This window comes from Aegilops tauschii, chromosome 6 (genome assembly GCF_002575655.3).
Source record: "Aegilops tauschii subsp. strangulata cultivar AL8/78 chromosome 6, Aet v6.0, whole genome shotgun sequence".
NCBI lineage: Eukaryota > Viridiplantae > Streptophyta > Magnoliopsida > Poales > Poaceae > Aegilops > Aegilops tauschii.
In genome coordinates, this window is record NC_053040.3 from 413,248,678 (window position 1) to 413,392,856 (window position 144,179).

Sequence of the window (144,179 nt, forward strand, 5' to 3'; positions counted from 1 at the left end):
GGAGAACGACCTAAAGAAAAAAAAAGAATATGCGCGATGGATAGAATGTTGAGGGAGGGGGAGGGCGTGTGCATGCACGAGAGAAAGTTAGTGGTAGCTACAAAGGTTAGAGGATTGTGTGGGTGTAAGAGACTAACAAAGATCATAATTTGATATGAAAGTGGATTCATATATTTTAATAGGAGATCATAGTGTTTTAAACATATGCATGCATGAATATAGCGGTGATATGCGTGTTGTGGTTTTGCACATGTTATACCATAATGTGATAATGCATGGCGTTTGCAACTCACAGCTAAATGTCGAACAATCTAAACCATACTATACATCGAACAATCTCACATTTTATTTGAATTTGTGATAATGTGTGGCGTTTGCAGCTTACAACTAAATATCGAACAATCTAAACAATACTATATATCGAACATTCTCGCATTTTATTTGAATTTGTGGTAATGTGTGGTGTTTGTAACTCACATCTAAATACTTGTAGGCGTAGAGGGTGGGGCACCATACATAATGTGATAAACACATTATACATATGAGACATGGTTTAGATTATGAAGATCTAGCTAGAGCTTGAAATGTACTGTGATTTGAAATCAACATAAAGTGGATTCAAAAAATCGAGTTCGAGTTCATATAGTACACATAGTTCATATGTAACTCGAGACTAATCATGTGGTGTGCTGTGAAGATAATACACAAACGATGGTTTAACTTGACAATAATGATGATTGTAGATCTTATTAAAATAGAGAAATGAATTCAAGTGCTTTGACTTCACAACAATCATTATTGTAGATCTTATTCAAATAGAGAAACGAATTCAAATTTATTTCATATTGAAGCGGTAGTATATATGTTTGGAATGCACTAAAACGTTCATTTGAGTAGTAGGTTGCATGCATTATACACGTAGCGAAATATTTTAATTGAACATAACATGAATTCAAAGTTTTGAATGACATTTGTAGTGCGAATTGATTTGGTACAGTACACGTTAGGCTTGTCCGGAAATTTCAACCCGCGCCTTGTTAGCCCGAAATATTTAAGATATATCTTTGTCTCGTTATGCTCCGACAACGCCCTCCATCTCAACCCGCGCCTTGCTATTCCAAAATTACAACGCGCGCGAAAACTCCCACCTCCTATGAAATCCCGACACGCGAAATGCCCGTGATACCCCTGAACCAAAAGAACCGCCTCAAATCGGTGGGGGTACTTTCGTAACTTACCCCACATTTTGGACAAGCGCGTCCCTAAGCCATGGTTCCCCACTCCCATCCCATCCGCCCACCCATTCATACACCGAGGCCGGGAAAACCCGCGAAGCCCCACACCCTCCTCCGTCCTCCACCCAGCCGGAGCCTCTTCCCCGACGACGTCGTCCACAGCAACACCTCGACGTCCCTCATCCACCATACCAGATGAGGATCCGTCGTCGATCTGGTCATCCCGTCGGTTCAGCCACCCCGTCCTCCACCTCCAAGGAGCTACCCCGACGTTACCCTCGTCTTTCGCGCCACCTCCATTCCCACACCGCCGTCTTCACCTGCACCACCGGAAGAGCATCATCATCACCGTTTCCTCAGATGAAGCTGCGGCCTAATCGGCGCCACCAAAGAGGTTGTACACTAATCGCTGCATTTTCTTCTTGATTCGATCTCACGGTGCTGCCGGCGCTCAGTCCCGAGCCGACACGGCGCGGCTCCATCCACGGCGGCATCGCCGGCCACTTCCTCCACAGCGTCGCTCCCTCGGCGCCGACGTCCACATCAGTAGGAGGTGCTGCTGCTTTAGCTCTCGCTCGCGTTGCTGCTCTGCTCTGGCTCTCGGTCCCCTGCCTGGTCTGCTCTTGCTCTTGCTCTTGCTCGCGCTGCTGCTCTTGCTCTTGCTTGCGATGCTGCTCCGATTTAGCTACACTTCAGTCGACTGAATCGACTTTTGGGTAAGTCGATTTTCAGGGGGTGGGGGGCTCGCCGGAGTTAAGGAAGAACCAGCCGCAGCGGGAAGGGGGGCTCGCCGGAGAGGTACCCCACTATCTATCTTAGGGTTCAGGGTGGGGCGGTGGTCACCGGCGGTGGTGGGGCGGTGGCGTGGGGATCGCCGGAGAAAAAGCTCGGCACGGGGGGGGCTAGAGGGATGGCTGGGGCGGCGGCGGACCAGCGGTGGGGAGTGTTTTTGGGGCGGGCGGGGCGGCGCACCGCCGGCCACGAGCGGCGGGGGGCGGCAGTTTGGCCGGTGGTGGCTGGCGGCTTAGGGGGTGGAGATTGAAGATGAACTACAGGCCCTTGATTTCATATCCAATGGCTGCAAAATCGACTGACTAGAGATGAAAAAGTCAGTCGACTGACTTGTAGCCTCACCTCTAGTGTGTTCAGTTTCGACAGTAAAATTCAGTTTCGACAGCAAAATTCAGTTTCGACAGTTTAGTTTAGTTTCGACAGTTAAATTCAGTTTCGACAGTTAAGTTCAGAGATGAGCGGCTGATGTATTTTACATCTAGCACTTTGTGGTTATGTATTTTATGTCATCTATTGGAGATGCTATTAGAATTCCACTCAGGTTAACGTTGTCTCTCTTGTCCTGCTTCAGCCTCGGCGTCGTACAACTCACCGGAGCTGCTCCAACGACGAAACCCTCCATCACATCGGAGCAGTACCTCGGGCTCCATCTCCAGACGCCTAAGATCTTCTTCCCCTCCTCCGACAGCCAAGTCAGCCGGAGCATCCTCACCGGCCAACCCAATCACGCTGAGATCGACATGGCTTCGCCAAAGAGGTTGTACACTTGTTGCATCTATTTTTTACTCTACATGTTATATATATTATCCACTGAGCACACGGAGTAATGGGAAATAGGATGATTTTATCCCACTATATGACAAGCAGTGAGGTACCAGGCAACTAGCTATCCATGATGGACTCTCTTGAACACCATCCTTATTTATCTCTGTGCGTTTAAGCTGTGCATTTGTTGATGGCCCTGGGAGCTGAGCTAGTAGGGCAGTGGCCTGGGTCCAAAGTAATAGAAGTAGCACAAAAACATTTTTTTTAGTGTAGGCTTTTCCTTGCTCAAACCTGCCTACTAGAATCGCCAGTGCTTGAAAGGAAAAACATAGGAATTGGAAAGTTTCCTATGGTACTACTTTTCATGAATTTGGTGCAAAGGAATGGAGCAAAGGAAAACTCTAGGATTTGTTCCTTTAGTGTCTCCTTGAAAGAAAAACCGTAGGAATTTTAATTTCCACTTGTCCTCCTTTTCAAATTCCTATTCATGAAGCACAAGACTAAGAGATAGTAGCATAATAGCATTATAACCATACATTTTCTTGTGGTTTGACTTAATCTCACCATGCTTCTTTGCATCCTGTGATTTTCCAATTCTTGTGAACCAAACACCCAGATTGGCAGAAATCATGTGTTCTTAAATTCTCTGTTTTGCACGTGCATTCCTATCCTATTCCTGTCTATTTCCTATCCCTGCATTGTTAGAATCCTCAAATTCAAACAAGCCCTTACACAATTACTTCTGTTACAGATATGTGTCAAAGAAAACCTTGTGTGGTTTGTCCTGCTCCTGCGGTGCTGTGTTCCACCCCAGCTCAGCTGCTCCAATGATGGAAGGGTTCACCACAGCAGGGATCTGCTCTACAGACTGTCTTTCGTTGCCTCAGATCTTCTTCCCCGCCGCCGGCAGCCACGACAACTGCATTACCATCATCAACTGAGCAGATGACCTTGAGGACTACACGGGTCCGCAAGAGAGGTCGCACTCTTCCGTGTCTGCTTACGTTATGCATCACTTAATATGATGACATGCTACTTTATCGTCGTGTTCACCTATTAGACTTCGAGTCAGGTCCAAACTTATACTGAAACTTGAGTTTTTAAACTGTTGTGGGGTACATATTGGGGCAGCAATCAGTACTATCTGTCTACTATCCGGTTAATCTCGGGTGTCTACTATGAGTTTCATGTTGGGTGCAAACAAACATTAAAGGAGCCATTATCTGTATTTTTTAACTAAAGCTATTATATGCCTGCTATCATTGGTTTTGGGTCTATCCACAATTTGCTACCATCACTCTGAACTTCTGCATGCACTCCTTACAGAATCTCACTATGTTTTATTCCTATGCATGTCAGTTATTGTACACAATGGAACTGAACATGTACAGCAAAAGAGATGAGCCTTGCGTGGCAATAAAATTTCATGTAGACGACGCTCCATGGTGGGCACAAAGGCAGCCCCCCTCCACCCATTTTGGATCGTAATCAAGAGGAAGATAACTGTTCTGAGGGGGATTCAGAAGCAGAAGACCACTCCTATTTACCCCATGAGGTCTTCGCTCTAACTTGGCATGCTGATGTTGGTAGTATCATGCATATGGTGCCTTGCATTGCTTACTGTATACATCAAGGATGTCATCTGCTTAGTTTAGACATGCTTTGTGTCAATGCCATCTGTTTAGTTTCTTTATCGTATATGTGAATCATGCAATGCCACCTTGTTTAGCCAGGCATCATATATGTGAATTTTGCAATGCCACCCTGTTTAGCCAGTCATCTTATATGTGAATTATATCATGACATCATTTTTTTATTACATGTTAAATTTGTCAACAATTTTAGTACATTCAATTACTCTTCCTATGCATCAGCCATTCGGCACAGTCATGGAAAAATCTGGAGTGGAAACAAGGTCTTCAGAGCAGACAATGCTATCTGACGAAGCACATGTCTTGCTGGTTACAGATAGCTCCTCAGAGGAGGATTCAGAGACAGATGACCAGTCCTATTCCCCCCCCCCCCCGAGGTGCATGCTCTAACTTGGCAGGGTTATGTTGCTCATATCGTGCGTATGGTATCTTGCATTGCTATGTCATTTGCTTAGTTTAAACATGCATTGTGTGAATGCCACCTGTTTAGTGTCTAATTACCATATATGTGAATTATGCAATGCCATCTTGTTGCAAGACATTATATATGTGAATTATGCAATGCTATCTTGTTGTAAGGCATTATATATGTGAATTATGTAATGCCATATTGTTTAGCCAAGCATTATATATGTGAATTATATCATGCCGTCCTTTTTTTTGTATTTCTCATTGCTTTTGTCGACAATGTTTATATATTCAACTGCTCTTCCTGTGCATCAGCCATTTGAATTGGTGATGGAGAAATCTGGAGTGAAAACAAGGTCTTCAGAGCAGACAATGCTACCTGCTGAAGCAGATATCTTGCTGGTTACAGATAGCTCTTCAGAGGAGGATTCGGAGGCAGATGACCAATCCTATTATCCCCCTGAGGTGTATGCTCAAACTTGGCAGGGTTATATTACTCATATCATGCATATGTTGTATTGCAATGCTTAGTTTTTACATCATATACACGATATTGAATGCCATCTCCTTAGTTGACACATCATATATGCGATTGCCCTCTGCTCACTTCCTTAGTATATAATCATATATTTGGATTATATCATGCCATGATGTTTACATAGACAGCATGTATCTGAATTATGGCATGCCAACCCATTTTCTAATGACATAATATAGTTATATCATCTCATCTTGTTTACATAGTCATCATATTTTGAATTATGTCATTCTATCCATGAATTATATCATGCCATCATGTTTCCATCGACGGCATGTTTGTGATTTATGGCATGCCAACCACTTTAATAGACATATCGTATAGTTATATCATGTCATCATGTTTACATAGTCATCATATTTTGAAGTATGTCATTCTATCATGTTTAGTTAGCCATCATACATGTGAAATTGTGTCATGCTATCATGTTTAATTAGCCATCATATATGTGAAATTATGTCCTGCTATTCTGTTTGGTTAGACAACATAAATGTGAATTATTTCATGCCCTGTTTTCTTCCCTACTATCCATTGCACCTGTCTATCTTACAATGTCTATACATTCAATTACTTTTCTTGTTTATCAGCCATTTCAATTGGAGGGGGTGATGGCAGTATCTGTGGGAGTAAAAACACGGTCTTCAGAAAAGATCGTGGTACCTGTCGATGGAGATAGAACCACGGTTCTACTTGCCCAAGAACCAGCCCCGCCACACATAACCAAGACTCACGCAGATTGTACCCCTACCCAGTTGGACAGAGAACCAGCTACACCCCTTCTAACCCCAACCCCAGCAGATAGTAACCCAGTTCCCGTTGACACAGCACCATCTCCACCACAGAGCACCCGAACACGAGCAGTTAGTAAGGCAACTGCAGTGCCCAAAGCACGAGGACCACCACTCCCAACCCCAAGTCAACGCTTAAAGCAGAAGAAGAATTGTTCTCAGGTCGGGTTCCGTAGCTATGGTTCATACTACTTTGCTCTTGCATCACTGTATTTACTCATACCAACTAATTTCAAATTTGAAGGATGCAACTGAAACTCCAATGGCGCAACAGGTATGTTTTAAACATGTTTCTTTAACGTGTTTGCTGTTGTAACTTGCTCTATGTTGATTTCAGTTTCAATTGAATAAACAGTTATGTTCTCATGCCATGCACATTACAAGTGTTGTTATTGCTGTGTAGTTTCCCACACTTATATTCTGTCTATGCTGCTTTGTCTTAAATAGATATGATTCAAACTGTATCTTTCTTGATTTGGCAACATAAACTAGAATGATATAGACCATACAGTGACCATACTACATAGATATATGTTTGTTTCATGTTGTTATCATGTCCACCTTACTACTGAACTGGTTTACCAAAATGAGTTTCATATACTACATTGTAAACCTGTGATGTGTTTGTTTGTTTCTCTTTTAGAACGCGGATAAAATATTGGAGAAGAGTACCCCGTTATGCAATGGTAAAGGAAGTAATGCAGATAAGGTTCAAGATAGTGAGACATCCCTGTTGGTCTCCAAGAAAGCTGATAAAAACTATATTGAAGACACTGAGACAACCCCAAAGTCATGTCTTGATGTACTGTTCGAGTTACCGGCTACTACTGCTGGCACCAGCTCTTCGAAATCGCTGCCTGAATCAGTTCGGCTTCTTGAGTCTCAACTTCAAGTTGAAAGACATCGATCAGATGTTACGCGACAGGAAGCCGAAGGACTGAGGAAGTCCCTGCAGAATTCAGATGCATACTTTCTGGTGCAACAGCAAGTGCTGGAGGATTTAAGCGCCAAACAAGAGAAAGTTAATAATCTTGCTAAGCATCTTGCCAGCATTATAGGTACCCAGGATATTGTTTCTTGACCTCTTCTGAAGTGGTTTCAGTTCTGGACTTGTTTTGCTGTGGCGTTTATATGCTGCTTTGTTCCCTATATTTGCACTGGTGGCGAACTTTGATGCCCAGTGGATGTAATATGTGTAATAGCCGTGATAGCCTAGCGTAAGTTGCTTGCTAATTTATTTCCTTATTGTCTTGTTTATTTGTTTTCTTGTAGTCAGTGCAGTTCTTTTTCCGCGGTTTGCTACTGTCCGCAATAACCTATTTTTTAAAACTAGGCCACAATAACCATGGGCTACATATTTACTGTAGTTAACATGGACCTCTTACGAGCCGTAGAAACAATGGGCCTTCTATGGGGCATAGAAACAATGGGCCTTATACGGGCCATAGACACAATGGGCCTTCTACGGGCCGTATCATCAATGGTCCTTCTACGGGCCGTATGATCGGTTGGCCAAACATGGGCCAATAACAGACCACATTATGGCCGTAAATGGGCTAGAGTTGAAATCGTCCGTTCATGGGCCGACCATAACGGGCCATCGTTAATCGGCCGTATTTGATGACGCTATGAAAACAGCCCAACGTATTAACGGGCCACAAATGGGCCGACTGTAACCACAGGCTGAATTTGGCCCACAAGCGAAAAATGACAGTAACGGGCCATAAGTAAACGAATGCTGGAAATGAGCCCAAGAATAAATGGGCCCTGAGAAGGCCGAAAGATAACATGGGTTGGAAACGACCCAACGGAATAATGGGTCGTTAATGGGTATAAAGTGATACACTCTTCATTACGGGCCAGTTTCACCACGTGCCGTTAATGGGTATAAAGTGATACACTGTTCATTACGGGCCAGTTTTACCATGGGTCATTAATGGGCCGAGAGTTACAAAGGGCCTCATATGGGCCGGAAGACATCATGGGCCATACATGGGCCGGAAGTTAAAACGGGCTGGAATTATATTGGACGGCCCAGATGACGCTATTGGGCCTAATTCGGATAGGCCGTAAACGGGCCCTGGGTTAGCGGGCTGTAAATGGGCTATATGCGAACAGGTCGTTAACAGGCTTGCCGTGGGCCGGCCCGCCACCTTTTGACCAAGTCAAACGGGCTGGCCTTTTCACAGGAATGGGCCTCTGTTGGGCCGTGCCACATGTTGACGTATCATAGGTGCTTTGGGTCAAATGAGTGGATGACATCTGTCCCAACGGTGAGCCGACACGTGTTTCCTCCAGCCAATGATGATTTTACACATGGAAAATCCCCATTGGTCGGGGCTGTTAACGGGTTATCGGATCCAAAACCGTACCCGATAGCTTAACGGCGTTCCGTTACGGTGGATGCCACGTGTCGGTCACCCTTGACGAAAGCACTTCTGTGACGTGCGATTTATCGTCATGGAAGTGGACACTTCCGTGATGATAATTTTGGTCATGTCATGAAACACTTCTACGACAGCGCAGGTATGACTATCTTGATTCTGTCATAAAATCGTCATGGATGTACATGCATGACAGAAAACGTGACCTACTGTGACAAACACGTATCATCACGGAAGTGTATTTTTTTGTAGTGCATCCTCCTCCATGACTAGTTGGTGGCAACAAAAAGTACATTCAATTAGTGTCTGCAATGCAGCAAAATAAGCATAGACGAATCAAGATCTTACCCATTCAATAGGGGTGTACATGGAATAGGCCTCCCGACAGTTTAACCGGAGAAAATCTTCTTTTTCGCCCTTGTACAGATCGGCCAAAATGGAGGCCAGTTCGGCTGGGGTATCCGGACCCTGCCATCTGTAACGGGACGCATCGTCTTCTCCGTTGTAACACCATAAAGGAGTTACTCTGGATTGAAGAGGCTGCACACACCTCTTTATTGCGATCGCCATGACTTCAACTATTGAGAGTTCGGAGTGGGCCAGCAGCCTGACCTTGCTGACCAACCTCTGTATCTCCGCATTGTCCTCTTCTTTGGGACTTCGAGGATGCCAGTTGAGGCGCTTCTTTAGAGGAGCGCTGGAAAATTCAGGGAGACCGCGCCTGACTGGATCCGGCAGCGGAACATCATCCATATAGAACAACTCCAAAGACCACTGCAGGTATGCTTCTTTCGGAGTTCCTACAGGGTATCCAGATCCGGCAATACACCATACTTCGGCACCACCCACTTCAAATATGGAACCCCCTTTGTGGCGGGGAACGAGGCAGAAGAATTTTCTCCATAATCCGAAATGGGCCTCGATGCCTAGGAATAACTCGGAGAGGGCAACAAAGCCTGAGATGTGCAGAATCGAACCTGGGGTGAGGTTATGCAGTTGGATGCCGTAAAATTCCAATAACCCCCGGAGGAAGGGATGGATTGGAAATCCCAGGCCCCGTAACAGAAACGGGACGGAGCACACCCTCTTCTCCTTATTGGGGTTGGGGAAATTCTCAGCCATCGCGTCGTTGCCGATTGAATATAATCCCGCTAGAACGGGAACTAGATCCGCGAGGGGGAGGTAGCCCTACGTCTGGAGCCGGCTTAGTTGAAGATGAGGCACGTAGCAACTCTGCCAATCGCCCTCTTGAGGGCCATGGGGACGCGAAGAGGAGCCTGGGGCGCTGGCCATGACGAAGGCTTTGTTTTGTGGCTAGACTTGGCCGCTTTTCCTTCTGTGCGGTGTAAGATGGCCTTGGGAGATCCATATCCCTTTATATAGGCGCCGCCCGAGCGTGGTGAAGGGTTTATTTGAGAAAAATCATGGACCTTTCATATTCACCCTGCGCGCAAAAATCGAAGCGCCAGGGGGAATTGTAAAAGACGTTGAGGTTGTCGCCGGATTATCATCAGTCCGGATTATGATGAAGAACCCATCTTGCAAAGTCGAAGACATAGGCCGAATATCACATTGTCATTGAAGGAAAGTTCGGGGGCTACTGAGGGAGTCCTGGATTATGGGGTCCTCGGGTGTCCGAGTCGTGTAGCTTGGGCCGGACTGATGGGCCATGAAGATACAAGATAGAAGACCTTCCCCCGTGTCCGGGTGGGACTCTCCTTTGCGTGGATGGCAAGCCTAGCATCCGAATGAATAATTTCCTTTCTCTATAAACCGACTCTGTACAACCCCTCCATCGCCATGCCCGCTCCTGACCAGCCTGGCCCACCCAAAGCCCCTCCATCGCCCGCGCGCGCTTCCTGCCCGAAACGGTCAGCGCCGCTCCAAAGAATCGGTGCCGCATTCATGCCCGGGCAGAGCGGATGCGACCTCTCACTGGCGCCTGCGTTGAAGGGAGAAGCGGATTCAAGAGTGATGGTTGCTTCGTCCGTCCAACTTACTGCTGGGTCTATGTGATTTTACGGCTCATTGGTCATTATTACTGAGGTGGTAGGACTGCTGGATGTGCCACGCTTTCGGCGAAAGGAGGTACTACTAGATTACAATTTTCTCCATTCTTACAGCGGAGGAGTGCAAGAGCAGTGAAAACACGCAGGCTCGGTGATTACATGGCCCACCTCACACTATCACCATATTTTCTGGACACCGTGCGACATCTAACTCTTTACATAGTACTCCCTTCGTTCCTAAATATAAGTCTTTGTAGAGATTCCACTAGGTGGACTACATACGGAACAAAATGAATGAATCTACACTTAAAATGCATCTGTATACATCCGTATGTGGTTCATGGTGAAATCTCTACAAAGACTTATATTTAGGAACGGAGGAAGTACTAGTATAGTACGTACTGTAATTTATCAGCGAGATAGTACAATGCTATGAAGCTTCCAGCTTCTGTTACATGTATCTTGCGTCCAAGGTTGCCCGTTGCAACATTTCATCTAATACAAAGGAGACTAACATGCATGCTATTGCATCTCAATGATTAACAGATCATAGCAAATATCGGTTCCTCAAAAAGATCATAGCAAATATGTACTCCCTCAGTTCCAAAATAAGTGTCTCAACTTTATGCACGGGGTGTTTGTTTCCAGGGACTTTTTAGTGTAGGGACTAGAAAAAGTCCCTCTTAGAGACTTTTTAACCAAACAGGAGGGACTACTAGGGACTAAAACTTGCTTTTTGGGACTTAATGAAGAAGACTCTCAAGGAGAGTCTTTTTTGGGACTTTTCCAACAATGCCCCTCCCTGCACCCATTGCCTCGCCGCCCCATGGTGTTGTTTGGTTGTTATTTTTCTGTATACTGGGGGTAACATGGTCATTCAATAACCTCTAGGGAGGGACTAGGGACTTTTTAGTCCCTGAAAACAAACAGGGAGGGACTTTTTAAGGAGTAGGGACTTTTTAGTTGGGACTAGAAAAAGTCCTAGGACTTATGAACCAAACAGGGCCTCAATATGGACTACATATGGAGCAAAATGAGTGAATCTACACTCTAAAATACGTCTATATACATCAGTGTTTGGAGTATGTACTAGTAGTTCATATTGAAATCTACTAAAGGACATATATATTCCAAACAATATGATAATCTCTCTAACCAAGGTAGTAGGGACGAGGAGTAAACGGAGGGAGTAGTAAAATTTTCTCCTCGTCCTGCGAGCCACCGCGCGCGTGGGTGAGGGAGCGGGCGTAAGGCGTATACTACTACTACTAGTAAGCAAGCTTCACCTCATCCTGCGAGCCACCACGCCCGTGGGCGGGGGGAGACGGCGTACTAAGCAAGCTTCTCCTTGTTCTGCGAGTTGACGGGACACATCAAAAGTACTCCAGTGTATAGAGCCTTGCCTCTAAGGTAGGCCCCACATGGTTTGCCTCTTTTTTAACATAACGCGTCAAGTCGCAATTTGTTTGTTCACCCGTGGTAGACGATCCTCCCTCCATCAAGTGGACAACCAGTACATGTGTCAAATTACCACATGGGTTGCCTTTTCGTACAGAAATGAGCTCCACCGTGTACCCGCGCAGGTGTGGTTGGGAAAGAGACGGGAGTACGTGCGCCGTGCGTGCACCTCTTCTCTTCGTGCACGTCCCCCACCTACGTGGGTGTGTGTGAGAGAGATACATACCTAGACAAATGGCTTGTGCATTCGTGGGTGTTTTTTTTGGGGGGGTTGTTTTCGTGAATGTATTTGTGGGATTATGTGTCGATGACATCTCAAACAAAATTCTGCATGCAATGTGTGTGAAATGGAGGCCTATCCATATCATATATAGAGGGTCGGGCGATCCACGAGAAGAGAAGGAGGGGTCATAGATATCGATAGAGTCGAAGAGAGGATCAAGTGGGTGGGTGCGAGATCGATGAAGAGAGCCATCGAAATTGTGTGTGTGTGCAAGTCAAAGATATAGGGCGACTGACCTACTAGAACGTCAGAGGGCACAGGTCAAGTTTGTGTGTGGCAGGGAGACATGACTAGAGCGCTCGATGTATCGATGTGTGTGTGTGTGGGAGGGGGTGGGGGAGGGGTAGGCAGAGGCCTAGCTATAGAGGTAGAACGACTCGTATATGTGTTGAGAAGGAGAGACCCAGCTATGTCTTAAGGGAGATCAGTCGACATCCATACATAACTGAAGGACGGGAAATAGGATGGGACAGAGAGAGAGGAGAGAGAGGGAGGGAGGGAGAGGGGTAGAGTGTTGGATGGGTGATGGAGTTGCTTCTCGAAGATGGTGGGAGAGGCCTACTAGACAAACTGAGGGTGGAACTGCAATATTATCAATAAGAGTGGGGATGTGTTTCTGTGTGTGCCTGTGCGTGATAGATCTGTCGGGATGCATCCATGGATGATGAAGGGGAACCATGTGTTTGGTAAGCAAACCTTACTAGATCAGTAGATCAATTGTTGTTTGCCGGAGGAAGGGAGAGACATAACTAATGAGGTAGATCGATCAACGCGTGGGGAAAAACGAGTTATAAGGACCTAGCTAGCTATATGTATAGCGGGAGATCGGTCGGTGTACATCCATTTGTTAGAGGCAAATAAGGCCCGGCGAGACGGATAGACAGAGAGAATGGAGCTAGGAGGTGGTGCGAGAGGCCCAACTACTAGCTAGATAGGGGGAGGAGTGTGCGGTTGTGAGATCGATGAAAAGAGGGGCGAGAGTTTACACGTGTGTGGGACCGTATGAGAGACACGAGGCAAGGACACATAAAGGAGGAGATTGAAGGTGCGTGTGTATGTTGTAGGAAGACATCGTTGGAGAGGTTTATCGATCGGTGTGTGTCGAAAAGGAGTTGTGGAGACTGTGGGAGAACGACCTAAAGAAAAAAAAAGAATATGCGCGATGGATAGAATGTTGAGGGAGGGGGAGGGCGTGTGCATGCACGAGAGAAAGTTAGTGGTAGCTACAAAGGTTAGAGGATTGTGTGGGTGTAAGAGACTAACAAAGATCATAATTTGATATGAAAGTGGATTCATATATTTTAATAGGAGATCATAGTGTTTTAAACATATGCATGCATGAATATAGCGGTGATATGCGTGTTGTGGTTTTGCACATGTTATACCATAATGTGATAATGCATGGCGTTTGCAACTCACAGCTAAATGTCGAACAATCTAAACCATACTATACATCGAACAATCTCACATTTTATTTGAATTTGTGATAATGTGTGGCGTTTGCAGCTTACAACTAAATATCGAACAATCTAAACAATACTATATATCGAACATTCTCGCATTTTATTTGAATTTGTGGTAATGTGTGGTGTTTGTAACTCACATCTAAATACTTGTAGGCGTAGAGGGTGGGGCACCATACATAATGTGATAAACACATTATACATATGAGACATGGTTTAGATTATGAAGATCTAGCTAGAGCTTGAAATGTACTGTGATTTGAAATCAACATAAAGTGGATTCAAAAAATCGAGTTCGAGTTCATATAGTACACATAGTTCATATGTAACTCGAGACTAATCATGTGGTGTGCTGTGAAGATAATACACAAACGATGGTTTAACTTGACAATAATGATGATTGTAGATCTTATTAAAATAGAGAAACGAATTCAAGTGCTTTGACTTCACAACAATCATTATTGTAGATCTTATTCAAATAGAGAAACGAATTCAAATTTATTTCATATTGAAGCGGTAGTATATATGTTTGGAATGCACTAAAACGTTCATTTGAGTAGTAGGTTGCATGCATTATACACGTAGCGAAATATTTTAATTGAACATAACATGAATTCAAAGTTTTGAATGACATTTGTAGTGCGAATTGATTTGGTACAGTACACGTTAGGCTTGTCCGGAAATTTCAACCCGCGCCTTGTTAGCCCGAAATATTTAAGATATATCTTTGTCTCGTTATGCTCCGACAACGCCCTCCATCTCAACCCGCGCCTTGCTATTCCAAAATTACAACGCGCGCGAAAACTCCCACCTCCTGTGAAATCCCGACACGCGAAATGCCCGTGATACCCCTGAACCAAAAGAACCGCCTCAAATCGGTGGGGGTACTTTCGTAACTTACCCCACATTTTGGACAAGCGCGTCCCTAAGCCATGGTTCCCCACTCCCATCCCATCCGCCCACCCATTCATACACCGAGGCCGGGAAAACCCGCGAAGCCCCACACCCTCCTCCGTCCGCCACCCAGCCGGAGCCTCTTCCCCGACGACGTCGTCCACAGCAACACCTCGACGTCCCTCATCCACCATACCAGATGAGGATCCGTCGTCGATCTGGTCATCCCGTCGGTTCAGCCACCCCGTCCTCCACCTCCAAGGAGCTGCCCCGACGTTCCCCTCGTCTTTCGCGCCACCTCCATTCCCACACCGCCGTCTTCACCTGCACCACCGGAAGAGCATCATCATCACCGTTTCCTCAGATGAAGCTGCGGCCTAATCGGCGCCACCAAAGAGGTTGTACACTAATCGCTGCATTTTCTTCTTGATTCGATCTCACGGTGCTGCCGGCGCTCAGTCCCGAGCCGACACGGCGCGGCTCCATCCACGGAGGCATCGCCGGCCACTTCCTCCACAGCGTCGCTCCCTCGGCGCCGACGTCCACATCAGTAGGAGGTGCTGCTGCTTTAGCTCTCGCTCGCATTGCTGCTCTGCTCTGGCTCTCGGTCCCCTGCCTGGTCTGCTCTTGCTCTTGCTCTTGCTCGCGCTGCTGCTCTTGCTCTTGCTCTTGCTTGCGATGCTGCTCCGATTTATCTACACTTCAGTCGACTGAATCGACTTTTGGGTAAGTCGATTTTCAGGGGGTGGGGGGCTCGCCGGAGTCAAGGAAGAACCAGCCGCAGCGGGAAGGGGGCTCGCCGGAGAGGTACCCCACTATCTATCTTAGGGTTCAGGGTGGGGGCGGTGGTCACCGGCGGTGGTGGGGCGGTGGCGTGGGGATCGCCGGAGAAAAAGCTCGGCACGGGAGGGGGGGCTAGAGGGATGGCTGGGGCGGCGGCGGACCAGCGGTGGGGAGTGTTTTTGGGGCGGGCGGGGCGGCGCACCGCCGGCCACGGGCGGCGGGGGGCGGCAGTTTGGCCGGTGGTGGCTGGCGGCTTAGGGGGTGGAGATTGAAGATGAACTACAGGCCCTTGATTTCATATCCAACGGCTGCAAAATCGACTGACTAGAGATGAAAAAGTCAGTCGACTGACGTGTAGCCTCACCTCTAGTGTGTTCAGTTTCGACAGTAAAATTCAGTTTCGACAGCAAAATTCAGTTTCGACAGTTTAGTTTAGTTTCGACAGTTAAATTCAGTTTCGACAGTTAAGTTCAGAGATGAGCGGCTGATGTATTTTACATCTAGCACTTTGTGGTTATGTATTTTACATCATCTATTGGAGATGCTATTAGAATTCCACTCAGGTTAACGTTGTCTCTCTTGTCCTGCTTCAGCCTCGGCGTCGTACAACTCACCGGAGCTGCTCCAACGACGAAACCCTCCATCACATCGGAGCAGTACCTCGGGCTCCATCTCCAGACGCCTAAGATCTTCTTCCCCTCCTCCGACAGCCAAGTACGCCGGAGCATCCTCACCGGCCAACCCAATCACGCTGAGATCGACATGGCTTCGCCAAAGAGGTTGTACACTTGTTGCATCTATTTTTTACTCTACATGTTATATATATTATCCACTGAGCACACGGAGTAATGGGAAATAGGATGATTTTATCCCACTATATGACAAGCAGTGAGGTACCAGGCAACTTAGCTATCCATGATGGACTCTCTTGAACACCATCCTTATTTATCTCTGTGCGTTTAAGCTGTGCATTTGTTGATGGCCCTGGGAGCTGAGCTAGTAGGGCAGTGGCCTGGGTCCAAAGTAATAGAAGTAGCACAAAAACATTTTTTTTAGTGTAGGCTTTTCCTTGCTCAAACCTGCCTACTAGAATCGCCAGTGCTTGAAAGGAAAAGTGAAGGAAAAACATAGGAATTGGAAAGTTTCCTATGGTACTACTTTTCATGAATTTGGTGCAAAGGAATGGAGCAAAGGAAAACTGTAGGATTTGTTCCTTTAGTGTCTCCTTGAAAGAAAAACCGTAGGAATTTTAATTTCCACTTGTCCTCCTTTTCAAATTCCTATTCATGAAGCACAAGACTAAGAGATAGTAGCATAATAGCATTATAACCATACATTTTCTTGTGGTTTGACTTAATCTCACCATGCTTCTTTGCATCCTGTGATTTTCCAATTCTTGTGAACCAAACACCCAGATTGGCAGAAATCCTGTGTTCTTAAATTCTCTGTTTTGCACGTGCATTCCTATCCTATTCCTGTCTATTTCCTATCCCTGCATTGTTAGAATCCTCAAATTCAAACAAGCCCTTACACAATTACTTCTGTTACAGATATGTGTCAAAGAAAACCTTGTGTGGTTTGTCCTGCTCCTGCGGTGCTGTGTTCCACCCCAGCTCAGCTGCTCCAATGACGGAAGGGTTCACCACAGCAGGGATCTGCTCTCCAGACTGTCTTTTGTTGCCTCAGATCTTCTTCCCCGCCGCCGGCAGCCACGACAACTGCATTACCATCATCAACTGAGCAGATGACCTTGAGGACTACACGGGTCCGCAAGAGAGGTCGCGCTCTTCCGTGTCTGCTTACGTTATGCATCACTTAATATGATGACATGCTACTTTATCGTCGTGTTCACCTATTAGACTTCGAGTCAGGTCCAAACTTATACTGAAACTTGAGTTTTTAAACTGTTGTGGGGTACATATTGGGGCAGCAATCAGTACTATCTGTCTACTATCCGGTTAATCTCGGGTGTCTACTATGAGTTTCATGTTGGGTGCAAACAAACATTAAAGGAGCCATTATCTGTATTTTTTAACTAAAGCTATTATATGCCTGCTATCATTGGTTTTGGGTCTATCCACAATTTGCTACCATCACTCTGAACTTCTGCATGCACTCCTTACAGAATCTCACTATGTTTTATTCCTATGCATGTCAGTTATTGTACACAATGGAACTGAACATGTACAGCAAAAGAGATGAGCCTTGCGTGGCAATAAAATTTCATGTAGACGACGCTCCATGGTGGGCACAAAGGCAGCCCCCCTCCACCCATTTCGGATCGTAATCAAGAGGAAGATAACTGTTCTGAGGGGGATTCAGAAGCAGAAGACCACTCCTATTTACCCCATGAGGTCTTCGCTCTAACTTGGCATGCTGATGTTGGTAGTATCATGCATATGGTGCCTTGCATTGCTTACTGTATACATCAAGGATGTCATCTGCTTAGTTTAGACATGCTTTGTGTCAATGCCATCTGTTTAGTTTCTTTATCGTATATGTGAATCATGCAATGCCACCTTGTTTAGCCAGGCATCATATATGTGAATTTTGCAATGCCACCCTGTTTAGCCAGTCATCTTATATGTGAATTATATCATGACATCATTTTTTTATTACATGCTAAATTTGTCAACAATTTTAGTACATTCAATTACTCTTCCTATGCATCAGCCATTCGGCACAGTCATGGAAAAATCTGGAGTGGAAACAAGGTCTTCAGAGCAGACAATGCTATCTGACGAAGCGCATGTCTTGCTGGTTACAGATAGCTCCTCAGAGGAGGATTCAGAGACAGATGACCAGTCCTATTCCCCCCCCCCCCGAGGTGCATGCTCTAACTTGGCAGGGTTATGTTGCTCATATCGTGCGTATGGTATCTTGCATTGCTATATCATTTGCTTAGTTTAGACATGCATTGTGTGAATGCCACCTGTTTAGTGTCTAATTACCATATATGTGAATTATGCAATGCCATCTTGTTGCAAGACATTATATATGTGAATTATGCAATGCTATCTTGTTGTAAGGCATTATATATGTGAATTATGTAATGCCATATTGTTTAGCCAAGCATTATATATGTGAATTATATCATGCCGTCCTTTTTTTTGTATTTCTCATTGCTTTTGTCGACAATGTTTATATATTCAACTGCTCTTCCTGTGCATCAGCCATTTGAATTGGTGATGGAGAAATCTGGAGTGAAAACAAGGTCTTCAGAGCAGACAATGCTACCTGCTGAAGCAGATATCTTGCTGGTTACAGATAGCTCTTCAGAGGAGGATTCGGAGGCAGATGACCAATCCTATTATCCCCCTGAGGTGTATGCTCAAACTTGGCAGGGTTATATTACTCATATCATGCATATGTTGTATTGCAATGCTTAGTTTTTACATCATATACACGATATTGAATGCCATCTCCTTAGTTGACACATCATATATGCGATTGCCCTCTGCTCACTTCCTTAGTATATAATCATATATTTGGATTATATCATGCCATGACGTTTACATAGACAGCATGTATCTGAATTATGGCATGCCAACCCATTTTCTGAAGACATAATATAGTTATATCATCTCATCTTGTTTACATAGTCATCATATTTTGAATTATGTCATTCTATCCATGAATTATATCATGCCATCATGTTTCCATCGACGGCATGTTTGTGATTTATGGCATGCCAACCACTTTAATAGACATATCGTATAGTTATATCATGTCATCATGTTTACATAGTCATCATATTTTGAAGTATGTCATTCTATCATGTTTAGTTAGCCATCATACATGTGAAATTGTGTCATGCTATCATGTTTAATTAGCCATCATATATGTGAAATTATGTCCTGCTATTCTGTTTGGTTAGACAACATAAATGTGAATTATTTCATGCCCTGTTTTCTTCCCTACTATCCATTGCACCTGTCTATCTTACAATGTCTATACATTCAATTACTTTTCTTGTTTATCAGCCATTTCAATTGGAGGGGGTGATGGCAGTATCTGTGGGAGTAAAAACATGGTCTTCAGAAAAGATCGTGGTACCTGTCGATGGAGATAGAACCACGGTTCTACTTGCCCAAGAACCAGCCCCGCCACACATAACCAAGACTCACGCAGATTGTGCCCCTACCCAGTTGGACAGAGAACCAGCTACACCCCTTCTAACCCCAACCCCAGCAGATAGTAACCCAGTTCCCGTTGACACAGCACCATCTCCACCACAGAGCACCCGAACACGAGCAGTTAGTAAGGCAACTGCAGTGCCCAAAGCACGAGGACCACCACTCCCAACCCCAAGTCAACGCTTAAAGTAGAAGAAGAATTGTTCTCAGGTCAGGTTCCGTAGCTATGGTTCATACTACTTTGCTCTTGCATCACTGTATTTACTCATACCAACTAATTTCAAATTTGAAGGATGCAACTGAAACTCCAATGGCGCAACAGGTATGTTTTAAACATGTTTCTTTAACGTGTTTGCTGTTGTAACTTGCTCTATGTTGATTTCGGTTTCAATTGAATAAACAGTTATGTTCTCATGCCATGCACATTACAAGTGTTGTTATTGCTGTGTAGTTTCCCACACTTATATTCTGTCTATGCTGCTTTGTCTTAAATAGATATGATTCAAACTGTATCTTTCTTGATTTGGCAACATAAACTAGAATGATATAGACCATACAGTGACCATACTACATAGATATATGTTTGTTTCATGTTGTAATCATGTCCACCTTACTACTGAACTGGTTTACCAAAATGAGTTTCATATACTACATTGTAAACCTGTGATGTGTTTGTTTGTTTCTCTTTTAGAACGCGGATAAAATATTGGAGAAGAGTACCCCGTTATGCAATGGTAAAGGAAGTAATGCAGATAAGGTTCAAGATAGTGAGACATCCCTGTTGGTCTCCAAGAAAGCTGATAAAAACTATATTGAAGACACTGAGACAACCCCAAAGTCATGTCTTGATGTACTGTTCGAGTTACTGGCTACTACTGCTGGCACCAGCTCTTCGAAATCGCTGCCTGAATCAGTTCGGCTTCTTGAGTCTCAACTTCAAGTTGAAAGACATCGATCAGATGTTACGCGACAGGAAGCCGAAGGACTGAGGAAGTCCCTACAGAATTCAGATGCATACTTTCTGGTGCAACAGCAAGTGCTGGAGGATTTAAGCGCCAAACAAGAGAAAGTTAATAATCTTGCTAAGCATCTTGCCAGCATTATAGGTACCCAGGATATTGTTTCTTGACCTCTTCTGAAGTGGTTTCAGTTCTGGACTTGTTTTGCTGTGGCGTTTATATGCTGCTTTGTTCCTTATATTTGCACCGGTGGCGAACTTTGATGCCCAGTGGATGTAATATGTGTAATAGCCGTGATAGCCTAGCGTAAGTTGCTTGCTAATTTATTTCCTTATTGTCTTGTTTATTTGTTTTCTTGTAGTCAGTGCAGTTCTTTTTCCGCGGTTTGCTAGTGTCCGCAATAACCTATTTTTTAAAACTAGGCCACAATAACCATGGGCTACATATTTACTGTAGTTAACATGGACCTCTTACGAGCCGTAGAAACAATGGGCCTTCTACGGGGCATAGAAACAATGGGCCTTATACGGGCCATAGACACAATGGGCCTTCTACGGGCCGTATCATCAATGGTCCTTCTACGGGCCGTATGATCGGTTGGCCAAACATGGGCCAATAACAGACCACATTATGGCCGTAAATGGGCTAGAGTTGAAATCGTCCGTTCATGGGCCGACCATAACGGGCCATCGTTAATCGGCCGTATTTGATGACGCTATGAAAACAGCCCAACGTATTAACGGGCCACAAACGGGCCGATTGTAACCACAGGATGAATTTGGCCCACAAGCGAAAAATGACAGTAACGGGCCATAAGTAAACGAATGCTGGAAATGAGCCCAAGAATAAATGGGCCCTGAGAAGGCCGAAAGATAACATGGGTTGGAAACGACCCAACGGAATAATGGGCCGTTAATGGGTATAAAGTGATACACTCTTCATTACGGGCCAGTTTCACCACGTGCCGTTAATGGGTATAAAGTGATACACTGTTCATTACGGGCCAGTTTTACCATGGGTCATTAATGGGCCGAGAGTTACAAAGGGCCTCATATGGGCCGGAATACATCATGGGCCATACATGGGCCGGAAGTTAAAACGGGCTGGAATTATATTGGACGGCCCAGATGACGCTATTGGGCCTAATTCGGATAGGCCGTAAACGGGCCCTGGGTTAGCGGGCTGTAAATGGGCTATATGCGAACAGGTCGTTAACAGGCTTGCCGTGGGCCGGCCCGCCACCTTTTGACCAAGTCAAACGGGCTGGCCTTTTCACAGGAATGGGCCTCTGTTGGGCCGTGCCACATGTTGACGTATCATAGGTGCTTTGGGTCAAATGAGTGGATGACATCTGTCCCAACGGTGAGCCGACACGTGTTTCCTCCAGCCAATGATGATTTTACACATGGAAAATCCCCATTGGTCGGGGCTGTTAACGGGTTATCGGATCCAAAACCGTACCCGATAGCTTAACGGCGTTCCGTTACGGTGGATGCCACGTGCCGGTCACCCTTGACGAAAGCACTTCTGTGACGTGCGATTTATCGTCATGGAAGTGGACACTTCCGTGATGATAATTTTGGTCATGTCATGAAACACTTCTACGATAGCGCAGGTATGACTATCTTGATTCTGTCATAAAATCGTCATGGATGTACATGCATGACAGAAAACGTGACCTACTGTGACAAACACGTATCATCACGGAAGTGTATTTTTTTGTAGTGCATCCTCCTCCATGACTAGTTGGTGGCAACAAAAAGTACATTCGATTAGTGTCTGCAATGCAGCAAAATAAGCACAGACGAATCGAGATCTTACCCATTCAATAGGGGTGTACATGGAATAGGCCTCCCGACAGTTTAACCGGAGAAAATCTTCTTTTTCGCCCTTGTACAGATCGGCCAAAATGGAGGCCAGTTCGGCTGGGGTATCCGGACCCTGCCATCTGTAACGGGACGCATCGTCTTCTCCGTTGTAACACCATAAAGGAGTTACTCTGGATTGAAGAGGCTGCACACACCTCTTTATTGCGATCGCCATGACTTCAACTATTGAGAGTTCGGAGTGGGCCAGCAGCCTGACCTTGCTGACCAACCTCTGTATCTCCGCATTGTCCTCTTCTTTGGGACTTCGAGGATGCCAGTTGAGGCGCTTCTTTAGAGGAGCGCTGGAAAATTCAGGGAGACCGCGCCTGACTGGATCCGGCAGCGGAACATCATCCATATAGAACAACTCCAAAGACCACTGCAGGTATGCTTCTTTCGGAGTTCCTACAGGGTATCCAGATCCGGCAATACACCATACTTCGGCACCACCCACTTCAAATATGGAACCCCCTTTGTGGCGGGGAACGAGGCAGAAGAATTTTCTCCATAATCCGAAATGGGCCTCGATGCCTAGGAATAACTCGGAGAGGGCAACAAAGCCTGAGATGTGCAGAATCGAACCTGGGGTGAGGTTATGCAGTTGGATGCCGTAAAATTCCAATAACCCCCGGAGGAAGGGATGGATTGGAAATCCCAGGCCCCGTAACAGAAACGGGACGGAGCACACCCTCTTCTCCTTATTGGGGTTGGGGAAATTCTCAGCCATCGCGTCGTTGCCGATTGAATATAATCCCGCTCGAACGGGAACTAGATCTGCGAGGGGGAGGTAGCCCTACGTCTGGAGCCGGCTTAGTTGAAGATGAGGCACGGAGCAACTCTGCCAATCGCCCTCTTGAGGGCCATGAGGACGCGAAGAGGAGCCTGGGGCGCTGGCCATGACGAAGGCTTTGTTTTGTGGCTAGACTTGGCCGCTTTTCCTTCTTTGCGGTGTAAGATGGCCTTGGGAGATCCATATCCCTTTATATAGGCGCCGCCCGAGCGTGGTGAAGGGTTTATTTGAGAAAAATCATGGACCTTTCATATTCACCCTGCGCGCAAAAATCGAAGCGCCATCAGGGGGAATTGTAAAAGACGTTGAGGTTGTCGCCGGATTATCATCAGTCCGGATTATGATGAAGAACCCGTCTTGCAAAGTCGAAGACATAGGCCGAATATCACATTGTCATTGAAGGAAAGTTCGGGGGCTACTGAGGGAGTCCTGGATTATGGGGTCCTCGGGTGTCCGAGTTGTGTAGCTTGGGCCGGACTGATGGGCCATGAAGATACAAGATAGAAGACCTTCCCCCGTGTCCGGGTGGGACTCTCCTTTGCGTGGATGGCAAGCCTAGCGTCCGAATGAATAATTTCCTTTCTCTATAAACCGACTCTGTACAACCCTAGGCCCCTCCGGTGTCTATATAAACCGGAGGGTTTAGTCCGTAGAGGCTATCAGAATTCATATAGGCTAGACATCTAGGGTTTAGCCATTACCATCTCGAGGTAGATCAACTCCTGTAATTCCTATACTCGTCAAATACAATCAAGCAAGATGTAGGGTTTTACCTCCATTAAGAGGGCCCGAACCTGGGAAAACATCGTGTCCCCATTGTCTCCTGTTACCTTCGATCCTCAGACGCACAGTTCGGGACCCCCTATCCGAGATCGGCCGGTTTTGACACCGACATCCATGCTGAACACATTATAGGTGGTTCCCATGTGGAAATGAAAAGTTTACTCCCTCTCAACCATACAAACACAAGCCATGGCTAGCCAAATTCATGGGTACCCTCCAAACAATCAACTTTCTAGGGGGGGTTTGTTTTATTTTGATTACAGGACTGGGCATCCCAATTACCAACCTCTCTCGTGCGATGACAAGTGAATAAACACCCATCCCGAGAATAACCCGCTTAACATGGAAGATATTGACCGCCCCATCGCTCCATCAGCGGTACATGCACACAAAACAGATGATTACTTGAATGATTAGAGGTGAAACATGCAAATTAACTTAGAACGGCAGGGTAATACTGCATATAGGTAGATATGATGGACTCATCTGGAACAACTTTGGGTCTAAGGATTTTGGTTGCACAAACAATATTTTCGCTAATATAGGCGAAGGCTAGCAAATAGATTGAGAATCGACCAACTAGAGAGCGACAATGGTCATAATCATATTACTTAAGAACTCCCACTTAGATAGACATCCCTCTAATCCTCTAAGTGATCACGTGATCCAAATCAACTAAACCAAGTCCGATCATCACGTGAGATGGAGTAGTTTCAATGGTGAACATCACTATGTTGATCATATCTACTATATGATTCACGCTCGACCTTTCGGTCTCCGTGTTCCGAGGCCATATCTGTTATATGCTAGGCTCGTCAAGTTTAACCTGAGTATTCCGCGTGTGCAACTGTTTTGCACCTGTTGTATTTGAACGTAGAGCCTATCACACCCGATCATCACGTGGTGTCTCAGCATGAAGAACTTTCGCAACGGTGCATACTCAGGGAGAACACTTATACCTTGATAATTTAGTGAGAGATCATCTTATAATGCTACCATCAATCAAAGCAAGATAAGATGCATAAAAGATAAACATCACATGCAATCAATATAAGTGATATGATATGGCCATCATCATCTTGTGCTTGTGATCTCCATCTCTGAAGCACCGTCATGATCACCATCGTCACCAGTGCGACACCTTGATCTCCATCGTAGCATCGTTGTCGTCTCGCCAATCTTATGCTTCTACGACTATCGCTACCGCTTAGTGATAAAGTAAAGCATTACAGTGCGATTGCATTGCATACAATAAAGCGACAACCATATGGCTCCTGCAAGTTGCCGATAACTCGGTTACAAAACATGATCATCTCATACAATAAAATTTAGCATCATGCTTTGACCATATCACATCACAACATGCCCTGCAAAAACAAGTTAGACGTCCTCTACTTTGTTGTTGCAAGTTTTACGTGGCTGCTACGGGCTGAGCAAGAACCGTTCTTACCTACGCATCAAAACCACAACGATAGTTCGTCAAGTTAGTGCTGTTTTAACCTTCTCAAGGACTAGGCGTAGCCACACTCGGTTCAACTAAAGTTGGAGAAACTAACACCCGCCAGCCACCTGTGGGCAAAGCATGTCGGTAGAACCAGTCTCACGTAAGCGTACGCGTAATGTCGGTCCGGGCCGCTTCATCCAACAATACCGCCGAACCAAAGTATGACATGCTGGTAAGCAGTATGACTTGTATCGCCCACAACTCACTTGTGTTCTACTCGTGCATATGACATCTAGGCATAAAACCAGGCTCAGATGCCACTATTGGGGAACGTAGTAATTTCAAAAAAAATCCTACGCACACGCAAGATCATGGTGATGCATAGCAACGAGAGGGAAGAGTATGTCCACGTACCCTCGTAGACCGAAAGCGGAAGCGTTAGCACAACGCGGTTGATGTAGTCATACGTCTTCACGATCCGACCGATCAAGTACCGAACGCACGGCACCTCCGAGATCAGCACACGTTCAGCCCGATGACGTCCCTCGAACTCCGGTCCAGCCGAGTGTTGAGGGAGAGTTTCGTCAGCACGACGGCGTGGTGACGATGATGATGTTCTACCGACGCAGGGCTTCGCCTAAGCACCGCTACGATATTATCGAGGTGGACTATGGTGGAGGGGGCACCGCACACGGCTAAAAGATCAATGATCAATTGTTCTGTCTTTGGGGTGCCCCCTGCTCCCGTATATAAAGGAGCAAGGGGGGAGAGGCGGCCGGCCAGGAGAGGGGCACGCCAGGAGGAGTCCTACTCCCACCGGGAGTAGGACTCCCTCCCTTCCTTGTTGGATTAGGAGAAGGGGGAAAGAGGAGAGAGAGAGGAAGGAAAGGGGGGCGCCGCCCCCTCCTTGTCCAATTCGGACTAGAGGGGGAGGGGGCGCGCGGCCTGCCCTAGCCGCCTCTCCTCTTCTCCACTAAGGCCCATGTAGGCCCATTAAACCCCCGGGGGGTTCCGGTAACCTCCCAGTACTCTGGTATATATCTGATAACCCCCGGAACCATTCCGGTGTCCGAATATAGTCGTCCAATATATAAATCTTCATGTCTCGACCATTTCGAGACTGCTCGTCATGTCCGCGATCACATCCGGGACTCCGAACTACCTTCGGTAAATCAAAACATATAAACTCATAATATAACTGTCATCGAAACTTTAAGCGTGCGGACCCTACGGGTTCGAGAACTATGTAGACATGACCGAGACATGTCTCCGGTCAATAACCAATAGCGGAACCTGAATGCTCATATTGGCTCCCACATATTCTACGAAGATCTTTATCGGTCAAACCGCATAACAACATACGTTGTTCCCTTTGTCATCGGTATGTTACTTGCCCGAGATTCGATCGTCGGTATCTTAATACCTAGTTCAATCTCATTACCGGCAAGTCTCTTTACTCGTTCCGTAATACATCATGCCGCAACTAACTCATTAGTTGCAATGCTTGCAAGGCTTAAGTGATGTGCACTGAGTGGGGCCAGAGATACCTCTCCGACAATCGGAGTGACAAACCCTAATCTCGAAATACGCCAACCCAACAAGTACCTTTGGAGACACCTGTAGAGCACCTTTATAATCACCCAGTTACGTTGTGACGTTTGGTAGCACGCAAAGTGTTCCTCCGGTAAACGGGAGTTGTATAATCTCATAGTCATAGGAACATGTATAAGTCATGAAGAAAGCAATAGCAGAATACAAAACGATCGTGTGCTAAGCTAACGGAATGGGTCAAGTCAATCACATCATTCTCCTAATGATGTGATCCCATTGATCATATGACAACTCATGTCTATGGCTAGGAAACATAACCATCTTTGATCAACGAGCTAGTCAAGTAGAGGCATACTAGTGACACTCTTTTTGTCTATGTATTCACACATGTATCATGTTTCCGGTTTAATACAATTCTAGCATGAATAATAAACATTTATCATGATATAAGGAAATAAATAATAACTTTATTATTGCCTCTAGGGCATATTTCCTTCAGTCTCCCACTTGCACTAGAGTCAATAATCTAGATCACACAGTAATGATTCTAACACCCATGGAGCCTTGGTGCTGATCATGTTTTGCTCGTGGAAGAGGCTTAGTCAACGGATCTGCAACATTCAGATCCGTATGTATCTTGCAAATTTCTATGTCTCTCACCTGGACTAGATCCCGGATAGAATTGAAGCGTCTCTTGATGTGCTTGGTTCTCTTGTGAAATCTGGATTCCTTCGCCAAGGCAATTGCACCAGTATTGTCACAAAAGATTTTCATTGGACCCGATGCACTAGGTATGACACCTAGATCGGATATGAACTCCTTCATCTAGACTCCTTCATTTGCTGCTTCCAAAGCAGCTATGTACTCCGCTTCACACGTAGATCCCGCCACAATGCTCTGTTTAGAACTGCACCAACTGACAGCTCCACCATTCAATGTAAACACGTATCCGGTTTGTGATTTAGAATCGTCCGGATCAGTGTCAAAGCATGCATCGACGTAACCATTTACAACTAGCTCTTTGTCACCTCCATAAACGAGAAACATATCCTTAGTCCTTTTCAGGTATTTCAGGATGTTCTTGACCGCTGTCCAGTGATCTACTCCTGGATTACTTTGGTACCTCCCTGCTAAACTTATAGCAAGGCACACATCAGGTCTGGTACACAGCATTGCATACATGATAGAGCCTATGGCTGAAGCATAGGGAACATCTTTCATCTTCTCTCTATCTTCTGCAGTGGTCGGGCATTGAGTCTTACTCAACTTCACACCTTGTAACACAGGCAAGAACCCTTTCTTTGCTTGATCCATTTTGAACTTCTTCAAAACTTTGTCAATGTATGTGCTTTGTGAAAGTTCAATTAAGCGTCTTGATCTATCTCTATAGATCTTGATGCCCAATATATAAGCAGCTTCACCGAGGTCTTTCATTGAAAAACTCTTATTCAAGTATCCCTTTATGCTATCCAGAAATTCTATATCATTTCCAATCAGTAATATGTCATCCATATATAATATTAGAAATGCTATAGAGCTCCCACTCACTTTCTTGTAAATACAGGCTTCTCAAAAAGTCTGTATAAAACCAAATGCTTTGATCACACTATCAAAGCGTTTATTCCAACTCCGAGAGGCTTGAACTAGTCCATAAATGGATCGCTGGAGCTTGCACACTTTGTTAGCTCCTTTTGGATCGACAAAACCTTCCGGTTGCATCATATACAACTCTTCTTCCAGAAATCCATTCAGGAATGCAGTTTTGACATCCATTTGCCAAATTTCATAATCATAAAGTGCGGCAATTGCTAACATGATTCGGACAGACTTTAAGCATCGCTACGGGTGAGAAAGTCTCATCGTAGTCAATCCCTTGAACTTGTCGAAAACCTTTCGCAACAAGTCGAGCTTTATAGATAGTAACATTACCGTCAGCGTCAGTCTTCTTCTTGAAGATCCATTTATTCTCAATGGCTTGCCGATCATCGGGCAAGTCAACCAAAGTCCACACTTTGTTCTCATACATGGATCCCATCTCAGATTTCATAGCCTCAAGCCATTTTGCGAAATCTGGGCTCACCATCGCTTCTTCACAGTTCGTAGGTTCGTCATGGTCTAGTAACATAACCTCCAGAACAGGATTACCGTACCACTCTGGTGCGGATCTTACTCTGGTTGACCTACGAGGTTCAGTAACAACTTGATCTGAAGTTTCATGATCATCATCATTGACTTCCTCACTAATTGGTGTAGGTGTCACAGGAACCGGTTTCTGTGATGAGCTACTTTCCAATAAGGGAGCAGGTACAGTTACCCCATCAAGTTCTACTTTCCTCCCACTCACTTCTTTCGAGAGAAACTCCTTCTCTAGAAAGATTCCAAATTTAGCAACAAAAGTCTTGCCTTTGGATCTGTGATAGAAGGTGTACCCAACAGTCTCTTTTGGGTATCCTATGAAGACACATTTTTCCGATTTGGGTTCGAGCTTATCAGGTTGAAGCTTTTTCACATAAGCATCGCAGCCTCAAACTTTAAGAAACGACAACTTTGGTTTCTTGTCAAACCACAGTTCATAAGGCGTCGTCTCAACGGATTTCGATGGTGCCCTATTTAACGTGAATGCAGCCGTCTCTAAAGCATAACCCCAAAACGATAGCGGTAAATCAGTAAGAGACATCATAGATCGCACCATATCTAGTAAAGTACGATTATGACGTTCGGACACACCATTACGCTGTGGTGTTCCGGGTGGCGTGAGTTGCGAAACTATTCCGCATTGTTTCAAATGAAGACCAAACTCGTAACTCAAATATTCTCCTCCACGATCAGATCGTAGAAACTTTATTTTCTTGTTATGATTTTCAACTTCACTCTGAAATTCTTTGAACTTTTCAAATGTTTCAGACTTATGTTTCATTAAGTAGATATACCCATATCTATTTAAATCATCTGTGAAGGTGAGAAAATAATGATACCCGCCGCGAGCCTCAATATTCATCGGACCACATACATCTGTATGTATGATTTCCAACAAATCTGTTGCTCGCTCCATAGTTCCGGAGAACGGCGTTTTAGTCATCTTGCCCATGAGGCACGGTTCGCAAGTACCAAGTGATTTATAATCAAGTGGTTCCAAAAGTCCATCAGTATTGAGTTTCTTCATGCGCTTTACACCGATATGACCTAAACGGCAGTGCCACAAATAAGTTGCACTATCATTATCAACTCTGCATCTTTTGGCTTCAATATTATGAATATGTGTATCACTACTATCGAGATTCAACAAAAATAGACCACTCTTCAAGGGTGCATGACCATAAAAGATATTACTCATATAAATAGAACAACCATTATTCTCTGATTTAAATGAATAACCGTCTCGCATCAAACAAGATCCAGATATAATGTTCATGCTCAACGCTGGCACCAAATAACAATTATTTAGGTCTAAAACTAATCCCGAAGGTAGATGTACAGGTAGCGTGCCGACCGCGATCACATCGACTTTGGAACCATTTCCCACGCGCATCGTCACCTCGTCCTTAGCCAATCTTCGCTTAATCTATAGTCCCTGTTTCGAGTTGCAAATATTAGCAACAAAACTAGTATCAAATACCCAGGTGCTACTGCGAGCATTAGTAAGGTACACATCAATAACATGTATATCACATATACCTTTGTTCACCTTGCCATCCTTCTTATCCGCCAAATACTTGGGGCAGTTCCGCTTCCAGTGACCAGTCTGTTTGCAGTAGAAGCACTCAGTCTCAGGCTTAGGTCCAGACTTGGGTTTCTTCTCCTGAGCAGCAACTTGTTTGCTGTTCTTCTTGAAGTTCCCCTTCTTCTTCCCTTTGCCCTTTTCTTGAAACTGGTGGTCTTGTTGACCATCAACACTTGATACTCCTTCTTGATTTCTACCTCCGCAGCCTTTAGCATTGCGAAGAGCTCGGGAATCGTCTTATCCGTCCCTTGCATGTTATAGTTCATCACGAAGCTCTTGTAGATTGGTGGCAGTGATTGAAGAATTCTGTCAATGACGCTATCATTCAGAAGATTAACTCCCAGTTGAATCAAGTGATTGTTATACCCAGACATTTTGAGTATATGCTCACTGACAGAACAATTCTCCTCCATCTTACAGTTGTAGAACTTATTGGAGACTTCATATTTCTCAATCCGGGCATTTGCTTCAAATATTAACTTCAACTCCTGGAACATCTCATATGCTCCATGACGTTCAAAACGTCGTTGAAGTCCCGGTTCTAAGCCGTAAAGCATGGCACACTGAACTATCGAGTAGTCATCAGCTTTGCTCTGCCAGACGTTCTTAACATCTGGTGTTGCTCCTGCAACAGGTCTAGCACTTAGCGGTGCTTCCAGGACGTAATTCTTCTGTGCAGCAATGAGGATAATCCTCAAGTTATGGACCCAGTCCGTGTAATTGCTACCATCATCTTTCAACTTTGCATTCTCAAGGAACGCATTAAAATTCAATGGAACAACACGGGCCATCTATCTACAATCAACATAGACAAGCAAAATACTATCAGGTACTAAGTTCATGATAAATTTAAATTCAATTAATCATATTACTTAAGAACTCCCACTTAGATAGACATCCCTCTAATCCTCTAAGTGATCACGTGATCCAAATCAACTAAACCATGTCCGATCATCACGTGAGATGGAGTAGTTTCAATGGTGAACATCACTATGTTGATCATATCTACTATATGATTCACGCTCGACCTTTCGGTCTCCGTGTTCCAAGGATATATCTGTTATATGCTAGGCTCGTCAAGTTTAACCTGAGTATTCCGCGTGTGCAACTGTTTTGCACCCGTTGTATTTGAACGTAGAGCCTATCACACCCGATCATCACGTGTTGTCTCAGCACGAAGAACTTTTGCAACGGTGCATACTCAGGGAGAACACTTATACCTTGATAATTTAGTGAGAGATCATCTTATAATGCTACCGTCAATCAAAGAAAGATAAGATGCATAAAAGATAAACATCACACGCAATCAATATAAGTGATATGATATGGCCATCATCATCTTGTGCTTGTGATCTCCATCTCCGAAGCACCGTCATGATCACCATCGTCACCGGTGCGACACCTTGATCTCCATCGTAGCATCGTTGTCGTCTCGCCAATCTTATGCTTCTACGACTATCGCTACCGCTTAGTGATAAAGTAAAGCATTACAGGGCGATTGCATTGTATACAATAAAGCGAAAACCATATGGCTCCTGCCAGTTGCCGATAACTCAGTTACAAAACATGATCATCTCATACAATAACATTTAGCATCATGCTTTGACCATATCACATCACAACATGCCCTGCAAAAACAAGTTAGACGCCCTCTACTTTGTTGTTGCAAATTTTACGTGGATGCTACGGGCTGAGCAAGAACCGTTCTTACCTACGCATCAAAACCACAACGATAGTTCGTCAAGTTAGTGATGTTTTAACCTTCTCAAGGACCGGGCGTAGCCACACTCGGTTCAACTAAAGTTGGAGAAACTAACACCCGCCAGCCACCTGTGTGCAAAGCACATCGGTAGAACCAGTCTCGCGTAAGCGTACACGTAATGTCGGTCCAGGCCGCTTCATCCAACAATACCGCCGAACCAAAGTATGACATGCTGGTAAGCAGTATGACTTGTATCGCCCACAACTCACTTGTGTTCTACTCGTGCATATGACATCTACGCATAAAACCAGGCTCGGATGCCATTGTTGGGGAACGTAGTAATTTCAAAAAAATTCCTACGCACACGCAAGATCATGGTGATGCATAGCAACGAGAGGGAAGAGTATGTCCACGTACCCTCGTAGACCGAAAGCGGAATCGTTAGCACAACGCGGTTGATGTAGTCGTACGTCTTCACGATCCGACTGATCAAGTACCGAACGCACGGCACCTCCGAGTTCAGCACACGTTCAGCCCGATGACGTCCCTCGAACTCCGATCCAGCCGAGTCTTGAGGGAGAGTTTCCTCTGCACGACGGCGTGGTGACGATGATGATGTTCTACCGACGCAGGGCTTCGCCTAAGCACCGCTACGATATTATCGAGGTGGACTATGGTGGAGGGGGCACCGCACACGGCTAAAAGATCAATGATCAATTGTTGTGTCTTTGGGGTGCCCCCTGCCCCCGTATATAAAGGAGCAAGGGGGAGAGGCGGCCGGCCAGGAGAGGGGCGCGCCAGGAGGAGTCCTACTCCCACCGGGAGTAGGAATCCCTCCCTTCCTTGTTGGATTAGGAGAAGGGGGAAAGAGGAGAAAGAGAGGAAGGAAAAGGGGGGCGCTGCCCCCCCCCCTCTTTATCCAATTCGGACTAGAGAGGGAGGGGGCGCGCGGCCTGCCCTAGCCGCCTCTCCTCTTCTCCTCTAAGGCCCATGTAGGCCCATTAAACCCCCGGGGGGTTCCGGTAACCTCCCGGTACTCCGGTATATATCCGATAACCTCCGGAACCATTCCGGTGTCCGAATATAGTCGTCCAATATATCAATCTTCATGTCTCGACCATTTCGAGACTCCTCGTCATGTCTGTGATCACATCCGGGACTCTGAACTACCTTCGGTACATCAAAACATATAAACTCATAATATAACTGTCATCGAAACTTTAAGCGTGCGGACCCTACGAGTTCGAGAACTATGTAGACATGACTGAGACATGTCTCCAGTCAATAACCAATAGCGGAACCTGAATGCTCATATTGGCTCCCACATATTCTACGAAGATCTTTATCGGTCAAACCGCATAACAACATACGTTGTTCCCTTTGTCATCGGTATGTTACTTGCCCGAGATTCGATCGTCGGTATCTTAATAACTAGTTCAATCTCGTTACCGGCAAGTCTCTTTACTCGTTCCGTAATACATCATCCTGCAACTAACTCATTAGTTGCTCCTGCAACTAACTCATTAGTTGCAATGCTTGCAAGGCTTAAGTGATGCATTACCGAGTGGGCCCAGAGATACCTCTCCGACAATCGGAGCGACAAATCCTAATCTCGAAATACGCCAACCCAGCAAGTACCTTTGAAGACACCTGTAGAGCACCTTTATAATCACCCAGTTACGTTGTGACGTTTGTTAGCACACAAAGTGTTCCTCCGGTAAACGGGAGTTGTATAATCTCATAGTCATAGGAACATGTATAAGTCATGAAGAAAGCAATAGCAGAATACTAAACGATCGTCTGCTAAGCTAACGGAATGGGTCAAGTCAATCACATCATTCCCCTAATGATGTGATCCCGTTGATCATATGACAACTCATGTCTATTGCTAGGAAACATAACCATCTTTGATCAACGAGCTAGTCAAGTAGAGGCATACTAGTGACACTTTGTTTGTCTATGTATTCACACATGTATCATGTTTCCGGTTAGTACAATTCTAGCATGAATAATAAACATTTATCATGATATAAGGAAATAAATAATAACTTTATTATTGCCTCTAGGGCATATTTCCTTCAGTACTAACATGCACGGCCGCTCGCGAGCCCTCGATCACCTTCGTCGTCTCGAACCCTTCTCGGCGCATGTGGCCGCGGCCATCCTCGAGCACCTGTGTTGCGTCATGAGGCGCGGATCCGGACATATTGTTTTGAATCAGAATGATCGAATCGATTGATCGATGGTTACAGGCCCCCTTTTATATGTCCCGAAGAGACACGACAATCCCTCGAGGAGGCGTCGGTTCCAGGAGATCGAAGGGAGACGTCGGTTGCGGGACAAACCGCAACGACGGTTTGGGCAAGGGGAGATTTTCCCCTAATTACAGAATTATTTTGAACACTCCCCCTAATCTACGCTTGACCATGTAAATCATCTTCACGATTGTCCGGGAAGCTCTATCATCTCAAAAGATTCTCCTTCAAAAGTTCTTCATAAAATCTTTGATGAGATCCTGAAACATATACTCACAAAGAAAAATAGCATAATGTGATGTCATTAAAATGAGGATATCTCAAGAAGAGACTCCCCCTGACACCTGCAAGTCCCTAAGTCTTCGCATACCAATTCCATGAACACATTTCTAGAATTAGAATGTGGTAGAGACTTGGTAAATAAATCAGCAAGGTTGTCGCATGATTTGACTTGCAGAATGCTTATTTCCCCGCTTTTCTGAAGATTATGGGGGAAAACCATTTAGGAGAAATATGCTTGGTGATATTACTCTTGATGTATCCTGTTTGCATCTGCGCAACACATGCCGCATTATCTTCATAGATAATGGTAGGTGATTTTATCGAGCCCATTCCACATGACTGCTGTATGTGGTTTATCATTCTGCGAAGCCATACACATTCGCATGTTGCTTCAAATAATGAAATTATTTCAGAATGATTGGTAGATGTTGCCACCAGAGTCTGTTTCGAAGACTTCCATGATATAGCAGTGCCACCATGTAGGAACACGAAACCGGTCTGAGATCTGGCATTATGGGGATCAGACAAATAACCGGCATCTGTATATCCAATCATATCAGAGTCCGGATTTTTCTGGGACTGGAAAAATAGGCCAAGATCCTTTGTGCCTTGGAGATATCGAAAGATATTCTTCACTCTAGACCAATGACGTTTGGTGGGAGCTGCGCTATGTCTAGCAAGTAGATTCACTGCAAATGCAATATCAGGTCTTGTGCAATTTGCAAGATACATAAGCGCTCCAACAGCACTAAGGTATGGAACTTCAGGTCCCAACACCTCTTCTCCATCATCCCTTGGTCTGAACGGATCTTTCTCTATGTCTAGAGATCGAACCACCATGGGAGTTTTAGATGGATAGGATTTGTCCATATTGAATTTCTCCAATATTTTCTGGATATAGGCAGATTGGTGTACCATGATTCCTGAGGGAAAATGCTCAAGTTGAATACCTAAGCAAAATTTGGTTTTACCCAAATCCTTCATCTCAAATTCCATCTTTAGGTGATTGCGTGCTTCATCAATGTCTGGTGTGCTGCCGATGATGTTGAGATCGTCAACATACACAGAAATGATGCAAAATCCTGTAGAGGACTTCTTGAAGAAAACACATGGGCAATCAGTACTATTGGAGTAACCTTTCTGAAGAAGGAACTCACTGAGTCGGTTGTACCACATCCGTCCCGACTGCCTTAAGCCATATAATGACTTATTCAGCTTTACACAATACATGTTGCGTTTTGCATTTTTATTCGGGACAGAGATTCCATCAAGAACCTTCATATATATGTCCGAATCTAGTGACCCGTAAAGGTATGCGGTCACGACGTCCATCAACTGCATAGATAGACGATTTTGCACTGCCAAGGATATAAGATATCGGAAAGTGGTTGCACTCATTACTGGAGAATATGTTTCAGTGAAATCAATGCCGGGTTTTTGCGTGAAACCTTGTACTACGAGCCTTGCTTTATATCTCACCACCTCATTGTTCTCATTCCGTTTCCGGAGAAAAACCCATTTGAATCCCACAGGGAAAACACTGGGAGGTGTAGGTATTGCTTCAGTGAATACCTTTCTTTTGTTAAACGAGGCAATTTCTGCTTGGATTGCATCCTTCCATTTAGGCCAGTCGGAGCGCTTTTGGCACTCAACGATAGACCTTGGATCATGATCAGTGAGAAGGGTATCTGCAATCTTTTCAGCAAAGTATATGTCGACAGTCGTAGTCTTACGGTCAAATGATTCTCCAGAATCAACATAGTTGATGGAAATTTCCTGCACCCCTAGTGACTCTTCGTGATTTCCCAATACGATCGAGTCTGGGTGTTCCGATGTCCCAGTTAGTTTGTGCATACTGGAACTGGGTTGTGGAGGTTGCCCTTCCACTGGGTGTATACTACCCATCAGGTGTTTGTCAATGTTGAGTTGACCTGCATTTACTGACTCCGAGGTTTTTTTCCTCGATTTCCTTTGCTGCTTGCTAGAAGCATGCTCCGGGTCAGAGGCCGTACTACTCCCCCTCTTTTTAGGAATAGGGAGTTGAGTGGTTTTTATTGGTACCTCCACTCTTTCTGGCGTTTTTCTGGCCGGGTTTAAGGATTTTGTAACACCTTTCAAATTAGTAAATGAATCTGGCAGATTATTTGCAAGATGTTGCAAATTAATGATCTTCCGAACTTGAAGTTCGGTCTCATGGGTACGTGGATCAGAGGATGAAATGGAATGAGCATTCCAATCAATTTCCGGGCATTCTTTCTGGTACTTGAAATCTCCCCCTAATGCCGGAAAATGTTCCTCATTAAATATGCAATCAGCGTGACGGGCTGTGAACAGATCCCCAGTTAGGGGTTCCAGGTACTTAATAATCGACGGCGATTTGTACCCCACATAGATCCCCAACTTCCTGTGTGGGCCCATAGATGTCCGCTGTGGTGGTGAGATCGGGATGTATGCAGCACATCCGAACTTACGCAGATGGGAAATGCTTGGAGGATTTCCACGTACCAATTCGAGAGGGGAAGAACTGTGATATGCAGTTGGCCTCAATTGTATCAAGTCAGCAGCGTGTAAAACAACGTGACCCCAACAAGAGGTTGGCAAGTTGCAATTCGTCAACAAAGGTCTTGCAATGAGTTTGATCCTCTTAATCAACGCTTCAGCCAAACCATTTTGTGTATGGACATATGGAACAGAGTGCTGAACTTCAATCCCCAAAGCCATGCAATAATCATTGAAAGCACGTGAGGAGAATTCTGCAGCATTGTCCATTCGAATTGATTTAATTCGACTTTCAGGATAATGGGCTTGCAACTTAATGACTTGCCTCATTATCTTGGCAAATGCATGGTTTCGTGTGGATAGAAGACACACATGTGACCATCGTGTAGATGCGTCAATCAGAACCATGAAATACCGGAAAGGTCCAGATAATGGCTGAATGGGACCACAAATGTCTCCTTGAATACGTTCAAGGAACTGAAGTGGTTCAGCTTGTATTTTGAGGTGTGAGGGCCTCAAAATTAGCTTTCCCGTGGCACAAGATGTGCACACAAAATCAGAAGATTGAGGAAATTTTGACTCAAGCAAATTATGACCAATGGAATTGCTAGTAATTTTTCTCATCATCCCTATTCCAGGATGGCCTAGGCGATCATGCCAGGTTTGGAATGCGTTAACATTCTGAAAAATTACTTTGTATGCAACATGTTCCACGGGTTTGATGTACGTATAGTACAAACCAGACGATAGAGAAGGAATTTTCTCATGTACCTTTTTGCCATATCCGTCATCTTTAGTAAAGAGTAGATACTCCTCTTTGTTGTCTTCATGGGTTTCAATATGAAAACCATTTTTATGGATATCTCGATAACTGATCAGGGTACGTGCAGAATCGGGATATAGTAAAGCATCCTCAATTGTCACATATGTACCACTTGGGAGGGTGAATATGGCACGTCCAGTACCAACAATCACAGTATCGCGTCCAGCGATAGTTAGAATATCTCCATTCGTCTTTTTCAGAGTTTGGAAATATTTCATCTCCCTCAGTATGGAGTTTGTGGCACCACTGTCCACAAGGCATAATTCCTCTTCCATCGGATTGTCCCCGTAGAAAACTATATAAAACAAAGAATTTTCAATAAGAAAACCTCATAGTAATATATAGAATACAATCTTTATTATATCAAATGTGCTGATACAATACAATATAAAGACAACAGCAAACTTATGTTCTTATTACAATCATCACAAATGGACATAATTAAGTAGATCACTAGGAGATTGAGGGACTAGTCGAAGTCGCCAAACACGTTGTTTGCGGTGTACTCAATCAACGTGTTCTCCATTTCAGCAGTAGCCTCAGGCAGATAAGGAACCACGGCGTTGCTCGGTCCAGGAGGAACATCGTGCGAACTACCAGCTCCTTTTGCGCTATCCGGATGAAGGTTGAAGTTGGCTTCAAACCTTTTCCCTTGAGGTGCATTGCGTCCCTGAGATTGCTGGTACAGCATAACCAGATGCTTGGGCATTGTGCACTTTTCAGTAGAATGCGTGGAGCATCCACACTTGTTGCAAAGCTTAGATTTATCAAGCCTGGGCTTTGAAGTGCCTTTTCCCTTGCCTGGGTATCTAGATCTCCTGTTCCCATTGCGCTTTCGCTTATGCTCAAAATTGGATTGTTTACCCCGAGGGGTACCATTAAACTTTTGTCTATTTGCAACATTCAGATGGACTTCAGGTAAAGGTTGTGCCCCAACTGGGCGCTGAGAGCCATTCTTAGCAAGTAGCTCATCATGCTTTTCAGCCTGAAGTAACATGTGAATAAGCTCGGAATAGACAGTGTAGTTACGAGCATAGTATTGTTGTTGGAGGATCCTATCTGAAGGGAGCATAGTAGACAAAGTTTTCTCTATCTTCTCCCCCTCAGTAGGTTCCTTCTCACAAAAGCGCAGTTTGGAACATATCTTATGAACAGCATGATTGTACTCACCGATGGACTTGAAATCCTGAAGACAGAGATGAGTCCAATCATGGAGTGCTTCTGGCAGGACTACTGCCTTCTGCTGTTCATACCTCGTTTTGAGGGCCAGAAATAGAGTACTAGGAGATTCCTCCAGTAAATACTCAGACTTGAGATCTGGATGAATATGGTGCCTAATGATGAATAAGGCAGCATAGTTCTGCTGTTCTGTCAGCGGCGTAGCCCCAGCCGGGAGAGGAGTCTCCGGGGGTTGTATTGCACGCGCTATCCCACGGGACGCAAGACTGATCTTGATGTCCATAGCCCATGTAGGGTAATTGTGGCCATTGAGGGCAAGCTCCTCAAACTCTTTGGCAGTCATCTTCGCCTACATGGGAGAACCAGAGATAATTAATTTACGAGTGGTAAATTAAAAACCATCATGGTTGTGTAATAAGAATGCAAAAATTTGATACTCAAGTGTAAACTTGAAAAAAAATTCTCAACCTCAATTGTGTGAACATAACACTTTGAAGATCACTTAGATCTCACAGTAATAGGCTACATCGCCATTACCTTGTGTATGCTACAATTCAGATATAAGGAATACACGTTGGAGGTAATCGTTTGTCGAGAATGACAAAGCGTAGACCTCACAGTAAGAGAGGATAGTCTGCAAATAAGCAGTAGATCACAACTCTTTACCTTGTGATTCCAAATAAGATGAGGGAGAAACATTCAAAAATTTGCAAGTTTGATATGCGAGAGAAGATCTCAATCGCAAAGACATGTTCGATAAAAATGAGATGTGGTAAACACATGGGACATGTCATTCTTCCCAGATGGAATCCGGTATTTTATTTATATTATCAATCCATTACATAATATAAACACACCTACTAATAATTACACAAGTCCTAACATAGAATAAATCTAGAACAGGACTAAAATGTAAGTAGTAGTCAATCTAAGTACTAAACCGTACTAAACATAGACTAAAATTGCACAAATACAATAATTAGTACTAATGTTAAGAAAACAGAGAGAGAAAAAATTCCACACTTCTGGCCGGCCCACCCGCCACAGCACCGCACAGGAGAGGAAACAGCCGCCTCGGGCGCCTGGGCCTGGGCCTGCCCGGCCTTTGGCCGGCCCACTCGCCGCCGCACCGCACAAGACAGGGGGGGAGCAGGCGGATCGGATAAGGGTCAGAGTATCCGAGCCCCGCACCACCACCTCTGCTCGATCCCCACTATCACGCGGCGGCGCCGGCGGGAGGAGTGGTCGCCGCAGGCCCTTGCGATTCCGGTGGTCACCGGCGTAGCACCGACAACCCCTCCTCGTCCGAGGAAGAGTCGACAACGATGTGATCCGGGCGAGCAGTTCCTGGTGCGGCGCTGGTGAGTCCGAGGCTCGCCGGAGCCCACGAACCGGGGCGGCGGCTGGGGCGACGGTCGATGGCGGCGACGGCGCGCCAGAAGAGACGCCCGAAGCGCCGTGCGGCTCGGCTGCTCGAGCCCGCAGCCGTCTCCTGCTGAGGCGTGGCGGTGGCGTCAGTGCCCTCCATGCCGGCTCCAAGGCGGACCACTCCGGAGGCACCGGTCTCCGCGCCTCCTCCTCGTTCACGACGGCGCGCATCGGCACAGGGCAGTATCCGGGCGGGCCGGCGGCCTCGGCTGCGGGCGTTGGCGTCGACGGCGCGAGCCACGCGGCCGGCGGAGGAGGTGGTGGAGGCGGAGATCCAGGAGGCGGTGCAGGCGCGGCTGCAGCCCTGTGCACCATGGAGGCGCTTGGGCCGGCCACTAGCCAGGGGTCGAACCCCATGGGCGCCTGGCCACGGGCGTAGGGAGCACCATCGTGGTTGCGTCCAGGGGCGAGGGGAGCAGGGGAGCGCGTCCAGCGGCGCGGTGGCGGCCAGGAGCACCTCGTCCAGCGACGCGGTGGCGGCCAGGAGCGCCACGTCCAGCGGCGCCGCGGCCGAATCGACGGATGGCTTGCATCCGGCGACGGAAACGGCGGTGGCCACCAACTCCAGGAGGCGGTAGCGGCGACCGTCCTCGCGGATCAGACGAAGGAAGAAGGAGACAAGGCCTGTCATCTCACCGGCGGCGAGTACTTCCTCTCTTCTCCTTTCTCTGTTGCCTTTCGCTCTCGCTAGTTGTTCTACGTGCATGATAACGTGTTTTGAATCAGAATGATCGATGGTTATAGGCCCCCTTTTATATGTCCCGAAGAGACACGACGATCCCTCGAGGAGGCGTCGGTTCCAGGAGATCGAAGGGAGACGTCGGTTGCGGGACAAACCGCAACGACGGTTTGGGCAAGGGGAGATTTTCCCCTAATTACAGAATTATTTTTAACACATATCACGGCGACCGTGGTGGATCTAGCCGTCAGCTGACTTGGCTGCTCGACTTGGGGCCTCATATAGGGTGATAGGGTGGGGGAGGGGAGATGCTAGGGGCAACGACGGAGGACGACGCAAGGCGGCGAGGTCGCCGGCGTAGGCAGTGGCTGCTGGTTTGGGATTGGGGAGGAAGTCGAGAGAGAGGACGAAGAAAGGGCGCAACTGGGTTTCCCACACGAATCGAGCGGGGATGGAGGAGGGCCTCGAACTCCGTGTGGATCAAGCGATCGGGATCAAAGGGCAGCCAAGTCATTCGGCAGTTTTGTCAAAATGATCCGCTGCGCTGTGCTAGGTAGATATTCCGATTAAAAAAATTACGATCTTTTTAATCATGTATATAAAAATCTTAATCACGCATTTGAAAAGATGTTGAACAAATATTTGAAAAATGTTAATCAAGCATTTGGGAAATGTTAAATGTGTATAGACAAAAATGTTGACTATGTATTAAAAAATGATGAAAAAATTTGAATGTATTAAAAATATTAATTAAAGTAAATTGGGCTTGCCCAGTTGCTACAGGAGACAAGAAAAATCAGCTGCTGCCCTATCACTTAATGCGAAAGACAGCTCTCGCGCCCAAACAAACCATGAAAGTCGAACCATCACGTCCAAAACAGATAAGGCCTGGCCCATACAACCAACGCAGAGGGTGAGTTTTAACCTAAGGGGCACGCGAGTATCCTCCTCCACTCGTCCTGCACGCCGCCGACGAACCTACCGTCCCTTCTCTCCCGACAATCCAAAGAAGAACCGGCGCAGATGGCCCCCGCAATGGCAGCCTTTATGGCCGCCGGGGAGATCGGGTCTGCGCTGGCCAAGTGGTCCAATATCCCCGACGGGTTTGCAAAATTTTGGGATAGCATCTGCAAAGTCCGCAGGCCACCGGTGTACTGTAAGAAATGCAAGGCTTGGATTGCCTTCCGTCGTTATGCCACTCACTCGAAAACTCATCGGTAAGAAACCGAAGCTTATCGGAATCTTTACAGTTTCCTTTTTTGGAGCAACCAGATGCCTCCATGTCGCCAGGACGCCAGGGCTCATTGGTTAGTGCCGCGTAGATTTGAAATCCTGGCGTTGTGTGTGGATGGTTAGAGTCGTCGCCAGGTTCAGTTGTCTCGGAACCTTAGTCTCAGTAATTGCACAGAAGCATCCAGCTTGTGAAGTAGCATGTGCAGCAACAGCGCTGCCATATGCTTGTGAAATAGTAGCATGTAGGTAACGAAGGACTCTTTACTGCAAGCGTTGTCATATTCTTGTGAAATAGCATGTGCAGAACAGTTCAAGCGCTGGCCTTTATTCTTCTGAGAGCAGCTTTGTTTGTCTGAACTAATCCCCTATTTCAGTTAGAACCAAAAGCTTTCCTTGTAGATCTGTGACGCCGCAAGATTATCTGTAAAAATAATGTTCTCTCCAGTTAGTTTGGAGGCGTTGTTGCCTTCATGTGAACTCATGGTTTGACAATAAACCTGAATTTTCCCTGGTTCCTGACTGAGATTACAAAATCTTCTTTTCTGCAGAAACAACGAGGAGGCGCATCTAGAAGACACCGAAATGACCATCCAATGTCCATACAAAGAATGTATAGTAGGACATAAGGATTAGCAAGTATCCAAAGCACATTGATGAACACATGTAAGTGTCAATTTCAGAATCGTCACATTTATCTTGATGTAGCTGCATGTGTAACAACAGAGATGACACTAAACTATTGGGTAATTGGACAGAATGGCAGATGAAGCTCATTTCCGTGTAGTAAAGATCCAGCAGGCTAAGGATACTGAAACATTAAAGAAATCAAAGAAGACCAGAACAGGCCTATCGAGTGGCTGGTGCAAGGTCGGATATCCGCGAATGAAAGAGTAAACCAAGGTATAATTGAAGTCCTGGTAGATGATTCACTTGCATGGAAAATCTTAAATCAGATTAATGCTATCAAATGCTACCATCATCAATTAGGAAATTAACGAATGTTTCGTTGAGTCTAAATTAATAGTAAACTGCCCTATACATATGTACAGAATTAGTCTCCATTTTGTGTATGATACTCCCTAAAGTCTCCAGTTGGGAATTTATTTATGATGCATGTTAGATTTAATTTAAGTAAGATTTAGGATCCAGACTAACTCATGTTATCTTGATCACTGAATACTTGATGCCTAGGTCTAAAAAAGTCCTCGTACTTACAAAGTGCTTTAGTACGATCCTGATACTTGGAAGAACAGTCCTGAGTCCCATCACCGCGTACGTATTTTGTATAGCACGCTCATCACTCTATCTCCGTCTGAGTGGGACCTACCTGTCATGGGTTGCCGAAAGAAATGGCGGGTAGAAGAAGTTAAAAATGGTTGGCACAGTTTCTAACTTGCGACCTCAGGTTACAGGACGAGTGTGTTAGCCAACCTAGCTAATGTTTGTAGGTGGTACTAAACAGATGCACATTACTTTTAGATTGGGATAAACAGACAAAGAAATTTCTTGCATATTAGTGTATGTTCTTTCATTTTGTTGGACTAATTACTTTAGCTTGTCACATTTTATCTCATGCATGTAAAGTCTTTACTTAGATGTCAGAAACCACATTTTATCTCATACATGAAAAGTCTTTACTTAGATGTCAGAAACTCAGAATAATGGTCACATATGAAAAAAACTTTTTCTAAATGTGTTCTAGGTAAGATATATTTCATTGTTTCAGTGAAGGCACACTTTCGACTATTTCTTCACGTTCATATTTATTTTCATTGTGTGGCTGGACTAATTTTTGGTAGATTTTCTCGTGCTAGTTTGCTATTCTAAATGTTCAGAGTAATAAATTAACCTCTTGTTTGATTATTGCGTCAAGTATAACTCGACTTCCTTTTAGTTGATTGAATATATTTCAAATATGAACCATGTGCATTTCTCTCCTCTAATGGTGAATTCAAGTACTTCCTCCGAACAATATTAGTTTGAGAGAATTAATATGGATCGGGTGGAGCACATCATTAAGCATTTGCTCTTTACTGTAGCACTACATAATGATGTACTCGTTTTAGAATTTATATTCCTTATTTCTATAAATTCTACATATTCTAGAAAAGATCTACATATGGTTTCTCACCAATTGGTGTATAATGTATATATTGCACCTTCTGGTCAATGAATTATTCAGTACTGTGTGTTTAAGCTTTCAACCCTGAAGTAATACACAGAAATGCACGAAGGCCCACGAGGCAATTCTTTGATAAGTAGAACCCTCAATATCTTCCAAGAAGTAGCATCGGTTCAGATGGTTAGCACGTGCATGCGTGATGCGTCACACCAGCGAACTCGTCCAGTCACGGTTCAAACTCCCACGGCACTCAGCATTTTAATCTATCGCGCTCGCTGACAATTGGGCCCCGCACAGATGGAGTTTCTCCCACCCACTGACAGTGGGGTCAGTACAGACGGAGAGAGAGAAACTTGACCCTACGTACACGGCGACGGAGCTCAGGACTTCTCTCCCAAGTATCAGGATCATATACAACGTATTTTCAAGTACATATTGAAGCAGTTTCTAAATATGAGTACTGTTTTGGACATAGCCAGCAAGTATAATGATAATAGATGCAACTATCTAGAGAGATTATACTGGACAATATTTTTCAATCAGAGTTGATATTACATTAAACTGGATATCTGAGGATGACTTCACTAACTGATTTATAGTAATTCTAATTCATAACATGACTTTTATATCTTTGTTTTGCACAACATGCAGATGCTCAGGGTATTGTTAGGATAGCCTAATTTATATTAAACAAAAGGCATAAAAGATTAGTGTTGAAAACTGTTTTGCATGAAATTAGACTAGCAGCAGCTTTCAGTTTTTCAAGTATTACTGGTAACTGGGGAAAGCTTGTAAAACTTCTCATAGAATCTGTTTTCCATTTGCAGACTCTGAAGCAAGGAATAATATGGTCGGCATCAACCAAGTGCTCCAAAGTCAATTATTACCAAAATCATTGTGCTTGTCGACTAACAGGCACTGATTTGTTGTAATAAACACAATACAATGCCGTACCGCCGTTTTGTTTTCCTTTGCATATGGCTACACTCAGACATGAAACGTTCTGAACCATGCAACATTGATAGCTCCGTGATTTTTGTTACCTATGCATTATACAATTTTGGTTCTTCAAAGATGTTACCCAAATATGCCTTTTAATTCTTTGTTGTTTGTTATCTTTAGTGTTGTGGTCTATTTCCTGATGAAGCTTAAGCTTCCTATACTGTATCTGGGTCTTGCTTATAGTTGTGTTTGATATCCTGCATTGGGTCTAGGCTCAGCTTGCCCAGTTGGGTCTGCTGCTCACCACAAAATATATACGAGGTTCTAAAAGATTGAGATCTTCCTTTTTTGAGATCCTGGAGCAGGATTAGATAAGTCTAGAAATTTTTAGTGGGCTGACCTGTCTAATATCATGTACTTGGACGCGTCTACTTGAAAATTTCGTTTCTCCCTTTGACTTTCTTTTAAGTAAACTACTCCTTTGCCCTTGCCAATCACGTAACTACAGTCACGAACGAACATGCTACCATTCCCTAAAACAGCCCACCTACCCCAAGCCAGAAAGCGAGCATGCATATGCGTGCAACTAGCTAATTCATAAGCTAAACCTGAATAAATAATTACTTCCTCTGCTCCAAAAATATAAGAGGGTTTTGCAAGCAAATCATTGGTTCTGAAGTGGCAAACGTGGCTCTCTAGTTGCCTAAAAGCATCATGACAAGTGAAAAACAAAAGCAAGTTGAAATGAAACGCAAAAATGTTTAAGTTCAGAAAACAATAAGAGTGAATGAACGAGATTGTAGATTGTACCAATGATATACGGGCGGGAGGGAACGAGACTGGTCAAACCACACACAAATCCACCTAACCATAACCAAAAGATTTGTTAAATAAGAGAGGACAACAACAGAGTTCCCAACAAATCAATATGGTGTTTTCGTCAGAAAAAAATAATACTGTATATTGGCAGATTTGAGAATTTTACCGATTATAAAGTGCTGTCGTGTTGATGAGTTCATCCATCAGAAGAGAACCTTTGGCAGGTTGAGACAGACAGAGCATTGCACGCCTACAATGCATGACTACTCCTAGCTAGTGTACAAGCAAGCATCTTCATGGATGCCTTTTTGGATCCCGAGAGAGGGAAAACAACACAAGACTGCAAAGAAAGAAGATAGATAGCTCCATTACCAAAATACTAGTAGTCCTGATACTGACTACTCCAGTCTGGACTTGTCGGAAGAACCATCTGACGACACTTCTACTGAATCAAATCTGCAAAGGAAGATTTGTGTAAACATAGGGTCTAGGGAATAAGAGTGCAGAATATTGAGAAATGAAAATAGAAACTTATGAAGACGGTTCTTCAAAATACAAATGGTAAACAAACAAAAAGTAGTGCACACTCAACAGGCTTCCAGAGAATCGTTTTAAGATGATCAATCTCAAACATCAAGGGATCTAAACGATCAAACGAGGAACTTGGTAATCCAATGGACATACCTCCTACTGACCTTTTACGTCCACATGAACTTTGATCCTGTTAAGCAGCAGACATAACATCCAAAAAACATTAAAAAAAGAAAATAAATTATTACAGTTTAATAATAAAAAAAAGAAGCAGAACGATTGTAATTTAAACAGCCATGAAATTTCAATAACGGACATTGACAAGTAAAAATAAACTCAATTCCTGACGAGTAAAATAAACGGAATGCCTTTTCTTTTAGAAGGGACAAAATAAACTAAACTTCCAATCAATATTCTTCTAAGGGTCTCTCCAACATTTTTTATAAAGAAACAGCCTCGAACATCATTGGGATCTAAACGATTGAGCGATGAACTGGTAATCCAATGGACAGACCTTGCAGTGACCTTTATGTCCACTCTCGAAAAAGGATTCATGAGGCATGAACTAATTCTTAATCCTGTTAAGCAGTAGACATAACATCTAAAAACATTTTAAAAAAGAAAATAAATGATATGGTTTATTTAATTGAAAAAGAAGAAGAAAGATTGTAACAACAAATCAGCCATGAAATTTCAATAACGGACCTTGACAAGTAAAAATAAACTCGATTCCTTACAAGTAAAATAAACCGAATACTTATTTTTGGAATGGACAAAATAAACTGAACTTAAAATCAAAATGGTTCTTAGGGTCTCGCCAGTGATTTTTCACAAATGAAACAACCTCGAACATCATGGGATCAAAACGATCGAACGAGGAACTGGTAATCCAATGGACAGACCTCGCAATGACCTTTATGTCTACATTCGAACAAGGATTCGTGGGGCGTGAACGAATTCTTAATCCTGCTAAACATCAGCCATAACATAAAAAAAAGGATACAGTTTAATCAAAAAGGAATTGAAAGATTGAACTTACAAAAAAAACGAGTAACTTAGAAAACCATAATATAAGTAACGAAAGGAAGTAGTGAAGGAAATCAAGTAACGAAAGACATATGACGATCCTTGACAAGTACTCCCTCCGCACCATAATATAAAAACGTTTTTGACACTAGTGTTGTGTCAACAACGTTCTTATATTATGGGACGGAGGGAGTAAAATAGACCAAACACTTTCTTTTCGAACAAAATAAACTGAACTTACGGTTCAGTAGTAGAACCGAGTTTTATTTTCCTATTTTCTATTCTTTCTCTCGTCTGACACGCAAAATCAAACGCGGCGAACTGGCAATCCATGAAGAAACCTGCACCTGAAAGGAGAGAGGAAGAAAGACTGCAACGGATCAGGACTATGTGTCGACAGTTGAACAAAGGCTCGTGAGATTAACAACAGATCAGGGCGCTGTGACCGAAATTTCTACGTATATGGTTAGCCAACAGCCCTAAAATCTCAAAGCAGACTTGGAAAAAACATATATACCTTCGGATTGAAAACGAACAGGAAGATTGAGATCAACGCGCCTTGGTCTCGGCTTCGGTTGACCGTAGGTACGGGAGAGCTGGAGGTGTAAGCCGCCGGTCAGGGCCGGCAACGGGCGAGACTCGTGTCTGGTGTGCCGAGGCACGCCGCTCGGCGAGCAGCGTCTCCCTCTTCACCAGTAGGGTACGTGCTCCGCCATGCATGTTGGCACGGCGCGTTCACAGTCCGCCGGTGGAAGGAACAGGTGCCGGCGCCCGGCGCATGGCAGACTGGCAGGGCGAGACACCACCTGCGCCAGGGCGGTCGGTCGTCCGCCGGCGAGATCCGTCGAGGAGGGGGGTTCCATGGCGAGATCCAGAAACCAGGGGAAGAGAGAGAGGGAGAGGGAGCGGCCAAGGGATAAGGCGAGGACGAAAAATAACAAACCTAGCCGCAAAACGCGATGCGCGTCGTCACGTCGCGTAAAGAGCGGACCGCACGGGCTGCGGGTGGGCCGGGCTAAGAGGGCACCGATTCCCCATGACTGGAAAAAAGGGAGAATGAATCTGCCACGACTGACCGGCCGAGATTTGACGTAAAGTGCCTACGTGTGTGTGGGGGGATGGCAGGGCAGGTCGCACGCCGTCACGTCCACCGCCCCTTCCTACAGAAAAACTGCTCGGCACGCCCGCACCGCAACCTCCGCCCGCTCATCCTGTAAAACAAAAACTGCCACGACCTCGGCCCGCTCCTCCAGTCCCCCGCCGGTCCAATCGCCCACCACCGCCCGCTCCACTTGGCCTCCGTCTCCGCTGCTCGCACCTTGCCTCGTGCCGCTGCTCGCGGCCCCTTGCCTCTCCGGTGCCTGCACGCCGCCGTCGGGGACGTGGACGTGAACGCACGCGGGGTTACCGCCGGCGAACCAGCCATGCGTGTGCCCGCGGATTCCTCTGCCAGTTCGAGATCTGCACTGGCCGCTGCTCGCCCCTTGCCTCGCCGCCGCACCCCTCAACTCACTCGCATCGCCATGCCTGCCCGGCAGGAGATTGCTCCGGCCTCTGCCAGGTCGCCGCTACCGGGTACGTGGGTGGACGCGGGGCAATCGGCCGCCAGCGAACGAGGACACGCATGCGAGGCGCGCGGAGCAGCAGTGTCCTCCCAGCTGCCGGCGACGTCCTCTTGTCTCCTCCATAGAGGTCTCTTCCCTGACATCTCTCTCCCTCTCAATCTCTTCTTTCTGTTGTCTCTTTTCTCAATCTCACATATATCAGAAAACTCTTGATTCGCCAAAACGTTGAATCATTTGCATTAGGTTATCCTGGCATGTTTCCTTTATGCATATCTTCCATTGATCAATTTTCTATGCATATCTTCCATTGCCAACTCTCATGCTCCATTGATGCTCTCAGGAGGGACATGGTCGTTATTGTCGCTGCAGAGGTTGACAAATAGCAGAAGAAGTGGGTCAGTTTGCAGCGGGGGATTTGATCTGTCAATCTCTTTGAACAACAGAGACATTCCGATGACAGTGTAGCGCATTGGCGGATTGGAGGTACAGAATTACATAGGCACGACGCAGTGTGCAGTACACCCATTATTTTTGTCATAAAAGAAACGAGTATATATAGGTTTATGCGTGTGTGCGTGTGCTGATGTGATGTATGTCAAAATATACTATTACTTAGGGCCCAGGGTTTGTTGCTGGGGGCATTCAGCTTGTTGTGATCTACGTGGATTTCAAGTTGGACAAGAGCTACACACCGAGCAAGATCTCCATTGGGGCGGGCGACGGGTTCCACAATCTCAAGGTAACTCCCTTCAAGAGTGTTCAGAGGCTCGTGAATTTTACGTGTTGATTGTCTGATGCAAGATGCCCAGCGAGAGCACACATGTCTCTGAATTTAAGTTATGTGCTGTGCTCGATGGTGAGGGTGTCAGGCCACTTAGAAGAAGTTGTTGCTAACTGCAACAGCATAGCAGCGGTTTTCAAGTAAGAGCAGGCATGTACATCTGAATTCTGACTTCTAAACTGCACTCAGATGGCGAGACTAAGAGCACTTCTCTGTGGCTGTAGCTTTCAGAAATATTTCCCATGAGCAGTTTGGCTTAGTTTGCCTTGGCAGAAATGGCGTACAACTCTGCTGAACTAACTAATCTGAAACTTGATTTGTGCTGCTATTTTCTTGCACCATGACTTTTACCGTTCAGTCCGCTCTTGTTGTTCGGCCTGCACTTTGAGTCTGAACCATAATTTTCTCATGATTCCATGAAATTTAAACTGTGGACCTTCCAAAACCAGTTGGATGGGCCCATATATCATTATCTAGAGCTGACCCCCGGCATGCATTTGTAGCATAAACAGACAAGTCCTTCTAGCATTGAAATTTCAAAAGGTAACTCACAGAATCAGAGTACCATGTGCTCACATATTATGCATTTGTTATAGAATTTCCTAATAATATATTCTTTATATACATGTTGGGTGACTCAAATTTGAAGGACTGTTTTTTGCAGGCTACTGCTTGCATAATTTCATGTTTTAACAGTGTTACTAATGTTGTTCCCTCCTTCCCCTCGAAGTCTTACTTAGACTTTGAGAAATTTAGGTGCTCTGTCAAAGTGTCGAGTATATCTGATGCTGCAATTAACTCATTTCAGTCTATTAATGTCACATTAGCTTCCTCTTTGACACAACAATTTGCTAATGTTTCAGGCTTTTCATCTCTTAGGAGTCGAAACTAATTGAAGGGGATAGTGATACTATTTGGATACCATTTCTTAATTTTACTGCCTTTGCAGACAAATGCATAACTCTTTTTCTTGTCATGTTTGTGCAGAGAATCATTCATTCACACATCTATGCTCCGAATCGTGGTGTTGGCCAATCACCTGAACGGGAGGGACACCCATGTCCTACAGACCAAGATATGCGGGCCATGACCGTAAGTTGGATTTTCTAGGCGTAGTAAAAAAAGATACAAAGAAAATAGTTTATTGGAACCATTAGATTTCTTATTACAAGTAGTCAACAGATTTCTACAGGGGCTAGAGCGAAGCAAATAAACTCATGTATATCAGCATATCATGATGGTCCATATTTATAATTCAAAGGGATGACTTCCTTGTAGTTATATATGCAGATCACTTTGGGTTTGCTACCAAGGTTCAGTTTGCAGTTGCTCTGCACACATTGCTGATGTGCGTGCCAACGCAGCTATGCGGGTGAGGCATTATATGGCCGGCAACAAGCGCAACCTCTCAGATAAGACTACGAGTTCTTACGTAGTATTACTTAATCTCAATGCAAGTTATTGGTTCAGGATTATTTTTTGTTTTTCCCATTCTTTGTTTTGACGCAACGCCACCATGGAGTTCATCGCCTACGACTTGCTACCTACACTCACACACACATATATGATCTACCCCGTCCTTCTGTGTACTTCCCCCTACTATGGCAATAGCACCGCCAGTAGTTGTAGTTCGCTGCTAGGTGGCCTTTCTATCTTCATCTTTTCCATTGATTTGCGGCCCCGACAGTGCTGGTTCCTCCCAGTGATTTTATTTTGTTAAGTATTTTTATAATAGATGTTCCTTTTTTATCTAAAAAAATTTAGGTACTAGCGGTCCAAGTGTTCATCCTGATTCTGTCCATTTCTTCAGGGAATTCTAGGAGGTCGTGGACCTGTGGTTATCGTATATTGGTTTGGAGATTCTTCACTTGACAATTTGCAATGACTAACGGGCCTGGTTAGTTTCTGCAATAGCTCATCTCTTAGTTCTGTAAATTCTTGGATTTGATAGCCCTAAAGTTTGTGTATTAGGATTGAAGATGCATGAGGCATCCCTGGAGAATGGAGATGAATGAGGAAGTACTAAGATAGTGAGAGATGAGATTCCAGCCTGGTAAGGCAGCACAGATAATTATCTATTTTTTTTCATAAAAATGTATATATCCATTTCTGATCTTTTTTTTCTGATTGTTTGGAAAAGGGTCCTGGTCCAAGAAAGATGTTACGAAGTGGTATGCCAAAACAAAAGCTAATGTTTCCATTCAAATTATGCAGTTTAGAAGGTATTACAAATTAAGTACAAACTATTGACTTCAGACTATCCCTTTTTAGCCTTGAATTATCGAGTTTGTCTTCTTTTAATTATCGTATATCCTTTACATACATGGTTCCATTACCAAAATCAGGGAGGAGCTTGGTGGTGCTGGAGTTAAGGAGTACTACTGGTGGTGGGTTAGGATAGTGTCGGTCGTTGTTTTCACATGCTCTGTCTTCAGGTCCTCTCGCGATGTCCTGCACCACTAGGAACCTCTCATTCGCTCATCGCCATACACACTTCTACATCGGCCGCTCATGATGATCTATATTATCCCCTTGTTGGGTTTGTTTAGCTTTTTGCATGATAATTGTTTGATTACTTATACATGGAGTATTAGGTTGCGCTTTCTCCAAAGGTGTTGATATGAAAGCCTTTTTTCTGGTAGATGTGGTTCATTCCGCTTTTAATATCTTATAAAGACTTCTAGCATTTTATCCTAATGATTAACCAACTATTGAGGAGTTGGGCATATCTTTATAAAATATAAATTTTGGATTACATTCATGATACAGATGTTGTTCTACCATGTTCTATTTTATGCATCAAGTGTTGACTAGCACTTTTTTTTGGAAATGGTATGTTGACTAGCACTGTCTCCACTACTTCCATCTATCCCTTTTGTTACCATCTCCCAGTTAGGTTGATTCCCAATTCTCTATTCCGGTTTATCCCTCCTTATTCTTGGGCAACTGTTAAGTTAGTGGTTGTGCTTTGCTCTATATTCCTTTAAGGTTACAGAAATGTAGGTTCATTTAGTCGGCAAGGTAGATTCAGGAAACAAGTGTATCTAATCCATTCATTTATATCATTGCTGAGAAAATTGTCTTAGATAACCTGAATGTCCACCAAACATTTAGATATTGCAGTGCTGTCTCAAGAGGTACATCATCATCGCATAGTTCCTTTCCTTAATATCTCCGTGTGGTTCATTACTCCATTTTCCTATTGAAAGATCTTTTAGTCATGGTCATATTATGCTTTTCGCAGCCACTAAAACTGGAAAGAACGACAAGAAATTTTTGCGACATTGACTGCTTCCTGCCATGGCATGGAATCTTATTGTTGTATTTCTATAAAACTCTATCCCATTGGATTTGAGAAATAGACTGTCGGCACCCTCTCCACTGCAATCCAGCCGTTACCAATCAGTTTGCATCCTGCATGGTGCTGCACTAGGAGAGTACAGAAGAGAAACAAGAGGAGAAGCGACTCGGCATCCCTACAGATTTTGTAACCCCCCTTAGAAAAGAAAAATTGAAAGCGTATTGTGGTTTTTAGGAGACTTTCTCATCGGCTGTTGATTTGTTGTTTTCATGTGTTGTTTGTTTTCTCTCATAAGTTAAATAGTTTATTGGTGTTATTTTTGTAAGAGATCTCTTTTTGTAATATGAAGTGGGTACAACAGAGGAGCCAAGTAGTTAATCATTTATCTTGTCTTGGAAGAAATATATGTACTATGTTAATGGTTTATATGATTGACCCAGTCCCAAACTTGTATTTGAATTCAACATGGTTTGTTAGATAGTACTATAATTTCGTGAAAAGGTGTAGCTTAAAGAATACGAAAGACAAAGAATTGGCTTTATTTTGTTAAGCTAGCTCCACTACATGTGTAATGTTTATGCCATCTCATGCCATGACAGTCACTGTTTGTTAAATGAGGTGATACTGTTGCCCAAAACGGCGCGACGTCCAACATCGATCATTGGTCAGTGTGTCATTTAGTTTGCCAAAGTGCAGGGAGTTCATACCTTAAACATCATGTGGCACATGTACAAGTGCAACTTGAAATCGATAATACTGCCACCGTCTTAGGTTGCTGCATGACCATGATTGTTTTCTTAGTATGCTGTTCCTGGGCTCGGTTCCACCCTCATCGATCTGAAAGTGGATGTCCTCCAGGTCAGTTTGTTTGATGCCCCGCAAAAATTCAACTAATTGCTTCTGAGAGGGGAGGCTGTCATTTGTCTTAAACAGAGAAGGACAGGAGATTTCTGCGGGAGCAGGAGACCTTGCACTTGGACACCCTCCCCTTCTCCCAAGTAACACCACTGAATCCCATGATCTACAAAAAATTGGTTTTCTTCTTGGAATTTTATCTAAATTTTGGTCGCTCTTGGGAGTTTTTCTTCCAATCAGATCCCGTATCTGCTGGAACCGAGCGTGATCTTCCTAATATGCCACAGATTCAGGGTAGTGTGTGGGATTTTCAATAGAAAGTAGCTTCAGAGATGGCTCTTCTTGGCGCCACTATCTCTTGTGTGGACGTCCTTGCTGTGCCCATGCCAGTATGTCTTTTTGTTTATTTCTAAATAAATGGAAAATTAGAAAGTGTGCCTTCTAAATTTGGTTCATGCCATACAAAATAGTATTTAGATTGTTTTCTTGAGAAAAGAGAGTATTCAAATTGGTTAGGTGGAAACATATTATTAAATTTATCCGGATTATTTTTTGTTTCTTTCATGCTTCAATCTTGAAACAAATTGTTCAATGAAGGATTCACATTGTGATCAATCTTGAAACAAATAGTATTAGTCGAGACGTGCGTTGCACGTGCATGCTTACTAGTAACAGAGAAATAGCCTGGAGACCACGTCGGCTGGGTAGCAGAGCACGACTTGCAGCAAGGGATCTTCCCACCGTGACGCTGGGTTAGGGTTTACACTTCACTGGCATATCAACCGAAAATCTTTGGTTGGATGGGGAAGATGAAGTAGAGGTCGACTGCTGTTGGGAGAGACCCGGCATCGCCGTCGGCACAAACTCGCTCAGGCCTTGTTCGGTTAAACCTCTCCTGAAGGGGATTGGAGAGGTTTGGAAGGGATTGAGTGAGATTTTGACTTGTATGAGATTTAATCCACCCCAAACCATTTCAATCCCCTTCAATTTTGTTGCAACCGAACAAGCCTTCAGGCGTCGTCGTCCTGCCCCAGCGGACCTGATTATATGCCACCCTTGCGAGTATGTGTGCTTACTAGGCTACGAGTTTGGGTCTAGGAAGATATATGGGCTGACATCTTGGTGCTGGATATTCTTGTTTTTGGTTTCTAAAAAAAGAATATTCTTATTTTGGACGACCCTAGACGCAGGTCGGCCGGCCTAAAATTTCGTCCGCTCGCCAACTCCCCTCCTTTGCCACCATGCAGCTCCGCCCGCCGTCCGCGAGCATGTTGCCTCCTACAACAACCAGAAGTGGTCGCCACTTTTCCGTCCTCTCTCTCATCAAAACTTTCACTCGTAGCAGCTTCTTTTCACCCCACCCCCAAATTGTAGTTGCGGGAAGCCCCCATCGTCGCTGGTCGCGGCACCGCTCCTTGTCAGTGACAACATCGTGACTTCTCGCCAACCAAGTCCCAGTCGTGACACCATCGCTCGCTGGTTCCAACAATACGCGTGAGTGGTTGCAGCATTGCGCCCCGTCGGTGCCGCCCCGGATGCGAGTCAATGGAGGCAACAGAGTAGCTCGCAAACACCCACTATCTCCAGCAATTTTTTGCGCCAATTGTTTTTATTTTGTTTGCCAGCGATGACTGAAATTTACTTTTATTTTGTTTAGCTATTTATAAAGTCGGGACTAAGAACTAGTTTAAGAATGTTTTGTATTAGTCACAACAAAACTGGGCTTTTCTTATGGCCCAACTGTAGTGTTGTTGGGTCACGTTGTAAGTTGGGCCGTACCGACATTTTCGTTCGCTGCATCGATTGGTTCCTAAGAACGATTCGTTAACGTCTAGTAATCATCATAGTTTTGTGAGAATAAATTACCTCTCGTGTTTTTGGCGGTGCCATGAGATGAGAGAGTTTTCTGTCCTCGCAGATCCGAGTATTCAGATCTGATGAGTTTATGTTGTTGTGTCAAGCATTTTTTGTTTGTCTGATTCTTTGTGGATGTGAAATCTTTCATCGACGTTATGGTAAAGATATAGTGATTCAACAACCTGCACTTTTAGGGGATCATCCCCTGCCAAGTACGTTCATCGATCAAGGCTTCCCAACTCAAGGCGCTTCCAAAAACCATTATTGGTAATGTTAGCGTGGGTGAAAGAGTGACAACATCGTTGCTCCGGTCCAATTACAGCCTCTTTATCAAAGCCTTTGGAGTATTTCTTCAAGCAGAGATTGATACCGCGAAGAATGTGTTTTCAAGAGATCTCATTGTAATTCTTAGTCATATGAGTTAATTTGTATTTTCTTGGATCTTAGGTCAAAATCAGTGTACCTATAATTGTTATGAGTACGAACAAAGTTACATGTATTTCTCAAAAAGAAAAAGAACGATTTGTTCTTTCTATGACCCACTCAGATTGAACATCTGGTGGATATTGAAGTGTATTGTTTATTTCCATCATCTCATATCTCTAATCATAGTGGATGTCCAAGGCACGGCTGATCCAAAGATCACACACGACGGTAACTCCTCCAGTACGACATTGCAAAAGTAAGGCACATGTACATATTTAGACTCAACTATAGTAGACGTGAGAAAAGAAACCCTAGCCGTAGTGGCAGTGCTACATGTTCCTTATGATTGTCAAGCGACATCGTAAAATTTGTCTTAGCTTTACTAATACACTAAAGTTTAATTATAAGTTATCTACATATATTGTAACGCCCACGATGCGGCTATATCTCCCACGTGTCGAGGCACGACTTAGAGGCATAACCGCATTGTGGTTTTGTCGCAAGAAGGGTCATCTTCACACAATCCCATGTAATGAACAAGAATGGGATAACGAGAGTTGGCTTACAATCGGCACTTCACACAATACATAAATTTAAATCATACATCATCCAAAATCCACACATAGACCGACTACGGTCAAATCCAAATGAAAATAAGATAATCCCAAATGCTAGATCCCCGATCGTCCCAACTGGGCTCCACTACTGATCATCAGAAAAAGAAACATAGTAACGATCACGTTCCTCGTCGAACTCCCACTTGAGCTCGGTTGCGTCATCTGCACTGGTATCGTCGGCACCTGCAACTGTTTTGGTAGAATCTGTGAGTCACGAGTACTCAGCAATCTCACACCCGCGAGATCAAGACTATTTAAGCTTATAGGAAAGGATGGTGTAATGAGGTGGAGCTGCAGCAGGTAGTAAGCATATATGGTGGCTAACATACGCAAAAGAGAGCGAGAAGAGAAGCAACGCAACGGTCGCGAAGCTAGAAATGATCAAGAAGTGATCCTGAAACTACTTACGTTCATGCATAACTCAAACCGTGTTCACTTCCCGGACTCCGCCGAGAAGAGACCATCACGGCTACACACACGGTTGATGTATTTTAATTAAGTCAAGTGACAAGTTCTCTACAACCGGACATTAACAAATTCCCATCTGCCTCATAACCGCGGGCACGGCTTTCGAAAGATAATACCCTGCATGGGTGTCCCAACTTAGCCCATTATAAGCTCTCACGGTCAACGAAGGATAAACCTTCTCCCGGGAAGACCCGATCAGTCTCGGAATCCCGATTTACAAGACATTTCGACAATGGTAAAACAAGACCAGCAAAGCCGCCCGATGCGTCGACAAATCCCGATAGGAGCTGCACATATCTCGTTCTCAGGGCACACCGGATAAGTCAAGCTACGAGTAAAACCAGACCTCGAGTTTCCCCGAGGTGGCCCCGCAGGCTGCTCGGTTCAGACCAACACTCGAAGGAGCACTGGCCCGGGGTGGGTTAAATAAAGATGACCCTCGGGCTCACGAAAACCCAAGGGAAAAGGCTTAGGTGGCAAATGGTAAAACCAAGGTTGGGCCTTGCTGGAGGAGTTTTATTCAAGGCGAACTGTCAAGGGGGTCCCATAAATCACCCAACCGCGTAAGGAACGCAAACTCAAGGAACATAACACCGGTATGACGGAAACTAGGGCGGCAAGAGTGGAACAAAACACTAGGCATAAGGCCGAGCCTTCCACCCTTTACCAAATATATAGATGCATTAATTAAATAAGAGATATTGTGATATTCCAAAATATCCATGTTCCAACATGGAACCAACTCCAACTTCACCTGCAACTAGCAACGCTATAAGAAGGCTGAGCAAAAGCGGTAACTTAGCCAAACAACGGTTTGCTAGGAAAGGATGGTTAGAGGCTTGACATGGCAATATGGGAGGCATGATATAGCAAGTGGTAGGTAGCGCAGCATAGCAATAGAACGAATAACTAGCAAAGCAAAGATAGAAGTGATTTCGAGGGTATGGTCATCTTGCCTGCAAGGTTCTCAGAGTTGTCGAAAGCTTGATCCTCGTAAGCGTACTCAACAGGTTCCTCGTTCACGAACTCGTCTCCCGACTCTACCCAAAACAAGAACACAACAACGGAACCACAATCATCACGGAAAATGCACAAGCAACATGATGCAAAACATGTATGATATGCGAGATGTGGTATGCGATGCATATGCGTGCTCCGGAAGAAAAAAGAATGAACAAGGCAGTAACTTGGCAAACCAAGTATGCCACTGGAAAGGTGAGATGATTTCGGTCGAAATCGATATAAAGATCACCAGAAACGGATGCATGGTTTGCAAATGGCAAGCAAAACAAGAATGACACGATTATGCGATTAACAGCATGATAGCACTTAGAATACATCAAGTAACTATGCTACAGCAACCCAACATAGCAACAAAGCATATGGCAGTAATCTACAAGAGATGCTTGACAAAAGATGAACACTGAGCTACGGCTAGATCACAACATAACAGGCTCAAACAAGCATGGCAAAAGTGCAAAAGATATCAGGTTCACAGACTTAGTGAAATTACTGGACATGGCATAAACAGTATCAGGTAACAATGTTCAGAGCAAGAAAAACACATGCTACAGGAACTTAACATCGCAAAACAAGGCATGACATAAATCTACTAAATTCATATAACAAAAGTCCCTTACTGAACATGAGCCAAAAAGGATGAGAAGATATGATGGCACCCATGTAAACATAGCAAGTTTCGTTAACAGGTTTCAGACTTAGCAGAAAACAGAGCATGACAGAAACAGTAATATGAAGGCATCTTGGTGAGCTTGATTCACTCACCACAAAGCAATGCATGACAAAACAAGCATACCTACAGCAAGATGGCATGTTTATGAAGCTAACCATGGCAAGAGAAAGTACATAGCATGTATGGATCAACTACAAAAACCTTCACTACTAGGAAAAGGGCTATAGATGGAATGGCTACTAATGGCGCACCAGACATGTGGTGCGCCATTGCTATATAGCAATGGCGCACCAGACAAACGGTGCGCCATTAGTAACAATTTTTTTTATTTTTCCAAACATACTAATGGCGCACCAGGACGCAGTGCACCATTACTAGTTCTAACTAGTAATGGCGCACTAGCCACATAGTGCGCCACTACTATATTTTTTTTATTTTTTATTTTTTTGCAAAACTACTAATGGCACACCAGGGAACAGTGCACCATTACTAGCGATCCCCCTCCATCTCGATCGCTATCCCACCTCGCCAGATACGGCCCCCCTCGCCGCCGAGCACCCCCCGGACCCTCTACCCCGCTCCACCGGGCGCCGCCGCCGACCCCCCGCACCCTCCCCCGCTCCACCGCCGCCGACGACCCACCGCACCCTTCCCTGCTCCACCGCCGCCGCCGCCGACCCACCGCACCCTCCCCCGCTCCACCGCCGCCGACGACCCACCGCACCCTAGCTCCCCTGCTCCACCGCCGCCGATGACCCACCGCACCCTCCCCGGCCCGCTCCACCGCCGCCGACGACCCCCTGCACCTTCTCCGGCCTGCTCCACCGTCACAAATGAATGATATAGCTAATTCCTCCCTCTCCCTCGCCAGTTCCCCTTCGTCCCTCTCCCCCGCGCCAGTTCCTCTCCGTCCGCTCCCAATCCGCGCCCCCGCCGCCTCCCTCTCCCCATCCTCCCCTCCGACCCGACCCCACTCTCGCCAGAGCAGCGCCGCAGGGCCGACACCAACCTCGCCCTCGCCCGCGCGCGCCGCAACCTCCGCCTCGCATTCAACAGCTACACATTCTACACCGAGGACAAGGACATGAAGAGCGATGGTTATCAGAACTCCGGGATAACGATGGAATCCTACACCAGTAACGACAAGGACAGAGCACCCCCCGCGACCCCCGACGACCCACCGCACCCTCCCCCGCTCCACCGCCGCCGAGCACCCCCCGCACCCTCTCCCCCGCACCCTGTTTTTATAAAAATTATTACTGTTTTTATAAAAAAATATTACTGTTATGATTTAAACAAGTTTCAACATATTTAAACACAAATAAATATCAAACAACATTTTAAATGCATTTTTTATAAAAATTATTACTGTTTTTATAAAAAAATATTACTGTTATGATTTAAACAAGTTTGAACATATTTAAACACAAATAAATATCAAACAGCATTTTAAATGCATAAAAACAAAAATTTGGGAGCCTGGGAATCGAACCCAGGACCTCCTAGTGTGTGTGCTGCGTGCTGACCAGTCGGGCTAGTGGGCGTGTTCTGATGGAGATAGGGTTAGGTGGAAATATAACCTGAGCAGTCGGGCTAGTAATTAAAACAAAATTCTAATGGCGCACCAGGGGGCGGTGCGCCATTAGAATCGACGTACTTATGGCGCACTAGGGGGAGGTGCGCCATTGCTAACCCACTCCACTTGTTCCCCTCGCACTATGCGTGGCCTCTCCCTCCCTCCCTCGCCAGATCCACTCGACCCAACCGTACGCCGCCGCCCCCTTGCTCCGCCCCCTCCGTCCGTCGCGCCTGCACGCCGTCGGCGACGCCGCCGCCGCTGTGGTCTTGCGCTGCCTCGACGCCGCCGCCCCGACCCCCGCGGGACTCCACCCCCGCCACCCCCGCGCCCCCCGAACGGGATCGGCCGAGCGCGCGCCGCCCGCTCCTTTCCTATCCTCCTCCCTCCGACGAGCGAGGGCCTCCTCCAGCCCCTGCAGCAGCCGGCTAGCGCGGCCCCGACGCGCCCATCCCGCCTGCCCCTGCCGTCCTCCGCCACCGGCCCCTGCTCTCCTTCGACCGCGGCGAGCGAGGACCCGGAAGAGCTCGGATCCCGACCGCGACCCCTTCGCCGACCCCGACCCCGACCCCTCCGGCGACCAGGTACCTCTCCTCCTTCCTCCCTCTCTCCACCATTCCCCATTCCCTCCCACCTGTCCAGCGCCGACTCCATCACCATGGACTGACTCCCTCGTAGTCGAGATCCGCCCCGTCGACGTCTAGCAGCCCAGCTCGACCTCCAGCCACTCCAGCTCCCTGGTGCACCAAAAAGGTGGCAGCTCGTAGCCTCGTACATTGCTTTCAGTATGGGTGTAGAATCTCTAGCAGATAGTTCACTAGTATAACAACAATGATCATTGTTTAGTATTTGGCACTTCTGTTTAGGTTAAAACAATGTTATTTTTTTGTTCTTTTGCAAAGATTAGAGTGCAGCAGCCCTGTAGATTGTGATTAATTACTATATGATTCAGTTCTAAATATTTTGTTTTATGATCCCAGTGCAAAGGAATTCATATTTTAGTTTACATCTGTCTATGTAGTGTGTTGTGAAGGCCAAGTTTGAGAAGTGGTGGTGTCGCAGAGCAATCCTCTCCCTTGACAGGTACAATGTCCACTCTTCCACATGTCTTAGTTTTTTAATGCAATTGCTTCATTGCCATATTACATCATTAACTGTTATATATTCCAAATCGTGCAAAACTTCAATAGGGCAAACCTTATGTGATGATACAGGTTGTTAGTTGCTACTAGAAAGTGTTGAGAGATATTAAAGCGGTGTAAAAATTGCTGTCGGGTTTAGCAACTGATATCTTCTTCATCTCCTTTTGCACTGCTTACATGTAAGGTATTGTAGTTTAGGTGCTTCTTTCACCAGCTGCAAAACAATGCAGCTGGTGCTTGATGCATGTGTTAATGCTAGTAAGCTCCTGTTATGGGTCTCAAGCATGAATGTACCCCAAGATTTCTATTGGAACTGGACATGTGTTAATACAATTAGGTGCTTCTTTCACCAGCTGCAAAACAATGCAATTTCATACGTTTTCACCAGCTGCAAAACATCATAAAAATACCATTAGGTACTTCCATAAACACAAAAATAGAAACAATGCAAGACATGGCTTGTCTCTGATCCTCTGTTTTCTTTTTTCATTGGTTGCATTTTGATCCTAAATGTCAATCAATAAGTCTATTATTAGGAATCAGCAAAGTTGATTATCTATTCTACATAATTTCTAATCTGATGTTTGCATTTCCTAACTGTAGCATTTTTTTCTCAGACCAAGGCAAATGAAATCGACTAAAGAAAGAAATAGCATTTACCAATTACCACTAACCATGGCACTAATGTTTCACCTTAGATCATATGTTTGTTCTCTGATACACATGTGGGAAACCTTCTAAACAACAACCTATTAATGGTAGTTGTTCTTTGTATTATGGAATACATCGCATGTTTTATAAATTGGGTCAGATGTATAATTAGTCGATGTATAATCCTGGTACTAATTGGTCTCTTCTGCTGCTTACCAGAGATGGGGGGAAGCAGCCACCGCCGCTCTGCCTCACCGGAGTACGAGTTGGATGCTTTCGAGTTCTTCAGTATCATACTTGGGACTTCAGTATCAGCCACGAGGCAGGTATATAAAACGAGAGATCTCCCCTTCACCCATCTCATTATGATAACTCTATTGTTTGCTACATCACTCCTTGTCCCAAATTGCAGAGGCTGCCTGACACTTTTATGAACATGCTGGGTGAAGATCCGCCACATAATGTGAAGCTCCGACAGGCCGGCAGCGGGGTTCGCAGGCTGTGGGACGTGGAGTTGGTGATCGAGGAGGGCCACATGTACCTGTGCCGTGGCTGGGAGAAGTTCTACAGTGCCTACGACCTACGGACCAGGTACTTTCTTCTCTTCAGGTACGACGATGACGCCACAATGCTCATCGTGAAGGTTTTCAACACGACTATGTGTCGCATGCGCTACACTGACGACGAAGATGCCAGTGCGTTCTGCCTCTTCTTATTCCTCTACATTTGGCTTTGTCTCACATCGATTGTTAACGGCCATTGTTGCATTTGGACAGGCAATGGGAGCAGCAGCAGCGACACTGGCTACAGCCAAAGCAGCAACGATTATGGTTGTAGCAAAAGCAACAGCGATTCTGGCTTTAGAGAAAGCAGCAGCGATTCTGGCAGCAGCAAAGACAGCAAGAAGGATGATCCGGACTGGAGTGGGGGAGAAGAGGAGCAGAGTGGGCCGCTGCAGGATGACGATGGGCATCAGGCTGAGGATGACCTAGCGCTGGTGGTGGCTGACCAAGGGCAAGAGATGGTGGTGGCTGACCATGGGCAAGAGATGGTGGTGGCTGACCATGGGCAAGAGATGGTGGTGGCTGAGGATGACCTAGCGATGGTCGTGCCCGTCCTGCCTGAAGGTGGCCTCGCGATGGTGGTGGTGCCTGACAATGACCACGCACCGGTGGTGGCGCCGGCGATCCCACAGCTGGGCGACATGACCACGCCAATTGTGGTAGAAGACTACATCCCACAGCTGCCTCCACCGCCTCGCCGCTCTTGGCGCATCAGGCTGAGGAAGGAGAAGGAGAAGAACAATGAGAACTGAACTATGTGAAACTTTTGTAATATGGTGTTGGATGGATAACGATGTTGGATGAACAATGTGAAACTTTTGTAATATGTAACGATGGAACTATGTGTTGGCTATGTATGTATATATGATGAAACTTGTGCGTTGGATATGATTGTTATATGGATGCTTGTTGTATATATATGTGTTGGATATCTCATATGTGAAATAGTGACCTGAGATTAAGAAAAAAACGATTTTTTTTTAAAAAAATGCTACTAATGGCGCACTTCCATCTGGTGCGCCATTAGTATACCAGTTACTAATGGCGCACCTGTGGGATACTAATGGCGCACCCGTGGTGCGCCATTAGTATACCAGATACTAATGGCGCACCTGTGGTGCGCCATTACTAAAATATTCTAGTGGCGTGGTGCTAGTGGCGCACCAGTAGTGCGCCATTAGTAGGCAAAACTGGTGCGCCACTAGTAAGCCTTTTTCTAGTAGTGCTTGGCAAAATTGAATATCATGTTAACATTCTGCCAGAAATATTTTATAGCAAAAGTATAGCAAGATTAAGACATGATATGACACTCCATAATTTCAAACAGGGGCATGAATAGATAGAGCACAACTATATCTACAAAACATTCTTACTGAACATACTCAAAATAAGCATGAATCTCACTGTAGACACATGGACACATGGCAACAAAATAACAGCAGTAACAGACTTGGTGAAAATCCTAAGTCCCTGAAAACAGAAACATCACGAAGCCTAGTTTGCATGCTTATGCTAGTCACCACATAGATCACAAAAATACATGGCATACACCTCTGTAAAGATGGCGTGGCATAGATCAAAACACCTGTAGAGCTCATGCCCATAAGATGCACACATCAATTGCAACAAAAATAACAAATCACCAAGTTCTGATAGGTAACAGCAGTAAACATCATATAGCATTCTTGCACCAGAGATTTGGGCATCAAGATGGACTCAAATGAACATGGCATAATGGAACAAAATGAAGAGCATCTTGTAATAAACATTTCGATATATTACACACAAGAAACGGAGCAGTATGCAAGGAGTTATGCCATGAAGAACAGAGCCACAGATTGTAAAAATCTCAGGACTTAGAGAAATCGAGGGGAGGGGAGAAAGTCAACCGTGGATCTGGATCGGGCTCGAGGACGCCGGGGTCGGGGCGCATGGCGGCCGGAGCGGAGAGGAAGGGCGTCGGAGAGGGAGGAGGTCGCCGGGTCCGTCGGGGGAGGCGGGCACGGGCGGCGGAGCTCGCCGGGGCGCGGGATGGCGGGAGCTCCGGTGGAGGCGATGTGCGGCGGCGGGGCGCGCCGGGCAGGTCGCCGGACCTCGCGGTGGCCGGCGGAGGCGGGCGGCCGGATGGCCTGCGGAGGGCGGCGGCGCGGGGCTCGGGCGCCCGCGGGGCGGCGGCAGCGGCGGCCCGGGCCGCGGGGGCCGAGCGGGCCGGCGGCGCGGGGATCGGCGGCGCGCCACGTGGCGCCACGGGACTGGTGCGGGCGCGGCGGCGGGTTCGTCCGGCGCGGAGTGGACGCGTCCGGCGACACGGAGGAGCGGGGTTAGGGTTTGGACTGCGAGAAGAATTTCGGGGGGATCACCTATTTGTAGGTAGAGGGAGCTAGGAGACTCCAAATGGAGTGCAGTTTTCGCCCACACGATCGTGATCGAACGACCGAGAGCATGGAGGGGACTTAGGTGGGTTTTGGGCTGTTTGGAGGGGGGTTTTACTGCAACACACAAACGGACTTTGCGGTTACCCGGTTAACCGTTGGAGCATCAAACGACCTCCAAATGGAACGAAACTTGACAGGTGGTCTACCGGTGGTATACCAAGGCCACTTGGCAAACCTCGGTCCATTCCGAGAACGTTTAACACCCGCTCACGAAAAGAGCAAGAGGGGTGCGCCGGTTCATGTGGGAGTGTCGGATTGCAAAACGGACAACGGGGAAAATGCTCGGATGCATGAGATGAACACGTATGCAAATGAGAAGCACATGATGACATGATATGAGATGCATGACATGAACAAAAAGCAAAACGAAAACGAAACCCAACCACGGAGGGAATATCATAGCACATAGCCGAAAATGGCAAGAGTTGGAGTTACAAATATGGAAAGTTACATCCGGGGTGTTACATATATGCATCCACATGTAGCTTCAACATCGTTGGTTCCAACTCCTAGAGCCGCCACTGCTGCCATCACAAGATCAATCTCCTCGCCCGAGTGAATTGCAAGAAACCACCACATTTGGGGCTTCTCTTGCAGAAAAATACCTGGTCCCTAATCTTTTGCAAAAGCCACCGCACATTCAGTAATAGTTTTGCAGAGTGCACCGAACCTGTCATTTGGCGCGGTTGAGGGCGTTTCCGACAGGTGGGGCCCAATTTGGGTGACGTGGCCTAACGGACGCGCGGACAGCGCCGTTTGGTCCAGACCGACGCGGTCTGGTCGCGCCGGACAGACTGACCGCCCGCACTTGACCAGACCAGACCTCTCCCTCCAGCTCCAAATCCATGGCGACGACGAAACCTGGCGGCGTGGACGGCGGCGGTGGAGTTGCTGCCGGTGGGGATGCTCCGGGCGGCGGTGCTGGAGATCCAACGGAGTACTGCGGGAGCTCCTATCCCTCGAGCGCGCTGCCTCTTCCCCAACCGCCCTCGCCGCCGAAGTCGTTGGAATACGCGGCGGCTACTGCATTCACCCAGGCGGTGAAGGCCAATCCCACGGGCAGCCACCATTTTGCCTCGTCCTTCGGCGGTGTGGAGTAAGTCATCCTCCTCCTTCTTTGTCATTTCCCCGATTGGTATTCTAGGGTTAGGGTTCTAGGGTTAGGGTTCTATGGTTAGTGTTCTATGGTTAGTGTTCTTGGGTACGTGTAGTACGGTTAAGGTTCTAGCATTAGGGTTAGTGTTATATGACATCCTCTCTGTCAACTGATTGTTGGTGTCACAGAAATTAATTTTAACATGAGTACTTTGACACAAATCCTCTGTGTCTGTTGTTTGATCAAATACTCTCTTTCACCAACTTTAGTATTGTAAATTGAATCAGAAATTTCTGTTGCCACCAATTTTAACTCTGTTAACTGAATTTTGTGAACACTGTTAACTGAATTTATTGAACACTGTACACTGTTAACTGATTTTTTTAACACTGTTAACTGGATTTTAACACTGTTAACTGAATTTCTGTTGCCACCAATGAGACCTCTTAACAATAATTTTAACATTGTTAAATGAATTACTTAACAACAAAATTAAATGCATTTTATCTGAATTTGTAGCTTGGATGATGAAGAATGGGAAGTGAGGTTCCATTTCCTAGACAGAGATAACTTGGAAAGAACAATCTGTTTATCAGACATAACCTTCTGGAATCTCATTGCCCTAATAGAGGTAGAAGGCTATAGTTCAAGGGATTTTATGTATTATGTTAGAGATCCAGGAGCTGGGGTGTCAGGAATGGAAGAATTAACTGATGATGACAAGGTGGAACAAATGTTGGATCACATAGCTAGTAAAGGAAAGAATGTTGTTAACATTATAGTTATGAGAAGTGATGCACCTAGACCAATTGATTTGAACATTGGCCATGCTTATGAAGAGCAGGTTCCTTTGTCAGAAATAGGTGTACCAGTTGTCTATGAGGTAGACAATTCAGGAGTTTTTTCCCCAGTCCAGTGAAACCCCAACCACAGCCAGTCCAAGTAATGAACACACAGGAGATCTCTTGTTTGTTGAAGCGAAAGGGCCCATGTGAACCTGAGTTTGCTTTGGACAATGGTAATGAGAGGCATGAGTATTTCATGGAGACAGACCAAGAGCAAGAGCACATTGAGCAGATGATGGAGCAGAAAAGAAATGAAGAAATTCAGAGGTACAAGAGTCATAAGATACAAAGAGAGAAGTACAAGGCAGCAAAAAGAAAACTCCCACAGCTGCTTGCTGAGGAGTTCACTGATAGTGAAAGTGAGGATGAAGATCTAGAAGATGAGGACATATTGGCTAGGTTGGAGGCAATGAAGAGGCATAGGGATGATCCACTATATCACTTTGAAGGAGACAATGATGTAGAAGAGCTATATGGACCAGATGAGGAGGAGGAGAATGAAGGAAGAGATGAAGAGGAAGGACAGGAGGAGCCACTAGATGAGGGCTTGAGAGGAGGAAGCAGTGTAGGAGGAAGCAGTGCAAGAGGTAGCAGCAGCACAGGAGGAAGTAAGAGGAGGGGGAAGGGGCCAACAACAAGATCCCATGCAAGTTTGGATCAAATCATAGAGCAAGACTGGGCACCTTCATCTGATGAGGAGAGCAACCCAGGTGACTTAAGTCAGGAAGAGAATGATTGGGCTCAGCTTCCAGCATTTAAGCTACCAAATGGTAGGAAGAGCAGGGCCAAAAAGAATAAAGTTAGGGTTTGGTATGATGAGAAGAGGGAAAACCCACAAGAACAATTTGTCAAGAAACTTTGTTTCCTAGATGTGCAGCAGTTCAGAAGGGCACTGCTTACATTTCACATCTCACAAAATAGGAACTACTCATTTCATAGGAACTGCTCAGATAGAGTTATTGTAGTTTGCAGTACAGATGACTGTCCTTTTTTCATTGCTGCTTCCAAAATTGCACATGAGAAGACATTTTGCATAAAGAAAATGAACTTGTACCACAATTGTCCTGCTGTTGGAGAGAGCACCAAAGTGACTGCTAGGTGGTTGGCACATGAGTGTGAGCAACAGTTAAGGTCTGACATAAACACACCAGTCCAGGCAATATTGGACAATTTGAAGAAAACACATGGAATTGAAGTGTCCATTCACATGGCCTACAGGGCAAGGAAAGCAGCTAAGAAAGTTGTCCAAGGAGATCAGAGGGCACAATACACTAGGATAAGGGATTACCTCCAAGCTGTGCTAGATACCAATCCTGGAAGTAGATGCATTGTTACAACAAAGCATTTAAAGACTCATCCTAGCATAAACCCTAGATTTCATGGCTTGTTCATGTGCCTCAATGCTTGCAAAGAGGGCTTCCTAAATGGTTGCAGACCCTTCATAGGTACTTGTATAATTATTTTCCCAACATTTTTCCCATTGCATTTGGTTATGTTTGGTACTATTGTGTTATGTTTGGTTTTAGGTGTTGATGGTTGCTTTGTTAAGTTGACAACAGGGCAACAAATATTGGCTGCAACTGGAAGAGATGGTAATAACAACATCTTTCCCATTGCATTTGCAATTGTTGACAAGGAAGACACTGCCAGCTGGTCCTGGTTTCTAACCCAGCTCAAGTATGCTCTTGGTGGTGAGTCAGGGAAGTATGGCAACTACACTATCATATCTGATAGACAAAAGGTACCTCACACATCATCATTCTTATATTTACTGAAGTTTTATCATGCTTAGTACTATCAAATTGTTTGTTGTTATACTATATTTTGAACACTAGTTATTTAAACAGGGCGTTCTTAAAGCCGTAAACAATGTCTTCCCAAATTGCCCTCAAAGATTCTGCCTTAGACATATTTATCAGAACTTTCAAACAGCTGGCTTTAGAGGTGAAGAGTTAAAGAAGTATATGGATCAGGCTAGTTATTCATATACTGAGCATGGTTTTGATCAAGCAATGGAAGGCATGAAAAGAGAGTGTGAGGCAGCTTGGAAATGGCTTAGAAAGATACCCAAGCATACATGGGCTAGACATGCCATGGACAAAAATTGTAAAACTGATTTGGTTGTTAACAATATTAGTGAAGTTTTCAACAAAATGATACTTGATGTGAGAGGGAAACCAATTAAAACCATGGTTGATGGCATCAGAACCAAATTGCTAGTTAAGTTCAATGCAAACAGGACCAAGACTGAGACAGCCAAGTGGCAGATATGCCCAACATATGCTGAAAAGCTAGAAGAAGCAAAACACCATGCTAGATACTGTCAGTCCATCAAAGCAGGACCTGATCTATACCAGGTTAGCAGTGGAGAAAGCTAATGGGACATGACTGGTGTTCCTTGCAAGCATGGTGTTTCTGCAATTAACAAGGCAAAACTTCATCCAGAAGATTTTGTTAGTGATTTCTTCAAGAAACCAATGTACCAAGCAGCCTACAATCCAATTGTGTATCCTGTGCCTGGGCCTGATCTATGGCCAAATACTGGGACCCCTGACATAGAACCACCAGTTTTCAGAGACAAGCCAGGAAAGAAGCAGACTAAGAGGAGAAGGAATCAGTTTGAGAAGCCAGCTCCCAAGGATACTTCAAGATGGCAACAATAATCTGCAGCAATTGCAACTTGACAGGTCATAGGTACACTGGCTGCCACAAAAATCTGAAACCAGCCCTAGCAATGAGAAGGAACCAACACCAGGTTAAATCTTGTGTATATATGTTGTCACTGCAGGTTAAATCTTGTGTATATTTAATACTATGTTTTAATCTGTCTATATGTTGTCACTGCAGGAAAATAGGAGAGTTGATGCACCAGCAGCAAGGGCAAGAGCTCCTGCTACAACCAGTGCAACACCAAGGACAGCTCCATCAGCTCCAGATGCAACTAGGGCTGCAACTAGGGCTGCACCTAGAGCAGCTCCTTCTGATCCTGCTCCAACAAGGCCAACTTCATCTTCTGCTGCTGCTTATAGGCCTAGTTCATCTTCTGCTACTGCTGCTAGGTCAAGGGCAAAGAGAACATTCATACCACCAAGAGTGTCAGGTACTGGAAGAGTGAGAAAGCCATCATACAAGATGTCTGAATGGTTTAATTGTTCTCAAGGCAGCAAGAAGTGATGTCATGTTGAAACATGTTTAATTCAGCCTGTTTTGGCTAGTTTGTGATGAAGAATATTAAGAATTTCATGTTGAAACCAGTTAGTTCAAGTCCAAGTGGTGGACTATGTAATGTACCTAATGGTTGTGATGCACTATGGTACTCTGGTTATGATGATATGATGATGAACTTATTAGTTATGATGTTTTCAAGAAGTTTTCATTCTGTTGTTGTGATGATGATCATAGTTTCATAGTTGATATGATGATGATCTTAGTTTTCATGGTGTTGATATGATGATGATCTTAGTTTTCATTTTGGGTGCCTCGGCGTCGACAAAACCCAAAATGGGTCCATTTGGGCATTTTGGGTGCCTCGGCGTCGACCAAACCCAAAATGGGTCCACTTGGGCATTTTGGGTGCCTCGGCGTCGACATATTAATTTTACAAAACCAAAAAAAATTGCACAAAAATTGTTTGGCCTGGGGCTCAAATCCAGGACCAGTGGGTAGTAACCATGCGTTCAATACCAATGGGATAGTGCTAGTGATCTTGTTTGAGTAGCATCCGCTATTTTACTTATATTTAGTTAGGCACGCACTGTGTTGAGAGTGCGTTGCGGCCCGCGGCATGGTGAACGTGCGTTCAGTATAACTAGTCGTTTCGGTTTCTCACCGTTTAATACCTGTCCACCCACCGCTCTCTCCGCCCACCCGCCGCCCGCACCGCCCACTCCTCTTCCCCCTCTCTCCTGTCGAAACCACCGCCGACAGCCACCCCCACCGCCGTCGCCATGGACTGGTAGCTGGCCATTGAAGAGCTCGCCGGCAACAACCAGGAGCTGCGCGCGCAGTACAGGGAGATCGCGCGTTGGTTCCCCAGTCTGGCGATGCTGAGTAACCATGCCCGCGGCCTGGTGAAGGTGATGACACCTACCGAAAGGCAGCGTGCCTTCCCTGCCGGCCGCACCGTCCCGCCGGCGACCATTCTCCTATGGGCGATGCGCGAGGTGCAGCGCTCCCCCGACCCCAGGCAGCGCGCCCGTTGGTGGATGTACCGCTCATCCACCACGCCGCCGGCCGCCGCGGATGACATCACCGACGCCGTCCTCGCTCTCCCGGCCCCCATCAACAACACCTACTGGGAGAGGCACAATCCATGGGTCCTCGGGCCAGACGACGACTCTGATGCCGAGTCCTCTGACGACTACAACTCTGACAAAACTGACGACTACTCCTCTGACGACGAGGTGGACGAGGTCGTCGTACTCTCCTCCGACTCCTCCGATGAAGAGCCTGATGTGCAGCTCCTGGCGCCCGTCCTCGACGTCGTGGAGGGGCAGAAGAACAGCCCAATTGATGTGGATAAGCTGCCGGAGGTCGCCGACAACCCAGAGCTCGTTGTCGTGAAGCAAGAAGAGGAGGGCGGCGGTGAAGATGTGGTGGAGCCAGCGCCGGCCAAGAAGAAGAGGGCGGCGGTGAACAACAATGACGTGCGGCGCTCCCAACGCCTGAAGATGCCGAAGAAGGAGGAGTGACATGCTGTCTTCAGTTTCGTCAGTAGAAGAAAAAGTTCAGTTTCGTCAGTATGTTAGTTTGCCAGTTCTATCTATGTCAGTTGTATCTATGTCAGACTATCTATGCAGCTACTATCTATGTTAGTATGCCAGTTCTATCTATGTCAGTTCTATCTATGTTAGACTATCTATGCAGTATGAACTTGCTATCTATGTTCACTATCTACTTGCTATAATCCAAGCTGTTAATTCATCACAAACTGGACTTAATACAAGCTGATAATTCATCACAAACAGAGTACTCTCACAAACAACATACAATCCAAGGTTCATTGCTACAGAAATAATAGAGTTCACCACAATAAAGCTTAACACATTACAAGCTTTCCTCCATAGCTACTACAAAAGACATCATTGACACACATGGTCAGACAGCAACACAACTTAGTCCTCATCACAAATAGCCTTAATCTGGTGAAGCTTCCTCTTGTTGCTATCACCTGCTGTCTTGAGCTCAACAATGCAGGAAGCAAGAGTACTCTTCTCCATGGTCAACTTCTCCTTCACTTTCATCAGCTCAGCAATGCAACAGTCCAGCTTATCCTTCTCTTTCTTCAGGTCAGCATAGCAAATCTCCAAAGTCCTCTTATCAGAGCTCAACTTTTCCTTCTCTTTAAGATGGTTGAACTTCAAATTCCTAATGACAGTGGCTTGAGCTACATGAATTTGCTTTAACTGGTCAACAACAGCCTTTAATTTTTTGATCTCAGCATCCTTTGTCATGCTGCTTTCCACACTAACTGAAATGTTCTCAGCATCATTCTTCTGGTTTACCTCAGGCTGGCTATCCTTATAATCCAAGAGGTTGTTCACATCTTCAACAAGCTTCTCATATGTCTCCTGCAACTCTTTTTTCTGCTGTGTGAGATTGTGTACAGTGCTTGAATGCTCCAGGCATGCCATCTTGTTTTCATGCTGGCTATGCTCATACATAAGCCACAGCTTATGAATAGCATTCTACAGATGCTCTGGCCAATGCTCATCTACCCACTGCACTAATCCACAATTTCCAACACCCTACAAAAGAAAAAATCAGTTCAAAATTACAGACATTACTGACAGATTCAGTTAAAATAGCTGATTCAGTTTATGTACCAGAATCAGATTCATTTAATGATGAATAATTATGAAAACTAGAACTAAGAACAGTACCTATGAACCCTAGAACTAAATTCAGTAACTATGAACCCTAGAACATGAGCAGTAACTATGAACCCTAGAACATGAACAGTAACTATGAACCCTAGAAAATGAACAATAACTACAAACCCTAGAACAAGAATTGGAATGCTGCAAACACAACTTAAAACTTACTTCAGTGGCACAGGCAATGAACCTCCTACCAGTGCTTATCCCCTCAAATGCAACATACTTCCTCCCTGGATTCCCATGCTCACAAATCACATTCAAGTCGTCAGCAAGACCCTCGAACGACGGCTCATCAATTGTAGCTGGGATCTGAGAAATCCAACAAAAACTTGTTCAAATCAAGCAAATGTTCAACCCTACAAACCCTAGAACAGAAATGAGCAATAGAAGGTTCTGACCTTGAGAGGGGAGTCGTCGGAGGAGATGTACTGCACGCCGGAGCCGTCAGTGCTCTCACTGTCGCTCCAGGACACCATGGCGGACGGCGGCCGGCGGCGACCGGAGAGGAGAGGAGCAAATGGGAGGGGAGCGAGCGAGCGTGGGAGCAGAGAGAGCGAGCGTGAGAGCAAAAAGAGCGAGCGAGATGTGGTCGGGCGCGGGCGGTCTGTCCGGCGCGACCAGACCGCGTCGATCTGGACCAAACGGCGCCGTCCGCGCGTCCGTTAGGCCATGTCACCCAAATTGGGCCCCACCTGTCGGAAACGCCCTCAACCGCGCCAAATGACAGGTTCAGTGCACTCTGCAAAACTATTACTGAATGCGCGGTGGCTTTTGCAAAAGATTAGGGACCAGGTATTTTTCTGCAAGAGAAGCCCCAAATGTGGTGGTTTCTTGCAATTCACTCCCTCGCCCCCTGGCTCTGGCCATGGCCATTGCTTGTTCTAATATTCTGGTAGGTAAAATGCACTACTGATTGATTCGCCACGAGGCTGATGGCTGACTATTCGTCTAACTACCATCATTATAATTACAAAGAAAACAATTTCAATTAATATATGACTCATTCGTGGTATAGTAATTCGATGGTGCACACTATATTCTCATCCAGTCTCCGCACACGGTATTTGGAAAGTGAGATTGAGAATTCTGCATTTGTTGGGCGGATGGGAGGGGATTCTCGTCTCTCATCATTTGAGTAGTAGGTTCTGGTGTCGCGGCAACGTTGCCTTGATGCCGATATATGGCGGCGGCGTCTCAAATAAAAATTCTCCTACTTCAATCTCGCCAAGGTGGAATATTCATTTTCACAAAATGAGGTAGCAACTTCGTGCGGCGTTGCAAAGTAGTCTGGGAGATTTTGCCCCCATTGTTCTTCATGGACAACGGGTTGGTTATCTATGACATTTATTGGCGTGCTTCCATGTGCGTCGTAGGCGACATCATCATCTTTTTTAACAACTTATTCATTCGAGACTTTGCAAGCAAGATCACCAACTTTGCCTGGCCATACTAGCCCAACTGCCTGTTGCGGCGATTCAGTGAGGTATTTGTAGGTACTTCATTGGTTGGATTTCTTGATGTTATCCATCACAACAAGACCTATGATGGTGCAACAACGACAAGTTTAGTTGTGGCTTCCATAAGAATTTGAGGCATATAGAAATTGTTATAATTTTCCCATTATTTAGAGCCGTGTTTTCTCACTGGATTAAGATATACCATACCTGGTTGTATCCAATGTTCAATTGACATAATATAAAGTATAAATATGACACAACCGTAATACTCCTAGGCAGAAGACACACAATTGAATTGGCGGTGACCCCAAAAGAAAATCCGCACCATCTGCATGTACACATAGCAGGGCAAATATAGTTTTTCGGAAGAAAATGTCCCTGGTGAATAGACAACTAGTTGTAGTGCAAGGAAATATCCACGTTGTGGTATTGAAGTCAAGAAATTTATCCTCCCGAAATTGACCAATATATGTTGCCTTGGAGGATTTCATGCTGAAGACTTCACCAAAATCGATAAAATAAATAGCATCTTGTTCGACCTCCCCACGAGCTAAAACAGTCTTGCTGAATGGTTTGCTGATGAAAAGCGTCTGGCCACCTAGCCCGCAGCCGGAGATCGGAACCCATTCACATGCATTGACATCAAGGATGAAAACCTTCACTTTGTAAGTAAATCTACTGCCATTCGCTTCTCGAATCACCATGAAAAGCTTTTTACATGACTCGACCAAGTACCGAAAGATCATATAGTCAGCTTCAAATTGGATGCCGGGGCCGATCATGCCATCCCTAGCTTTTAACATCATGATGTGATTAGGACGTCCGGCTTTGTTCTCTTTGCTAAGAAGTTCATCGTTATCCTTCTCAGCCTCACCATTGTTTTGCTCATCACCCACATAACCTTTGTTGTTTCCGTCCTCGTCCTCATCATCGTCTGCTGCATCGGCGTCATCTATGTTGCTCCAGATGACCTGTTCAATACGAGTAGCCATGGGTATGCTGGGGACATCTTCAAAGGTGAAGGGGAGGATGACAAGTTCCTCATCCTTGGTGATTCCATAGAGTTTGTCTTCAAGAAATGCAACGTCGATGATTAGGCCCCAGTACATTAGCCGCTGTGGTAAAAACGCACCCTTCCCTCGCTGGATTGAAAATATAGGGAGATCCCAATTGTTGGTCATAACCACGATGAGGTCATCGGGGGTCGATCACATGAGCACCTTGCGGATCATGAACAGCTCCGAGACATCACCGATGACGGCGTCCAGCTCCGGGAGCGGCACGGTTGCCCTTGAGAAAGGATTGTGCAAGAAGTAGGCATGCCTTTTCTCGCCGTCCGTCCAGTCGAGGACGAGCCAGCTGTTGGTGGAGCCAACGCATCGCAGGTTCTCGGGGAAGGAGGTGGCTGCTTCCGGCCCGCGGTCGGATAACTCTGAAGCGAGCTCGTCGAGGAAGAAGCCGCCCGGGAGCACGATCCACGGTTGTTGTCGCCGCGGAGGGACGACCGAGACCGAGCGCCACATACGGCGCCACGGTGGCCGGTGTTGGGAGGTCGGGGGAGACGGTCTTGAGAAACCTCGCTCGGCGCGGACCGAAGGGAGCTGTGTTCCAGAGGACGAAACGGAGTGCCAGGAACGGCACACCGCGTCGATCCACGGTAGCTGCCGTGCGTAGGGGCAGGGGGCCGAGCGCCAGGAACGGCACACGCATCTGAAGCGAGCGCGATCGGCCGGGTCCGGGAGACCGGCGATGATGAGGCCTAGGAGGTCCAGTGGGAGTTCGGACCACGGAGGCGGCGGCGATGGGACGGCGCGCCATGAACTGCACGTCGTCGGAGGCCGGCGACGATGGGAGCGAGGAGGTTTTCAGGCCACGGTGACGGCGATGTCATCTATCTATGCTGCTTGATTAGGATCTGCAAGTTGGCTGGGTCCGGCGAGTAAATAGGATATACTGTAGAAGTTGGATCCTGACCGGGATTGATTGAAGCGAGTCAAGGACCCATGGTCGAATTGAAACTTGATAGGACAGTGACGAGCTAAGTACTCGTGACGGATACGGAGTACTTACTTATTTGCTGTGAACAACACGTCACGCCAGATCGAAAGCTTCGTTTGTCCCGAGCTGGCATTAAACAGTCGCCTCGCAAACAAGTTGGATTCAGTAATGACATGTTTTTTGAAAGATCCAGCAATTGTTGGCCTTGCATGATCATTAGCAGAGAGCAACGAGAATACAAAATGAGGTGGATCCTAGGATTGAGTTAAGAACAACCGAAAAACAAAACTGGCCCAAGGGGCTTTGGGAGGATTGCCATATCGGCTCTCCTCACCGTGTCTATAACTAATCTCCCATGGCGGTTCTCCGAAAGGGGCTCTCCATACATCTGGCGGTCAACCTCCATAACTGAATTGAGTCGGTGATTCTCCGGATAATGTCCCTCTTAGACGGCAGTTTTTTTTTGAAAGGTGCATTTTTCCGCTCCTGCCATATCTGCCAGCAGGTACTCCCTCCGTTCGGAATTACTTGTCTCGGAAATTGATGTATCTAGAACTAAAATACGTCTAGGTACATCCATTTTCGCGACAAGTAATTCCGAACAGAAGGAGTAAGGAGCAGCAGAGATATGGCCCCCTTCCTCCATCTTGTGTTAATCTGGTCGTGAATTCGCCGCATGGTTGCCGTGGTGGATAGGTGGTGCCACTCCGGCTTTGGGTATCACCCGTAAAGTCGCAAGAAAGAGTGCACAACAAAAACTACCACTGAATGCAGTCCACATGTCTAGCACGCACGCACACACTGGCGGTACTCATCTCCACAAATGCAGTCCGCATGTCTAGCACACGCGCACGCGCACGCACACACACACACACACACACACAAGTTCTATGTTACACGCTGTCTCGATTCAGTCTCGTTTTGTGATCTTCGAGATGTACGCTCGGCCGATGACCACCTGGAGGTACGATGCCGCGGTGACGGCAAGCCCGGTGAGAAGGATGAGCCTGTCGGAGGTCGTGCACTGCACCGCGTAGACCCTCAGACCGATGGTGTTCCAGTAGCTCTCGGTCCATACGGGGTCCGCGGCACCCATAGGGTCCGAGGAGTTTGCTGGAAGAACATACCTAAAACAAGCGACCAAAAGTACCACATTTCAGACAAGTAAATAGTACCTCCGTATCAAGATATAAGACGTTTTTAGACTAGTTTATAGCCTGCAAAAACATCTTATATTTGGTACGGAGGTCGTAACTCGTAAGAAGGAAACAACATATTGCTCAAACAAGAATGGCATGTGGTTAAACTAAATGGTCAAAAAAAAAGAGAGCAATATAGGTATCCTGGCTTGTTCTTCACTAGTAGCTGAGGGTGATATACAAAACTAGCTGCATTATACTCCCTCTGTTCCCAAATATAAGTCTTTTTAAAGATTCTAACAACAGACTGCATACGGAGCAAAATGAGTGAATCTACACTCAGAAAATTGTCTATATGCATCTGTATGTTGTAATCCACTTGAAACCTCTAAAAAGACTTATATTTAGGAACGGAGAGAGTAGATGCTTTAGTTCATCAGTTTATAAATCATCATTTAATGCTTAGTAAACTGCTAACGTAACAACAAAGAATACCAAACATCAATCATTTGATTTCCACATTTCTGAAGGGTTATGTGCACCACCAAAGAAATTTACCTGATTGTTGATACAACACACTTGCCTCCACCCTCCACCTCTCCCCCTACGCATACTTCACTTTCGTTGCTGCACTTTCCTTTATTATTATTTTGACATGTTATTTTCTGCACTTTCCAGTACAAGAGCTTACGTTGCCTGCCATGTAGAAGTTCTGTCTGCCAAGAAGTTCCATATGAGCCGCGAGGTATCATCTGCGTATGCAGGAAACTGCGTGCTAGAAGTTGAATCCTGGAAAATGCAAAATACCTGGGCAGGAATTGCTTGAAGAAATGAAGCTCTTCGCGATGCCACAAGAAAGACAAGGGTCACAGGTCAGTAGACATCCAATCAATTCTTCTACCAACGTAACATTCACTTTTATAGGAGTGTATGACAAAAAAACTATCACAATATTATACTTAGTTGTATCCAACGTTCGAGCCATAATATAAAGAGTAAACTATATTTGACACAATTGTAATAGACAAAAGGCACACAGTTGAATTCCGGTGACACACTTACACCCTAAAAATAAATCAGCATCCACTACTCATAACTCTGCATGTACCTAATGAGGCAAATATGGTTTTTCTAAAGCAAAAGATACCTAATACATAAAGTTTGTTTAACACAAAAAAATCACGCAAATGCTCACATACATGCACATACACTCACTTATGAACACACACACACACCTAACCCTATGAGCACCTCCGAGATATTAAGCCGGCAAAACATCTTGAGATTGACAAAGTCGCCAGAGACACTTCATAGTCGAATGGAATGTCTTCTCTCAATGAACGAATATCACCGAAAAGTCTAAAATAAATCTAGAAAAATGCGAGCATCAGTGCCAAGTCTAGGACTTGTGCCTTGGTGGGCTGGTTCACCACAAGAAACTTAACCTTATGAGCTACACTTGGTTCGCCCTTAATGCATAAACTGGTTTAGTGTGGAGGAAAGATCCACGTTGTGGTATTGAAGTCAAGAAATCTCTCCCTCCGAAAATGACCAATGTGTCTCGCCTGTGAGGATTTCATGCAAAAGACTTCACCACCAAAATCAGTAAAATAAATAGCGTCTGGTTCTACCTCCCCACGAGCTAAAACAGACTTGCTGAAGGGTTTGCTGATAAAAAGCGTATGGCCACCTAGCCCACCGCCGGAGACCGGAAGCCATGCAGGTGCATTGACATCGAGCACGAGAAGCTCCACCTTGTAAGTGAATCTCACGCTATCCGCTTCTCGAATCACCATGAAAAGCTTCCCATATGACTCGACCAAGTACCGAAAGATCATATAGTCGGCTTCACACCGGAAGCCGGGGCCTACCTTGCCATCCCTAGCTTTTAACATCAATTTGATGTGATTACGCTGTTCGGCTTTGTCCTCTTCGCTAAGAAGAAGCTCATCATTACCATTCTCAACCTCGCCAATGTTTTTCTTGTCACCCTCATCGTCTGTGTTGTTATCGTCCTCGTCGTCATTATTGCCTACTACATCGGCATAATCAATGTCGCTCCAGATGACCTGCTCAATACTAGTAGCCATGGGTATGTCGTGGACATCATCAAAGGTGATGGGGAGGGAGACAAGGCTGTCCATGGTGAGTCCATAGAGTTTATCTCCAAGAAAGGCAATGTCGACGATGGTGCCCAAGTCCACGGGAGCTGTTTCCAGCTGTGGCAACAACACACCTTTCCCTCGCTGCACCGAAAATATAGGGAGATCCCTGTTGTTGGTCATAACCACGATGAGGTCATCAGGGGTCGACCGCATGAGCACCTTGCGGATCGTGAACAACTCGGAGACATCTCCCACAACGGCGTCCAGCTCCGGGAGCGGCACGGTTGCCCTAGAGAAAGGATTGTGCAAGAAGTAGGCATGCCTCCCCTCGCCGGCCGTCCGGTCGAGGGCGAGCCAGCTGCCGGTGGAGCCGACGCACCGCAGGTTCTCGGGGAAGGAGGCAATAGGTTCCGGCCAGACGTCGGATAACTCCGAAGGGAGGTCTTCGAGGAAGAAGCCGCCCGGGAGCACGACCCACGGATGTTGCCGCCGCGGGGAGAAGAGCGAGCGCCAGATATGGCGCCATGGTGGTGGCTGGCGTTGGGAGGTCGGGGGTGACAATATTGGTAAGCGGTCAACGCTGATCGAAGGTAGCAGCGTTCCGGGAGACGAAACGGAGTACCAGGAACGGCACACCGCGTCGACCCACGGTAGCTGCCGTGTGTCGGGGTAGGGGGCCGAGCGCCAGGAACGGCACACGCAGCTGAAGCGGGCGCGGTCGGCCGGGTCCGGGAGTCAGGCGACGATGAGGCCTAGGAGCTCGGGTGGGAGTTCGGACCACGGCGGCGGCGGCGAGGGAACGCTTGGGCACGTCACGCGGAGGCCGGCGATGATGGGACCGAGGAGCTTTTCCGGCCACAGTGACGGCGATGCCATTGATTAGGATCGTAGAAGACGTAATATGCCAGTTGATTGGGTAGGGCAAATAAATAGGGTATAGAGGAGTTGGCTCCTGACCGGGATTCATGGTCGGATTGAAACTTTTTTTTTTGATAGTGGTCGGATTGAAACTTGCTTCGCGAAGGATACTGAGTACTTGTTTGTTGTGGACGCGTCACGCCGGATCGAGAGCTTCGTTGTCCCGAGCTGGCACGGCCGCCTCGCGAACGAACACAGCGGAATTTCAGATCTGACAGGTAACGGCTCACCTCGCTGCTTAATCTCTACTACTATATCTCTACTACTATAGTACACATTTTTTTAAATATTTGAATCTACCTTCTTCTCTCTTCTTTTTCCCGTAACTTCCAGAGTAGATTCATCTATAGCCGTCAACTCTATTAAATCGAACGGCTCCTGTCACTTGGATTCGCCACCCAAGTTGTTCCCGCCAAACCTGAAAACGAGTCGCCCTTCTAGAGGACTCCACAACCAACGGTACGCTCCAGGCTTCACATGTATCTCCTGCGCCAGTGCGTCGGAGCCGTGGAGGTGTGGAGTGTGCCACCTCCCAGCGTGTGCGACCGTGGCTGCCAGATTTTGGTGCCGCCGTGCTTCCTGATAACGACTGGCTAGGCGAGCGCAACTGTGGGATGGCCGGGTCGTGCACAGCGCCGGCGGCATGGCAGTCCAGCAGCGGGATGGCTAGGTCGTGCACTGTGCCTGCAACTACAACTGCGGGATGGCCGGGTCGTGCATTGCGCCTGCCGGATGCCCTTGGGGGTGGGGGGCAGAGACACGGGAGAAGGGGCGGCAGCGCGGTGGCGCTCCGCTCGATTGTGTTTTTTTTCCAGGGAACTCGCTCGACAGCCAATGCGAGGGAGCTAATCTGATGTTGACGTTTCTGAGTGGGGCTCCATACAGTTGGCCCAGTGGCAAGCTTCAAGGCCCGTGTGCGTATAGCCAATTGTCAGCCCAAACCATATTTTAGCCTAGGTGGTAAGGCAGGACGTAACTAGCGGTATTTCTCAAAAAAAAAGGTCGAGCAGATACCTCTCAAATAAAATCAAAAGGTTTTTTTTTTGAGGAAAAATATAATCAAAATGTGTTTCTAAAAAAAACAGTAAAAAAACAGAAGGTTGAGCGGAACAGCCGTTCTCACGTTTTTGCATGAATTTTATGGTGATACCATTCATTTACATGTATATGTATATATTGACTGATACATACTCATTTTTCTGCAAATAACAAAAGGTAAAGAAAAAGTCGAGCGGAACGGCTGTTCTCACGTTGTTGCATGAATTTTATGATGCTACCATTCATTTACATGTATATGTATATATGGACTGATACATACCCATTTTTTCGCAAAAATATTGAATATGCATGGTGTAGAATGCATTGTATTCCATCTACGTCCAAGTGATGTAGAATGCATGGAGATGATTATTTTTTTGAAAAAATATATATTTTTGATCCCGTGATGTGATTTAACGTTTTGAGAGTATTAACAACAAGTTTGTCAAGTCAGTGTTTAACCAAAATTACTCTTTACATGTTTTGAAAATAAAAGAAAATCAAATTTGTTCATGAACATTGTAACTCGGCAAGAGGTTGTGAAGTTAAAACTCCATATAAAAAGTGCTTCATTTGTATTTAAATTTTTCTTCTTGTATGCAAATTTCTAATTAAGAATGCACACGTGCAAAGCACGTGCCTTCGACTAGTAAAATCAGGTTTGAATTTCTGGCTAGTTGGCTCGCCATCATCTAAAAGCAGCTCGACTCCGCATGATTATCACTCTCAAGTCTTAACCAACCCACGAAGCATGTTGCGCCTTGCACGCACATGGCGAATCCGAGGGTCGGTGCCGGATAAGAACTCCACACACGAGGCATTCGGTTTCAGCAAACCATCTCATCCATGATCTCATCGAGACAAGACAACGATTGGGCAAAGTCTTACTCGCACGGAAGACGTGCACAACAAAAACCGCAACATGATGCACTTGTCGTCCACTATGCACACGCAAGTAGCCTGCTCGAAGCACATTACCAAAGCATCTACAGTACCTACCAACAACAATCCGCACGGCAACCCACCCAGGCCACATACATATTGATATGCTCTGGTGGAAGTCTGCATCGCTACGCTCAAGAATTACATCCATACTCGGTCCATCCCTACAAAGTTGCCAAGTCAGTTCTATATGATACACGCTGTCATGTTTTCAGTCTCGCTTCGTGATCTTCGAGATGTATGCTCTGCCGACGACCACCCCGAGATACGACGCCGCGGTGACGGCGAGCCCGGCGAGAAGGATGAGCCTGTCGGAGGTCGTGGACTGCACCGCGTAGACCCTCAGGCTGATGGTGTTCCAGTAGCTCTCGGTCCATACGGGGTCCGCTGCACCCATGGGGTCAGAAGAGTTTGCCGGAAGAACGTGCCAGGCGTTGTCCTCGAACTTCAGCCTGGTTGAATAGGCAGGAACGTACCTAAACAAGCGACCAAAAGTACAGCAATTCAGACAAGCAAACAACATGTTGACAAAATAAGAATGACATAAGGTTGAAACTACATGGTCGATAACTAACACAAGCAAGTAAAATGAGAGTAATTCGGTATCATAGCTTGTTCTTCCGTAGCAGCCGAGCACGATGCACAAAACTAGGTGCATTATAGACGCCTTACTTCATCAGTTTATAAGTTTTCGCCTAATGATCACTAAACTGCTAATGTATCAACACACAGCGCTGATTTGATTTCCACATTTTGGAAGGGACATGTGTGACACAAAAGAAAATTTTACCTTGTTGTCGATACAACGCACCGGCCTCCACCCTCCACTTCTCCCCCTACGCATACTTCACTTTCGTTGTTGCACTTCACAGTACAAGAGCTTACGTTGCTTGCCAAAGTAGAAGTTCTGTCTGCCAAGAAGTTCCATATGAACCGGGAGGTATCATCTGCATATGAAGGAAACTGCGTGCTAGAAGGTGAGTCCTGGAAAACACCAACATAGTGACTCGGGCAGGCATTGCTTGGAGAAATGAAGCTCTTCGCGATGCCACAAGAAAGACCGGGATCACAGGTCAGTAGACATCCAATCAATTCTTCTACCAGTGTAACGTTCACTTTTATAGTGTTCAGTGTCATGAGATCGACGGTCATATCACCAGTAGCAAGAATGTACAATGACCTCGCAACCAAAGCAGCAGCTGCTGCTATTGATGAGGAATTGATGTTTGCTGTAGGAAAAAAGAAAAACATTACAGATTCATAACTACCTTTGGTGAGACAAATGGGCACATCTATGAACGGTCAACTTACCAGGGCTGTCCAAATGGCTGTGATAAAATCTATTGGAAAACTGGGAATCGAAGTCCTCTAACACAACTCCAGAAGTTGATGTATTCTGCATGGATGGGTCAACAGAAAACAGACTATGACACAACAGTCTTCAAAGAGAATAGCATGGAAAAAAAGATCAGATTTGGAAAGTTAAATTCCCAGGGTTTAATGAAACCAATGGCTATTACCTTTCTCATGAATGACATCAATGAAGATGGTGGTACACCAGGGTTTGATGAAGCTGCTGGTTTTACTTTGACATTATCAGAGCCAAGTGAATCACTGCCACTTTGGAGACCATCTAAAATCTTCTTTGAAATTGATGAATTCTGTACAAGCAGAAGATACATATGAACAAGATGGAACTTTTTTCTTATTGTTTCTATCCCCCAAATTCAAAAATAAAACCCCAATTACAGGTACAAGCACAGCTATCAATTGGACTCCCAGTGTGTTGTACTCAAGAAACAACAATTACTCTGACAGATCTCTTCACAGCTAAATATCTTCATAAAGTAATGTTTAGAAACATATTCAGTACAAATTTGACAAATATTGTTCAAACAATACAGTACAAGGATCACAGGCAAAAAAAGCCATGCACAGCAACGCCCCACGGATCTCATGTATCTCAAAAGAGGCATTCGTTTATCAAACATTTTAACAACTACAAGATGAGTTTTTACCACTACAACACCACCATGAATCTAGAAAACCAGTTTGCATAATATGTCAAGAACAATTAGCAAGAAAAATATAGTTATAATCTCTACGGCCAATATGGGTGAGCTAAAATATCACCATACTACCAAGCAATATATTAATTTGCGTCATGCGTGATTCAAAGAATCATTACCCTTGAAGCATGTGCATAAAATAATGTATCTCCTTGGCTTATGCCCTTGCCAACCGAACCAATCTCCAGTACCTGAATTATGTTCACAAACAGCTTGTTACAAAAATTAAGCATGATAGGTAGAGAATTGTGAAATAACAGAAAGATATAGCAGTAATGCAGTATAGCACTCAAGAGACTTAAAACATATAAATCCATGAATGTAAATTCATTATATCCCATAAACAAAAATATGCAGAAATGCATGAAGAGTGAAAAAGATGTCTCTAGGAAAACTCATCTATAAGGAAACATATAGACGGTGCAAGCATATATCATAGTTTATACGAAAAAGATGTCCCTAGGAAAACTCGTCTATATGGAAACATATATCATAGTTTGATGATGCAATTGCTAGTGCCATCAAATCAGGTACTCACCTGCTCAATCATTGAGCTGTTAATGCCATTCACAGAATCATCACCTTCATCCAGTTCTTGTAAGAATTTTCTGCTACCAAGATAACCCCATGCTTCACCATCAAAAGCAGCAAATACAAGCTGCAATACATATGGGATGATGTTAGGAACAAGAACCATGATGGCTTAGGAGCCAATCACCAGTTCACTACAAATTTGTTCCTAATCTGATGTCAAACACATTGAATCTACTGATTCAATGCATAACTAAGAATGTAGAGGAAGATACCAAAAGCTGCATGCCCTCAATATAGCAAAGAATATAAATAGGCGGATGAGATGTACAGGACACCGGTGATAACATGGAACCAAGTAATAAAGCAATTTTCGGTCATACAGTACCTGTTTCTTGAGTTTGCCTAGATCATGAAGGTGAGAAAGAGCATCAACAGCAGTGAGCAAAGCAATCAATCCCTGTGTAAAATTTAATATTATTGTGTAATGCAAATAAGAAATACAAACAAGACAATCATGTGTCTCTACTACTTACTGATATGGGAGAATCAGCACCCAGACTACGGTCCCTAAAGAACGATGCAGAATCCTGGGATGCAACAACCATTATTATTGGTTTCTGATGCTCTGCTGATGCATTGCTCATTGGTGGTAACGAAGCCCATACACTGCCCTTCAAACACGAGGATCATAAGTTGACGTAAAAAAGAAAGATAAAACAACATGTGAGGTAGACATCTTGGAACTCTACTATATGCATAATATTGTGAACGTAAGAGCAGGATGCCTTATGCAAGAAAGGAAGTGCTGACCTCTGTCCTCCTAAGGGCAAGCACGACTGCTCTTTGAGGCAGGACTCTGAACCATTTGTTTCAGCTTTAGTCGTCTGTGGTTCATGCAATTTTAGAAGTATACAATACATGCATCACTGACAATACTCCTATTATCGATAAATAAACATGTACTGATAGAAGTAAAGAGAAATGGCCAGAAAAAACTCCGAACCTGCATAACAAGGTCAAATTCCGCTACATTTGCTTGATATCCATTGCTAGACTTCTCATTCTTGTCCGCAATCTGTTATCAACAGCAATGACCAATTATATAGGCTTGTAACTTTTGGTTAATTTTGAACTGAATAAAAGCAGATGGAATACCTTTCGCAGAGTCTGTGTGCTCTCCTCTGAAAGTAGAAACACGGGAAAATCATATCTGTTCCACATAATACCTGACCCCTACAAGGTAAAACTGTACCGTTAACAGAGGTATACTGGAAGCACAATAAAAGCTTTTGCATTAAAGGGGTACTACACATTTAACTATTTTGAACTGAACAGCACGTTTAACACTTGAAGGGTTAATCTACTTTTCGAAAAAAGAAAAAGAAAACTCTTGAAGGGTGGTAGCATTCCAATAAAACCTAAAAACTTACAGAAGGATTCCAATCATGGCTGACATTTGAGTATGGTGCAAAATCCTCTTGTGGAAATTTTCTATCCGGTGACAACTCTACAGTCAGAAACAGAACATTTTCTTGGTGATAAGACAACAAGACATACAAAGAGCACACGAAAAACAGGGAGATATTTCCACTGACCTAGTAACTTGTCACCATTTGATTCAACCAGTACACCGGCAACCTTATGGTAAAGTTCTGGATCATTGGATACCCTGCACAAGAACATACAAACTACCAAATGTTACCATCTCTCAACGTGTCAAGTGCAATGCAGCTATGAAAGACAATCACAAATATTATGTAACTTCAGAATCTCTGTTGTCCCATCAAGGAAGAGACACGAAAACTTCATTTTTCACTGGCATGCACAAACACTATAAAAACATCTGCAATTACCTAAATACAGGATTTCAACAATCTGATCTTATACCTCAGAAAGAAAGCTGGCATCTGATCCAAGGGAAGAAGAACTGCAGATGGTTGAGCCAACTGGTCATCGCTGTTTTTGAATCTTACAATCGGTGCAATAACCAGGCCGTGCCCAGGATCTGATCACATAAAAGAGACACTGAGAACCAATTACACTTCACAACACAGACTTGTTGAAGATTGTTATGGTCACAGAACATCAAATCCATTCTATAAGCATACAGTATTAGGGGAAACAAAGATACTCACTAGAGCAGCCGATTTCACCAGAAAGATTCAGCAGCCTGACACAAGGGAAGCTTTCAATGTTTACATACATTGCCTTCACAAGATCTGGAACAGATTCCAGTGTAGCAGCATCTCCTAGAGAAACATAAAGGCAACATGAACCTCTGCTACAGTACATCAAGTGAGGAGAAAAAAAAATTAACACAGGTACTAGCTATAGAGAAGCCAGAACTTGTGACACTGTCTTGCAAATCTATCTCCAAGCTATGCAAGCACATGGCACGAGCAAAAAAAGTATGCAAGCATGTAAAAGCAACCATACTAGTTTTGTAACCAAATCATCTGTCATAACAGCACACAATCTCATTCCGCCAACTCAATATCAGAATTAGGATATGCAATTCAACACCAAACTCAAACATTCGTAGTTGTAAGGCACCATGATGCATTTTTCTTACAAATGTGAAGTGTGGGTGTGGTTCTAGTGTAGTCTAGCAATAGCAGAACTTCTAGAACTGAGATAGCACAAGCCACGGACACATATCGAAGCAACTACCAATCAGTTAATGAGCACATCAGCAGCTTGCCAAAGCTTACAAGTAGTAGCTAACAAGGCCCACTACTTGGTTCACCTACAGGTTGAGACGGACGACCTAATCCCTACGCGAATTCACCCGAGAAGCTTAGCAGCACCGAACGGAAGGCTCCAAGGAAGCGTGAGATCGCCTCGACTGGACTCAATTCTTACATAAAACAAGCACGGCGAACTAGGCGAGGATTACTTTTGCTTTTGCTTCGAGAACGAGGGTTTTGGATGGGGCGAGGGGTACGGAGGACCAACTCACCGGAGACGGCGGGGGCGAGGAGCACGAGGACGGCGCAGGCGACGGCCGCGAGGAGGGTAGCCGCGGAGCCGGCCGCCATGGCGGACGCGGCGGCGATCTGAGGCTCGGGGAGCGGACGAGGCAGAGGCAGAGGCCGTCGTCGTCTCGTCTCTGACCGGAACCGGAAGGCGGAAGAGACCACTTGGCTAGAGAGAAAGGTTCGTGGGCTAGTGGGCCGTTATGTGGCCGTTTTCATCTTATTCTTGCCTCCGCGACACTTAAGCCCAACACGGCCCTACGCCCTAGCCAAGCCAAGCGCCACACCCGCGCCGGCGCCGCCATCCCCTGTTGCTCTCCTCCGTCGCCCCTCTCGGCCTACCTGCCCGGAGTCCGCCCTCCGGCGTGCCGCGGCCAAGCTCCAATCTCCACGCGGCAGACGTCGGCGGCGGCAGCTGCAGTGTGAGTTTCCGGCCGCCTTACTCGCATACGTGTCGCGCTGTATCCGCGGTTTGTGACGCTTATCTCAGGTCGCAGTTCGAGCATGGAGGAGGAGGATAGCAACGCGCCGATCTTGCCCTGCAAGAGGAAGAACAAACCGCAAGGGAAAGGCAAGGTAATAATGGGTAGTACACTTTATCTGCCCACGTGTCTTGGTTTCCCTTCTGACCAGATGCTAGTATATGATTGTGTGAACCTCTGTTTTCTGGATTGCCAGGATGGCAAGAAGAACAAGACCAAGGAAGATGCTAAGATGAGCAAGAAGACTCAGCTTAAAAAGCTGCAGAAATTGGAGGTTGGGACTTCTTCTGTTGATAGCAACGCGCTGATTTTGCCCTGCAAGAGCAAGAACAAATCGCAAGGGAAAGGCAAGGTAATAATAATAATGGGTGCATTTTATCTGCCCCACGTGCCTTGGTTTCCCTTCTGACCAGATGCTAGTACGTATATGATTGTGTGAACCTCTGTTTTCTGGATTGCTAGGATGGCAAGAAGAATAAGACCAAGGAAGATGCTAAGATGAGCAAGACTCAGCTGAAAAAGCTGCAGAAATTGGAGGTTGGGACTTCTTCTGTTGCTAGTCAGCTTTGGTGTTTGTATCAGCATATATTGATGCCGGTCTGACTGTTCGCAGGAGGACAAACAGAAGAAGGCGATGCAAGCTCAAAGCATCGAGACTTTGCAGTATGTCTTCAACTTGTGATGTCTATTTTCTGTGGTGGTTTGTATTTCTTTCTGACGACTGTGTATGACAATCGCCCTGCACAATAGGAAGCACAGGATCGCTGATGAGGCATACTCACTGCTGCACACTTCAGGGTCTATTGGTCAAGTACGGTGGCTCTATCTGCAACACCTGGATTAGTTCCTTTCGCATTGCTGGATTATTTTCCTCATGGTATTTTGTTGCACTGCAGGCTGCGACTATGAAAGAAAAACGTAGGCGCGCCATGCAGTTATCCAAGGCTGGTTTAGATGTCCCTGAAGAACTTTCGCTATTCAAGAAAAACTCTGATCAGAAAGGAGTTCCAGTTCCTGAAAACAGTGAAGCTGCGCCGGAAGCTTGCCCAGTGAAGTTAGTTCAGGCCGCGAAACTTTGTCATCCTGGTAGTGAACGAAAGAATCATGAGAGTGACGCAGTGAAGCCTAACATTGGTATTGGTGTGAGCATTCTGGATCAGAAAACTGAAGAGACTAATGATGACGCTGACATTTTGGCACATCAGAGCATTCTGAAACAAAAAACTGAAAAGACTAATGATGATGATGACATTTTGGTACATCCGAAAGTGCGTTCATCTGTGCCAAGTTGCTCTGGTGTAGAGATTGATATGCAGGTGACTGGTCCGCATCTGAAATATATTCGTCTCAGAAAGCTGGTGCCATGTTCTGACTTAACTGAATTATTATCCTTCTGTTGTTTTTGTTAGGATAAAGAGCCACAACAAGGTGAAGCCGCTGTACAGGAGTGCTTCAATTCTCCCATTGTTGTGCATGTGTCAAGACCACATGAGGTTGAGAAGGCGAGGAGGGATCTCCCAATAATAATGATGGAGCAGGAAATAATGGAAGCTATCTATGAAAATTCAGTGGTAATTCTGTGCGGAGAAACGGGCTGTGGTAAAACTACCCAGGTCCCTCAGGTGAGTGTGCTTACACATGGCACCTCTTAAACATTGGTTTAAACTAGGAGTTCTGATCCTATAGGCTTGTATTAAGAATCTGCCAAGTTTTTTATTGCTCTCTATGCTATTTGTTCTGCAGTTCTTATATGAAGCCGGCTTTGGCACAAGCAATCGAGCTGATAGAAAAGGGATGATTGGTATCACCCAGCCACGGCGTGTTGCTGTTCTTGCCACATCCAAGAGGGTATCTTATGAGTTAGGACTTAAGCTAGGAAAGGAGGTTGGTTTTCAAGTTAGACATGACAAAAAGGTGGGAAATAATTGCTCCATCAAGTTCATGACAGATGGCATTTTGCTACGAGAGGTCCAGGTTGTGCATCTGTTTGCTTTTCCTTGTTACTTCTATCAGTCTATTTATTACTCTATTCAATATCATGTCTTCATTAAAGTTTCGTGTTTGTTGTAATAAACTGATAACTGGTGCTAAATTATTATTCCACAACCTGAAATGCATCAAAAGCCATAACTGCAGATGAGATGACTCAAATTTATAAATAACTTTAGCGAGGTTTAAACTTTGGTTAAGTCTGATCGCTCATTTAGTTGTCTTCCCTAACTGTACCGTTCACAATCAGTTGTCTTCCGTAATTTTATAATTTGCACATTTTTTCTGTAAAACAAGTCATTTGCTGTTCTGAAATTCATATGCATCGCTTTAATTGAAGCTGTGTCTGTAATAAAGATTGAAACTCCTTATCAGATGGCTTAGTGGTCTTCTGCAGAGTGACTTTCTGTTGAAGCACTATTCGGTGATCATCTTGGACGAGGCACATGAAAGGAGTTTGAACACAGATATACTTATTGGGATGCTTTCTAGAGTTATAAAGGCACGCAAGGTAGAAACTCAAGAGCTTACTTCATCTTCATTTTGATGAAAGGTAAAACATACAGGCATTGCTAACTTCTGTGCATATGAAAGTTTGTGTACGCAGACCAACAGAAACAAATACGCTCTGGGATGAAGATTGACCCGGCAGATATGGTTAGTCAGTTGAAAGTGGTCCTGATGAGTGCTACCTTGCAATTAAAAGACTTTATTTCAAACAGAAGATTGTTTGATGTGATTCCACCAGCTGTAGAGGTGCCTACACGACAATTTCCAGTAACAGTTCACTTCGCAAAGAGGACACATGACGATTATTTAGCGCAAGCTTATAAGAAAGTTCTGTCGATCCACAAGAGTCTACCACCAGGTGGAATCCTTGTATTTGTTACTGGACAACGAGAAGTGGATTATTTATGTAAGAAATTGCAAAGAGCATCCAAGCGGCAAAGTGGTAAGAAGCCTGAAATGGTTGGAGATGAGGATGGTTCAAGACCAGAAATAGAAGAGAAGGAAATTTTTGAAGCATATGATATTGATAGAACTGAACCTGAGCACCAAGATGACATATTTTCCTCATATGGTGAAGATGAAACGGATGATGAGGTAAATGTCGCTTCTTCTGATGCTGAAACAGAGAGTGAGATGGATACTGACAGTGATGAGGAGGATTCTGTTGCACATGAAACCGCAGAAGAAGATGGGCCAGTGTTATCATTTTTAAAAGGTGCTGAGAGTTCATCTGTACTGAAGGCATCCTTTAAAGCTATATCAGGACAACCAGAAACTGCTGAGGAAGCGAGCAATGCTACAATTGCAGAAAAGTCAGGTCCTTCTGCTTCGCGTGCTAGGCTCCGTGTTTTACCACTTTATGCAATGCTACCAGCTTCGCAGCAGCTTAGAGTATTCCACGGTATTCCCGAAGGGGAAAGATTAGTTGTTGTGGCAACTAATGTTGCAGAAACATCTTTAACAATTCCTGGCATAACATATGTGGTCGATACTGGAAAAGAAAAGGTTAAGAACTATGACCATGCTACTGGGATGGCAAGTTATGAAGTACAGTGGATAAGCAAGGCATCAGCATCCCAACGTGCTGGGAGAGCTGGAAGAACTGGGCCTGGGCACTGTTACCGTCTCTACTCAGGTGCAGCATACAGTAAAGATGATTTATTTCCTGAATTCACTGAGCCGGAGATCAAGAAAATGCCAGTTGAAGGCATTGTGCTTATGCTCAAGTCTATGAATATTGATAAGGTAATGTAATTAAAAGTCATTTATCTTTTTCATTAATCATCTTTTTCTGATGTGTTGCCTTTTGTGCTAAATTTCATGCAAAATATTAATAATCACAGGTTGAAAACTTTCCTTTCCCTACGCCTCCTAACAAGGAAAGTTTGGTTGAAGCTCAGCGTTGCTTGAAGATATTGGAAGCAGTTGATAACCAAGAAAAACTTACATCAATGGGAAAGGCTATGGCACAATACCCAATGAGCCCACGACATTCTCGTCTTCTTTTGACAATAATTAAAATGTTGAAGAGTCAGGAAGGACGTGCTAGATCTAACCTCATATTGGGATATGCAACTGCTGCTGCATCAGCTTTAAGTTATACCAATCCTTTTCAAGTTCAGAGCAACACTGATAGAGAAACAAATGAAGATGGCCCTGATCCAGAACATAAGGATCGACATGAAAGGAAGAGTCAGAAGAAGCTCAAAGCCATGGTTCGAGAAGCACGGAAAGATTTTTCCATCCCTAGCAGTGATGCTTTAACCATTTCCCATGCTTTACGGTCATTTGAGTGTTCTAAAAACCGAGTTGAGTTCTGCAGAGACTACTCGCTTCACCTGAAAACAATGGAAGAGATGTCAAAATTGAGAAAGCAGCTTCTTCGATTAATATTTAACTATAGCAAATTTTGTGATGAATTTGCTTGGAATTTTGGAGGCTCTCAAGATGTTGAACATGCCTGGGGGAGTGAAACCAACAAAAAGCCAATGCTGAATGAAGAGGAAATTCTGGGGCAAGGAATATGTGCTGGGTGGGCTGATAGGGTTGCAAAGAAGATCAACACTTTCTCTGGATTGTCAAAAGAGGATCGAAAGGTTCGAGCTGCACGTTATCAATCTTGCGCTCTCAATGATATAATATATCTAAACCGATCATCTTCTGTTGCCCAAATTCCACCAGACTATGTAGTTTACTCTGAACTACTAAATACAAAGAGATCATACATGTATGGTGTGACCAGTGTAAAGCCAGGATGGCTTTTGAAATATGCTAGTTCTCTCTGCACCTTCTCAGCACCGCTGGAGGATCCAAAGCCCTACTATGAGCCTCAGAATGACCAGGTCTACTGCTATGTCAGTCCCATCTTTTCTCGACATAATTGGCAGCTTCCACTGCACAGTTTACCCATCAAAGATGCCACCCGTCGGGTGCAGATATTTGCATGGGCATTGCTTAAAGGGGATGTCTTGCCATGTCTAAGGGTGGTTCAAAAGTTCCTGGCTCTGTCACCATCTGTTGTCCTGGGGCCTGCCAGCCAAAGAAGAGTTGGAGATCTTCTTAGCAGGATGAGTAAAAAGACAATATATAGCCGGGCAGCATTAAGAGATGCATGGAATACTGACCCAGATTATCTTTATCCCGAGATTCAGGCGTGGATCCAGGATAAATATCAGAGCCAGCTTGGAGCAATATGGGAACAAATGCACCAAGAAGTTCGCCTCGAGGGGCGCGAACTTTTCCCGAAGAGGTTCAAGAAAGTTAAAGGGTAATCAATTAGAACAGATTGTGTTGTAATTGCTTGACTGATGGAAGCTGATTTGTGGTGGGAGCTTTCATGAGGTAACCTACGAAGCCACTCATCTATTACTGCCCTCTACTTCATTTACTGAAATAGATATGAAAGTAACAGTGAAGCATTCAATGCAATGAACAGTAAGGTTGATATAGCTCATGATGAAAACGATAAAGAAGTAGGATATACACTGTTGAACCTGCACATTTTGTCTCTAGCTGTGCAGATGTTTGTCTCTTAATGTAAAGTAGATTTATTCGTTGCATCACCACCATGTTGATATAGTTATTTGTGCCCCTGCCGGTGATCTTTCGGGAGCGATTAGGATAGAAACACGGCCTCTGGTGAAAAGATACAAAAAATTAATATGAGCCATCGGATTGGAATTGAATGAATGGCACAGATCTTTGTGGAGGGAGTTGTACGCATAACTACACGCTTCTGTGCAAAAAGGACACTCACTCTAGTTATTTTCTAGCCAATATCCTTCTTCTTCCTCCGCAGTGGCAGCACAGCCGCGAAATTCCCCAAACCTAATGGAGTTACAGCCCCCTTCGAGTCCCTCTCGCTTGCCGATGACCACTGCGACAGCGGTCCAGATCCGTTGCCAAGCTCCAGCGCCCGGGTTGTGCAACTAGCATCTTCCCCATCTGAGGCTTCAGCATCTCGCGTACGGCAAACCAGTGGTGGGTTCCCTGCCTCCTCCCCCTTTCAAGATCAAGCAGCAGCTCATCGACGGCAAGGCGGTGCTGGGCTCCTCGCCTCCTTTCTCTCCCAGGCTCCTCCTCAACTTTTCTGCAGTGCTATGCCGTCAGTGACATTTCTTGTTACTTGATGGCGAGGCAATGATACACCTACGATTGATAAGGAAACTCGCAAGGCTTGCTGTTGTTGACATGGACTGGGGTCATATTAAGGCGCTTTCAATAATTCATTAATTCTATTGTCTTGATAAGTAATTTCTCCGCCAAAACTATTTTAGCCATGCTCAAAGTACAGTTTTTTCAATTAAAGCATCTTGAGAATCAACCTTGAAAGAATGTGTTTTAGGCCAAACTTGTTTGTGTTCTCTGTGGGGTTAACAATTCTTTTTTGTTTTGCGTACCTGTGTTTATTACATACTTCTATAAAATCTCTCAGGGATTTTTGCATTGCAATTTTTTAAATAGATGCCGGTAAGCAAGAGTTTAGGAAGAAAAGATACTTTGTTTTGCTGATTTGGTAGGCCGAAGTACGAACCATAGATTCGGCTTAAAAAGGTTTATTAATAGTTTTATTCTTTTCTTAGTTATTCAGGAGTAAGAATAAAATCTCAAGGGATATGAAATCACTCTGTTCTTTGGTCTATATATCCCCACATAATGATGACCCATTCTTAAAAATGGCCATACCTATTTATACTCAAATCACCACAAGTAATAAAATCTCAAGGGATATGAAATCACTCTGTTCTTTTCTGTTGATACAAGTGATCTGTCATTGTCAAGCTGTGAATATATTTTGCCGTACGGCTTACCTTGCGCTGCAGCATCAAGTTGTTTCTTTTGGCATTTGCTAGTTAGCAAAAGAAGTTGAATTGCATTCTTAATTGTTCAGTGCAGAAATGAACTGTTATTCGGCACTAGCGTTTTGTAATATAAATACTTACTGAGCACTACTACAAGCAATTATTTTGAGTGTTTATGCAAACGATGTTGGTATTTCACTTGCAAGGATGTGGTACCATGGTCAATGTTTCAGTTGTTGTAATAATCTTACTACTTTATTTTCGTGCTAGTCACCTAAATCTAGTATCCCGCGACTTAAAAGCACAAAAGATATGCTTGTCACATGCTGACTTTGACAAAGTGACACATATTAGTGTCTATCCATGTCTGCATGGGGTGCGATTGAAAACTGGCCTCACATATCTGCTTCATGGGGCCGGGGCCAAACTGGGGGAGACAATGTGGAATTCCACTGCTAGTTTCAGAAATGTAATTTGTTAGTTGTGAGTTAAACTCCACTGATGTTTATCCAATTGTCTTGAGGCCAACCTGATGTGTTTCTGGCCATTGAACACAACATCTAGTCTGACAGAGAGTTGGTCCTTCTCATTGGGAACCTTCCAAGATGTGACACATTCTCCAAATAGATAAATCGCAGCCTCACTTCATTCATAATATGAGATCCAGAATTAGCTGTTGCAAAAGGTGAAAAAGGAAGTTCAGCTACTATTTTCTGTTGCAGCAGTAGGGAAACTGTTGTGATAAATTGAGTTGAAATTACTGAAGTCATGATGGTCTTATTCATTGTTCGTATAACTGTTACGTGCTAGCTACTACGCAGCAAAAACTATAGAAATGTATGTGCATTACTGAACCATAATTCAAAGCTTTTCACCCTTTTTGCCCGTCAGAGAACATAAGTATTTCTATTTCTTGCCTTGTGATGTAAACTATAATTATTTTTCTTGTATTTGTAGATGGATGATGCTCTGACAACGGGAAACATTTGGACTACAGGTGGACAGAAGAAGATTTTCTCAAAGTCTTCCCGTCCTTACAATTGCAGAGAACTTCTCTGCATGCACCTATACCTGTCTGTCCTCAACTGAATCGCAAACATAAACAGAAGCAGTGACTGGCCAAGGACAGGGGATTGCTTTAGGGTGTTTTGTTTTTTATTTAACATATTCAGCATATATAAGTAGAAAGAAGATTTTCATGTCTGGTGCGTAATTTATAGGTAGTGGATGGTTGGAGCTTCCGCGAAGCATCTGATCCCTCTGTTAACGACCGTTTCCTGTGATGATGCACTCGATCCTAGCCTTTTAAGGTATCATCTACCATTGTATGCGCTGGTCAGTGGCCACTCCATTTTGTGGGCATGGATCCATTTTGGATCTCATATTATGCATGAAGTGAGGCAGGTAGTTTCTGCTAACTTCAGAACCTGCAGCAACTCATACTACCTGCTAGTTTCCTGTGATGATGCAGGTTCTGAAGTTAGCAGAAACTAATGTTTCTTATCACGTTATCTACTGCGTGCGGTCGACATAGATCTGCGTTTGATCGAGGTCGGTAGAAGTTGGGACGTCAGATTGCTTACTATCCTATCATCTGTTGCCGTAATGCTCCTATTTTCTCTTGTTGAGTTTAGCACTAGGCATGGGAAAAGGCTGGAACTTTGCCAATTCAACTACCTTACCATGTGTCGTGTTTGTCCAGTTATCTAAGCTTACATTATTGATAACACTTGATTTGTGTATTGCATGAAGCTTTGTTTCTGTTGATTTATGCTCCTTTTAGACTGAGCTCAGCACCAAAATTTTCTTGTGAGATGTTACAGCAGTAGATGGATAGGCCCTACGCCTTTCCTCAACATGTGTGCCCATTTTCGCTTCAGTCAACTGGCTGCTGCTGCGTGAACGCCATGCCGGCGTTGTTGCTTCTGCGCTGCGTGGACCTCCATTTGCATCCGGAGGTGTTCCTCCAGCTTCTGTTGAAGCATACTCGTACTCCTGGGTCATGACACACCGGCGCGCGAGTCGTAGTACCCCATGCGCAGCCATGATCCACCGTGGCATCCCGGCGGCCTGAACGGAGCTTGCGTTCCGTTGGCTTGTGGTGGTGGTGGTGCGCCGGTTTGGGTTCCCCGCCGTCGTCCCTTGGCCGCTCTCTACCGCCCTGGCCCCGGGCTACGGCGCGGCGTTGCTGGGGCCTGACAACTGCAGGCACCGACTAAATGTTGACCGGTGAATCACCACAGTCGTCTCCTCATCCGACCCCGGCGCTGCCACCGCCGGCCACGCGACGGTGCGGTGGCCCCCTGCTTGAGCACCACCAGGGCGGCGCCGTTCATGCCGGCGAGCCTGAGGGAGAACAACAGGCTCCATGACTTGGTGCCGGAGGACGGACGGCATCGGCGCGTATCCTATCCTCTTCCGGAACCCGTGTTCGTAACGAACCCGAGTCAGTATTTGATGCGGAAACAGGGTTCGCACCACATCCAGGTTATATAATGCAGCCCGCGGCCAAGAAGCGCGAGACCATATCGATTGTAGCACGCCACGCCACGCCGCGAGAAGCCCAGAACGATCTCCTCTTCTGTTGCGATCGCTAGCGCTCAACTCGCCGACATGGCAGAGGAAGGGGGCGGCGCGGAGGAGAAGGCCGTCGTCGGGGCAGGAGAGCAGGAGGGGCAGATCGTCGTCGCCGGAGCGGCGTACGAGGAGGAGGAGACGGACGGCGGAGGAGGAGCCGCAGGAGACGAGGAGATCGGCAGGGGCGACGGCCAGTTCATATTCATTCCGCCGCCGGGGTTCCGGTTCAGGCCGAGCGACGACGAGCTGATCAGGTACTACCTGCTCCCCAAGCTGCAGGGCCGGGGCCACGCGCCCAACCGGGCCATCATCGAGCACAACGTGTACCAGTGCCACCCGGACGAGCTCGTCGGTACGTTTTAGTTTCTCGCCGGTTTTTCGCCGCCGATCGTCTTACTTACAACCTCTGGTGATCAATTCATCCTCGTCTCCGTGGATTCTGCAGGACAATACAGGGGCCGGGGAGAGGGCAAGAGCTTCTACTTCCTGTCGCCGAGGGTGCGCCGGTACGACAACGGGGACCGGCCGCGGCGGGACACGGACGACGGCCGCGGGCGGTGGAAGGTGTCGACGGGCAAGAAGGACATGGGGGAGGAGAAGAAGGTGGCCGGCGACGGCACCACCCGCTACTGCATGAGCGTGCTCAACTACTTCGAGAGCCCCAGAGGCGGCGGGCGCAAGTCTGAGTGGCTCATGAGGGAGCTCACCGTCCCGGCGTACGAGATCAAGCTCCCCAAGGACGGCGGCCCTGGCGGCAAGACGGTCAGTTTTCTTCTCTGAGATTTCAAACCACGTTACCGTTTCGAAGTTTTTTCTTTCTTTCTTTCTGTCTTTTTGCTAAAAGTAATCCGGTGGCTGATTTCTGGATTGTGAACAACGATTTACCACATTTATTTATGATCTTCATTCAAATCATGAAACTTTTGCAAAAAAAAAAATCTGACTTTGATTGGATGCACGCAGTTGGATAGGTACGTGATGTGCAAGATTTACCTCAAAGACGACAAAGGCGACGACGACGAGGAGGCAGGGCCCAGCAGCGCCTCGCCGCTGCACCTGCACGGGCCGGTGGAGGGCGACGAAGGGGCGACGTCGGCGGAGCTTCCAAAGCTTTCGAAGAAACTGGCGGGCAAGAGGCCCGCGGAGGACCAGCAGCTGCGGCACGCCACCGCCGCCGCGAGGAAGCGGGCTCACCACTCCTCAAAATGCCTGCAAATCGAGCCGCCAGCACCACCGCTACAAGGCAACGGCATGCAGGCTCCGTTCAGCACGCCGGGATGCTCATACTACGGTGGATCAGGGCAGCCCATGCTCATGGGGTATCACGCTGGCGCGGCGCCGATGCCGCGGCCAATGCTGGCGTACAACAACGGCCAGGTGCACGTGCCGCGGCAGCAGGTGGCGTACAACGGGCAGATGCCGGCGATGGCGCGACAGCCGGCGGCGTACAACGGGCAGGTAGCGTACAACGGGCAGATGCCGGCGATGGCGCGACAGCCGGCGGCGTACAACGGGCAGGTGGCGTACAACGGGCAGATGCCGGCGATGGCGCGACAGCCGGCGGCGTACAACGGGCAGGTGGCGTACAACGGGCAGATGCCGGCGATGGCGCGACAGCCGGCGGCGTACAACGGGCAGGTGGCGTACAACGGGCAGATGCCGGCGATGGCGCGACAGCCGGCGGCGTACAACGGGCAGGTGGCGTACAACGGGCAGATGCCGGCGATGGCGCGACAGCCGGCGGCGTACAACGGGCAGGCGCCGGTGATGGCGCGACAGCCGTTGGCGTACAACGGGCAGGTGCCGGTGAGGCAGCAGCAGGTGGCGTTCAACGGGCAGGTGCGGCCGCCGCCGTGCCGGCTCGCAGGTAGCCCCCCCAACAGCTATGGTCAGAATCTGACAATGATGGCGCGGCCGTCGTGCCCGGCCGGCCAAGCAGTGAACCCGCAGATGCAGAAGCAGCCGGAGACGGATGAGATGCGCGAGAAGCGGGTGCTTCAACAGAACCTGGAGGAACACCTCCGGATGCAGTCGTTGACGCAGCAGCAGCAGCTTGCGATGGCGTCCACGCAGCAGCAGCGGCAGGCGATGGCATTCATGATGCGCCAGCAGCAGCAATGGACGATGTCGTTCATGATGCACCAGCAGCAGCAGCACCATCAGCAGCAGCAACAGTACTTGGGCGGCGCCAACGCGAATTACTATCACCACGAAGGGGCCATGGTGCTCCAGACGACGAGCAGTTCTCCAGGAGAGGCGGCGCTGGTAACAGCAGACGGTTCGCCGGTCAGTACGGTGGTGTCTGTGGAGGGAAACGAGGAGGACTGCAACAACAACGGGGATTGCAGCAGCCATGGTCGGGAGGAGTCTGCGGCTTCGCCGGGCGGGGTGACGGCGCCGGCATCGGCATCGGCAGAGGGTGATGGCCCCCAGCGTGCATGATTCGGCACAGTGATGGACGCACGCAAGTGTACTATGTATTGCACAAAGCCTTGTTTCTGTTGGTTTATGCTCCTTTTAGACTGAGCTCTGCACCAAACTTTTACAGCAGCAGATAGACCTTCTATGCTTTAGTCAACTGTATGTATGATGTGTTTCCTGAATTGCAACAGCCTCAAGAGTAAATGTAATTCAGCTACGTATTTAGTATTTCTGTTTTTTTTTTCGTTGATGTGTTTTTTCTTTTTTGAGCAACTTCATTTAGCTGAATCTTCTTAGAAAGTTTTGTTATGAGGCGAGCAGCCAGAAGTTGATTGATGCCGACCGCGTACGAACGCCAGGAACAGCAAAACATGGATGTGGCGACTGGCGAGCAACGAACGCTGCGGCAGCAGCCAGCAGCATTACAAGCCTACAACACGAACAGAATCGTAGCTAACGGACACGGGCGAGATAAAATGGTTGGCTCGCTCAACTAAACCCGCCCGCCTACTCCCCCTGCTCCGCCCCGGCGTCACCTCCCCCCGGGCTGGGCGGCGGAGCTGGCCGCACGCGGCCGCCGACCGCCGGTGCGCCGTTCACCGGGGAAAGGAGGAAGCGGAGCGCACCGCGAACGGCTCGCTTCAGCACCGCCCCTCTCTTGGGGATGCAGCGAGGTTGTGCGCGTGCCCTTGCCGGCGCCGGCTTCTGGCCCCCGCCCGCGTGTCCACCGCCGCAGCTCATCCCGGTTGCCACCGTGAGGAGAGGCGAAGGCGAGCTAGCAGTGGGTGGTCAGGTTGTAGCCTTGTAGGGAGGGATCGTGAAGAAAGAGAGAAACCGAGGCGTCTGCCGGAGCCAGCGGACCTCTGATGTGATTTATACCACCGCCGTTACATTAGAGGCAGGGCAGGCGCGCGCGTGCGCGGTTACAGTGCACACAGAGCAGCTCGGAAAGCGGCGGGAAGCAGGGGTGAAGTGGACCGGAAGAGGTGGGGGACTGGGGGTGAGGCGGCGATGGGTACTGCTGGACGGTGAGGTGAGATGGGGTGAAGTGAACTGGTGAAGCACACTGGTGGGTGGGAGCGGTGGAAGTTTCTTCCGTTGGTTGACGTCGCAGGACAGGAGGAGCCAAGAGGGAGGGAAAGTTTCAGGGAACCGGCGGACATGTGGTGCCTCGATCTCTCTCGATCCGCCGTGGGAACCAGGCCGCACGGGGCCCCTCCGGATCGCGGCGGTGCTCCTTTTGTCCCGGCCGGGCTATACGCAATGATGACGGGCAGTGGCGCGCACGAACCCGTCCATCCATCCACCCACTTTCCCTATCACCAGCGACCCCAACCCAATCCCCCCTTTCGTGATTCGTGTCACTTGCTCGCATGAGAAACAAAATGGTACCAGAAGGACGTGCCCCGGTGTAATCTAGATTTCTTTGTTTGCGTCAATGATTAAGTGAAAATGCCCTTGTAAACATCTTGCGTAACCTAGATTTCTTCATTTGCCCAAGTCTAATCAAAGACCGCTATCAAGATATTTCATATACCATACACTATAGAGATCTGTTTTTTTAGAGATACACTATAGAGGTCTATAAGAAGATCTCGGGCTGAAAAAAGTGTGCTTCTTTTTAAGAATGCACACAAAAACATACTATATGCTATAGTCATGCAATAGTCACAAATCAATCGGACAAAACATGTACATTTTTTATTTATTATTTTGTAATATTTAAGTGGATTTGGTTCAATTACTTTTAAGGTGTAATATGTTAAAATTATATATAACTGTGATTTCAAAAAAAGCTATTTATAAATAAGCACTATTGTTTAGTGTAAATGATTATATTTATTTTGATTCACACCGGGACTAATATTCGGTTGGACCGAATAGTACTCCTCGGATACATTGGAAGGTCTCTTCTTTGTAGTGCTACTCAACGAAACACATCCGAAAGTAAAAAAAGAAAAGAAACGATGATGAAGATGGTGTGCCGCGCCGCCGGGGGGATCCTGCTTGCTTTGTTGATGTTGAGGTGGGTCCCGCCGCACGCCCGCCGCCTCACTCCGTCGCCAGGGCCTTCCAGAGGAAGACCGCGACCCCTGCGCCAGCGACGTCGTGGCGACCATCCTCCACCAGCCGCCTCCCCCCTCGTTGGCCGCGTCCTGCTGGCTGCCTCCATCGTCGAAGTAGTGGAGGACGGCGACGGCTCCCACCACCATCACCGCAATCTCGCCGGCGGACTCCGTCTCGTACCAAAGACCAACCTTTCCTCCCATGGAGTAGACGAAGAGCGACATGGCTCAGCAGAAGGAGGGGTTCGGTTTTGGAAGGAAGAACTGGCGAGGAGGAATGGGCGTCCATGGGCAGCTATTTGAAGGCGGGAGGTGATCTACTCTAGCCGACAGAGGAGCTTTGCTACTCTTCTCTGCTTTTCTTCTCCTGTCGGTTGCCTGCCGGTGGCATGATGAACAAATTTTAGGGACGTCGGAGTAGTAGCTGGGAGAGGGAGTGGAGAGCGGGCAGAGAGGGGACAACAGAGGTGTAGAGACAGAGATGAGCAAGGAGGCGCGAGGATGATCCTCTCCAGCTCCATCGAGTGCTTCCATTCTAAGGTTGTTCATGCTTCATGATTTTTCTTGCTTTTGCACAATTTGCCTGATGAGGAAAGATCCGGGGACACGGGGGAGAGAGAAGAGAGGGGAGGCGGGGGTAGAGAGGAGACACTGTGACGCCCCAACTTAATCATGCACTAATCATACACGCAAATGTGCGCGATCAAGATCAGAGACTCACGGGAAGATATCACAAGACAACTCTAGACACAAATTAAAGTTATAAAAGCTTTGTATTACAAGCCAGGGGCTTCGAGGGCTCGAATACATAAGCTCGAATACAAACGAGTCATCGGAAGCAACAATATCTGAGTACAGACATAAGGTAAACAAGTTTTCCTTAAGAAGGCTAGCAAAAACAACAGTAACGATCGAAAAAGCAAGGCCTCCTGCCTGGGAGCCTCCTAACTACTCCTGGTCGTCGTCGGCCTCCACGAAGTAGTAGGCTTCGTCGGGGTAGAAGTAGCCGTCGGTGGTCTCATCTGGCTCCTGGGATCCGTCATCTGATCGCAGCAATTGGATATAGGGGAAATGGGTAGCAAAGCAACCATGAGTACTCATCCAAAGTACTCGCAAGACTTACATCAGATCTATACTAATCATTATCAAAGGAATGTGGCTATATCTTTGGACTGAACTGCAGAAATGCCAGAAGAGAAGGGAAATCTAGCCTATCGAAGACTAGCATCTTGAAGCATTAGAAGAGTGCAGATTAGCATACTATAAGTAACAAGTATATTGTATTAACGCCCAGAGATCCTTCCTTATCTACCTGTGAGAAAGCAATACCAGAGCCATCATATCCATTTCATCTCTCCAGTATCCAGTTCTAGTTGTATAGATCGGGATACAACTCCGAGCGTCCATTACCGTGGACAAGGCTATTTTGAATAGATTAACTTCCCTGCAGGGGTGCACAAACTTACCCAACACGCTCGATTAACTCCGACCCAACACACTTCCCTGTGTCATGTCGGCCTCGGTTGATCGACACGCCGTAGTCCTACCTAGGCTCAATAGAGAGGCCAACACGCCGGTCTACATCCCAAATGTGAAGGGGTCATGGGCCAATCGTCCTTTGCAATCCTACGCGTTGCGAATGCGTCCTGGAGCAGACCCACCCCCTAATACAAGTGCAGGTGGTTCCTGTCCAACCGGGCGCGTGACGCTAAACTGCTCGTCAGTGAGCTTTCGGAAGAATCGTACGACGCAGAGTGCCCAAACTTATTCCCACATGGTGGTCAGTGCAGAAAGGCCAGAGGCCTACTCGGATCACGTATCCAAATCGTTAGTTTCTTGGGAGCGCGCGGAGACGATCAATCCATGATCTGTGGTCTGATGGTGTCGCTAGGACTACGTCGGTTTTTTCCCCAAGAGGAGAGGATGATGTAGCACAGCAACGGTAGGTATTTCTCTCAGTTATGAAACCAAGGTATCAAACCAGTAGGAGAACCAAGCAAACACAACGTAAGCAGCACCTACACACAAATAACAACACCTCGCAACCCGACGTGTTAAAGGGGTTGTCAATCCCTTTCGGGGTACGACGCCTCAAGATAGGCAAACAGACGTGAGGAAATTGTAGTAGATTGATAGATCGAACGCTAAACAAAATAAATAGAAATAAATTGCAGCAAGGTATTTTTGTATTTTTTTCTGTTTAATAGATCTGAATAAAAACGCAAAGGAAAAATAGATCGCAAGGCAAATATATGAGGAAGAAGACCCGGGGCTGTAGGTTTCACTAGTGGCTTCTCTCGAGAAAAAAGCAAACGGTGGGTAAACAAATTACTGTTGGGCAATTGACAGAACTTCAAATAATCATGATGATATCCAGGCAATGATCATTACATAGGCATCACGTCCAAGATTAGTAGACCGACTCCTGCCTGCATCTACTACTATTACTCCACACAACGACCGCTATCCAGCATGCATCTAGTGTATTAAGTTCATGGAAAAACGGAGTAATGCAATAAGAACGATGACATGATGTAGACAAGATCCGTTTATCTACAAGGGGGTAGATATAGATCTCGTCTTTTTATCCTTAGTAGCAACGATACATACGTGTCGGTTCCTCATCTGTCACTGGGATCAAGCACCGTAAGATCGAACCCACTACCGGGCACCTCTTCCCATTGCAAGACAAATAGATCAAGTTGGCCAAACAAAACCCAAATATCGGAGAAGAAATACGAGGCTATAAGAGATCATGCATATAAGAGATCAAAGAAACTCAAATAACTTTCATGGATATAAAAAGATATAACTGATCATAAACTCAAAGTTTATCAGATCCCAACAAACACACCGCAAAAGGACTTACATCATATGGATCTCCAAGAGACCATTGTATTGAGAATCAAAAGAGAGAGAGGAAGCCATCTAGCTAGTAACTACGGACCCGAAGGTCTACAAAGAACTACTCACGCATCCTCGGAGAGGCACCAATGGAAGTGGTGAACCCCTCTGTGATGGTGTCTAGATTGGATCTGGTGGTTCTGGACTCTGCGGCGGCTGGATGAATATTTCGTCGACTCCCCTAGGGTTTCTGGAATATTGGGGTATTTATAGAGCAAAGAGGCGGTCCGGGGGAGTCCCAAGGTGGGCACAACCCACCAGGGCGCGCCCTGGTGGGTTGTGCCCCCCTCGGGGCACCCCCAGGTGCAACCAGGGCCCATTGCCTTCCTTCTGGCCCATAAAAATCACAAAAATAGTTTCGGGGCATTTGGACTCCGTTTGATATCGATTTCCTGCGATATAAAAAACATGCAGAAAACAACAACTGGCACTTGGCACTATGTCAATAGGTTAGTACCAAAAAATGATATAAAATGATTATAAAACATCCAAGATTGATAATAAAACAACATGGAACAATCAAAAATTATAGATACGTTGGAGACGTATCAGCATCCCCAAGCTTAACTCCTCCTCGTCCTCGAGTAGGTAAGTGATAAAAACAGAGTTTTTGATGTGGAGTGCTGTTCATCATGTCATATCATATTCTTTTCTTCATAGCATGGACAATTGGACTTTTATGTGATTCAAAGCAATAGTCTAGTTTTGACATAATAATTTAGATACTCAAGCATATCAACAAGCAACCATGTCTTTCAAAATATCAACGCTAAAATAAGTTATCCCTAGCCCATCATGCTCAAACATTGATCCATTCATGAAACACATTCGAATACTAGCTATACCCAATAGTTACTCACGATCATATTGTCTCCTAGTTGGTGCTTTTGTAAGAGAGGATGGAGACTCAAATTCAAAAGTAAAAATTGCATAAAGTAAAAGAAAGGCCCTTCGCAGAGGGAAGTAGGGATTTGTAGAGGTGCCAGAGCTCAAAGCGAAAAATTAGAGATAAAAACATTTTGGGAGGTGTATCCATCCCACCAACGAAAATGACATAGAGCTACGAACACTTTCCATGCTAGATATGCCATAGGCGGTTCCCAAATAGAAAATAAAGTTTATTCCTTTTTCCACCATACTTTCACTTTCCATGGCTAGCCGTATCCACGGGTGCCTTCCATACCAACACTTTCCAAGGAATTTATCATTTGACAACATAAAGTAAATTCATTTTTGCATTTCGGGACTGGGAATCCCTAAAACCTTTGCCTTACTCTCGTGCAATGACAAGTGAATAAACACTCACCGTGAGAATAACACATCCAGCATGGAAAATATTAGCCATCCATTACTGTTCCGCGAGCGAAACAAAATACACAAAAGAGAAGTTTATTTTGAAAATTAGAGATGGCACATGAAAATTTGCTTAGAATGGCAAAAGAATACCGCATATAGGTAGATATAATGGACTCATGTGGCAAAACTAGTTTAAAGGATTTTGGATGCACAAGTAGAGATCATACTTGGTGAGAAATGAAGGCTAGCAAAAGATTGGGAAGTGACCAACCAAGAAACGAATAATTTCGTAAAGCAAGCATTAAGCATAAGTGACACCGAATAATGCACCACAATTAGGATATAATTTTCATTGCATGATTATTGACTTTCATGCATGCATAGGGAATCACAAACCTTAACATCAATATTCTTACTAGAACACAATTACTCATCAACATAACTCACATATCACATCATCATATCTCAAAACTATTACTACGAATCAAGTTTATTTTGTCCAATGATCTTCATGACATTTTATTTATTTTATCCTTCTTGTATATCTATCACTTTGGGAGTAATTTTCATGTGTTGCTTTTCATAAGCTCAAACAAATATAAGTGAAGATTATGAGCATAGCAAATTTTCTTTCTCTCAAAATAATTTAAGTGAAGCAAGAGAGAATTTCTTCAACATTTTACTAACTCTCAAATAAATCTAAGTGAAGCAAGAGAGCATTTCTTCAAAAATACTAAGCACACCATGCTCAAAAAGATATAAGTGAAGCACTAGAGCAAGTCCTAGCTCATAAAAGATTTAAGTGAAGCATAGAGAGCAATTCTAACAAGTCATGACATAATTTTGGCTCTCTCAAATAGGTGTGTCCAGCAAGCATTGATGACTTAAAACACAAAATAAAGCAAGCAAAGACACATATCATACAAGACACTCCAAGCAAAACACATATCATGTGACGAATAAAGATATAGCTTCAAGTAAAATACCGATAGTTGTTGGAAGAAAGCGGGGATGCCACTCGGGGGCATCCCCAAGCTTAGTTGGTTGCTCATTCTTGGATAATAGCTTGGGATGCTGGGGCATCCCCAAGCTTAGGCTCTTACATACTTCCTTCATCCATCGTAAGTTAACCCAAAACTTGAAAACTTCAATCACACAAAACTCAGCAAAACCTTCGTGAGATCCGTTAGTAAAAGAAAGCAAACCACTACTATAAGTGTTGTATCAAACCAATCCATATTTTGTTTTTGTATTATATCTACTGTATTCCAACTTTTCTATGGCAAAAACTCATCAAAGAAAACCATAGAGCCATCAAAATAAGCACACAACACAAAGAAAACAGAATCTGTCAAAACAGAACAGTCTGTAGTAATCTGGAACTTTCGAAAACTTCTGTAACTCAAAAAATTCAGACAAATTAGGAAGAGCTGGGTAATTTGTATATTAAAATCCTGCAAAAAGAAACAGGGTAAAATATCTTTTCTATGATTTATGAAAATTATTTTCGTGAGCACAAAGTTTCTGTCTTTTTCAGCAAGATCAAACAACTATCACCCAAGAAGATCCTAAAGGTTTTACTTGGTACAATCACTAATTGAAACATAACAAACACACTCATACCAGAGGCATAATTGTGCAAACACACAAGAATAGAAAGCAAAAAGCAAAAATAAATTTTATTCATTGGGTTGCCTCCCAACAAGCGCTATAGTTTTACGCCCTTAGCTAGGCGTAAGGCAAGTATCTAAGTTTTGTCATCTTTGGTTCGAGATCCATAAGATGCCCTCATGATTGATTCATAGGGTGGCTTGATTTTTGTTCTAGGAAAGTGTTCCATACCCTTCCTCATAGGAAATTGGAACTTAATATTGCCTTCTTTCATATCAATCACGGCACCGATAGTGCGTAAAAACGGTCTACCAAGAATAATTGGACAAGACGGATTGCAATCAATATCAAAAACAATAAAATCTATGGGCACATAGTTCCTATTTTCAAGAATGAGAACATCATTAATTCTTCCCATAGGCTTTTTAATAGTAGAATCCGCCAAGTGCAAATTCGAAGAGCATTCTTCAAGATTGGCAAGACCAAGCACATCACATAAAGATTTCGGAATAGTAGAAACACTAGCACCCAAGTCACACAAAGCAAAACATTCATAATTTTTAATCTTGACTTTTATAGTAGGTTCCCACTCATCATGCAATTTTCTAGGAATTGAGACGTCTAATTCCAACTTCTCTTCCAAAGCTTTCATCATAGCATCAACAATATGTTTAGTAAAAGCTTTGTTTTGTTCATAAGCATTGGGTGAATTTAGAATGGACTGCAACAAAGAAATACAATCAATCAAAGAGAAACTATCATAATTAAAGTCTTTGTAATCCAAAAGAGTGGGTGTATCACTAGTTAAAGTTTTGACCTATTCAAACCCACTTTTATCAATTTTCTCAGCAAGATTTTCACCCTCCAAAATATTGGGACGCTTTCTACCTAAAGTTGACTCTTCTCCAGTCCCCTTTTCATCATTATTAACTTTACTAAACAAGGAGTCAATAGAAGAAACACCAGTCATTTTAAGTTCTTCATCACTTTTGCGAAAGAAATCACCAGAAAACGTTTTTTCTAAAAATTCTTTTTTTGCTCTAAGCATAGCAGTTCTTTTCTTACTTTCATCCATAGAACCATAAAGAGCTTTAATTGATTCATCAACTTTACGCACAAAAATTTTCATCTTGAGATTTTCCACATCATGAGCAATTCTATCAACATTTCTAGACAAATCATCAATCTTATTCAACTTTTCTTCTATGGAAGTGTTGAAATTTTTTTGCGTGTTGATAAATTCTTTAATATTATTCTCAAGATCAGAGGTGTTCCTATTATTATTGTAAGATTGATTTCCATAGGAATTACCATAATTATTAGAGGAATTACTAGGAAAAGGCCTAGGATTAAAATTTCCTCTATAAGCATTGTTATTGAAATTATTGCGAGAGATAAAATTCACATCAATGGCATCACTATTTTGCTCAATCAAAGTATACAAAGGCATATCATTAAAATCAATAGGAGCACTTTTACTAGCAACCAATTTCATAAGAGCATCAACTTTATTACTCAAAGAAGAAATTTCTTCGATCGAATTTACTTTTTTCCTAGTAGGAGCTCTTTCGGTGTGCCATTGTGAATAATTTGCCATGATATTATCAAGAAATTTGGTGGCTTCACCCAAAGTAATTTCCATAAAAGTTCCACCCGCAGCGGAATCTAAAAGATTACGAGAAACAAAATTCAACCCCGCATAAATTTTTTGCATGATCATCCAAAGATTTAACCCATGAGTTGGGCAATTCCTTAGCATCATTTCATCCTTTCCCAAGATTGTGCAACATGCTCATGTTCAAGTTGCTTGAAATTCATGATCTGGGTTCTAAGGGAAATAATTTTTGCGGGAGGAAAATACTTAGTGATAAAAGCATCTTTGCACTTGTTCCAAGAATCGATACTATTGCGAGGCAAAGAAGAGAACCAAATTTTTGCAGAATCACGCAAGGAAAACAGAAATAATTTCATCTTGACCACATCATTGTCCACATCTTTTTTCTTTTGCATATCGCATAATTCCACGAAGGTATTAAGATGGGATGCGGCATCCTCATTAGGAGTACTGGAAAATTGGTCTTTCATAACAAGATTCAGCAAAGCAGTATTAATATCACAAGTCTCCGCACTAGCGGCGGGAGGAGCAAGCGGAGTGCCAATAAAATCATTGTTGTTGGTATTTGAGAAATCACATAACTTGGTGTTCTCTTGAGTCATGATGACCACACAACAAGATTGCACTCAAAAAACAGATCTAGCAAGAAAACGGCGAACGGAAAAGAGAGGCGAATAAAACGGCAAATTTTTGTGAAGTGGGGGAGAGGAAAATGAGAGGCAAATAATGTAAATTGCGAGGAGATGAGATTTATGATTAGGAACCTGGTTATGTTGAACATCCTCCCCAGCAACGGCGCCAGAAATTCTACTTGATGGTATCGCTAGGACTATGTCGGTTTTTCCCCCAAGAGGAGAGGATGATGTAGCACAACAACGGTAGGTATTTCCCTCAGTTATGAAACCAAGGTATCGAACCAGTAGGAGAACCAAGCAAACACAACGTAAGCAGCACCTGCACACAAATAACAAGACTTGGCAACCCGACGTGTTAAAGGGGTTGTCAATCCCTTTCGGGGTACGACGCCTCAAGATAGGCAAACGGACGTGAGGAAATTGTAGTAGATTGATAGATCGAACGCTAAACAAAATAAATTGCAGCAAGGTATTTTTGTATTTTTTTGGTTTAATAGATCTGAATAAAAATGCAAAGGAAAAGTAGATCGCAAGGCAAATATATGAGAAAGAAGACCCGGGGGCCGTAGGTTTCACTAGTGGCTTCTCTCGAGAAAAATAGCAAACGGTGGGTAAACAAATTACTATTGGGCAATTGACAGAACTTCAAATAATCATGACGATATCCAGGCAATGATCATTACATAGGCATCACGTCCAAGATTAGTAGACCGACTCCTGCCTGCATCTACTACTATTACTCCACACATCGACCGCTATCCAGCATGCATCTAGTGTATTAAGTTCATGAAAAAACAGAGTAATGCAATAAGAACGATGACATGATGTAGACAAGATCCATTTGTCTATAAGGGGGTAGATATAGATCTCATCTTTTTATCCTTAGTAGCAACAATACATACGTGTCGGTTCCCCTTCTGTCACTGGGATCAAGCACCGTAAGATCGAACCCACTACCGGGCACCTCTTCCCATTGCAAGACAAATAGATCAAGTTGGCCAAAGAAAACCCAAATATCGGCGAAGAAATACGAGGCTATAAGAGATCATGCATATAAGAGATCAAAGAAACTCAAATAACTTTCATGGATATAAAAAGATATAACTGATCATAAACTCGAAGTTCATCAGATCCCAACAAACACACCGCAAAAGGACTTACATCATATGGATCTCCAAGAGACCATTGTATTGAGAATCAAAAGAGAGAGAGGAAGCCATCTAACTACTGACTACGGACCCGAAGGTCTACAAAGAACTACTCACGCATCCTCGGAGAGGCACCAATGGAAGTGGTGAACCCCTCCGTGATGGTGTCTAGATTGGATCTGGTGGTTCTGGACTCTGCGGCGGCTGGATGAATATTTCGTCGACTCCCCTAGGGTTTCTGGAATATTGGGGTATTTATAGAGCAAAGAGGCGGTCCGGGGGAGTCCCGAGGTGGGCACAACCCACCAGGGCGCGCCTGGGCCCCCTGGCGCGCCCTGGTGGGTTGTGCCCCCCTCGGGGCACCCCTCCAGGTGCAACCAGGGTCCATTGCCTTCCTTCTGGCCCATAAAAAATCACAAAAATAGTTTCGGGTCATTTGGACTCCATTTGATATCGATTTCCTACGATGTAAAAAGCATGCAGAAAACAGCAACTAACACTTGGCACTATGTCAATAGGTTAGTACCAAAAAATGATATAAAATGACTATGAAACATCCAAGATTGATAATAAAACAGCATGAAACAATCAAAAATTATAGATACGTTGGAGACGCATCATGGTCCCGTCGCCCCGTCTCACGGACTTACGGCAAGGGCTAAGAATGCCCGGCCGTGCCATTATCTCGCAGGTACCCTCGAGGTCAACACGACTCCACATCGCTCGTGGTTACTGTCGGTGTCAAAACCGGCGGATCTCGGGTAGGGGGTCCCGAACTGTGCGTCTAAGGCAGATGATAACAGGAGGCGGGGGACACAATGTTTACCCAGGTTCGGGCCCTCTCGATGGAGGTAATACCCTACTTCCTGCTTGATTGATCTTGATGATATGAGTATTACAAGAGTTGATCTACCACGAGATCGTAGAGGCTAAACCCTAGAAGCTAGCCTATGGTTATGATTGTTGTTATCTATATCGACTAGCCTGGCCTCGGTTTATATAATGCACTAGAGGCCTAGGATAACAAGAGTCCTAGCCAAATACGTCGGTGGGGAGGAGTCCTTGTCTTGATCACCAAGTCTTGCGGAATCTTCCTTGTATGCGGCAGTTGTCCGAACTGGCCCATGAGTATACGACCATGGGGGTTCACGGCCCAATCCAACTGATCGGGAGACAACATGATGAGTACCCCCTAGTCCAGGACACCGTCAGTAGCCCCCTGAACCGGTCTTCAAGTTGGGGACGCTCCTCGATTCTTCCGAACTGATCTTCATCTTCGGTTGTCGGTCTTGAAAACTGGTTCAATAAATCTTCTCATCTTCGATCTTGAGGATCGGCGAAGTGCATCGGACGAGTTTACACGTCGGGTATCCGAGGAGCCCCTTTAAGTTTCCGGCCTTTATCAATGCCTTGTTATTTTTATGCCACACCTCGGGTTTGAAGTTCCTGGGCGACAGTGTCTTCTTGCGTCCAAGCCCCAACGCCGGACTGTATTCGAGGTATCTTTTGCAGCCGGGTACCAACGTCGGGCTGTATCCGAGCTCCAACGTCGGACTATATCCAAGCTCCAACGCCGGACTGTATCCAAGCTCCAACGCCGGACTGTATCCGAGGTGTCATAGATCACCTTGGTTCTAAAAAGTTGAAGGAGTTTAGCCGAGCTCAATGCCGGAAATGCCCTCTATGGAGCCAGCCACTGGCGCTCGAGCTTTATGCCAGACTGCTTCCGAGGTGGTGCACCACCCGACAGCGGGCTGAATTTTTGTGAATATTTTTGATTGGTGCAATTTATTCTCTGCCGAGATATATAGCCAGTATATGTATATCCAGTAGCCCTCAAGGTGTGTGTCGGTCTAAAATCCGAGATGCACCTGAAGAAAAATATGAAACCGCTGATCCTAGTAGCTTCCGAGACTCAGGTCGTGAAATCAGCCTGAGGATCAACTCCTAGCTCGACAGCATACATAGGAATAAAAATGCAGTGTAATATATTAGAGATAATAGTGATCAGCGAACGGGCCCCTGAGAGAGGGTCGTGAGAAGTCGCCGTGATATATTAGCTTGATGCCAGATAGGTCCAGATGGTACTTATTGTTGTCCGAAGACGCGCTTTCCCATAGTTCGATCAAGCCGAACACTGAGCCCTTTGAATTTTTTACATTGAATAGGCAATGCAGTAGCCCCCGAGACACTGGTCGGGTGGCAACACCAGATCAGGGGATCGATGTGCCCCTTTAATATTTGTAAATAATGAGCGCAAAGCCCAGTAGCCCCCGAGCCTTAATGTGAGCACGAGTGGCCGAATTAAGGATCGATATCCAGAGTAAAATCACAGATTATGTGTAATGATTCTATGTATCCAAGTACTTTACATCATTATTTTGACTCCATTGCGACCGTTTATTAGTTGAAAGTGGCCTATCGTCGACTTCTACCCCTTTGTAGATACTACGCAGGATGTTTCCACAATAACAAGAGAACCCTTAGCCGACGTCTCGGTGCCCGAAGGCGGTTGTGTTAGCGGAAACGAGGCAATCAGATATGCGGGCTTTATAACTTTCGCTTAGTCATAGGAGCTTTAAACTGGGGAAGCTAGCTATGAGCCCCCGGTTAGTGTTCGGCGACAGCCGAGGTCGAGCCGTAAACACTTCGGCCAATGTTATGAACGGCCCGTCATTTAACATAGTCATCGGATTGCTGACCAGTTTACACCTATTGTGTCAGTCAGTTTTCGGCTTTCTCCACTGAGGTGCTTAACCATGCGAGCTGGAAGCACAATCGCAGTGGTTCTCCCTTTGCACACCTGGCCGAACAGAGTGGAACGTAGGAGGCAAGCACAGGAGCCGGCCAACCCAACTATTGACCGAAGACACAATTCGAAACCAATGCATATATGGCAATATCCGAGAATGTTTTTGCCGAATCTCTAAAGTGTCCGGCGTTGCACTACGAGACTAATGCTGGAAACACACAAATAGCTAAAAAGTGCCATAGGCATGGAAATCCAAAAAACGTCAGTGAACACCTGACGTCCGAACAAGATCAAGTGTTCGGTGCCAATCTGAAAATTGGACTTTAGAAAAAAAAGTGTTTCTGTCGTGCTTTAACATGACACATCCTATCTCAAGACTTCAAGCGGGTCAGCCTACGGCTTCAACCTCCTATCTCGAAGGCGGAGTACTTCTCATTAGGCCAGTTTAGCAAACTAAACTCTAGAGGCTTTGAGAGAGAAATTAGGCTCCCCGGCTAGTGACCACACACTCGTGTTGAAAAAAGGAGTGATAAATAATAATAATAATAATAATAATAAAAACTTTGCAACGACTAAGAAGAAGAACACCTATTATAAAACGGCTCATATAAATTTAAGAGCCCCCAAGTGACTTGGGTAAAAGAATTTTATGTAAAATGATTCTATGTACCGAAGTACTAATATCATATCTTTGTTCACCCGAACTTTAAACGCGTCTTAACCGACCGTCGGCTTCTCCCTCTTCGGTTAAGGACCGAAAAGTGTTATGTACTCCACCTGTGAAAATATCGACGGTGTTTCTGATAACCAGGCAATCAGGCCATAAGGCTGTAACAGACAAAGTGCGCTCAGGGAACTTATGCTATATTACTGACAAAGTGTAAGAAGCATCTTCGAAGAAAATAGTACCCCCACCGATACCTTTCTTCAGTTGTTCATTGTTACTATGAGACTTGTGCAATAGATTTTTTGTACTCATGAGTTCCGTTGTGTGCCGACCACAATTGAAAACAATAAGAGCGCTAGCTTTCGTCTTCACCCAGTCTGAGGTCCGGCTCGGATGACCCAATCGTGACAATCGCAGAGGTGCTCCCTTTACTCCCTAGCCGAACAATCGGGAACGTAGGGGTAAACACAGGAGCGAGGCAACCCAGCTTGCAAATCGCTTAAGTCAACATGGTGCATATTGTGGCGTAATACACGAACAAGGAACGAAGCCGTACAAGTGTAATCATTTGCAAGAGGAAAGGCTTCATAAAGGAAGCCCCCAAGTAAACGGGGTATTTAAATTTGTGTGTCACAAACAAGGTTATGACAAGGAATTTTTTCACAAACAACTTTTTGCCAAAAAAGTATAATGCTTGGTCGAACCGAACACAAGTTAAAAAATTTAAAACTTTGAGCATGAAGGCAACTTAGCTGGTTAATGTGTTCGGTATTGATGACGCGGTCCGAGCTTGATGCGGGACAAGGTTCCATCCCCCAAGCCGGTCCCGAGGTGGCGGAGCAAGGAGCTCGGCACTCCGAAGTGGTGACATAGCACGGTCAATGCAGGCCGGCAGAGTGATGCCAAAGTCCCCGGCATGGGGTAATAAAGTGTTGACGAAGCCCCCCATCCAGCCGAGGTGACGTGGTATGTCAGTACGCCGAGTTGACGATACTGCCTAACTTGGATCATTTTCCTGTGCACAAAAAATAGTGCAAACCGGAGATGATAGTAATAATAATAAAAAATTGTTGCATAATAAATAATTTATGCAAAGTGAGTAATAAAAGAAATATGGCCTGGCGCCGAAGTCAATGTCGATGAAAGCACCAATGTCGGTGCAGGGCGTCGGCGTGATGCGGTAAAGGCGTGGCAAAGCCTGAATTCACAGGTCGGTCCGAGTTCCGGATGCGGCGTTCGCCGGACTATGTACGGAAACTGACCGAACCACCAAGCGACCGTCGTTAATGCGGCCACCATTTGATAGACCTGCGTACATATGATGGACAAACCAGAGTAATAATCCCTTGGGAAAAATGAACCCAAACAAGCAAAAAATACTAGGATTAATAGCACCTGGTTTATTTGTTGTAGCAATCCGAAGAAAGGTGATTCCCAAAATTGGGACTCGATCCACACACCCATTGCCTGATGGGCGATAAAGCGACGGCATGGCGATGCTGGCAAAGGTTGGCTCGCCGAGGCAAACACTACAAAAAAAGACACATCCGTGACATTTTGGGCTGAACGAAATTTTTTCTGTCATACATATGACACTTCTATGACGATAATTGTGACAAAACCCGGTATCATCATAGATGTGGTGGGCTCCTACTTCTATGACAAAAAATCATGACAGAAAATGGGCTTTTCGTCCTGGGCGGGCCGGAGACACAGCTGCATGACATTCTTTGGGCCGTCCATGATAGAAAAAACCGTGGTAGAAGCGAGGGGGAGGAAAATTTCGGGGAGTTCCCGGTTATGGTGGGAGGTCGGGGGCCGAGCGATGCGTGTTTCTCTCGGACACGTACGCGCGTGTGTGCAAGGCGTTGGCTTTAACTAAACCCGAGGGAGGCGTTGGGATCTAACTGAACCCGAGCGATTGCATTGCAGGCTACGCGTTACTGAACCCGAGCGATCGATCGATGGCTGTTAACTGAACCCGATCGAGCGATTCCTTCGCTACTGCTGCTAACTGAAGCCGATTGATTGGATGAACAGTGAGCGTTGCGGGGGGGGGGGTGGATGAACAGTGAGTGGTGGCGTTGCCTCTAGATGAATAGGACCCCGTGGTGTGGAGGGCTGGATGAACAGTAGACGGTGGAGGGGTGCCCATGGAGGGGTGGTTGAACAGGACCCCGTGGTGTGGAGGGCTGGATGAACAGTAGACGGTGGAGGGGTGCCCGTGGAGGGGTGGTTGGACAGGACCCCGTGGTGTGGAGGGCTGGATGAACAGTAGACGGTGGAGGGGTGGTTGAACAGTAGCCGGTGGAGTAGCGCGCGGTGGAGGCTGGATGAACAGGAGCCCGTGGAGGCTGGAGGAGGTCGACGGTAGCCCGTGGAGGCTGGAGGAGGTCGACGGTGGAGATGAACAGTATCCCGTGGAGTCCCGTTTTGCGGTACGCCACACCCCTCCCGATCAACAGGACCCCCGTTTCGACCGTAGCGCTCCAACACAAGTCCGTTTCCTCCGTTTTGCGGTACGCTACACCCCTCCCGATCAACAGGACCCCCGTTTCGACCGTAGGAGGTCCGTTTCCTCCGTTTTGCGGTACGCCAGACCCCTCCCGATGAACAGGATCCCGTTTCGAACGTGGCCGGTCGAACACAAGGCCGTTTCCTCCGTTTTGCGGTACGCCAGGCCTCATTTCCATCGCCTGTTCCGTCCAAGCCCTCCCGATGAACACGACCACGCATTCCGTTCCGACCCAGCCGGTTGGCTCCCACGCGTTCCGTTGCCTCCCGATGAACACGACGCATTCCGTTGCCTCCCCATGAACACGACGTATTCCGTTGCCTCCCCATGAACACGACGCATTCCGTTGCCTCCCCATGAACACGCCGACGACGCTGTTTCTCCGTTCCGACCCAGCCATGTACACGAGCCCTGGCCGTACGTATGCGCGAGTAGGCGTTCGAGACCCTGCCCGTATGTACGTACGTGGCCGTATTTTCTTTCTTGCACCCTGGCCGCTGTACGTAGGTGTACATGCTACGTGCGCGCCTCTACTACGACACGTACGCGCCTCTACTACGACACGTGCGCGCCTCTACATCGACCAGTATATATGTACGTACACGTTCGCGACCAGAATGACAACGCTACGTACGCTTCGACCAGGTGGGCCCCGACTGTCAGGCACTTCCTTGCCTGTGAAGATGTAGCTGGTGGGTCCCAGCAGTCAGGGGGGCGAATCGTTTTTTTTTGCCTGGACGCACTTCCTTGTGTGCGAAGGTGTAGCTGCTGGGTCCCAGCAGTCAGGGGGGAATCGTTTTGTTTTTTTTGCCCGGACGCACTTCCTTGCGTGCGAAGATGTAGCTGGTGGGTCCCAGCAGTCAGGAGGGTGAATCGTTTTTTTTCGGACGCACTTCCTTGCGTGCGAAGATGTAGCTGGTAGGTCCCAGCAGTCAGGGGGAAACGTTTTTTTCGCGAAATATGGTGGCCCGTCCGGTGGGTCCCCGCTGTCAGGTGGAGGAATAATTATTTTGCGCATAATAAGGAGGCACTTCCTCGCTGCGGCCGTGGACCCAGCTGTCAGCCTCTCCACGTACAGTCCATGTCCGATGGAAGCCATTCCTTGACCACGTTGACCACACCGCGCCGAGAGCACCAGGGCGGTGGACGACGGCGAGGCCTAGGAAGGGGACGACGCGGAGCCGGGGAAGACGCGACAGTGGATGCCCACGCGTAGAGGAGTATGAGGGTTCACTCGTTCGACTGTGGTGTGAGGCTGCCGTCGCCGCAGAATAATAGGGGGTGTGGGTGCGTAGAGGGATGGCCTGGCCAGGGTGGGAGTAGTAGGGGGCGGTGAGGCCTCCGCGGCATCACAGCCGGCCACGGGCGGCAGGGGCAGGCGGCACGACCGGCGCTGCTTTGGGCGGCTGGAGCACTACGGCCGTTGGATGGACATCGTACGATCACTGGAGCTAGAATCGTTCATGTATTGACTAAAGTTGACAAAGGCCTCCGTCCCAGTCAACTTAGTAGGCCCACAAGTCAGCCTCCCACCAAGGTGGGTCCCAACTAGCAGGGGGGTATTCATTTTTTTGTGCGTAATAAGGAGGCACTTCCGATGGGTCCGAGCTGACAGCGGGGGGAACGTTTTTTTCACGAAATACGGTGGCCCATCCTGTGGGTCCCAGCAGTCAGGGGAAACGTTTTTTTTTCGCGAAATACTGGTGACCCGTCCGGTGGGTCCCTGCTGTCAGGTGGAGGAATAATTATTTTCCGCGTAATAAGGAGGCACTTCCTTGCGGCTGCCGTGGACCCAGCTGTCAGCCTCTCCACGTACAGTACTCTTCCGATGGAAGTCAGTCGTTGACCACATTGACCACGCCGCGCCGAGAGCACCACGGCGGTGGACGACGGCGAGGCCTAGGAAGGGGACGACGCGGAGCCGGGGAAGACGCGGCAGTGGAAGCCCGCGCGGAGAGGAGTACGAGGGTTCACCGGTTCGGCTGCGGTGTGAGGCTGTCGTCGCCGCAGAATAACAGGGGGTGTGGGTGAGTAGAGGGATGCCCTGGCCAGCGGTGGGAGTAGTAGGGGGCCCTGAGGCCTGCGCGGCAGCACAGCCGGCCACGGGAGGCGGGAGTAGGCGGTCCCGCCGGCGCTGCTTTGGCGGCTGGAGCAAGAAGATCAGAGATTGAAGAAACACGACGGCCGTTGGATTGACATCCAACGGTTACGTCTGCTAGAATCGTTTGTTGACGTATATAATAACTAAAAAAATCTTGCATACGCGTCAACTAAACAGGCCCACAAGTCAGACCACTCCCTATTTTTTTTAATAATTTATATATAGCTCATGGCAACTTCTTATGCAATTTATTGCAATCGTTTTTTTGGTTGGCCAGGGCCAATTTCGCATATTTTTGTGGGTTCCAAACTATTTTTAATACCGAAATGTCGAGCCAGATTTAAAGTACTTTGAAGCTATATTTAAATTAGGTTAATGCCCAGTGAAATAGGAATATGAAAATGTGAAAAAATTCAAAAATTATAAAGTAATTGCCAATTTGTCATCTGTTTTTATATTTACAACCCATTTCATATTACTTTCAAGATTTGCAGGCGTCTTGAAAGAGTTGCAGCCCATCAGGGCGTAGAAAAATAAGTAGGCCTAGATTGGGTATTCTTCAAAAAAAATAAACTGGGCTCATTTTCACAAAGAAAAAATAGCTGGGCTGGTCACATGGTGAACATAAAATATAAGCCTGCGCTAGACGGGCCACAGCCCAGTTCAAACCCTGCTCCGTCTCAACAATACCAAACAAAAAAATACTGCTCGAGTAGCTACGTCCCAGGTGTCAGCCGATCTTGTGTTGTTCTCTTGTCTATTGACTATATACGCTCACAATCTCATGGGTCCCAGATGTCAGGAAAACACTAGGAGGAAGCATTTTATTTTTCCATACGCTGACGTGGTGGGCCCCTACTGTCATCCTCTCCACGTACTTCTGCCGATTCCTGTTGTTTGTTGATCATGTTGACAACGCGAGAGGGCGGCGCCGCGGCGAGCGCACCAAAGCGCGCGGAGGATGTCGGCGTTAATGATTTAGGAGATGGTGGGGCGGCGATGCGTGCGCTGAGGCGCAGCCAGCCGTGGGAGGCGGAAGTAGGCGGCCCCGCCGGCACTGGTTTGGTTTTGGCGGCTGGAGGAAGACAGGACTGAAGAAACATGACAGACTGTAAAAGCAGCAGGAGTACTTAACAACCTTAACTGAAACCAGCAGGGGCACTTAACAACCAAAGCTGAAAGCAACGTGGTCAATAAACAGGATATTCGCTTTAGAGCCATGGAAAAGCATGAACATAATCTTCTGTCCTATTCTCCAAGATGGACGGGCCTTCATTATTTGAGACCACCCATGAATAAGTATTTTTTCACCTCCAAGGGGAATTGAGTAGGTCGACATAAACATCATGTTGTGACCAAGCGCAAGTCTGACCCGACCATGGTCAGGCATCTGTATAGGAACAATAGAACTCGGCAGTTCCTGTTTCAAGAAGATCACAGTTGTAAAACTGTGTATAAGCAATAGTTTATGAACAACATATATAACAGAAAACAGCTCGTACCATAAGTTTCTCGACACAGTTGGATATGTTCAACGAGTGCAGCAGTGGCACACATATCTCACGTGGCCTTCCACCATTGAAATGCCCCACAAGGACCTCAAGACGATCAATAAAGTGTAGGAACTTGTGGATGTCGATCCAGTCAACTTCAGTGCCATTAGTAACAGCCGAGTTATTACAGAGTAACAAACGAGCAGACTGCTTAACTCTGAAAAAACCCACATGTGCCACCAATTATAAGAAAATATTAGTTAGAAGTAGCATCTTCGTGAGAGATTTGTTGCTACTTCTAAAGTTAAACTGTGATTAGTTAGACAGAATAGGTGGATTAAGAAGTAATCAAGGCAACAAGCAAGAACCAGATACAAAACTAACATGGATGAACAATTGGAACGACGTCGGGGTGGAAGATCGCAGTGAAGATGAGACCAGGTTCTGCTATTTCCATCAACATTCGTGCGCCAACTTTCAGTCCGTAACACTTGAGAAAGTTTATCCAAGTTCGGCCATAAAAAAGCAGCGATCTCCTTGGTTCATGAACCCAACTCGGAACTTATATCCATGGCTTGTCTTCACTGTAACCATTAAACTAGTGTATTCAGTTATGGCAAGGCCGAGCATCTTGAGTACATGTGTTCTGGCAGAGCAAATAATACATTGCAGGAAAAATAATATGAGAACACAGCATGTTCAAAAAAACCCCACCCTCCCGGATAGAAAAGAGGATTCTAGGAACATACTGTGCGCGTTTCAAAATGCTGTGTTAGGATGAGAAGGAACAAGTGTGGCGTCTCGCCGAGGGCGCAGAAACCTGTAGGGTCCTCGCACTTTGGGCACTGCAAATGAAACACACTAGATTCAATAGGAAGAAAAATGCATCAACGGCGGCGGCTGCCATCCTAGGATTACCTGCGACCAAGAGACTTGGATTTATCGGGGATGGATGAAGAATTCGTACCTGGTTCTCCATGAGAAAACCCTATGCAATCGCCGAGAGGGGGTTTTCTCTGAACAAGCAGACGAGGGAGAAGGGGATTCATGCCCAGTGAAATATTGCCGCTTCGTCCGTCCAGCCTACTGCTAAAGCTGGAAAGGGGGGTTGTGATTTGATGGCTCATTGGGCATTACTGCGGCGCTACGACCGGGGTGTGTCTACCGTGAAGTTGTGCACTCTAATTTGTGCATATCGCACGTGGACCCCGTTGCCGGTTGCCCCACATATCAGCGAAAGGAAGTAGAAAGACAGGAGTAACTAGTTACACATAAATATATTTTTTGACAGAGAGATACTCCCTCTGTAAAGAAATATACAAATCGTTTATATCACAGGCTCACCTTGCCGAGAAATATACTCCCTCTGCAACGCACGAGCATTATGGGGGTTCAGCTTTTTTTATGGGGGTTCAGCTGAGAATATAATACTCAGATAGGCTCACGGTTCTGGACTTTGGGCCGCAGGCCGACCCTGCATGTTTGGGGGCCCATGTGTTCTACCTCAACGCTTTTCATATTGCAAGCGATCGGTACAGCGCTGGTTTTAGATGCTGTCGCAAGGCGAATACACAAAATTGAATAAAGCACGGCAGCTGTTGGAATGAAATCGAACGACAGTTCCTAACCAGCAATCAGAGTTGCAATTCTATCAACGGTATACCATGTGATAAATAATACTGTCGTACTACTTATACACACAGGACACTTGTTTCACCATGCCAGATTATTACATCAAAATCTCTCGGAGGATAGATCAGTTCGGCAGTTGCATGCTGCTACTAAAGAATTTCAAAGTTGATTTGGACCAGCTCTCCTTGCCGAGAAAGTTCGATTTTGACATCATCCCCTACCGCAAGATATGATTTAGATTTGAACCTTGACCATCCTTTAGCATCAATCGTCATGCGACCATCCTTTGTACTTACGGTATATTGAGCAGGTTCATTCACACCAAGGCTGCGCATGGTAAGAGAAACTTGGCCGCGGTCGCCCGGATTGTTGAACGACTCCCTCGTTGCTCTAGGAATTCTCTGTTTGCAAACAAGAAGACATACCCAAATAGTTAGATCAACACAGTGAGTCATGTGAAACAACATGGAAAGAAAAAAGAACGAAGCACTTGGGCGGCCAATGCTTACCAAGAAGGTGGACATGTCGGTTTTTGTAAGGACTTTGGTATATGAAGTGCGAACTGCATCCCAGTCTATTGCCAGTGCAACTGCACGGGCCGGAGCAAATGCAAGTGCAAGTGTTGGTGCAGGTGCCGAAGCCGCCGCTGCTGCCGGAGATGGTGCTCCTTGTAGAGCTGGTGCCGGTGTCGGAGCAGGTGCCGGTGTCGATGCCCGATCCTCCGGTAGATTAGACTGATCCGCTGACGCGGTCGGTGCCCAATCCTCAGCTGGATCAGACTGAGCTGCTGCCGCTGTCAGTGCTAGAGCAACTGCCGGTGCTCGATCTGTGCGAGACAGCGGCGATCGTGTCTGGTCTGCTATGATCAGCTTTCTAACTTGACTAGGATCCGTGACCATGATCCAGTTTTTTTCTTCATTTCTTTTAAACGCGAGAAGGACTAATTGTGGCATTTTTGTTAAACCAAACTGCAGTTCATCATAGGGATTCAGCTTGTACTCAGACAACAGACTGATCCAATTTTTTCAGGTAATATAAGTGATGGACAGTGCCTTCGTTACTGACACGACATAAGAAGTGAAACCTGCAAAAATAGCCATCGTAGAGCAAACCAAACGGTTTATTCTGTGATGAATGTCACATGGCAAAACCTGCATCGTAAAATTGTAGGAAAAGAAAGAAAACATGACATTAAATCAATAAGAATTAGACAGTAAATCAATAAGATTTACTTGATGTGACACGAGTGAATCCTTACCAGGAAATCACTATGTTGAAGTACTAAACAGAAGATTGATCGTCCAACTACGCGTGGCATGCAGGGGCCCCGCCTACTCCCACAAGCAGGACAGTCCAAAGGTCGTGACAAATCGTATGGACCGAACATCCATGGGACTGGAAATCCTAGTGGGTGCGATAAACCCTACAATGCATACAGATATTGGAGTGTAACCATAATTGATAAACTGTCCTCACAAAAAATATGATCTAGATACTTCAAAATATACAGACTGAATTGAGTGGACAGACATTAACATAGACCGTTCACACACCAAAAGCGGCAGTACTAACAAACAATACAGGGTTCACAAACACAAATCAAGTACTGAACAATAGTACTTACTACAGACAAGCAAAGTTGCACTAACTAAACTCTGCAGACTATTTCTTGCCACCGACCTACAGGATGAACCCCGCATAACTGACTAGGCCATGGACTTCGTGTGAGATGTCTACATGCACCATCACCATCTTGTCAACCTTGGAGAACCTAACAGAGTGGTCTTTCCACTCATAAACATGATGATGAAGACAGGCCGCATCAGATTTGTTGGGAAGCTTTACAAGAACCACACCCTTCGTAATCGAAGGCACAACCAGGAAATTGTTGTGGTCAAGTACAGCCTCGAGAACACGCCTGACAACAATGCTACAGGAAAACACTAGTTCAGGACACGTGGCGACAAGGACACAGCAGCTGGATAGTTCAGCAGTAGAACTCATCATCAGGTCTTCCAGTTCACACGGCATGACTTTGAGAACTTCATCTCCACCGCGGACCTGGTTCTAATTCAAACAGAAACCATATTTTATTACTACCTCCGTTCAGAAATATAAGATGATTTTCGATATTATACTCCATATATGACTACATATATGCACAGAAATGAGTGAACAAAGACACTAGAACATGTCTTCAAAGGCATGAGAGCAGAGGGATTACATGCAATATCCATAACACAAGTTACGGAGGCAAATATACCCTCTTAAAAGGTAGCATTGATGTTCATAATGTACTCCCTCCGTCCCAAAATTCTTGTCTTAGATTTGTCTAGATACGGATGTATCAAGTCACATTTTAGTATTAGATACATCTGTATCTAGACAATCTAAGACAAGAAATTTGGGACAGAGGGAGTAGTTGAAAGTAATCTATAAGAAATCAGTGTCAACCTCTCGCATGTTTTGGTCAAAAGAGGAATTTAGAACCGTCATTTGGCACACTAAAATCACATGCAAGATCACCCAGAAAGTTGTACTACCAGTACTAGTACTGCGTGTTAGATGAAAAAACACGATCAAATCGAGAAAAAGATCGTCAACAAGAGACATTACCTGGACTTGCTTAATGAGGGATCCCGGAGAGGGGGGCTTGGACAGGGCGATGGCTTTGAGCTTGTCTGCGGTAGTCTCGGCGGGGTGCTTGCGCTTCTTCGTATCATGAGCCTCGACGGTTTTGGCCAGAGCCATAGACATCACGTCGGCCGGTGCTCCGGCGTCCATCCAACAGAGGAAGCTGAGAGAGAAGAGTGAAAGGAGGAACGAGATGAGGGAGAAGCGAAGCGAGTGGGGGTTTTCTTCAAGAGAGGAAGCTGAGAGAGAAGAGTGAAATGATGGTTGCTTCGTCCGTCCAACTTACTGCTGGAAAGGAGGGGGTTTTGTGATTTGACGGCTCATTGGGCATTACTGCGGCAGTTCGATCGGGGTAGTCTACCGTCACTCTACTACGGAGTAATTTAGTGCATGGCTGGTGGACCCAGGTGCTGGCTGTCCCACACGTCGGCGAAAGTGAGTAATTTAGTGCATGGCTGGAGGAGGATCCGCACGGTAGAGCGTGTCCACTGTTTTTCTAAAGAAAAAAATGATTACAGCAAGCGTTTCCACTCTTACGACGGAGGAGTGTGAAACACGGCAGCCACTTGAACATACACAGTGCTCCTACTACTAGCATGTGCAGTGGTTCATACGTCAGTACTACACAATCTTGTTGCTAGTGTAGTAAGATATGAGGATAACAAATGATGTTGTGTGCATGTCAACTACTCCTATATGTAACATAGTACCGCTTTTCGACTGTGCGGTCGAGAATGAACGGTGAGATCAATGTTAACAGAACTAGGTCCACAGCGCACGGAGAGTACGGTGCTACAGTACTCCACGAAACATGAACCATATGAAGCACGAATAGTGTTAGGCAGGGTGTATGAAGGGTGCATTGGATGGGAGCAAAAGTTCCCTTCTCGACCCACTTTTGGGTGTTTGGCAGAGTGCATGAAGGGTGCATGAGTCCACACTAGTAGGTTGACAAAAATACACGAAGAGGAAACAACTATATTGAGATGAGAATGCAACCAAACACACCCACACGCTTTGTGCTACAGTAACTGTTCTGCACCGTCTGAGTTTGATCCAACGGTCATGTTGCTCCGAGACATGGACATGCCCATGCAGAGGGCGCCAAAACACCACCGAAGTCCCTCTGCTTCTCGAGGCGCACGACGTTGGTGATGCAGGGTGCAACCGCCCGCAGAGCCCGCTCCCGGTCGACGGGAGCCAGCTCGTCAAAGACGGCGTCCAATGGCACGAATGGATTCCGGTGACGGGGCCCTGAAAGGATTCGCCCAGCAACGGCGACGGCAGCCCGCAACCCCTCCTTGTCCAGCTCAGCCCCCACCATCGCGCGGAGACGGCTCAGCTCCTCGGAGATATAGGTGAAGAAGGAGACCAGGTCAGGAAGCCACTGCTCGTTGAAGTCGACCGGGTGGTCGAACGGGTTTAGCCCGACGGCCGGCATCGTCGCGCTGGCACGACGGTAGGCATCGCACAGCCGCAACACGTGCGTGGCAACTTGGTTCACCAAGTGGCTGAGGCGATCCTAGACCTCGTCACGATCGGCCCGCTCGCGCTCCAGCCGGCTCCCCTGACGGCCTATCGTATCTCCTGCTTTCTGCAGCAACGCCGCGGACGCCTCTAGCATCTTTGTGGTGGACGCCTGCCGCTTTTGAAGCTCCGTGAACTCCCGCACATAACGGAGGAGCATGGCACTCCTCTCCTCCTTGAGCTCACGGAGCTCCACGTCCTTGGTCCTGAGCTCCGCATCCTTGACATGGAGCTCCTGTGTCAGGCGCCTCACCTCGGACTCCGTGATCTGCTGCGCCGCCATGGCACCAGGTAGAAGCAATGGGGAGAGGAAGCAAAGGGGGCGAAACGGCTGAAAGGCAATGCAATCTACGGGAAGGCGGAGGGAGCGGGGAATCTTTTGGTTTTCACCACGGCAAAACACCAGTCGACGACTTCTCACATCAGGGAGCAGTGGGTTTTTACAGGCGGAGTCATCGTGACTAATTGCTGCCACGCCTGCTCCCGTCAATCAAAAAATTAAAAATCCTGCCGCGCCTGCTCTCGTCAATCAAAAAATTAAAAATCTTGCCGCACCCAAACACCAGAGCAACACCGCGGTGGATATTTAAATTTACCTGCCGGCAAGTAGATAAAAAAAGGGGTGAAAAAACAAATGTGGCGGCGGCCTAGCTAATCGGTCGAACTAGCCCAACTAGCTAGCCACCATGCTTCACTGATGTACTCGGTGGGAAAGGTGGTCTTTCGTGATTTGACGACTCATTTACTTGCTTCGGCGCTACGACCGAGGAGGACCCAGAAAACGCGCGGTAGGGCAAACCACGTCAGGAAGAATATATGCGTGCACCACCCGGGAGGACCCCGAAACCGCGCGGTAGGGTGTGCCACGTCTCGGCACGGAGGAAAAATGTGCGTGTAAAAATATACTGTATCAGACGTAGTACCTATGGTTCGACCTCGGGACCCAGCCAGTCGGTCGAAAACACCCCACTAGCCACACAGCTTCATCATGCAAACGTGGCACGGAGGATAGATGTGGTTAGCTCCGTCTCGACCAGCCACAACGTCTCTTGTTCTAGGCGATTCTTCTATTTTCCAACTTTTTTTAGTTGTAATAACACCACGGCAAGCTAGCGCCGCTCTTCGTGTGTGCCCGTGCAAAGGTTAGACGATGGAGAGAAGAGAGATTGAGATCGCAGACCTGGGACCCACCAGTAAGTGAGACAACGGTCATGCACGTGTTGACGAGGCACTCCCTCTACTCTACTCAACGCAAGTACTGTGTAAAATCAAGTTATGGGACAAAGCCAACAACCATTCGTTTTTTCAGGCTATCGACTTACGCTTTGTAGTCCAGGTTGCCAGTTCGAATCTCGTCTTTCAGATTTGTTAGTTTTAGGTCCAAATTTGATTAATGACAAGTGGGACCCCCGTGTGTTGTTCCGATATTTCAGTGTAGGATGGTTTTTTTGAACAAACACTTTGCGCGGTTAGACAAGTAACGACACGAGTTACACGTATTTTGCAAGTTTACGAACAAAAATGACAGCGGCATAGAATATCACATCCACCCCGCAGCTTAGATACTATGGTGATACGAGTTTTTACACTGTTGGAAGTGAGATCCAATGGCTTGGGAGTAGTCTTTGTAATTATGCGCAATTTCCAAACTCTCCAAAGGTTTTTTTTTTGCAAATAAAACATTCAGGCCTCGTGTGTGCCGCTGCATCTTCGATCCAACGGCTCCCCGGTGCTCATATTAGGTGCTCCCCTTAGCTTAATTACCCGCTACGGTGATATGAGCATCTAGGTCGTATGATCAGTGGTCAGATGGCACATGCGTAGTACTTGTACTTTCTGCGCATTCCCCAAAATCTATCAGTCGTATATTGCAAAAACATTCAAACCTCCTACTGTGGGCCGTTAGATCTCAGTGAACTCGTATCACCATAGAATCTACGGTGCGGGAGCACCTCATACTCTCCCGTGCGAGAAAACATAAGGTGCTATCGCAGCTTGGATGCTACGGTGATACGAGGTTGGAGGTCGTTTCATCTGAGATCCAATGGCATCTGAGCAGTCTTTGTGCTTGTAAGCAGTGGCCGGACTCTTTTGGGGCTTTTCTGCAAAAAACCATTCGAACCACCAAGGAGGTGATGGGTCACAAATCCAACGCCTCCGAAGAGCTTGTATCACCAAAGCATCTAAGGTGTGGTAGCACATGATATTCTTACATACAGGAGAATATGATGTCCTCCTTCATCTTAGATGCTACGGTGATACGAGCTTCGAGGTCATTGGATATGGGATCAAAGGGCATCTAAGTAGTTTTTGTACAAATTGTGTGCAATTCTCAAACTCATCAAGGTTTCCTGCAAAAATATTAAGACACATCATGTGAGCTGCTATATCTCAGATCTACAAGCTCCAAGCAACTCGTATCGGCATATAGCATCTAAGGTATGGGGGCACATGATATTCTCCCGGGGAGGAGGGGTGGGGGTGCACAACCAATCGGTGGTTGGGAGGGTGGGGACAAATATAATCTAAACAACCCTAAACAGAGCTCCACAATTTTATCTAAGGTCGAGGGGTTGACCCCCGACGATCATAGCTCCGCCTAAAAACAACATTTGCATGTACTGTAGTGCTAGACTTAATATTCATGTTTCAGTTTCATGTTCATTTTAAATATTGAACTGAGGACCATGGATGTCTTACATTTTACTCCCTTCGTTCCTAAATATTAGTCTTTTTAGAGGCTTCAAATGGACTAGCACATACGGATGTATATAGACATATTTTAGAGTCTAGATTCACTCATTTTGCTCCGTATGTAGTCACTTGTTGAACTCTCTAAAAGACTAATATTTAGGAATAGAAGGAGTATTTTTGAATTCGTGTCATACATGCATGGTTTGGAAAAATAGATGCACTATACTTATTGGATTGTTGTTGTGTTCGTGTGTGTGTCTCTCTCTCTGTGTGTGTGTGTGTGTGTGGTCATATGCTTGATACATACAAAGTTTTCTCACCTCCATATTGTTCATCTTTTAAATTTGAATTTGCATTTGAAAACTTACTAGGGATACCATGAAATGTGAAATCCACGTTGAGATCACTATATCACAAACTCACTCTAATTCAACAACTCGTCATAAATCAATTACCACGTTGAGATTAGTATTTGCAAGGAAAATACGGGTATTGTAATACAAATAGATTCGTTCAGCAATTTAAAAGGTTCCTTTCGTATTCTCGAATGGTAGGACCCAACGGCGTACCAGCCAGACCTTGGCTCGTGTTGATCCTAAAAAAAACCGGGCTCGTGTCCTTCGGTGGCGTGCGTGGTACGCACATTAGGCAACCCCAACCAGTCGAGCCTCATCGTTTCAAGTCGAAATATCTGGTGGCCAGAATTCCAGCCCTAGGAAATTCTCCTCATGTCCCCGGTCCATAATGACTACCGATGAACAACGGAGGGATGCTTTAGTAACTAGACAACGTTACCTACCGTGCCGAGCACGGTTCAATTCCCTCGGTCTCCGCTCGTCAAGGTCACCCGTCAACTGCATTGCCTAGTACTACTACTACTACACCAGGATGAGCACAGAATTGAGAACGTTTGTTCGTGCCTAGTACTTGAGTTAATATATCAGGCAATGCACTGGTACGGAGGGATTATCCTTTTACTCTGCATATATAACTTGTCTGAAGTCTAACTAAGCAAAATGTTTGACCAAATCCTTTCTTAAGAAATACAACAGGACAGATGCACGGCTTGAAAATTTATTGCATGATGCAGGTTATGATATTGTTTCGAATCCTGGATCTTAAATTTCAGAAAATCCAAAAGTGAGCATAAATTATTGAAACTAAGCATGGTCACATGATATGGCACAAATATTACTTCGTAAGTTTTTTCTTCAATTTGAGACAAGCTGCACAAATGAAGAGCCAAGATATTTTGGAACAAAGACCTGTCACGTTAAGGCGAACGCTTTCACTATTGAAACCGTGGGCATTTACGTGCCGCCACGAGTCCCCGCTTCTCATCAGCAGGTGTCGTCCGAGCAAGCGTGTGAGTCGACGGGAGGCGTGCGAGCAGACCGCTGCGCCGGCTGTCAGGGAGGCGTGCGAGCAGACCGCTGTGCAGGCTCACCGGGAGGCAAGCCCTTTGACCAGGCTCCGCCGCCCATCGTCGTCCCAACTACTCCCACTTTTAATGTCGCCGGCGCCGCAGTTTAAAATCAACCCCGCACTACCCGGTATCGCTACAATCCTCTCTCTTCCTCTCCGATTCTCCTGTCGTCTACCTCCAACTAGCCTGACCTAAACGTACGCCATGCCGCATCACGATGGTCTGCCCTTAGTGTTCCAGTTTCCTGAGGAAGACACCCAGCCGGAGTCTCAAGAACATAAGGCGCTTTGGGACGAGCTTTAACTGGCCTTGTGGGAAGACGCCGTGCCTGTCCCCGCTCCCGTTCCGGCTCCCGTCGCCCCGACTGCACCAGTGCCCATCCCCGTGGCATTGATGGGATGGGAGCCACACATTATCGCCGAGCTTGATCCCACGGGATTCCACGAGGTCCCCGCCGACTTTCACGTGCCCGTGCACCTGCCAGCGCATGCGCCTGCGCGTGCACTGATGCGCACGCCCGTGCCGGTGCCCGTGCACACGAATGTCTCCTTCGCACCGTTGACAGCGCCTGTCCCCGCGCGGGTGCCAGTGCCCCCCTCAGCGGCATGGATGGCCGCTGTCGACCGCTTCCTTGCACCAACGCCAGTCGCCTCTTCCCGCCAGTTGACTCGCCCCGAAGTCCAGAACATTTTGGCCTTCCTTGAAGCTAGGCCAACGTCTAGGAGTACGCCAACAACGGCGCAAGACGCCGCCGTCGCCGTCGGTCAGTGGCCCGACGACACACAGAGCACGGCAGAGGAGCCGCTTCCCACCGCGAGACGCCCCCGCCGCCGCCGCGTCATCTAAATTTGCCATGAAAAACGTTCGGATTGCCATGCTTAAAATCCGAACGTTTATCATTTCCGTTTATTTTATATCGATCGTCGTATAATTTAAAGTCGGAGTCAGACTGAACGAAATGTATGGTTTGATCGATTGAATGTTCTGCTAGAGCCGCATCAAATTAAATATAAAACGTCATCAAGCCACATGTATTCCTTGTCATCCAACAACCTAGACTGCTTCAATGTCGAGCGCTCAACACGTTAGCGTGCAGTTAATTTCATGCCAAAAATAGTGCTAATCACATGACAACACGCAAATAATATCCTAGGAGTTAATATCCGCATGCACTTAATATACTTCCAAATTAACGTGCATTGCACGTACACACTGACTAGTGCTGCTAGTACGTGAAACTGGTGCCGTGACTTGTGGACGCATCCAGATATGGTCAACGGCAACATCGCCCGCGAGTTCTTCCTGTTTGCCCGTGCGTCTAAATGCAGCAGGGGAGGAGAGAGAGCACACAGGGAACCCACCAGTAAGTGAAGGCGAATAGTACTAAAAATAATATTACATGTTATCCATTAATTAGGCTGTGGTAATATAAAAACATTATGTGAACAAAGGGGGTACAACATGTTGGAAATATACCCTAGAGGCAATAATAAATTGGCTATTATTATATTTCCTTGTTCATGATAATCGTTTATTATCCATGCTAGAATTGTATTGATAGGAAACTCAGATACATGTGTGGATACATAGACAACACCATGTCCCTAGTAAGCCTCTAGTTGACTAGCTCGTTGATCAATAGATGGTTACGGTTTCCTGACCATGGACATTGGATGTCGTTGATAACGGGATCACATCATTAGGAGAATGATGTGATGGACAAGACCCAATCCTAAGCCTAGCACAAGATCGTGTAGTTCGTTTGCTAAGAGCTTTTCTAATGTCAAGTATCATTTCCTTAGACCATGAGATTGTGCAACTCCCGGATACCGTAGGAATGCTTTGGGTGTACCAAACGTCACAACGTAACTGGGTGGCTATAAAGGTGCACTACAGGTATCTCCGAAAGTGTCTGTTGGGTTGGCACGAATCGAGACTGGGATTTGTCACTCCGTGTAAACGGAGAGGTATCTCTGGGCCCACTCGGTAGGACATCATCATAATGTGCACAATGTGACCAAGGAGTTGATCACGGGATGATGTGTTACGGAACGAGTAAAGAGACTTGCCGGTAACGAGATTGAACAAGGTATCGGGATACCGACGATCGAATCTCGGGCAAGTAACATACCGATAGACAAAGGGAATTGAATACGGGATTGATTGAATCCCCGACATCATGGTTCATCCGATGAGATCATCGTGGAACATGTGGGAGCCAACATGGGTATCCAGATCCCGCTGTTGGTTATTGGCCGGAGAACGTCTCGGTCATGTCTGCATGGTTCCCGAACCCGTAGGGTCTACACACTTAAGGTTCGATGACGCTAGGGTTATACGGAATAGATACACGTGGTTACCGAATGTTGTTCGGAGTCCCGGATGAGATCCCGGACGTCACGAGGAGTTCCGGAATGGTCCGGAGGTAAAGATTTATATATGGGAAGTCCTGTTTTGGTCACCGGAAAAGTTTCGGGTGCTATCGGTAATGTACCGGGACCACCGGGAGGGTCCCGGGGGTCCACCAGGTGGGGCCACCAGCCCCAGAAGGCTGCGTGGGCCAAGTGTGGGAGGGGACCAGCTCCAGGTGGGCTGGTGCGCCCCCCCCCAAGGCCCAAGGCGCAGGGAGAGTGGGAGGGGGCAAACCCTAGGTCCAGATGGGCCTTAAGGCCCACCCTAGGTGCGCCCCCCTCTCTTTTCCCCTTGGCCGCACCCTAGATGGGTTTTGGGGGCTACCGCCACCCCTGGGGAGGGAACCCTAGATGGGGGCGCAGCCCCTCCCCTTCCCCTATATACACTTGAGGTATTTGGGGCTGTAAAGACACGAGATGATCTCTCTCTTGGCGCAGCCCTACCCCTCTCCCTCCTCCTCTCCCGCGGTGCTTGGCGAAGCCCTGTCGGATTGCCACGCTCCTCCATCACCACCACGCCGTCGTGCTGCTGCTGGACGGAGTCTTCCCCAACCTCTCCCTCTCTCCTTGCTGGATCAAGGCGTGGGAGACGTCACCGGGCTGCACGTGTGTTGAACGCGGAGGCGCCGTGGTTCGGCGCTTAGATCGGAATCAACCGCGATCTGAATCGCTACGAGTACGACTCCTTCATCCGCGTTCTTGCAATGCTTCCGCATCGCGATCTACAAGGGTATGTAGATGCACTCCCCTTCCCCTCGTTGCTAGATTACTCCATAGATTGATCTTGGTGATGCGTAGAAAATTTTGAATTTCCGCTACGTTCCCCAACAGTGGCATCATGAGCTAGGTCTATGCGTAGTTTCTATGCACGAGTAGAACACAAAGTAGTTGTGGGCGTCGATGTTGTCAATTTACTTGCCGTTACTAGTCTTATCTTGATTCGGCGGCATCATGGGATGAAGCGGCCCGGACCGACCTTACACGTACTCTTACGTGAGACAGGTTCCACCGACTGACATGCACTAGTTGCATAAGGTGGCTAGCGGGTGTCTGTCTCTCCCACTTTAGTCGGATCAGATTCGATGAAAAGGGTCCTTATGAAGGGTAAATAGAAATTGGCATATCACGTTGTGGCTTTTGCGTAGGTAAGAAACATTCTTGCTAGAAACCCATAGCAGCCACGTAAAACATGCAACAACAATTAGAGGACGTCTAACTTGTTTTTGCAGGGTATGCTATGTGATGTGATATGGCCAAAAGGATGTGATGAATGATATATGTGATGTATGAGATTGATCATGTTCTTGTAATAGGAATCACGACTTGCATGTCGATGAGTATGACAACCGGCAGGAGCCATAGGAGTTGTCTTAATTTATTGTATGACCTGCGTGTCAATGAAAACGCCATGTAATTACTTTACTTTATTGCTAACCGTTAGCCATAGTAGTAGAAGTAATAGTTGGCGAGACAACTTCATGAAGACACAATGATGGAGATCATGGTGTCATGCCGGTGACGAAGGTGATCATGCCGCGCCTCGAAGATGGAGATCAAAAGGCGCAAGATGATATTGGCCATATCACGTCACTTTATGATTTGCATGTGATGTTTATCATGTTTACATCTTATTTGCTTAGAACGACGGTAGCATAAATAAGATGATCCCTCACTAAAATTTCAAGAGACGTTTTCCCCCTAACTGTGCACCGTTGCGAAGGTTCGTTGTTTCGAAGCACCACGTGATGATCGGGTGTGATAGATTCTAACGTTCGAATACAACAGGTGTTGACGAGCCTAGCATGTACAGACATGGCCTCGGAACAGATGCGAAACACTTAGGTTGACTTGACGAGCCTAGCATGTACAGACATGGCCTCGGAACACAAGAGACCGAAAGGTCGAACATGAGTCGTATAGTAGATACGATCAACATGGAGATGTTCACCGATGATGACTAGTCCGTCTCACGTGATGATCGGACACGGCTTAGTTTGACTCGGATCATGTATCACTTAGATGACTAGAGGGATGTCTATCTGAGTGGGAGTTCATTAATCAGATGAACTTAATTATCATGAACATAGTCAAAAGGACTTTGCAAATTATGTCATAGCTTGCGCTTTAGTTCTACTGTTTAAGATATGTTCCTAGAGAAAATTTAGTTGAAAGTTGATAGTAGCAATTATGCGGACTGGGTCCATGAACTGAGGATTGTCCTCATTGCTGCACAGAAGGCTTATGTCCTTAATGCACCGCTCGGTGTGCTGAACCTCAGCGTCGTCTGTAGATGTTGCGAAACATCTGACATACACGTTTTGATGACTATGTGATAGTTCAGTGTGTGATGCTAACGGTTTAAAATTGTGGCGACAAGACGGTTTTGAAACGTCGCAGAACATATGAGATGTTCCAAAGACTAAAATTGGGATTTCAGACTAATGCCCACGTCAAGAGGTATGAGACCTCTGACAAGTTTCTTAAGCCTGCAAACTAAGGGAGAAAAGCTCAATCGTTGAGCATGTGCTCAGATTGTCTGAGTACTACAATCACTTAAATCGAGTGGGAGTTAATCTTCCAGATGAGACAGTGATGGTTCTCCATAGTCACTGCCACCAAGCTATTAGAGCTTCGTGATGAACTATAACATATCAGGGATAGACATGATGATCCTTGAGCAACTCGCGGTGTTTGACACCGCAAAAGTAGAAATCAAGAAGGAGCATCAATTGTTGATGGTTAGTAAAACCACTAGTTTCTAGAAGGGCAAGGGCAAAAGGGATACTTCATGAAACAGCAAATCATTTGCTGCTCTAGTGAAGAATCCCAAGGTTGAACCCAAACCCGAGACTAAGTGCTTCTGTAATGAGGGGAACGGTCACTGAAGCTGAGCTACCCTAGATACTTGGTAGATGAGAAGGCAGGCAAGGTCGACAGAAGTATATTGGATATACATTATATGAATGTGTACTTTACTAGTACTCCTAGCAGCACCAGGGTATTAGATACCGGTTCGGTTGCTAAGTGTTAGTAACTCGAAATAAAAGCTGCAGAATAAACGGATACTAGCTAAAGGTGAGATGACGATATGTGTTGGAAGTGTTTCGAAGGTTGATGTGATCAAGCATCGCATGCTCCCTCTACCATCGAGATTGGTGTTAAACCTAAATAATTGTTATTTGGTGTTTGCGTTGAGCATAAACATGATTGGATTATGTTTATCGCAATACGGTTATTCATTTAAGGAGAATAATGGTTACTCTGTTTATTTGAATAATACCTTCAATGGTCTTGCACCTAAAAATGAATCTCGATCGCAGTGATACACATGTTCGTGCCAAAAAGATATAAAATAGTAATGATAGTACCACATACTTGTGGCACTGCCATTTGAGTCATATTGGTATAGAACGCATGAAGAAGCTCCATGTAGATGGATCTTTGGACTCACTCGTTTTTGAAAAGATTGAGACATGCGAACCATGTCTATTGGTATATATGCATGAAGAAACTCCATGCAGATGGATCGTTTGGACTCACTTGATTTTGAATCACTTGAGACATGCAAATCATACCACATGGGAAAGATGACTGAAAGGCCTCGTTTTCAGTAAGATGGAACAAGAGAGCAACTTGTTGGAAGTAATACATTTGATGTGTGCAGTCCAATAAGTGCTGAGGCACGCAATGGATATCGATATGTTCTTACTTCACAGATGATTTGAGTAGATGCTGAGAATATTTACTTGATGAAACACAAGTCTGAATTATTGAAAGGTTCAAGTAATTTTAGAGTGAAGCTGAAGATCGTCGTGACAAGAGGATAAAATGTCTATGATATGATCATAGAGATATCTGAGTTATGAGTTTGGCACACAATTAAGACATTGTGGAAAGTGTTTCACAATTAATACCGCCTGGAACACCATAGTGTGATGGTGTGTCCGAACATCATAACTGCACCCTATTGGATATGGTGCATACCATGATGTCTCTTATCGAATTACCACTATCGTTTATGGGTTAGGCATTAGAGACAACTGCATTCACTTTAAAAAGGGCACCACGCAATTCCGTTGAGACGACACCGTTTAGAGAAACCTAAGTTGTCATTTCTTAAAAGTTTGGGGCTGCGACGCTTATGTGAAAAGTTTCAGGCTGATAAGCTCGAACCCAAAGCGGATAAATGCATCTTCGTAGAATACCCAAAACAGTTGGGTATACCTCCTATTTCAGATTCGGAAGCAAGGTGATTGTTTCTAGAAACAGGTCCTTTCTCGAGGAAAAGTTTCTCTCGAAAGAATTGAGTGGGAGGATGGTGGAGATTTGATGAGGTTATTGAACCGTCACTTCAACTAGTGTGTAGCAGGGCACAGGAAGTTGTTCCTGTGGCACCTATACCAATTGAAGTGGAAGCTTATGATAGTGATCATGAAACTTCAGATCAAGTCACTACCAAACCTCGTAGGACGACGAGGATGCGTACTACTTCAGAGTAATGCGTGATCCTGTCTTGGAAGTCATGTTGCTAGACAACAATGAACCTACGAGCTATGGAGAAGCGATGGTGGGCCCATATTCCGACAAATGGTTAGAAGCCATGAAATCCGAGATAGGATCTATGTATCAGAACAAAGCATGGACTTTGGTGAACTTGCCCGATGATCGGCAAGCCATTGAGATAAATGGATCTTTAAGAAGAAGACGGACATGGACGGTAATGTTACCGTCTATGAAGCTCGACTTGTGGCAAAGAGAATTTTCACAAGTTCAAGGAGTTGACTACAATGAGATTTTCTCATCCGTAGCGATGCTTAAGTCCGTCGGAATCATGTTAGCATTAGCTGCATTTATGAAATCTGGCAGATGGATGTCAAAACAAGTTTCCTTACCAGTTTTCGTAAGGAAAGGTTGTATGTGATACAATCAGAAATGTTTTGTCGATCCTAAGGATGCTAAAATGTATGCTAGCTCCAGCGATCCTTCCATGGATTAGAGCGAGCATCTCGGAGTCAGAATATACTCTTTGATGGAGTGATCAAAGTTTTTGGGTTTATACAAAGTTTGTTAGAAACTTGTATTTACAATAAAGTGAGTGGGAGCGCTACAACATTTCTGATAAGTATATGTGAATGACATATTGTGATCCGAAATGATGTAAAATTTCTGGAAAGCATAAAGGGTTGTTTGAAAGGAGTTTTTCAAGGGAAGACCTGGATAAAGCTGCTTACATATTGGGCATCAAGATCCATAGAGATAGATCAAGACGCCCGATGATACTTTCAAAGAACGCACACCTTGACATGATTTTGAAAGAGTTCAAAATAGATCAGCAAAGAAGGAGTTCTTGGCTGTGTTACAAGGTGTGAGTATTGAGTAAGACTCAAGACCTGACCACAGCAGAAGAGAGAGAAAGGACGAAGGTCGTCCCCTATGCTTTAGACGTAGGATCTACAGTATGCTATGCTGTGTGCCGCACATGAAGTGTGCCTTGCCATGAGTTGGTCAAGGGGTAAAATAGTGATCCGGGAATGGATCACATGACAGCGGTCGAACTTATCCTTAGTATCTAGTGGACTAAGGAATTTTCTCGATTATGGAGGTGAAAAGGGGTTCGTCGTAAGGGTTACGTCGATGCGAACTTTGACACTAATCCGGATGACTCTGAGTAGTAAACCGGATTCGTATAGTAGAGCAGTTATTTGAAATGGCTCCAAGTAGCGCGTGGTAGCATCCACAAGATGACATAGATATTCGCAAAGCACACACGGATCTAAAAGGTTCAGACCCGTTGACTAATAACCTCTCTCACAAGCATAACATGATCAAACCAGAACTCATTGAGTGTTAATCACATAGTGATGTGAACTAGATTGTTGACTCTAGTAAACTCTTTGGATGTTGGTCACATGGTGATGTGACCTGTGAGTGTTAATCACATGGTGATGTGAACTAGATTATTGACTCTAGTGCAAGTGGGAGACTGTTGGAAATATGCCCTAGAGGCAATAATAAATTGGTTATTATTATATTTCCTTGTTCATGATAATCATTTATTATCCATGCTAAAATTGTATTGATAGGAAACTCAGATACATGTGTGGATACATAGACAACACCATGTCCCTAGTAAGCCTCTAGTTGACTAGATCGTTGATCAATAGATGGTTACGGTTTCCTGACCATGGACATTGGCATCATTAGGAGAATGATGTGATGGACAAGACCCAATCCTAAGCCTAGCACAAGATCGTGTAGTTCGTTTGCTAAGAGCTTTTCTAATGTCAAGTATCATTTCCTTAGACCATGAGATTGTGCAACTCCCGGATACCGTAGGAATGCTTTGGGTGTACCAAACGTCACAACGTAACTGGGTGGCTATAAAGGTGCACTACAGGTATCTCCGAAAGTGTCTGTTGGGTTGGCACGAATCGAGACTGGGATTTGTCACTCCGTGTAAACGGAGAGGTATCTCTGGGCCCACTCGGTAGGACATCATCATAATGTGCACAATGTGACCAAGGAGTTGATCACGGGATGATGTGTTACGGAACGAGTAAAGAGACTTGCCGGTAACGAGATTGAACAAGGTATCGGGATACCGACGATCGAATCTCGGGCAAGTAACATACCGATAGACAAAGGGAATTGAATACGGGATTGATTGAATCCCCGACATCGTGGTTCATCCGATGAGATCATCGTGGAACATGTGGGAGCCAACATGGGTATCCAGATCCCGCTGTTGGTTATTGGCCGGAGAACGTCTCGGTCATGTCTGCATGGTTCCCGAACCCGTAGGGTCTACACACTTAAGGTTCGATGACGCTAGGGTTATAGGGAATAGATATACGTGGTTACCGAATGTTGTTCGGAGTCCCGGATGAGATCCCGGACATCACGAGGAGTTCCGGAATGGTCCGGAGGTAAAGATTTATATATGGGAAGTCCTGTTTTGGTCACCGGAAAAGTTTCGGGTGCTATCGGTAATGTACCGGGACCACCGGGAGGGTCCCGGGGGTCCACCAGGTGGGGCCACCAGCCCCAGAAGGCTGCGTGGGCCAAGTGTGGGAGGGTACCAGCTCCAGGTGGGTTGGTGCGCCCCCCCACCAAGGCCCAAGGCGCAGGGAGAGTGGGAGGGGGCAAACCCTAGGTCCAGATGGGCCTTAAGGCCCACCCTAGGTGCGCCCCCCTCTCTTTTCCCCTTGGCCGCACCATAGATGGGTTTTGGGGGCTGCCGCCACCCCTGGGGAGGGAACCCTAGATGGGGGCGCAGCCCCTCCCCTTCCCCTATATATACTTGAGGTATTTGGGGCTGCAAAGACACGAGATGATCTCTCTCTTGGCGCAGCCCTACCCCTCTCCCTCCTCCTCTCCCGCAGTGCATGGCGAAGCCCTGCAGGATTGCCACGCTCCTCCATCACCACCACACTGTCGTGCTGCTGCTGGACGGAGTCTTCCCCAACCTCTCCCTCTCTCCTTGTTGGATCAAGGCGTGGGAGACGTCACCGGGCTGCACGTGTGTTGAACGCGGAGGCGCCGTGGTTCGGCGCTTAGATCGGAATCAACCGCGATCTGAATCGCTACGAGTACGACTCCTTCATCCGCGTTCTTGCAACGCTTCCGCATCACGATCTACAAGGGTATGTATATGCACTCCCCTTCCCCTCGTTGCTAGATTACTCCATAGATTGATCTTGGTGATGCGTAGAAAATTTTGAATTTCCGCTACGTTCCCCAACACAACAAACATTGCTATTCTACGTATGTTGCCTATTGACGTGCGGCTTGAAGGCCCGGTCGCATGTTCGATCCTCGTCCTTTATTTTTTAATTTGTATATGGGTCCAAATTTGTTTCATGACATGTGGGCCCCTCGGTGTGTAGTTTGTAGCACTTTAATTTGTGGGTCAAAATTTGTTCCATTCCAAGTGGACTATCGGTGTGTAGTTTTGTAGCTTATTTATAATAATTAAAGAGAACAACATAGTTTTTTCAATAATACCATGGTGCGACGTTGAAGGCGAGAAAGGACGTGCGAGAGAGCGATGACCGAGCCAGAGGGAAATCAACTAGGGGAGTTGAGTGGGTTGCAACGGTGTTTGGAGTAGTTGTGGGCCGAATGCTATGAAAATATAATCTAAACCGACCGGAATAAATGCCTACACAAATTAATCCAAGGTTGGAGTGCCCCTCGCAATGTAAATAGCTCCGGCTTTGCGAGGGATGGAGAGGTCGTAGCTTCAACGCGTGGAAGATACGGTGTGAGAAAGCGAGGTCAATCGAGAGACATATAGATAGAGAGACAAAGTGAGTGTGGTCCGACATTCATTGACCAAATATATATGCTCTGGAGAGATATTGTCCGATTGAGCTTTTTGGCAAGGGTGAGGGCTGTAAGATAGAGCTTGAGAGATGATCCAGTCACAGACGTGTAGATATATTTTGTGCGTGGGAGGAAGCAAGGTCAACCGATGACATAGGGTCGCCGTGCGATCGAAAGAGTGAGACGGGTTGGAGAGAGTGACCTAGATAGACGATGTGCGTGAGAGAGTATAGAGTGTGTCGATCGAGGCCCGAACAGGGAGATATATCATTTGTGTGTGAAAGAAAACGAGGTTAAACGAGACTCAGATAAAGAGAGCGAGATGAGCGAGTGTGGCCCGCCGTGCGGAAGAAAGAGTGAGACAGTCTTGAGGGAGTGACCTAGATATACTACAACGTGCGTGCGTGCGCATGAGAGGTTGGGGGGCTAGATAGGCAATGCATGTATTTAGCGCGAGAGGGTGAGAGGGAGAGGGGGGAGAGAGAGAGCTCGGCATGGGGTGCAATGGCAGGTGTGTGAGGTAAATACATTTGGTAACAGAGTGGAAAAAGGGGTTGTGTAGTTGAGAGACTTAGAGATCGAAACACGGAGAGAAAGAATGAATGTGTGTTGCAAACCGATAGCTTCCTAAGGTGGTTAGGAGAGGAAGATTGACCGATACAGGAAGTATGTAGCGTTTGTGCGAGGGGGGGGGGGGCTAAAAACAACATTTGAATGTAGATAGTACGAGACTTAATATCGATGTTTCAATTCGGTGTACATTGTAAGATTTGAACCGAGGACCAGGCATACGGGTAATTATTTCGAATTCGTGCCATACTAAGTTTCGAAAAGTTGACATTGACTCAGTTTGTTGTGCTATTTTGTAGGTCATATGTTTGAATCCATCCAAAAGTTTTCTCACTACCATGGTGTTCATCATATACATATGAATGTGTATTAAAAAGTAGCGTGGATACAGTGAAATGTGAAATCCACGTTAGAATTGGAGATCGCTATGTGACACACACTCTAATTCAAATAACTAACTACGTGACACACACTCTAATTCAAATAACTAATTATGTGACACACACTCTAATCCACGTTAGCGTGGGTACCGTTTCGATTTTTTTCAAATAACTCCTCATTAATTAATTTATAGTACTCCCTCTGTTCACTTTTATAAGACCTTGAAGACATTTCAGACAATGTGCAAAACAGTTCATTTTAAGTTGTCTGAAACGACTTACAAAAGTGAACGGATGGAGTATCTCGTTTCGAATGACTAATTATTGCAAGGAAAACACGGGCATGGT

General features: G+C 45.9%; 5 protein-coding genes, 1 long non-coding RNA gene and 1 pseudogene across 13 annotated transcripts; 4 read left to right on the plus strand and 3 right to left on the minus strand.

Annotated features, from left to right (window-relative positions):
- Positions 1-38,605: 38,605 nt before the first annotated feature.
- Positions 38,606-49,211, minus strand: LOC109773835 (uncharacterized). 2 transcript variants are annotated; one of them, XM_073502330.1, is made up of 6 exons: positions 48,742-49,211; positions 48,466-48,571; positions 47,352-47,388; positions 46,834-47,123; positions 46,659-46,712; positions 38,606-39,793 (listed from the first exon to the last, which is right to left on the minus strand). In XM_073502330.1, exon 6 carries the CDS (start codon positions 39,785-39,787, stop codon positions 38,735-38,737), a length of 1,053 nt encoding a protein of 350 aa, XP_073358431.1. In that variant the 5' UTR covers positions 39,788-39,793; positions 46,659-46,712; positions 46,834-47,123; positions 47,352-47,388; positions 48,466-48,571; positions 48,742-49,211; the 3' UTR covers positions 38,606-38,734. The 2 variants fall into 2 exon arrangements, with proteins under 2 accessions (XP_073358431.1, XP_020188141.1); XM_020332552.4 differs by having other exon boundaries at positions 38,636-39,793; positions 46,834-46,940; positions 47,040-47,123; positions 47,352-48,571; positions 48,742-49,204.
- Positions 49,212-49,301: 90 nt separating this feature from the next.
- LOC109773836 (uncharacterized) lies at positions 49,302-54,297 on the plus strand. Of its 2 annotated transcripts, none has more exons than XR_002235449.4 (8): positions 49,302-49,916; positions 50,130-50,272; positions 50,406-50,528; positions 51,558-51,662; positions 51,849-52,467; positions 52,542-52,623; positions 52,711-52,792; positions 52,916-54,297. It is a non-coding gene; the product is annotated as an uncharacterized lncRNA (long non-coding RNA). The 2 variants fall into 2 exon arrangements; XR_002235448.4 differs by having other exon boundaries at positions 51,861-52,467.
- A 9,069-nt stretch (positions 54,298-63,366) lies between these two features.
- On the plus strand, positions 63,367-64,581 carry LOC141025405 (uncharacterized). The gene is made up of 2 exons (XM_073500681.1): positions 63,367-63,851; positions 63,933-64,581. The coding sequence occupies exons 1-2, from the start codon at positions 63,587-63,589 to the stop codon at positions 64,469-64,471; spliced, it is 804 nt and encodes a 267-aa protein (XP_073356782.1). The 5' UTR covers positions 63,367-63,586; the 3' UTR covers positions 64,472-64,581.
- An 8,628-nt stretch (positions 64,582-73,209) lies between these two features.
- Positions 73,210-73,728, minus strand: LOC109773840 (uncharacterized). The gene has a single exon (XM_073502105.1). It carries the CDS (start codon positions 73,726-73,728, stop codon positions 73,210-73,212), a length of 519 nt encoding a protein of 172 aa, XP_073358206.1.
- Positions 73,729-83,501: 9,773 nt separating this feature from the next.
- Positions 83,502-89,360, minus strand: LOC109773838 (nicastrin). 3 transcript variants are annotated; one of them, XM_020332559.4, is made up of 16 exons: positions 89,134-89,360; positions 88,310-88,423; positions 88,062-88,179; positions 87,770-87,843; positions 87,605-87,681; positions 87,330-87,407; positions 87,178-87,249; positions 86,985-87,058; positions 86,708-86,840; positions 86,560-86,631; positions 86,179-86,298; positions 85,760-85,831; positions 85,092-85,232; positions 84,883-84,967; positions 84,362-84,800; positions 83,502-84,047 (listed from the first exon to the last, which is right to left on the minus strand). In XM_020332559.4, the coding sequence occupies exons 1-16, from the start codon at positions 89,210-89,212 to the stop codon at positions 83,783-83,785; spliced, it is 2,013 nt and encodes a 670-aa protein (XP_020188148.1). In that variant the 5' UTR covers positions 89,213-89,360; the 3' UTR covers positions 83,502-83,782. The 3 variants fall into 3 exon arrangements, with proteins under 3 accessions (XP_020188148.1, XP_020188149.1, XP_073358433.1); XM_020332560.4 differs by having other exon boundaries at positions 88,310-88,420; positions 89,134-89,326; XM_073502332.1 differs by having other exon boundaries at positions 88,062-88,199; positions 89,134-89,289.
- Positions 89,361-89,428: 68 nt separating this feature from the next.
- Positions 89,429-97,759, plus strand: LOC109773837 (ATP-dependent RNA helicase DEAH13). Of its 4 annotated transcripts, none has more exons than XM_020332558.4 (13): positions 89,429-89,571; positions 89,640-89,725; positions 89,828-89,983; positions 90,094-90,168; positions 90,245-90,294; positions 90,382-90,442; positions 90,528-90,947; positions 91,041-91,253; positions 91,375-91,605; positions 92,018-92,131; positions 92,215-93,375; positions 93,474-94,971; positions 97,389-97,759. In XM_020332558.4, exons 2-12 carry the CDS (start codon positions 89,654-89,656, stop codon positions 94,899-94,901), a joined length of 3,981 nt encoding a protein of 1,326 aa, XP_020188147.1. In that variant the 5' UTR covers positions 89,429-89,571; positions 89,640-89,653; the 3' UTR covers positions 94,902-94,971; positions 97,389-97,759. The 4 variants fall into 4 exon arrangements, with proteins under 4 accessions (XP_020188147.1, XP_020188146.1, XP_045085966.1 ...); XM_020332557.3 differs by having other exon boundaries at positions 89,647-89,725; XM_045230031.2 differs by lacking the exon at positions 89,828-89,983 and having other exon boundaries at positions 89,444-89,571; positions 89,647-89,725.
- A 1,285-nt stretch (positions 97,760-99,044) lies between these two features.
- LOC141026130 (uncharacterized) lies at positions 99,045-101,450 on the plus strand (annotated as a pseudogene).
- Positions 101,451-144,179: the final 42,729 nt, after the last annotated feature.

Bases quoted from the DNA above. Each gene is read 5' to 3' on its own strand.
- LOC109773835 (XM_073502330.1), bottom strand. From the start codon at position 39,787: ATGACTGCCAAAGAGTTTGAGGAGCTTGCCCTCAATGGCCACAATTAC.
- LOC141025405 (XM_073500681.1), top strand. From the start codon at position 63,587: ATGAACATGCTGGGTGAAGATCCGCCACATAATGTGAAGCTCCGACAG. The intron at 63,852-63,932 runs GTGCGTTCTGCC...GCATTTGGACAG, and splicing joins CACTGACGACGAAGATGCCA to GCAATGGGAGCAGCAGCAGC.
- LOC109773840 (XM_073502105.1), bottom strand. From the start codon at position 73,728: ATGGCATGCCTGGAGCATTCAAGCACTGTACACAATCTCACACAGCAG.
- LOC109773838 (XM_020332559.4), bottom strand. From the start codon at position 89,212: ATGGCGGCCGGCTCCGCGGCTACCCTCCTCGCGGCCGTCGCCTGCGCC. The intron at 87,682-87,769 runs GTCAGTGGAAAT...TTCTGACTGTAG, and splicing joins AAATGGTGACAAGTTACTAG to AGTTGTCACCGGATAGAAAA. The intron at 87,408-87,604 runs GTAAGTTTTTAG...TTTACCTTGTAG, and splicing joins GCCATGATTGGAATCCTTCT to GGGTCAGGTATTATGTGGAA.
- LOC109773837 (XM_020332558.4), top strand. From the start codon at position 89,654: ATGGAGGAGGAGGATAGCAACGCGCCGATCTTGCCCTGCAAGAGGAAG. The intron at 90,295-90,381 runs GTATGTCTTCAA...CCTGCACAATAG, and splicing joins CAAAGCATCGAGACTTTGCA to GAAGCACAGGATCGCTGATG. The intron at 90,443-90,527 runs GTACGGTGGCTC...GTTGCACTGCAG, and splicing joins CTTCAGGGTCTATTGGTCAA to GCTGCGACTATGAAAGAAAA.